Below are 122177 nucleotides of genomic sequence, written 5' to 3'. Positions count from 1 at the left end.
TTTCTCACCAATCTTACTTTAAAGCTTGGTAGGTTCTGGAGTTTAATATATATTGGAAATGCATTAATGGCATTTAAGTTGTTTTGAATATTTTTTTCATATTTTTCCAGACCTATTGACAATTTTAATGGAAAAGCTCACTTGCATTAATATTTTTCACATTAATGCTATTAAAAATGGACATATGAAAAAAATGCATTTCATATAATCTAACATTGTTATAGCCAATGTTAAAACTACTGAAGAAATATCTCGCATGTGCCAGCCTACAGCTAATGCATTTGAATTATAAGAAGGATCCACCTTCAAATTCAAAAACAGAAGGCCTGAAAATCTATATGCTTTCTGCGTTTTCCAGCAGTTGATTACCTTCATTACTGATGCTGTGAGATCAAGAGGACTTGGGTTAAATTTTTTCATGTAGCATTTAATTTACTCTCTGGTTCTCATCAACTTGATTATTGGTCTGAACAGTCCATTAGGAATAGTTGTTACACAAAATACTATAAATTTTATAATGGAATATAAAGCCTGATGCTAAATGCTTATCTGCAATTGGATAATTAAAGGATTTCATATCTTAAGTAATTTTGAGTCTGACTTGATGTTGAGGTCTGGGAAACATTGCACAGAAGGGAGGTGACTAAAGTAAGAGTTCAAGCTTAGTGAGATAAATGTGATCTCACTACACAGCTGTGTTGGCTTTTTCTGCCCCTTTGCTAAATAAACAGCTGTATGGATTTCCTACTAAGAATCTAATCTTTTGCTCATTGGAAGGTAAAGGGTGCAAGTAGGAACTCCTTAAAGAGCAAGAAAGAAATGGTTCTTGATTAATGTACATGCATGTCTCAACTACCCATTTTAGTGAATGTGATGGTGTATTAACAATGTTCACTTACTCTGGTAGGCATACCTTGCATGTTCAGTGAAGAGCTCCACAAAGATACTATAAAAAAAAAATGTACATGTTAAATTTTTCTTCTTTGATGGGGGCCTAAATATGATACTGACTTTACAAGCCCCCAGAAGTTTGCTCTTCACTACATTTGTCATTCTTAATTTATCTCCAAAGCATAGGTTGATAGGAATGATTTTTAAATGTTTCTGTATATTCAGCATCATAAAATATTGTTCTCATATTTACTCATCCTTTGGTTGAAAACTGAAAAAGTTCTGTGGTAAATGCTGCAAATGAGCAGTTGGGGGAAAATAAATCACTTTGCAAGCTAAAAGTAAGCTTCCTTTTTTAACATTTCAAATTTAGGATCTTATTAGTTCTATAAGAGCTCTCTGTGAAAGGTACTAGGACAAAAGGTAGACTGTGTCATTTAAAAATATTATTCCTTATTTAAGTACAATAAAACAAATTTTTATTGTCTCAGGATTTCTAGACGTGAAATCATTAAGATTTTCTCGCAACTACGGGAAAGGAAATTTTCAAATTACATAAAGACTTTGCAAACATGTACATCTTAACTCTCCCTGTACTTGTCACTTTTATTATAAGCACTTAACACTTCCAACTTCCAGAATCCTACACTGACTGCAGTGCTTGTAGCACTACTGTTCTACAAATTTCTCATTTGTTCATGTCACAGAGCATTCTCTGTGGCTACTGATCACTTTGGTTTGCTGATATATGGCAAAACAAGGGTGCCTGGACATCTGAGCATTTTCTTTCCATGTGGAAAATGCCCGGTCTATGCATGGGAAATGAAGGTGATAGACTATCAGCTTTAAACTAATCTTGCCAAAACTGGGGCAACACAAATATCCAGGCCATGTTCATCTCTCAGATCTTTCAAGCTTGCATGTGTCAGCTGAAGCCAAGACTTCTCATGCATCCATGTGCGTGTAAGGTAAGGAAGCTGAACAAGCAATTTTTTGGCATACCTGTGTATTTTATCTTGCTGTTCTCTGTGTGGAGTCAATATCAACCTATGGGCTGAGGCACATATGTGAATATACCTGTGAAGCTGGACTCTGTGACATGGTATTAACAGGTATGTGGAGCATGAATTTACTTAGTCATGGAAACAGGTCCATGTGGGTTAAAAAAAAAAAAAAATAATAATCTGGATGTGCTTCAGTACATTGCTGAATTGGGCCCCTGCTGAGGTGTCACCAAGAGTTACATCAATCTCCAGAGATCGCGCTGGCACTTTCTCACTTCATTTAATACAATTAAATATATCTCACTTCATGAACTGATGTAATTCAATGAAATCTGCAGTGAAATTTGCTTGGGAATCATTGTTTTGGATTGGATTGAATTGGAATAAAATACCATAGTTAAGAGCTTCCCAAAGTGTAATGGATTATTAAGTATCCTCTTTTTTTTTAAATTTAAACATTAATATTTCATTATATTGTCTGCAAAGTTGAAAGAACAAAAAATGAGGTGATGTGTATATTTAAAACATGAGATTAGGGATGATTCTAGTTTACTTGCTCAGTATCTACGTTGTTGGAGGGAAGAAATGGGGTTCAAGGCTTGACCAAACCTGGATGGTACTGGCAGACTCGGAGTCCCTTGAACTCTGTTACTAAGTGAGATCTCTTCCACATCAGTGGAGCAGAGGTCAGTGACGTTGTTCTAGCTCTTGGATTTATTAAAGATGGGGAATGTACAGGAGAGCTGCTAATCCATAGTACTTTTGTTTCATAAATGACTTATGAGAAGAGACAAAGACAGCAGCTGTACCTGGGCAGAGCCATCCCCTGTCCTTGCTGTAGTCAGTCATTATATTTACATATGTGACTACACCTGCTATCCAAAGTCCACCTTTCTTGATTATCTTTGTTTGGGAAATGAACACTTCATGCTGCTGGGTAGGACTGCACAGGGTCTGCAGGTTCAAAAGTGTCCAAGCTGTGTGTTTTCCCCTGCCCAGCTTAAGCTGGCACTCACATCAACCCACTAGCCAGACTGTGTCCTGCACCTGCCCCATGGCATGGCCTTTGCTTTGGGTGGCAGGGTGCAAGGCCTCATTGAAAGCCCTTTCAAGACAAATGCAAGATAGGGTGAGCCAGATATGTTCAAGAGCCAAGCATGCTGCAGTCACCCTAATGGTGTGGGCCTGTTGCTCTTGGCATTTGAGCATTTCCCAGTCTTCTGCAGGAGTGCTTCACTGCCTTCCTCCCTAGGTGATCTGTTTCAAAACTTGTGTGATTTGTGTTTTGTTTTTTTTTAGTCACTCTGATGTTAGTTAATGGTGTTAAACAGTGCCATTGTGCAGCTGTTAAGGTAATTAACATTTCTCAGCTTGCATGCTTCAGTTTTCTAGGAAGCTCTCTGATGATACCTCCTCAGTGCTCAGCAGTAATTGCCTAAATCTGCTAAGGTCTGGGTTCAGCTGCATCCCTGTAGAATGGGTGGATGGTACCCCAGTCCTTTTCCTCAACTTGGCTTTCTTCCACTTCAAGACTGTTAGAGTTAAAAATGAAAGCCTCCATAAAGCTGTTTGCATATGCAGATTGAAAGCTGGAATCTTTAAAGACAGAAATAAAGTGAATACTTTAGATTAATATTACAAAGCCTGTAATACTACACCTCAACACTAAAAAAAAAAAAAAAAAAAAAAAAAAAGTGTTTCATGGGCATTGCAGTTTTATTAATCCTGACGAACACATGGGCTGGGGATGACACCTGAGCTGTGAAACCTACCCATCTAATGCCATAAGCCTTGAGGCACCTATTACTCTGTACCAGAAGTGGGTATAAAAAAATCATGGTTAGGATCAGTTGTAAACAAGCGCTGACATATGTAAGCTTTTCTGTTGAACACCCCGAAAGAGACTGCTTTTATATTTTTATTATATATTCCCGAAGTGCCGTTCCCTCTGTATTATTTACATTCACACGGGCAGGAGGGGAGGCCGCCCCTCGGCCGGGAGCCTTCCCTGGCGGTAGCCGGAGACAACAACCCGAGCCCCGGACCCGTCCCGTCCCCTGCCGCGGCCGAGCCCCTCAGCGCCCTGCCACCGCCCCGGGGGCGGGCCGGGGCCTCACGGCCCAATGCGGCGCCGCCGCCCCCTCTCCGCGCCGCCGGGGAGCGCCCAATGGCGGCGGCCCCGCGCTGCCGACGCCGGGCCCGGGGCGGGCCGGGGGCCGCTGCTTGCGCCGGCCGAGCCCAGCGGAGCCCAGCCCGGTCCCACGGCGGCGGCGTGTCCCCGGGGAGCGGCACCGCGCAGGTAGGGGGAAGCCGGGGGACAGGGGGAATTGGGGTTAGCTCCGCCTTTACCAAGGGGAGAGCACCGGGCTCCTGGCTGTCAGCCCCTGCCCCGGCCCCTGCCGTGCTCGGCCAGTATCCGCATGAGGGGTGCTGCGATGGAAGGCAGCGCTGACGCTCCTCTCCTGCGGGCTGCCTCCGATACCCCGTGTAAACCGCAGGGTAGGAAGGCACTGAGAGCAGGTTTCCGTGCAGGGTGCCGCTCTATGCTGACTGACATCCAGCCCTTTTGCTCCTCGCTTCCCCGAGTTAAATACCCCTTGTGCTCGGTGCCTGCGCTGCGCCCCGTTGGTTCCTGTTAATAATTTTGTTGACTGGTTTGCTGCCATCAGGCTCAGCTGTTGTCCCGCGGTACAATCTTTGTGTGTGTGTGACTGTAGCTTTTCAAAGAGAAACAAATGAAGAAATAACTCCGGGCAGCCTGACGAGGTCAGGTGGTGCTTCACAGCTCGCTGCTTCCAGGGCTTGCTTGGGCTTTCTCATGGCAGTTACCCTTGGAGTAAGTTCACTGTCTTGGTTTGAGGGCACTTTTAGGTTTTTCAAGGAAAAAATTGGCAAACACGAGCATTTCTGTACTCGTGAATCATCCATGAATCATTCTTGTCTTCTGTGAAATTGTGTTTTGTAAACTTACTAGTTTGGGCAAGTAAATTGCAAACCATAGGATGCTTGCAAAACGCGTACGTTCACTGCCTGTTGTGTGTGACTGGTTTCTTTTTTTCTTTATCTGCCTAGCTGAGTGAAATTTACCTTGTGTAATATGCACGCGAGCTCTGGACTTTGCCTTAATATTTTCCAGTTAAACAAATTTGTTAGTAGATCAGGTTTGTGTTGCCACAAATAAGACCAGTTACTGCAGTGGGTTCTATTACATGGGATTTTGCAATGCACGCTATTTTCCTAAACACTTTGCCTCCAAGTAGCTAGCTTATCTCTTCTCCAAAAGTTTCAGTCTTGATTATAACTTGAAGTGGTATTTGTTATGAATTACGTTTGATCTGTAATGCCATGACTTTTTCAGCTAACAATCTTTGTGGTTTTCTGTATAATGTTAGTTATTTCATGATAACTTCTCTGGAGACCTCAAGTACAAAGCAAATCACAGTAGTTCTCAAAGAGCTAATGTCTCGTTTTGCCTACATACGGGAACGCAGCTGGAAAATGTAATGATCTCTGCTCTTCTTATACTTGTAGCTTTTGAATTATTTCTAAAACATGAAAGCCATCAAGCACATGACCTTTAAACTTTCTGGGAAGAGAAATGGCCAAATTTTTCTTTCCCACATTGTGCCGTGTCTCAATTCAGACTCGCTGTAGCCTCTTATGGTTCACAACCTTAGTTAGCATTAAGAACTTGCCAGCACATCTTGGTCTTTAGGCTGCAGATTTCTCCTTTGTGTGAGTTCCTTGGATCCCTAATTGTATCAGTGGCATAATTACTCTTCTGTTATGTGGTTGGTTTAGGTAAAAGTCCAAAGGCTGTGATGTGCAAAAGTGACAGCTGCATCTCGATAGTGCCCAGTTTTCACTCTGGAGCCCTTGTTTGTGCTACCTTGCCAGCTACCCTGTTAAGAAGTAGCAGCTGGTACAGTTCCCTGGTTGAGAAACCCAGACTGTGTGTGGGTTAAAACCATATTGTGAGTGGGCTAAACACATCGTGTTTAGAGTCCTTAATTTTCAGCTATCTCAAGTCTGGCATCAGCAAACGAGGCTGAGAAATAGTATCGATGTATGCTAGAAATCTCTCAAGCTGTTCTGCTCTACCAGGCTTCTGTTGCCCCTCTTGCAGAAGCGATGACTTTTCCAGTCAGAGAGGGGTTGCCAAGATGGCATTCACTAAAGGACCACAGCTCGTAGATTCCCTGGCTCTGGCGCTCTGCTCCTGCTTCCTCTTGCAGCCTTTAACCCGTGTATTGTGCTGAGGCTTTGTGCAAAGCAGGCATCATGGTCTCCGCCAGTAGACAACGAACAGAGTAAATGAATTCTAAACTGCTGAAAAGCCCTATGCCTAAAGGCAGGCTGTGAAAGTAAAGCCTTCAGCATCACTCTGAAGCTTTTCAACAACATTAGCTTTCTCTTTGAAAATGGAAAAGTTTAACTAAAAAGAGAAGAAGAAAGCATCATCATCAAAGAAGGTATACACACCTATGAAGATTCACGTGGTGGCAGCAATCTTCTAACCCAATCTTGCCAAGTTAAAGAGCTGGGTATGTCTGAGCCAATCGCTTAGGATTGCTCTGCTGTCAGCTAGGAAAGGAGAGCCTTTACAAGGAACTTCTCAGGCATTTTTTTCTGAAATGCTAGTTGTATTATTTAAAAAAAGAAATCCATAAGGTACTCAATGGCAAAACCAGATGTTTTTTGTCCTCTGATTTCTTAATATGTTTTCTTTGTTGCATAACCATGCTGCATAGTGTCCTAAAGGATAGCGAGTTCTGCTAATGGATGCAATAACTTTAACCTCAAGGAAGGAATGCCTGTCTTTGTATGCTTTGGATACAAGCACGTGTTGTCTTCAGCAGTATGGCTGTAGCTGTGACCTGGTAAATCTGAATCCTAGGAAACACAGCTACAAGTGTTACAGCTCATACATCTGGACATTTGTCAAGAGGGGGACTTTAAGTTTTGCTCCTCTTAGATGGTGAAAGTTTTGCCAGAATCTCAGCCAGGGCCAGAATTTCATCTGAAGGGAGCAATCTTATCTATAGACACCCAGGTGGGGTTTACAAATCCCTGTTTACTTATGCTATCAATTTTCACTGTTCATCTTCTAAATGTGCAAATAAAGTGAGCTGAGTGGCAGATCCTATCACTTTCAAAACTTCAGGATGTAAAATTTCATAGACTGAGATTGGACAGGGAAAAAAAAATGAGAAAGTGCCATCCCTTTTTGAAAAACTACGGATGTATCTGCATTAGTGCATTGGTTACAACAGGAGCACGCTTTCAAAATGAATGTCCCAATAATCCATGCTTAACTGCAGTTTACTTTGCATCTCAGAGTACATCAACTGATTTTGCTTTGGCTGAAACGAAGCCAGAAGACGTATTACTCCAGGCGCTCATTTAATGTACTCCAAGTGCTAATGCAAATTCAATCCACAGGATCAGACTAGAGATAATTTGAAGTAAAAGCCTCTAAGAAGTAATGTGAAAGATGTCCCTTAATGCCAAGTATTTCACCCTGTGAAAGATGTCCCTTAATGCCAAGTATTTCACCCTACAGTTCTGCTCCTATTGATAAGGTTAATATAAGCATTGGATATATCATCTTGAACAGCTTGTTTGCACTTTATTTATTTAACATATTCCTTGATGTATATTTACACAAAAATACATGGGAAAAACATCAAAGCATAATGGTTTAAAAAACCAAAGAGATGAAATTAACATGTGTCCCTTGGATAGCAATACAAACAAATAGTGCTTTATTAATAGAATATACTTTTATAGAAAGTAGGTTACTGAGATGTGTAGGTTTCTTAAAATCACTTCTATACAGCTGTTGAAAGGGAGCCATAAATTGAAGAACTTTTGCCCTCACCTGTCCCCAAATCAATCCTTCATATGTGCTTTTCTGACACTAAGTATTTCCTAAAACGTTGAAAACATGCTGAAGTTGGGTATTGGTACAACATTATTTTTGGCTGAGCTTCAGGTGCCCTAATGTAGGTGTGCAAAAGACATACGAGCCTAAGTTGGTTGCCTTAGGCTTTCTGAAGGGGGATTCACCTTGTTCTAAAATAGATCAGATAAAGGGTACTCTGGGGGTGTCATCTTCCTTGTATTAACTATAAACAGAGCATCAGATGACTGCTTAGATGTCTAACTCTGGGTGTCCGGAGTTGAATGAAATGTGATTCATCTCCATTTGTTAAGGTAACCAAACTAAATGTCTCAGCACTATCATTTTGGCTTGAAACCGAGGATAGAATTGACTGGTACACTTTGAGATCCTATGACGGTGCTGTAGTCATCCAAAACTGTTGTCGTATTCAAAGAGCAGCCAGTGGATGCTGGAGCACTGATTCAAAGCAGAGCTCCTGTGGTCCATGGGCAGCAGACCTGCCTGGTGTGCTGGAGTAATAGGATCAGTTTTTGGAGTTGTTTCTTGTTTCATTATGCTCTTTTAGGCCAAGTTCTAGCTGGCATTTGTAGATGTGAATATTTATAGAAGCTGTGGGCTTTTGGGTTTGCCAGCTGAGAGACGAAATGAAAGACTCATCTTTAATTTACTCTTGAAAATGGGGGTGAGTATGCAATACAGTAATTTTCTTTTTTTTGCCATCTAAAGCAGAGGCCTCTCGTGAACAGAAGGTACCATTTTGCAGGACTGTGTGGTGGTTTTGTGGTCATGTGGGTGATTGAGGCACATGGAAATAGCCCTACTAAGCATTTTGGAAGAGAATAAGTATTACTAGCTGCATAACTGAAACTTGAGCTGGTCAAGCTCCATAGCACAGGGCCAGTTTATTTTTCTAATGAAGTGGTTTTAGTGGAGCAGCTGTAGAGAAGAATTTGGCTTATGAAGTTTAATGATTAGTTGCTGTTTAATTACTAGCTTCTCCTTGAGGACAGAAACTTACCACCAGAAATGTTCCAGCTTCTCTCATCCTTGCCATATTATTTCCAGTTCACTGAAGTTTAAATACTTGCCTGGCTAAAATTATATCCCATATGTAAAAAATTATATGCGGTGCAAACATCAGGTGTGTGTTCCTACATATCATTCCAAATTACAAGGTATTCGGTTCAACATGAGGAATAAAAGCTCAGTGGGTATCTGGGAGCATATTTTTTTGGTATGCACTGCCAGAATCTCAAATGTCACTGAAAGAGGTAGGCTGGTAGAATAGGCTGGGCAGGTTCAGGCTTTTCCCCTCCTCATAAGTAACTCATCTCTGTGACTTCCACAATGTAATTGGCCAAATTTCTGAAAGGAGGCAGCTGTATTGGTTTATCACACTACTTATATGCTCAGAGTTTGACACCAGCATATCAATGTTCACTTTTTTTTTTTTTTTTTTTTTTTTTTTCCCAGAAAAGATTGCAAATACTCCCTGTATTCAATCCAAGCTGTTGAAAGGAAAATGCTTGGAGCTAAGACTAATTGAGGGTGGCCATGATCTTTTGGGAGCTGCAGCTCCAAACAGCTGGATTAAACTTTCCTGTGACACTGAAATGAGTGCTAACTTTAAGGTTTTAATCCCTTCCTTTCAGGAATTTTGTTTGTCTTGAAGAAAAGTAAATTCTTCTAATTCTGCTCAATTCCAGTAGTTCACAACGTGCTTTTGTTTTTCTGTGTAAATGGGGCTGGAATCAGGTTTACAGCCCTGGTACAGGAAGTTACTGCCAGGCCTGGTAACAGCAATTGAGAGTCTCAGTCCCTTTGTGGATCTGTGCCTCTATGAAAGACGGAGGTAAATATCTCAAATATTTTAAAATCTTCTTGTCTGCATCCCATTTGCATTGCACACAAGTACGTGTACCTGCAGTGCTTGTATACCACTGTCAGGAGCCAGGCACAGAAGCAGCAGTCACTGCAGAAGCACCCCCAGCAAACAGCTTGCTCCACGGCCCACCTTCTCCCCCAGGTGTCTGTGCAGCTCTGTCAGTGTGCCTGTAATGCAGTGCTCCCTGCTATTCCATTTCTTGACGGTTTTCTTGAGCAATAGTGCCCTAGCTGATGAGTGAGTAGCCATTGTCTATTCCTTTTTTTCATCCTTGATCACTGTTTTATGATCTGCTGACTGCTGGCTCGCAAGTGTGTTGGCACAGTGACTGTCGGAGCTGTTCCAAGCACTGTGAGACCAGGGGCTAGTATCAGCCATTCCTTTGGGAGAAGGATTACATGAATTTCAGTGCATAATACTGCCCATGTGTCACTATCCTGAATGCCTTGCAACTGGACATTAGTACCCGATTAAAAGACAAGCATCTCATAGAAGCCATACAATAATGTTGGCATTAACTGTCCTGCGGTACTTGATGCTGTTGAGCATGATGTGAAATTGGTCCTTGTTGCTGCTGTTGTTATGCACACTATGCTCCTCTTGTAGCTTCCTCAGCAAAATGCTGAGTGTAATTTAAAAAAAAAAAAAAAGTGATTTGCTGCCTCCATATACCACAGGGGTCCACCTCTCACTGTGTACCCCTGCAGAGTTTACATGACCTCATGTGGATACATGGCAATGTATCTTGGCTACCTTTCCTGGAACGCGTGGAGCTGCATGCTGGCTCACCAGCGCAGCTAGCTATCAGGGGAGTAGCACCATAAGGGTGATGAGCAGCTGCTGCTCACTGAAGCGGATGATGACAAAGAGTTGGAAGTTTGAAAGCAGGGAATTCAGAACTTCATACACAGCAAAAGGCTCTGCCCTTTTGCACCTGAGGAGAAGAAACCTTTGGCGTTCTATTTCCCAGGAACTTCCAGAAGATGAGTAATGCTGAGGAATGAGTATTTACCTCTACTGCCATCTTACTGACCCTGCTGACTACATAAGGGCCTGCTGACAGACATATTCCAAAACAGGTTCTTATTTTCTCCACTGAAACAAGTTTTATTTTTATTGACATCAATGTGCTTTCTCATATGCTCTGTTCTACACTTAGTATACCACACACTCTTATTTCACGTTTTGATCATTATTAAACAAATACAATTGCACACAAATGTATTAGACAGTAGTAATGCATACAAATGTATTAGTAGTAATGCAAGCATACTATTTACCATGTAAGAATTTGACTTGACAAGGTCTTTGTTTATACTTTGTTTATTTTTTTTTCTAATGGCATATAAAATACTGGGTCCCTTTGCTCATGCATGTTTTTCTTCCAGAGATACTTTTCTTTCTCTTAAAATGGGGTAGTCATGCTAAATGATCAGCACCATCAAGTCTAATGGGCCTATATTTAGAGTGTCTAAAATAGAGAGTGACAACAAACATGGTATTTGTGGGTTGCCCCGAAGGACTGCAGTGTCCTGGCATCATACTAAATTGCATAATCTCAGCTGGCTCTCCAGACACTGGAAACGAGGAAGGACCAGTTGGATCATCTAAGGAATTTTCTGCCAGGACAAGCCTGTTCCCTGTGATATCTCTTCCAGAGTATTGTATTTTGTCTGGCTTTAAATAATTAAGAGGGAATTCCTCAAACTGGAAGACAGCCTCACATTTTAAGATTGCTTTTTTACATAGCGCTCAAAACGGTATCTCCCTTACAGTGAAGATCCCTTTTTAAACTTGATTCCTTTGAGAGATATTGTTGCTACTGCTTTGAAGTTATCAAAGATGTTATATAGATGTATAGTTACATGGAAATTTTTTGCATATATAGTTAATTATATGGAAGTATGGAGAAAACTTGAACAGAACACGGCTTTCTGGTTCAATATTCCTAGTCCCCTTTTCCAGCCAGCATTTAGCACAGGCAAACTTCTTTGCTTTCTTTCAGGGCTGCATCGCTTCCTCAATGGTCCTTGTTTTTCTGCTGCTTCACAGTTGGATTCTGTTTTTTTTCACTCACTCAGAATCTGTTCTCCTGTTCTGTACATACTGACAGCTCAGCTAGATGAATACCCATCCTCTCTGTAGGCATTCAGCCTCCAGTGAAGCATCTCTGCCTACACAATCCGGTTTCTGCCTTGTCTTGAATGTGACTAGTGTTTGAGGGCTTGACTTTTTTTTCATGCTCCCTTGGTCCAAAATAAGTATAACTAATACTGATTGATAGCAACTAATTGTACCCACCATTTTTAGAAAAGATTTTTTTCACCTAATTTCTAGCATAAACCACAGCATGATCTTAGTTGCAATTAGACTGATACCAGTCCTGAGGTGTTGGAAGAATTATGCTGGCTCTCCTTTCACTGACGGAGGTGATACACAGTGAACACTGGTAAAGCACTAATTTGTTGCAAGGTCTTTAGGCAATGCTAGGATGTTAGTGTCTGGCTGAACAGGCTGACATTTCGTGCAAGCCAGCATGCGAGTTTACTAGGACAGTGTTTATCATCCAGTGCTGTATTTCAGTAAACTTATGATCACTTACTTCCCTGTTTGTTTTTTTTTTTTTTGTTATTAGCCCCAGTTTAGAAGAAGGATATGTACAGGCAGGGCTTTGTGATCTGTGCTCACCTCATGACATCTGTCTTCAGTGATAGCAGACTGTGGTGAGTGACATAGTTGGTTCAGGGGTGATTAATTGTACAACACTGCTTTTAACTTCACTTAGATAACTTTAAAAAAAGAGAGAATAAAGAAAAAACACGCCTTGATAATCATCACAGCAGCAAATAAAGTACAATAGCTTTTGGAGGATTTAGTAAATGGAATATATCTGCATTGCTTGGCTACGTGATTTAGACAAGAACATATGACAGTGTCTGTATCAGATGTGCAAACAAGGGTGCTCAGTAGGAGCTTTCTTTTGATAAATATGTTCCTTGTATGAATCACTTTATCGGGTTTGAAAGAAGAAAGCAGTTTTTAAAGCCATTTTCCTCCAATATTACAGATTAGAATGTCTCTTATGATAGCCGTTATCACAGAATCATAGAATGGCCCCAGTTGGAAGGGACCTTAAAGATGATCTAACTCCAACCCCCTGCCATAGGCAGGAACACCTCCCACTAGATCAGGTAGTCCAGGGCCTCATCTAACCTGGCCTTGAGCAACTCCAGGGATGGGGTATCCATATCTTCTCTGGGCAGCCTGTTCCAGGGCCTCAGCACCCTCTGCGTGAAGAATTTCCTCCTAACCTCTAATCTAAATCCCCCCTCTTTTAGTTAAAAACCATCCCCCCTTGTCCTATTATTATCTGACCAAGCAAAAAACAACTTTCTTCATATTTTTATAACCCCCCTTTAAGTATTGAAAGGCTGCAATAAAGTCACCCCGGAGCCTTCTCTTCTCAAGGCCGAACAGCCCCAGCTCTCTCAGCCTTTCTTCACAGGAGAGGTGCTCCAGCCCCCTGATTGTCTTTGTGGCCCTCCTCTGGACCTGCTCGGACAGCCCTACATCCTTCATGTGCTGGGGACCCAGACCTGGATGCAGCACACCAAGTGGGGCCTCACAAGGGCAGAGCAAAGGGGGACAATCGCCTCCCTCAACCTGCTGTGTTATGTTGAGCAATAGTTGTGACTACTGCAAATTTGCAATCCCAAAGCAGAATAAATTAACCTTTCACAAGGTAAAATGAGTATGTGTCAGAGAAAGAGAGAGACCATTGCTTTCTCAACAGCTTAAATACCCTGGTGTTGATAGCAGGAGAAAAACTTAGGTGTTCTCTCTGAAAAACAGGGGAGCTTCTGCCACAGATAAGCTGTGATGTAGAGAAAACAGCAGCTGTTGACCTTTCAGATATTAGACTTGGCACAAGTATTCCTGAGGGAGATACTTATGGCTTCCTTACCGGCACGTCACCTACAGATTCTCTTTTCTTACTGTCACTGAATGTGAGCTTCCAGCATAGCCGAGCTGTATGTTTGTGGGGCATGGTTGTATGTGTGGGTGGGTTTTTGTGGTCAAGGGAAAATAAGGGCATTTTGGGTCACCTAAACTTTAACACTAGTTTCAGACTTGCAGTCTGAATTTAGGCAGATCAATTTGGAATAATTGGGTATAGCTGTTAGTGTGGCTGCACTAGGTCCTGTTCTCAGAGAGACCCTCACCACTCTTCTGTCATCCAGTGTGCCAGATGACTCTAGTTACCTTCAGTACCACACTCTGCCTCACTCCATCTCGGTCTAAAATTGCCATCTGTATCATCAATCCGTAGGACAGTGGCAGTGACCTACCTTGTAATGGCCTGAAGTGAGATTGACCAAGCTCTGAGCACACAGTGCTATCAGGGCTCTCATTACTGTTCCCTTAGGAGTAATCTGTAGTGGGCAAAGACATTGCTGCTTCCAGGGAGGCTGGAGGAGCTTCACAAGTGAGTTGTTTTGGCTCCCTCTGAACCCTAGTTCTTCCTTACCTATTGAGAACTTTCATTATATGAGTCTCATATGCACAGATAATGACTGAACTTAAGCTAAATCTGAAATCGTGGAACTCGTGTAATGGCACATATGAGAGTAAGTTAAACTGGGGCAAGTTCTAAAACATGCCAGAAATTTCCTTATGGCAATTTATAAACTGGCGGAGCTTTATACGTGGAAAAAATATGATTGTCAGTATCAGGAAATACGTAGAATAATTAAACGTGACTTACTCCTGTCATTATCTAGGTTATTCGTAAGGTAATCTTTTCTCAGGCATTTAGACAGAAGCTGGTGTAATGATTTTTCAGTAATAATAAAATTCAGTTCCTTTATTTCATTGCATGTCTTTTGGGTATCTTTTTTCTTGTCATTTGTCACTGGGTTTTGTTTTTGGTGTGGCACCCTGATGTACTTAGAACTTTCTTTTGAGGCTTGAGAACAGATTTCCAATTTGGAGTTTATTATTCAGGTCATGATGTGCTGATGGTCGCTGCTTGTTGCGCGCCAAGTTGAGAGGAAAAAACATGAGCTCTCACTCATTTGGAAATGTGCCCAAGGCAGCAATCATTCCGCAGTTCATGCTATTAGAGTTGTTTTGTCTGTAGAGGTTTGCCAAACAGACATGGTCAAGATAAAATTACGTATTTTTCCTTGAGACTTTGATGCAGTTTATGAAACTTGATTGTTAAAACCAAAGTCGCAGTCATTTCTTCTTTGCTGTCCCTGTGGCTTAATTTCTTTTTCTGCTACCTGTAGCATAACTTGTTTATTTTTTTCCCTTCCATGGTCTCTTCCATTCAGTCTACAATGACTGAATGCAAACTACAGTAACCAGTTATTGTTTAGGTCCTTGGGATTGTATGGGAATGTATAAGCAAGAAAAATTGTATCATGTATGGATCACAAGATTTTTTAGTGCTGCTGCCATGTAAGACGATATACTTAGTCTTTATAAATTTAGATGAAACTTGCTATACATACTGCATTTGCAAAGCAAAACCTGAGTTTAATCATCTTGGGTTTTTGTTCTATTTTGTTTGTTTTTGTTTTCCCATCTAACTGTACTCTAGTGAGCTCTGAGTAGTGGTGATAAAGCCTGCTGCAGTATGCATCATATGTATGTGACTTGAAGCAGTTGAAGAAATGATCCTTAGTGCTTAAAATGATTAAATGTGCTAAGCTGTTTCTGTTGAATGCAGTTGAAATGTACTGAGAATCAATGTCTGAGTTTTCTGTCTCACTATGTGAGTAGCTAATTTATTTTGATAGCGTTTCTGTAAATATACCGTGTAATTGTAGCTAATTCTGAAGTATCTCAGTGGTGCCATGAACTGCTACTACTGTTAGTGTTTGTATTCACATAGTGGTAAAAGTTCAAATTAAAGTGCAGGCTCAGTGTGCAAGGTGCTGGGTATGAGACTCCTGATAATTAAGAAGATAATTACATAACTTTCTCACATATTATATTGTTGGCTTAGCAAAGAAATGGAGAAGAGTATTTCCTTTTATCTGTTGCTAGAGCAAAGGTATACAAAAGGAGAGACAAGTAACTGTGTCATGAGAAGAAATGGCTAAAAACTGAATTTACAGGGATCAGAAAGGAGATGTTTCTAGTTATAAAAGCAGTCTATCATGTTAAAATGAACATTCATCAGTATTAGAAAGGGATTATGTAAAGTCATCAATAAAAACATCAGGAGGATTACACAGCCAGTAAGTTTTATTCCAGCTCTGTAATATTTGGAGAACTGGAAATAACTGTCACCCATTTGTCACTCAGAATTGCATACCCCAGTGTGAAACTGTTAAGCAAAAAAGGGAAACTTGAAGCAGAGATTTAAGCCTGTTAGAGTTTTGAGATCTTGTGGTCAAAGTGCTGCACTGGAATTGATGGTAAGGATCACTGGGATCAGCGCTTATAACATCTAGTGTTGTGTCATATTTACAATGTAGTAGTCAAACACCTTCACAAATTTTTGAATCACAAACTTTTGACAAAAATCTGATAAATTAGTTCACTTTTTTTTTTTTTTCCCAATTCCACAACAAAGCTTAATCCACGTAACGCAAATCCATAAGTAACAAAATCTAAACTGACATGAATTCCATTTACATACAGAGGTGTATTGCTGGCCTCAGAATATTTTGATCCAAGAAATGTGTTTCCATCTCCTTTTGTTTGAGCTGCTCAGCATAAACTTTTGCTTTAACTGTAGCTCCCTTAAAGTAAAGGAGGACCGTTTTGTTCCCAATCTAGGCTCCAAAATCCATAGTTCTAGGAATAGCTATAGATGCTTGGGCATTCGAAAGGATAGGGAGAAAAATTTTTAAATTCTCTTAGAGTGTTCTCAGCATTGTTTAAGTAGTGGGTGTTGATTGCTTTGCTAAGGAAAGGACTCAGATTTATCTGTATTGTCAAATGGATCCCTAAAGAAACTTTACCTCTAGTAGTTCTGCAAATTGTAGTACCGTTTTATTAACTGAATGCATAGTGGCATTGGTAGCACGCTGGCTAAAGCTCCTTGTTTCATAATGGGTTGGCTTGGTGTATTTCACTGGGGATGATTTTGGAAAGCAAAGAGAACTAAAAATAATTTGAGGTTAATTTATATCTTTTACATATAATCTGCATGGGAATTAGCTTCATGTTATTCATAATTCTGTTACAAGTGCTTAGGTCAGGTGGTGGGATTAGAGCTTTCTTCTGAAAGCCGAGAGAGTACAAAATGCTCCGTGTTGTATATTTTTTTCATCCTAACATTCATCCACAGAATGCCTCTGCTCTGAAAATCTTTGACACAATAATCTTCTCAGGCTGTGTTTCCTTGCTTCCAGACTGCCTGTCTAAAAGCTGTGATAACCCTGCTAAGTCAACACAGTCATAGAATCATTAAGGTTGGAAAAGACCTCCAAGATCATCCAGTCCAACCATCCCCCTACCACCAATATTACCCACAAAACCATGTCCCTAAGCACCGGATCCAACCTTTCCTTGAACACCCCCAGAGATGGTGACTCCAACACCTCCTTGGACAATCCATTCCAGTGCCTAACTACTCTTTCTGAGAAGAAACGTCTCCTAATTTCTAACCGAAACTTCACTTGGTGCAACTTGAAATTCCCTGTAGTCCTATCACTAGTTATCTGTGAGAAGAGGATGACCCCCAGCTCCCCACAACTTCCTGAAGTAGTTGTAGAGAGCAATAAGGTCTCCCCTGAGCCTCCTCTTCTCCAGACTAAACAGCCCCAGTTCACTCAGCTGCTTCTCATAGGACTTGTGTTCCAGGCCCTTCACCAGCTTCGTAGCCCTGCTCTGGACATACTTCAGGGTCTTGATGTCCTTCTTGTACTGAGGGGCCCAGAACTGAACACAGTAGTCAAGGTGCGGCCTCACCAGAGCAGAGTACAGGGGGACAATCACCTCTCTGGTCCTGCTGGCCACACTACTGACACAAGCCAGGATGCCGTTGGCCTTCTTGGCCACCTGGGCACACTGCTAGCTCATGTTCAAGTGAGCATTGACCAACACCTCCAGATCCTTTTTTTTCTGCATAGCTTTCGAGCCACTCTGCCCCAAGCCTGTAGTGTTGCATGGGGTTGTTGTGGCCAAAGTGCAGGACCCAGCACTCAGCCATGTCGAACCTCATTGGCCTCTGCCCATTGATCCAACCTGCCCAGGTCCCTCTGAAGGGCCTTCCTACCCTCTGGCATATCAATACTTCCTTGGTGTCATCTTCAACCATCTCCTTCATTCACCAAACCGGGAATTCTGTACAAAATTCTAGCAGTGGGGAAATTGTATAATTGGAGTACACACTTAATGCCGTGCTTCATGGTAGCCTGATGTTTTTTTACTCTTACTGTCTGTTGTAGGGTGTGTGTCTGCAGCATATACTGCATTTGTGTGGAGACCCAGAACCTCATTCAACAGTTTGATCTGGAATTGGAGCTGGGGCAGTCATTTCTCATGCTGTGACGTGAGGGTTTCTGTGGTGCTGAAATGAGGGGGTGCCTGGTAAAAACCCAGGAGTAAAACCAAACAGAACAAATCCAACTCCAGCCAACTATTCTAGACTTTTTTTTTGCTGTCTGATATTGAGTGGATTTAGAAAGTATGCTTGTCCCAAGCCAGTAGAATTAAAAAAAAAAAAAAAAAGGCAAATCTATGCTAAAATAATGATATAATTCTCCCACATACCTGCACAGCTGAAACAGTTCATTTTCTTACCTTCTTCCAGGACTTTTTTTCCCTTGACATTTAAAAAAAAAAAAAAAAAAAAAAAAAAAAAGCTCTATTGGCGTCTATGTGCATTAAAAGCAAAATAAACTGTTTTCTTTTTTCATTTCCTGTCATTTCATGCTTCCGTCAGGTTTTTGCCAGGAGAAAGGAGAGGTCAGTACTCAGTTGTTTAGGAAAATATGACTTAATTGGTCTCATGAGGAAAGTAAGATAGCAAGGTCAGCCTCTCCTCCCTTCACCTGGAGTCCCTGGGACACTAAATGTCAGTTTATTCTTTTTCTCTTAGCTTACCTCTATGCTTAGTTTTGTGTTTTTTTTTATTAAGAGCACCCAAAATCAATTCAGTCTCAGGCAGGGAAAAGCCCACACTGCATGAATGAACCTGGAGTGGAACAACCCCAGGTCCCAGTACATGCTGGAGGCCACCCAGTTGGGGAGCAGCTCTGCAGAAAAGGCCCTAAGAATCCTGGGGGACACCAAGCTGAACGTGAGTCAACAACGTGCTGCTGCTGCTGAAAAAGCTAACAGTATTTTTGGCTTGCGTTAGGCACAGTATTGCAAGTACATCAACAGAGGTGGTCCTTCTGCTTTACTCAGCACTGGTGAGGCCACACCTGGAGTGCTGTGTCCAGTTCTGGGCCCCAGTACAAGAGAGACATGGACATACTGGAAACAGTTCAGTGGAGGGCTGCCGAGATGATCAGGGGCCTGGGGCACCTGACCTATGAGGAGAGGCTGAGTTGGGACTGTTCAGCCTGGAGAAGAGAAGGAGGGATCTTACCAATGTCTATAAATAACTGAAGGGAGGGTGCAATGAAGATGGAGCCAGGCTCTTTTCAGTGGTGCCCAGTGCCAGGACAAGAGGCAGTGGGCACAAACTGGAATGCTTCAGAAAATGAATATGGACCCATGAATTCTCTCTGTTAGGTGTCAGGCTGTTGTGTGACTTCCAGGCTTCTGAAGTTTTTGGCTCTTTAATGCAGCTCTTATTTGCTGATGGGCCTTTACCCCTCCCATAACTGTGTGGCCTTGAATAGACTAATCATGCTGGAGCTATGGAATGATCTACCTTCTGCAGAAAATGCTTCAAGAGTCAATATATTTAAATATTGTTCTGTCCTTTGGACCTAAACAATGTTTAGAGTAAGGAGAAGCCTCAGTAAAATATCTGTTCTTGTACACCAATATGAAATTTCACCAAAAAAATATATATATGCTAGCTGGGTGAGAGACAGAGATGCCTCGTAAAGCACATTAAAATAACCAAGTTTGAGTTTTAGAATTTTCAAGTACTTAAATACCATGGCAACAAGAGCTTCAGTACTTGTGGTGATTATGGACAGAATTCCCACTCTTTCCTAGATAGAGGCAATAGTCCTCTGAGAGCTTTGAAGTGTTCTGCAAATCTGAGGCAGTCACGGGTGCTTGTAAAAGGAGAATTTCTCTCCCTAGGCCTGACCTTCCCAGCTATTAGCTGACAGTCAGAGTCCTTGGCAGCGTCCCATCAGCTCTAGCAGACTCACAGATCTGTGTGGGGTACGTCCCATTGAATAAAGTTGCTGATGCTGTGAAAGTGTTTGCTGGGCTACCACAAAATCGTGCTTAACTCCAGGCAAGGTTTAAGACATTGTTTTTTAAACTTAAAATCTGACATACCAGTCAAGCAGCAGTGTTGAAAGTGCAGCTAGCTGAGAAGGCATCTTTTCATGCCCAGACTGTGATGAGAGTCATGGGAAATATGTCCCAGTTCCAGAACTGGATACATAAATTTTATTGATAATGAGGCATGCAGCTTATTGCTAGCTCTTGAGAAGGATCAGATATAAGCGGCAAACTGAACAAGGACATCACAACACATTAGAATTGAGGCTACATTGCATCATAACCAAAGTTCACTGGACTGGGGGGAATTCCCTGATAACCTCTCTTACAGGGTTTCTGAGAGACATAGATCCCTGAGTAAGGAGTTGTTTTTGATGACTGACTGTTTTAACATGAGGATATTTGAAGACCCTCGGAAGCTTTAATGAAGGAGTTGTTCAACTGTAGCCTTCCTCTAGTCATAGGTGACATTCCTCTCTTAAGGATGGCAGCATTTTGGCAGTACTGTGCCAGTGATAAATAAAGTGTCTTAACATTCTGTATTTTTAAAATAGTAGCACTGGTTTCTCCCATTTATTTTTCTAAAAAGCATTATTTAATCCTTTCTTAACAGCATTTGAAAAGAAAAGAAAGCACAAAGGAAGAGTTTCTCTCTATTGGCTTATCTTCACTGTGCCTCTCTCCCAATCTGCTTCCTCCTTATAATCACCAAGTGAAGATGAGGAGCCTGCTGTGAATATGACGTCTCTGACTAGTGTCATTGCCTCCAACCAGTCTGAGTGGGTGTCCTTCGCAGATGAGCTGCTCCTCCCGGTTAAGCCACGAGGTAAGGTACTTCTGATTTTCTTTGAATTGTTTAAGACCTTTTGTTTGATTTATACTATCATATACATAGCATTGCATAGAGTATTATCATTTAGGATCATAGAGCTTGCCTTCTAAGTAGAAGTGATATGTGTAAAAGTTGAATTATGTCCTGTTACCCTGACGTAATATGAGAACTGGGGCCAAAAATGTAAAGCACTTTCCCACCTCTTAGCACAGATCTGTTACATGGTTTGGGTCTGTTCTTGGAGATATAAGGCAATATCCAATTGACCATGAAGGAAATCTCACCTATTACAATTAGGTGCAAATCTATGCCCAGTGTTAGGTTAAAAACTGTATTAGGTGAAGGAAAATTTTCCATGTACATTCAAAGGCAAGTTTTAGAGGTTTCAATAAAAAAGATGAAGTAATGGTCATTCCTACCAATATTGCTGTTTGTTTTTATTTTTTTCTTTGTCCTTTTTTTTTTTTTTCTCTCTCTCTCTATTTTAGGTAGCACTGAGGAGCCTCTGGAAAAATGTTTTTCTTCTTCAGACACCTCCTCAGAAGAGAGCCATAATGTGGATGGAGAATTTCAGGACCTCTTCCGTACAGAGACAGATGATGCAGGTGACAAGCCCAAAGAGGACTCTACTGCGCTTGGGAACCATGTGTGTCCCAGAGCTGATCTGTCATCATCTATCAGAGCTTGGGTTCAGTTTGAAGATGCACCATGGACCAGTGCTTCAACCACCCATCCACAAGCAGGTGAGGCACATGCATGAAAAGGTCCATTCCAGTAACTTAACAAAATTCAGTGAGAGCCTACCAGATTTTTACTTTGCTCTTTGATCTCTGAGAGGTTGAATTTTGATTACTTTGTACTATATTTTAACACAACTAATGTTGTCAGAGTTTCAAAATGGATCATAACATAGTTCTGGATTGATCTAGCAACATAAACACAATGTCTTTTCTTCATGAAAAAAAATGAAAAGTTTCGGTGATTCATTCACCCTATACATGTATCTTGACCTTGGAGACTGCCGACATGCATTCTTGGGGAAACAATGCAGTGGTATTTGTAGTAGTGATGTTTGTTATGTACAGGTATGAACAGCCATCTGAAAAGTCTGAGCCATGTTTGCTCCTGTAATCTGGAACTGAAAGAATGTTGATTCCTGTCTGTGTTTGATGTTGTTATCTGCTCATAATCCCCACACTGCTTTTGCCAGAAGCTTAGAAAGACCAACTGCTAGTGTGGCAGTTCCATCAGGTTTTCTTTGTTGTCTTCTGATGCTCAAGCACCTTGAGATTTACAAAGACAGCAGAAGTCGATCCTATCTCCAGGACTGCATATGTTTTTGTTCCAATGTAAAAGTTCTTTCTGACATGCTTCAAACGTGCATGCAAAGCTTCCGGCTTACCTCCTCAGCTTGCATTAACTCATACAGCTATATAAGCTTCTAGCTTTTCTGTATGAACACACTTCGGTTCCTTCTCATAGGAGACTGCGGAATAATTACCCAAAGAAAACATTTAGTTTACTTTTTCATGCCTGAATTGAGATACTCTCTCAATAATACCACTTGGTTACTTCTAGTTATTAAAGTGGTTTTAAAAGTTACAGTTTCATTCTCCTCACTGAGTCCATCAAATATTCCCTGCAACGTAAATAATGCTTCTGTCAGAAAACTTGGATTAGCAGCTTTGAATTGGGCTTTAAGTTTTTTTCTATCAGCTCTCTTTGTGGGTCCTACAGGTTAGTCCACTTAAGACAGTGGTTAGAATTTTGTGCAGGACAGGTGGGGGAATCTTCAGGCAAATATTTTTTCTTTTAAGCTCTTCATTAGTCCTACTTACCTTTATGTTTGTTTTTTAATTGCTCTTAGTTGTAAATATTTACTGATCCTGGTGAAAAGGAGAGAAAGAATAGTACTCACAATAGTAAATCTGTAAAACTAAGGTGCTTTACCTCTCTATTTCACAGTTAGGTGAAAACAATACAGACCCTCCTACTTTCTCTTACTCATACAGATACATACAGCCACATACTTTTTCAAATGTAGCTGTTGGTTGCTCTTATACCACATTTCCTTCCTACTGTGATGTCCCTGTTGACTGGAAAATCTTAAGTGCACCTTCTTCTTAAACAACAACAACAACAAAATATTTGATCAGACTAAAGAAAGGTAGCTGGAAAAAAAAAAAAAACTAATTTGATGGTTTATTACTTGATTTCCTGTTCTTAAAGGGATGTGGCCGAGTTTCAAGGTCTGTGCTTAGCAAGAGTAGTGCCTCTTGGTTTGTATTTTCAGACACAGGATACAGGTTGTAGACAGAGCTCTTGGATATCCAAAAAAGGTGATCAGAGAAGACTGTTCAACAACATGTCTGTTTTTAAAGAAAGCACCCATTTTTGCTCTGTAGTGCTTGGCCTAAGTGATCCATGCCACTGGAGGGATATTTGCACTCTAACTTTCAGCATCAGACTGAGATTAATGGAGGAGGATGGTTCCCCTGGCAGGCATATTGTGAGCCTTGCTTTGTTACTCCCTGTAATCCCTGTGTGGGAGGCTGCTTTTCTCTACTTACTACACAGGAAGCCTAGGGAGATTTTTTTCTAAAATGAGGTGATGTGCATAACCTGTGTTTAAGATCCATATTTATGAGCCAGTCCCACTCCTCTTCAAGACCCCGTCATTTAAATGGCCAGACCAGCACAGCTGACAGCCACCAAAGGGGAGGTCACAGAGCATAAGAGATGACAGCTATTTGTTGCTGGCTGTCTGCTCCGAGGGGGTTTTGACAGCCAGAAGTAGGATAAACTTCAGGCTTGTTCTCAGTTAATAATGCAGTCACATCTTTTTTTGTGAGCAGCAGCAAAGCCAGAATATTTCTGCTACAACCGTGATACACTCACACGGTCTGTGGAAAGCCTGCGGTGACAGCAATTGTTCATTTCCAGTAGCAAACAGCCCACATGAGAACAATAGTGAATAGCCAGTTGGAGGGGAAGAGTAGGAACACCGACTATCAACAGCCAGATTGGTGTGAGAAGGATGGAGATGTTTGAAATCTGTTTCCTGTGTAGGCAGCTGTGAAGAGCGATGTCCTGAAGTCTCAGCATCCCCAGCCATGTTCCTGTCAGGGCTCCAGCACTTAGGAAATTGTCTGTCTGTCTCTCCACACTGAAGCATCTGCACAGCTGACTAGACAGTTACCCTGACCAATGGCCAGGCTGCCTGGAAGCACATTTTGAAAATCGATTGCAAAATGATGTTTCCAGAGCACCTTGAGAGCAGAGAGGACAGGTTCTAGCAGAGACAGACGCTATCTTCTTCTGACCCTAGTGTCATGATACTTCTGCACACGTTCCTCAGAAAGTGAATCTGTCCAAAAGTGATCACCATCTGAAAAAAATATTACTTTAAAAATGCAGCTACCACATGGTGGTTATCCTGTAGGAAATATGTTTAAAAGAAAAGCAAATCTAATGCTGGACCCTTGTTCTGGTAAAAGTGAAAACATTATTGAGGGAGCAGAAACCAGGGGGACTGATAGCAAGAAACAGGGCTGAAAAGAATTCAGAAGATGAAAAGAAAGCATAAAAGCTGAGGTGTAGCAATGAAAAACATACATTGTGAGCCTTAGAGTAGAAGTTGCCTTTGTTTAGGACATTCCTGTAAACCCTTCATTCTACCAGCTTCAGACAGAATCTCTTACTTTCAAAATATTTCTGCCTTTCAGGTTTATGCATAGGTGACTGACAGCTGCATAGTCATGTGGCTTTCTCCCTGGGAAGCAGTAGCTCTTGAGTGAGGCCACAGAAATATTTAGTCACAGAAATGATGCATTGTGATGCCCTCTTCCACATTTCCCTTTTGCTGGAAAAAGAAGAAACATGATTTTTCTCATAGTTATTATCTGGCTAGTCAGACTCGTCAAACTGATACTGCAAAAATGAAAACTGGGATGTTTAGAAATCACCCAAATGTTCCTATCACAAACGTTACATAATCACTAAATGATCACAGCCAGCCAGTGACATAACATTTGCATTTGTTATACAATGGGCTTTCAGCTAGCAATCTCATATTCTATGGGTGTTAGCTGCACCCTTGCATTCAATGAGGTATTCAGCAAAGCACCAAAATTAGAGCGAGGCAAGATCTATTACATCATCTGTTCCACCCCCACTCCTTCTTCCCGAGAGCTTTGTCTAGTTTTAAATGGCTCAAGTAACTTGGTTTCATACCATGTCCCTTGAGAGGCTGTCCCACAGTGAGACAAACCTCAGTTTAACCATTTCATGATGTTTTGTCTGAAAGTGGAAAGTACGTGCAGGACAAGGTCAGCAACTGAAAACTAGACAAACTGAGATGCTGTCTAAAAATCAAGAAAATCAGAGGTCCTGTGTGATAGGAAAAAAACAATGTTTATATTTAAAAAGGTTTATGGGAATACAGTGCAGGGATCAAGGAATATGTCCTCAAAACATCTAAAAGGAATGAATGCTTAACAGTAAATCTGTTAATTAAAATCCAAGCCAATGTATTAAGAACAAATGGATGCAGAAAAATAAAAATGCAAGTAGAAGGACACGTTGGAAAACACAGAAGGAAACACTTTGGGAAACAAGGAGTTGATTTTTCACTATTCTTTGCATGCTATGGGATTTGCATTTTCCAAACAGTTCTGTCCCTGGTCTTTCAACACAAACAGATTTCTGAGAACTGCTGCAACTGCAAGGCGTTGCCTCGGCATCTACTGACATTGGAGATTGAATTCCAAATTTCTAGGAAAAAAACTATATTATTTAGGATTTCTGTTTCAGAACTTCCAGGAGGTTGGAGAGCAGCAGGAGCATCTTAGGACAGGCCTTAGCATGCAGATGTTTGGTTCAGCTTGTCTTGCTTTTTGAGACTGGTTGTTGTTTGACTCAGTATAGGGAAAAAATTTATAGTTTCAAGTTCAGGAACCTAACAGTGGTAGGTGGAAGTTGACTGTAGTAAGATCCTAAAGAATGCCTGTTACAGGAAAAGCTCTCTATGGTTACTGTTTTCCAAAATAAACGCCACTTTATTTATAAAAAAAAATTATTCTTCCAAAGTGGCACAACTAACCTACAGTGAAATTAATTTGCCCTTATGTAGAAGTGTTGTGCAATGATGTTCCAGTCAGTGTCACTCATTAGACAAAATTTGGGTTTGGAAAGCAACAAACAAAAAAGAATTACTGTTATTACATAAGTATATGAATTATTAAATCCTATGTGTGTCTAAATTAGACTGGTTTTTATATTGCTGACTGACTTCAACAAAACAAAAAAGGGCACCACTGCAAATTTACAGCTAAGACCTTTTTTATAAAACACACTTAGAAAAAGTGTGTCTTGTTACTGGTTCACATACAGAGCTCAGCGTTTAAGCGTGTCTTCTGTGTCCAATTGAGCATTGTCCATCAAAGCAACTTCAGGTAAGGTTTTAAGGTTTGCTTTTCAGATACCTCACACAATGTTTAACAAAAGGCCTGAGGGGCTGGCAGACTATAATCAGGTACTTGTCATCGCTTCTTGACAGGCATCAAGCATGACACAGTGCAGAATTACTGGATGGAGAAGTGGGGCTTTTTAGGTTGTGTTACTATAAGATAGTTGTCAGTATGTGTGATGTGATAAGGAGATAGATATACTTTCAGCTCCTCATCCTTCAGGATGACTACTCAGAAGCAGCTCAGTACATAGGCTCACAGCTGTACAAATATAAATAGATTAGTGCCTGCTTACCTGAGGGTAACAGCGCAGCTATATAAAGTAAATTTGCACTTAGCTGGCAAGGCAGGGAGCACTGTTTGCATAGTACCTCTATGCACACAGAAGGGTATGTTTTTCCATAACGAGATGGTGTCCCATCACACTGTTCTGATGGAGAGAGAGATAGAGAGAAATCCTCTTCAGTGTTAATTTGCCATTTTCTTCCAAAGTATTTGTCAGCCTGATAAAGGTTGGTTATGTGTTACATGCTGAGGCGAGAACCTCTGTATCTCAGGATGTTCTATAAACGCAGATTTGAGGTGCACTGAAATATTTGCTTGTTTAAGAGATAAACGTAGATTTACAAATTTAGCAAACAGTTATTATCCCAAGGTTAAATTAGATATTCTTTAGTTCAGGAAGATTTTTTACTGCATCTTTTTTTTTTCCTCTTTACTCACATTTGTTAACTCAAATGTTAATGTGAGTGATATGGTGGGTAGAGTTTGCAAGACAAATTCATAGTAGTGCATGAATAAGATTGTTCTATCAGCTCTGGATGATGGTTAAGCAGGACTTACTGCTTGACATGTAGGCTCTGGCAAGAAAGTGGAATGGGATTTTTGGCCTAAACTAAGCAGAAATGTTATTCATTTTATTCAGATTGGGGTACTTCATTCTGCATATTCAGACACAAAAGCCATTTCTAATTCACATCAATAGATCATCTTATTTTTATACTCTACTCCCATATGTAGCTTCCTTAAGATGACTGCTGCATTTGAATGGGCACCACAGGTACAGAATGCTTAATGAAATACAATAAAACCACTTTATAAAACCTATGGTGCTGTAAGAACTCCACTGTGTCACACAACGTAGATACTCAGATCTTGTCAGCAGTGGCAGAAGCACAAAATCTAACTGCTCTGAAAAGGTACTGCTTCTACAATACTTGAACAACAGGAAAACTAATAGTTGCCAGCAGTATGGGATGTAAGGCGGAGAGCTGAGTAGTGCTGCTCCCATCCAGTGGAGTCTAACAGTGCCATGCACTTGTTAAGTTGCTGTGTGTTTGTTATAAAATAACTGTGTTGCTGTGGGTGTTGGAATTAATACTTACAGAGTGTCAGTACGATGGTGTAGTGTATCTCTGGAATAGTGATCGTCTGGTTCTGGATGATTGCCTTGTAAGTCTCGCACTGGTGCCTGTTTGTTTCTTGCATCCAGTGTCTCCATCAAAAGCACCCAGCTGGACCTCCCCGTCCTCCAATTCGTCTGAGAGGCATGCCCATGCATCGGAGAGCAGCTGGACAACCAACTCGGAGGATACCAGCAGCCCCAGCATTGCTCCATCCTACACAGATCTGCAGTCAGTTAATACTGAGGACTTGACTAGTGGTGGAACCTCTGCAGCAGATTCAGCTGGTAAGAGGGGAGCTTCAGGTTTCTGTCTCAATCATTTTGACATTACTCAAGCGCTGTGCTCAGAATTGAACTACAGGAAATGCATCCAAAGCAGAACAAACTCAAGGATTAGGCAAACTAATGCTTTTCTTTTAGGTCCAATCCCCAAGTAATCATACTTGGATTTTGCACACCCATGATATGTGCAGGCTGCCAAAGTAAGAGCCAAATGCAACTGTGTACCTGTTGGTGGACTTAGCTCAGTGAAATGCTGCAGAATTTCTTTTGCATACCACATCAGCTGAAGCTCTTGGTATATGAGGAGCTCACTCTCAGTATATTCTGGGAGAAGTCCAGTGCCCTTCCTGGTCTTCTGTGCAGAAATGCTTTTAATTCACCAAAATGTTCAGCTGAGGCAGGCATAGGTCTCCATGCTTCCTGCAGTTTCAGTGAGTGCCAAAACACAGATCCAGGCTGCTGGATGCACTGTTACTGTAGAATAACAAAAAGACAGCGTAGGAGATGACAGGTGGTGGTTCAGCAGTAGATTTTGATCCATTAAGGATATTGGCTGACTTTACAGTGATCTATTCATGCCAGATGATGCCCTGACTGCAGAGAAATTCTCTGTGTAGCATTGCAGCTCTTTGCACCTCAGTTGTATTCTAGAACCTCTGAAGCAGGAGAAATACCAGAGTGGTGCCATCAATGTCATGTGGAGCTGGGATGATGAGAACTCCTGCATGATAAAGCAGATTTTCACAGAGCACAAAAAGAGCTCCTCTTGGGCTTGCCATGTCAGAACATAAAAAGGAAAGAATGAAGCACCTCCAGGAGCAGGCAATTCCTGGAGCACCTGCAGTACATTGGAAGCTATCAAGCCGAGTCTGAGGACAGTCAGTGGCTACCCAGTTTGGTGAGAATTGATTTGCTGGAACCATAATAGCTCAGACAAGTAAGGCATTTAATAATGTGTTTTACTCTTAGGTGGTGAATGTAACAATGTGTGTAACAGATGTGTTTTGCTGCTCTAAAAAGAAATCAACAAAAACAAGAAATCAAATTTTGATCTATTTAGTGATGATCAGGACAATACAAATATATCAGGTTTAATTTTTTTTTAAGTAAGAAAAATGTATAGATGAGAAAAGCTTGAAAAAATCTGGTCAGTGGTCAGAGAAAAGTTATTGTAGCAATGGTGAATTTTTATTGTCTGAACACCACAGAAGATAATCTTGGATATGCTGTTTCCAAATATCACCACCTGTCCTGAATTTATGCGGCATGCAGAATGCTTAAGCATCTACTGCATGTCAAAGTTCAGGGCACAGCATTTTGCAAGGGAACGAATGAAAGCCTGAGGTAGGTCTGAATGCAGGCATACACAGAGCTGAGTCCCAGTGGTGAAAATTGTAGTGTCCAGGGCTGTTAGGCTATAAGCAGGTAAAACTAGCTGGCAATCAACTTTCTCTCAATTTACACAAGATTTAAGAGCAAAACCATTCCATGGGCTTAAGCTTTATCAAGCTCATGTGTTTATGTAAGATATGACCTCGGAAGATATCCTAGAATGATGGTAGAGACCTCAGCAGTCCTAGTCTGAAAGTTTACCCTCACTATGGGGGGGATCACAGAAAGCCTCCTGACTGATGGAGTCTGGATAAGATCAGTGATTGCCTATAAAGACAGTGAGGTTTACAGCAGTGAAGGTAAATACAGCATGAGCAGACCTGAAAGCAAAGATTTGCTCTTCAATCAGAGAGCAGTTAGAGGATGCTGTGCTTTATTGTCAGTGCTGGTTTGAACTCCAGCACCAAGAAGCCTTTTACGATACCTTTGTTATATGAGGGGACTGTTCCAGCCTGCAGCAGCTAGCCCATAAATGTGGATCAAGTGACAGCAGACTGTCCGTATAACATGGGCACCTTTATATGGTTATAACATGAACTTTACAAGCCAGGGATTGTAAAGTGCTGGGGTTTCACGGTGTTTGTGAAGCTGTATTTGGTGCTGGTAAAGTGGCCTGTAGCTTCAGAGCTTCCTCCTGTGCATTTCTGTGTTGCTCAGCTTGGATCAGCAAGGAGCATGAAGAGAAGCACTTTTGGCATTTCTGCTGTACTCTGCAACAAAAATAACACAGGACATCTCTGTTGCTGATACAATTGAAGTATTTATTCATTCTTAAATGGATGCCTGCCTCTATTAAAAAAAAAAAAAAAAATCTGCACATAAGGGGAGCAAGGGAGAGCTTTTTGTTATGATTTGATATTCGGAAGCCCTGAGATCTGTTCAGAAGTTGCACACAACTACCTCACAGCTAAGTGTTTCGCATTAGAACCTAGCTTAGCTTGGATTTCTGCACTTCACTGTTCATCTCTAAAATAATTTTATTTATATAAATTAAAAATAAATATTGACTTATTAAAAATTAATATATATAGGATCTATATGTATATACTAAAATAGATAAGATGTATTATACATTAGCACATGTAATATTTAATAGAATAATAAAATCTATATTACACATAATCATTAAGTTTATATATAATTATATGCATTATTTATATTATGTATGGCATATATTACTCTGATTTTCTATGATACATGCATAGGATTATCATATATATGATATGTGTTTACACGTATATACACACACACACACAGCCTTGTGTAGATGTTTGCTGTATATTTTAGGTGTTTTACTGCCAGTTCCGTTGTTGTTTACGCACTGATTGGTATCTATGGAGAGCTGGAGATACGCCAGGTTTGATGTTGACAGCTCAGCTTGCTGAGCAGTTGTCCTGTTTGGCATTCTCCTAAAACTCCAGGACTATTGGGGATTGTGAGGGAATCACTCCATTATTATTTTCTAACATCTGCATGGTTGGAGATAGAAGGTTGCATGTGTGACCCATAATGGCTCAAAATTTAGAAAGTTAATAAATAACACAAGGAATTAACTTTGAGAGTTTTGTTATTTTAAAAGTAAACAGCGTGTTTTGAGGGGATTCTGCTGCTTTCTTTTTAAAACTTGGAGATGACAGCTCTGGCAAGCTTAGCTTCAGCTATTTCTTGAAGGTAATGGAGGGCAAATACTAGCTGAAGTTTGAACTTTTCAAACTTTCCCCCTCGCCTTTTATGCAGTAGTTTTCATCCAAATACTGTTTCTTTGGCTTTAGCCTGACAGATACTGAGTCCTGATATTATGAGTGCAAGAATGGTATTCTGTAGGTTTTAAACAAGCAGCTTTGAACAGATTATAAAGCTGTGCAGTGTGCTGGCATTGAATGCAAGAAACTGGCTACAAGCATTGTTACAAGCTGTGGAGATACTGAACATTAATAACGAAACCAGAGGGGAAATAGCACATGCTGACAGTTACCACCTTCTGCCCAGAACTGCACTTCAGCAACGCTGTGTAAATATTAACCAACTTGTTCTGGTTCCAAGTCCCAGACACAGGACAAATCCTAGGTGGGAGAGCCTGCCAAAGTCAGCTGGACAGACTGCACAGAGGAGCATCAAACCCTGCCTTCAGGGAGGAGGGGACTAAGGAATATGATGAGGAAATAGCATCCAGAATCTGTTCTTGCACTTGCTCAGTGCCAGAAATAGAGGTTTTTTTCTTCCTCACATCCAATACTAGCCAGCAGCTAGCAATTCAGGAATTCTATAAACCAGTTTTAATCCAATATTTTTCTTAATATATTTCTGACTTCTGTAATGCTTTTGTGAGGTAGAACAGGAAAGCTAGGACTAGATAATTCAAGCAGTAGAGAAGTTCTGATCTGAAATCAGATATGCGTACTGGAAATCAGTTCTTCCTTAACACTTCATGAATGCTTTAAGGAACCCAAGAATCTCAATGTCCTCTGCATAGGTGTTGATGGAGTCGCTGTCTTTGTCCCTCCTTATAGCAGGAAGGAGAGGCACAGGAAATCTGTCACGTGAGAGAGGGAAATGTTAGAATCAGTACCACAACAAGACAAAGTATATTTCTATCTATTATGTTGAGAAAATTGTGAAACAGGCTTGGTCTGCAGTCATCTTTTAAGATCAGCAGGGAGGACTATAATATTCTGCATATCTCAGGCCAAAGAACCTCACCCAGTCTTTTCTGCACCCAACCCATAACCACAGTCTGAGATACTGCATATTCTGAGCAAGTATCTCCATAACATTTTTCTGATTAATATTAACAACAGCAAAGCTTGCCCCTATTCAGCCATCTCCAGCCCTTCAAAACTCCAAGTGTTTTCAACATGCAACTTTTTAAGTTTCAAAAAGGATTGCCCTAGTGGTAATACTTAAAGCAGAATCGAGATGTCAGTTGAGCTCAGCTCTGCCAGCCCTTGTGACCTCAGCTGAGACTAAAAGTAGTCCACTAACCTCAAAAGGTTCAGTATCTGCTTCATCTGTCCTCTAAAAAATAACTCTGATTAGTTATCTTCTCTGTTTTCCTCCCTTCCAAAGAAGAATGGTGTAAGTTGCTGTGGGACTGTCACATTCTTGCTTGTTCTTCAGGAATGCTGATGAGTTTCAGGAGGAGAGGATATAATGTTGCTCTCATATGAATAAAGGAGTTAGAAGAAAAATCAAAAGTGTCTGTTCCTACTCATTCCTACTAGGCTTTCTTATCCTGGTTTCTCCTGTGAATTAGTCTGGCTTCCTTTGCATCCCTGAAAACATCAGGTCTAGGATAGGGAAGAGGCAAAGTAAAAGAGGAGAAAGTGATGGTTTGAAAGAACAGGGTCTGATTTTAATGGTTGTGTAGGAACATTTCAGTTAAAAACATATATATATATATAAATATGTTTTAAAACATATATATAAAACATACAGATATGGTCATTTTTCTGTTTAACTGTTTTCTTGCCTGTTCACCAGGGTAGAGTCAGTTCTGACTCCACCTGTGCTGTTGGCCCTGTACTGAAAGCAGCCAATGGACCATCTCCCAGTTGAGGTGCTGGGAATCATGTTTTTCCTCGTGGCTATTCTGAAGTGCAAACCACGGTTACTGTGAATTTGTACCAGTTATACTTTGTTAAAAAAACACTTAGTGCTGAACCTACACGGTGTTCTACATGAATGTCACAATTTTCACACGTATTCACTGATGTTTTTACATAGCTGGAGCAAGCGAAAGGGAAGTGGACAGAATTCTAGTCCCAGTCATGGGACTGAGCTGGTGATCTCCCTTTATGTGGGCAATATCCTGAGAGAATAGATGTGGGTAGCTGCTTTGTAGTTTATCTCATGCCAGTGAGGCGAACTAGGTGGTGCGAAGCCCTGTGTTTGTGTTTGCAGTGCTGCAATTCCTCAACCCCTGTGTTTACATTGGCTCCAGTTGCTCTCTAATGCTGTGCAGAAAGCCACATGCCTGTGTGATAAGCTGGAGAAGTTCAGTCAGAGATTTTGCAGCTGGGCAGGACATTTCAGTTGGAAGCATAATTGGAAATGGAGTACTTGCATACAGTGGCCATCTGTGCTGAAAGAAGAAAAGCTAGGGGTTTTTGTGCAATCTAAATTACTTCTGAACTTAAAGCCACTGGGAGTGAAGAGCACTGAGGCATCTCCCAGCACCAAGTGTTTTGGTACAGTATGGAAATGGAAAACATCAGTGGCAATCTTCAACAGCATTATCTCACCTTTCATGTTCAGTTCCTGGCAGCGCACTGCTGTACCACTGATAGAAGCCAAAAATGGTACAGTAGAGATACAGCAGTCACAAAACCATAGAATGGATGGGGTTGAAAGGGACCTTAAAGATCACCTAACTACAACCTCCCTGCCATGGGCAGGGATGCCACCCACTAAATCAGGTTGGCTAAGGCCCCATCCAGCCTGGCCTTGAACACCTCCAGGGATGGAGCATCCACAGCTTCTCTGGGCAACCTTCTTCGTGTGGCACAGTGGCATGCCTGGTGCCCCATGGTGCTAGCTGCACCACTTCTGCTGTTCTCAAGCAGAAGGTAGCTGGGTTCACAGTGCAGAGAAGGTACCTACCAGGGAACACACATTTTGCACTTACATTTGTAAATTTGCATTTACATTTGTAAATTCAAAACAGCAGAAAAATAAGCAAGGCTTCAGCAGTAGTAGTAATTAACAGGAGCTGTAAATTGTTTCATGTGCTCTTAATTAGAGATGTGCTATCCCAGTTCTGTGTGGAATTTCCTGTCTGAATAAGAAGGGGCTAAACAGAAGTGGCAATGTAAAACAGCAGGTGTAAAGGCTGGCTGGCGCATACAGCAAGAAAGAATGAGTGATTTCATTATGCCCAACTGCATAGATTTGTTTTTTTCTTCCTTACTGTGATATTATCTAAAACATAAGAGAGGTTCAAGGGATCACTGGACAGGATACACACAGCACAGGAACTGGAGAAGTGCTGATGAACGCCTTTAGAGGATCAATTACAGAGTCACCCTCTCAGTGTGGAATAAAATGGGAAGCAGGTTTGTTAAAAACAGGAAAAATGTAGGAATTATTTAAATAAAACATCTAGCTTCTGTGTTGACAATTTATTCTTTTGTGCCCACTTAGAAACTTTTCTTAATTATTTTTTATGTTCACTTTTATCAGAACTCCCACCTCCTTTATTCATTTATTTGGACCCAGTGTTAGGGAAAAGAAATGACACTTACTTTCTGATCTTTCAAGCCAGAAGTGACCACAGCTGGATGAGAGCACTGTAAGGAGATTGTTGGTATGTGCCTCTACTTGAACACGTCTGCTTTCTAGTGGTCTACCCTTGATCAAACCAAACGTGTTGAAGCACAAATAGGACATCAGTGTTGTAGAATGAGCTTACTCATTTGTTATTAGAAGCAATTTGGGGTTAATTGTCCTAGTGTTGTCAGATGACACTGAAGTCCTCTTGCCTAATCTTAGAACAGATACAAATTGATATTTGCATTACGACTGTGCTTGTTACACAACAATAAGAGGAGATTTCAGGCTACTTTGTTCATTCGGATTTTGGTTACTGAGAATTGTGAACCTGGATTTTGGGACATGGATGCAAGTCCAATATACTGGCATGGCATAATTTTCAAATAGCTGCAGCTCAGTATGCTCCTCTCCAAATCTAGCTATTTAGATCAGTACATAAAAGGATATTAGAGATCCTTTCAGCATACATCCCGTAGCTCAGTGCCCTCATTCACCTTACAGGCTTTGCAGAAGTTATGCCATTTAAGTGCAGACTTCAGTCACTAATTTACTGAATGGGGTGTATTTTCCCAGGTAGATGTTTTCAGAGAGCCTTAAACATGATTCACTTAAGATCGTAGGAATAGAAGCTATTTCCCAGGACACCAACTGTAAGCGTATTCATAACCACTTCCTATCCACTTGTTCCCATGCCAATATTACATTTTAAATAGATTTTGCCCTCTGCAATGTAAGTCCCTTTAATGTGTTTATACAGTGTAATCATATCCCTCAATGTTTTCATTTTGCTGTACTGAACATGACAAGTTCTTCAGTATTCTGTTTCTCTTTTCTCCTGTTTCTCTCTGGTGCTTCTGTTTGAATTAATCTTTCTCAGATATGGTAATCAAAACTGCACAGACTGAGGTCTCACCATAGCCTGATGTCATGATAATATTTCCCTATCTTCTGGATTTCTCTCCTTGAAACACCCCCAGGATCTTATTTTCGTTTATGCTAGTGCATCAAGCAAGTACCTTTTTACTATATTCAGATTGACTTGCTTTATCCTAGATCACTCTTTCATATCTAGCTAGTGAGTTCCTTCATCATTACAAATGTATCTGTCCTTAAATGCCTAAATTATGAACTTTATATTGTTTATTATATTTCATCCCATTTCTGTTCCATCCCTCAAGATGAACTGCTCCTTTCTGTATGATATTTAGAACTTCCTTTATATAACCAGTTCCTCCTAATAGTGTGCATTCAGCAAATACCATTAGCGTGCTCTTTTCTGTACCGTTATCATTAATTAAAATGCAGATAAAAGTAGTGTGTCTTAAAGAAATTCTACCTGTAGCTGCTCTAACCTAATACTTCTCTTATAATAGCTATCTTCCTTCTAGATTGGTTCTTATTTTTGTCTTAATACTAGTATCAGTCTCCATTTGAACTCTTTCCCAGATGGCATTACAGTATATGTTTTTTCTAATGCCTAAGGATCTATCTTTGGTCTGGAAAATCAGTTGTCAAAGAAATCTGTTAGCTTTAGCTGAAACAAACTACTTCTTTTAAAACGAGATTCCATCCCTTTTTCATCTTCTACTTTTCCCTCTTTCATTCCAAAGTCTTGCATAGTATTGCAGTCTGATTTTCAGCCTTGTGTTTTCCAAAGTCATTTTTACCCCCTACAAATAGTTACCATGTACGCTGTTCTCCACTTCTGTGTTACCATTCCCATCTGAAGTGACTCCTTTAAAATCCTTGTGATCGGAGCTGTAATTGCATATGCCAGTTCTTTCAAAGTTTAGGGATGGGGCTTATCAGGCCTCCTGATCTGAGTACAGTAACCTCTTCAAAATGTTTTCTTACCTCATTAATGTTAATTTCCACTTCCACTCCCTCCTTCTGATTATCTATCCTGCCTCCTGTGCTCTTATCGCTACATTCTGCATCATCGTTCTTATTAAAGAGTAGTAGCAAAGTATTCATTAGCTTTGGGGCAATGTCTAGGTGCGTTAATGTTTAATTATCACCACAGCCTCACTTCCTTGCTCTTTATATATACATATATGTGGTTTGCTTTATATCCAGTGTGCAACATGACTGCCAAGGATTGTTTCTGAGGAAGGTAGGGCCCATTAAGCAGGTAGACTAGTCCTGTATTGGCTCTACTGAGCTTTCATCTTCAATAAGAGTTCTAGTTGTAGGGAAGAATTTAATGGAGATAGTGACAAAATAAGTCAACTTGGTAACACAAACAACAATATCCCTCATTTCAGTTGCTTAAATCATGTTAGACCAGAGATGAAGCTAAACCTGCTTGGAAAATCAAACGACTAGGGTAGGATCCCTTTCTGTCAGGTTTATCAGTGCATGCATAACTAAATTAATGTTTGGGAAAGAAATGCGTCTTCAGTGTTTATAGCAGCACAGTGGCACAACTCCACTGTCCACAACTGCGCTCTGTGGTCAGGAACATTTATTTTACACCAGCTCATACTTTAGCTGATGTACCCAAAGGGCTGGCTCTGGACATTGGTTCAGTTTTACCATGCCAGTGGAGAAGGTCCCAGGGGTGAGGAACATGGGGAGAGCTGCCAGAAGTGGGGCAGCGATGGCTGAAGGTGTGGGGAGACAAGGACTGTGTGTAGGCGGGGGCTCCGACCTTGCCAGGAGCTTTGGATGTGGTCAGAGCCCCTGATCACTCCTTCACCGTTTTTTCCTCTCCTTGCTGCTTTCTGCCTTACCATGTGTGAGGATACAGGGCCCACATTGCCTGCCCTGGAGAAGAGCAGGAGGTGGAGGCTTTCTGCTCTGCCTGCTGCTAGGGGTGTGGGAACTGCTGCTGGCAGGAAAAGCTGCCCACACACTTGGCAGGGCCGGGGCAAGGAACAGAGGGCTGTCGGGTAGGAATCAGCTGTTGGAGGCAGAGTAAGCACTCTCTGCCTTTGGCATAGGGTAGCCCGCAATCTGCCACACCTGGCAGTCCAGCACCTTTGGCTGCCATTTACGTTTTGCTTTTTGCTCTCTTTATGTCTGCACACACAAACAAGCACTCTGGCACCTGAAAGAGGCGTAACTCACTGCGTTCGCCGTGAGACTCTGACCTCTGTGGGTGCAACTGTCTGTAGGAATCTCCTTGCTGGTTGAAATCTTTGTGTAAGTAGGATTTGAGAAGGTAGGTGCTTGTAATAGACACCTCTTGGCTCCAGCCCCAGGATTAGTCGATCATTTTCACAAGCACAGTAATGGAACAGCAATTACAAAGCACACTGTTTCCTGAAACACCCTAAGGCAGATTTTGGGGCAGCAGATTAATTTAATGTTTGAGCAGCATAAATGCAGATAAATTAACACTTGAGCATCTTCAATGCTCCATACCAAAGTGAGAAGTAAAGTGTAGGACAAGGAGGTCAGTGGTTCCTAGCAAAGGGTAAATTATGATATGAAATGGACGTGTTGAAGTAGGTGTTTAGTAAGTAGCTGTTTTGAGTATTATCTGACATGTAGATAAGGTGTAAGCTTAGACTTACCCCTTTCCCAGGTTTCATGTTATGCTAAAGTAGAAGTCCTGGTTTTCTGACTCAATACATAAAGAGGATGGCCCACCACAGCAGCGCTGGCATGGCTGGAGGGAGCAGCATAGATCTGAGTCTGGATTCAGACTGATCTGATAGATCTGAGTCTTTTGAAAAGTAGGGGTATATGCTGTACTGTCATTAACTGCTGAGGTCTTTCAGTATCTAAAATAATCTCTATGTGTACAACTCCATCTCAGTATAAATAATAGGTTCCTAGCACAGGCAGCTGCCAAGCTTTAGTCCATTTTGCATATGCTTTTTCTTAATATGTCCCCAATTCAATATGAATCCTCTTTTTTGGATTTTTTTTTTGTGCAGTTGCATAATTGTGAGTGTAGTGCTGAGATGTACGTGTTCTTACAAGAAATATGTGGTAAGACTGTCAGTTTTGAATGAAGTGAGATAAATTCATGTTCTTGCATAAGCACCAACAATGGTCTTCATTCTCTTCAGCAAAACATACAGCGAGGTCCTCCTCCAGAGAAGCCCAACAGAAATGTTTGCTCAGTGCAAAGAGCACAAGGATTTCTGTATGGCTGTGCCTGTTATATCTTGCCTTCCCCTAATCATGCATGTGTGTGCATTGTGGTGGGCACGAGTCTCATGGAAAGATCTGAGTGGAAGCAGAGCACAGCACACAGGGTCCGAAGAGTACTCTGGGCGCAGGGTCTTGCCAGCACAGCAGACAACTGGAGGGTGTTAGTTTATTTGACACGCCAGCCGGGATGCCAGCTTCATTGCTTCACTGCCCTTCGGGGCTGCAGAGCTCTGTCTCCAGCACAGTGAGTTGGCTCTGAAAGTGGGACATGAGGTTCGCCCAGGGTGCTTCACTGTGCCTCCTCAGCGGCAGGCCCTTCGCTAGGCAGGCAGAATTAGGCTCTGGGTGGGAAAGTTTACACAAAAGAAATAGGGGGGCTTTACTGGAGGCTTTGCTTTCACGAGCCCATCACTCCTCCTCCCCCGGATTGAGTTGTTTGTTCAGGCCTGGTTGCCTCCAGCAACACATTATAGTGTGAACTATGGTGTATCCTGGGAGACCTGCAGGATTCTCTGCAAACCTTTTGAATTCTTAGTCTCCAAGGAGGGGGAGACAAAAAGGCATTTCACTCTGTTGACGCAGTTGCGTGGACATTGTTCTCCTTTTTTGAATGTTGGCTTGTCTCTCTGGCAAATGCTGTAACTGGACTCCACAGTCTTCATCTTGCTTCTTCTTCTCAAACAGTAGAATGTCATTTTCTTGGTAAAGCCACCGACCTGCACTGCCTTAAAGGCTGTATTTGAAACCAGGCAATCTACTATGCCCAGCTGCAGAGGTTTCAGCAGGGCTGTGCACTTGTTATCTCTGTACACACAGGTCAGCCCTCACGGATGGTAGACTTCAGGCTTTCTGGGTACGTCTGGCCTTAAAGTAAACAAAGATTGTGTCATTCATGAGCAGTTTTCTGCTTGATTTGGCAGGGCCACAAAAGCAGTGAAGACTCAGTGACATGGATTTGCAACACGGGTATGTACTCAGAGCTCTGTTAAGGTCACATGTCTATGCTTAAATCGGTGCCACTGCAAATTCTTTAGATATAAACAAGTATTATGAGAGCCTCTCCATGATGTTGTTAAACCCTGTAGGTACACGTTTTGTCTCTGCTCAATTTGAAATTACAGGACTCACTGATATTCCTCAGCTGCTTCAGCTCCTTTGGCTGCTTTGTGTCCTGTATTTACAGGGACCAGCCTGTCAGTCTCAGCATAGTTAAAACATTTTGAAAAGTATTTGATTTCTTGGTTAGTCATGTACATGTCCAGAGGCAGACAGTGTCAGACAAACTGAGCTCCCATGAAGCTCAAGGTGGGTTAGCTGAGGTTGGTGCTCCAGTAGCTGAGGCATCGACACCAGATGGCATCTCAGTAGCAGAGCAGAGTCAGATACAAGGCACACGACAATGGTGCTGGTGGTAAGGGGATGTTTCGGGAGGGCAAGAGGGTTGCAGAAATACACATAGCTGCAGAGTAGTGGACACACTCAGGGCCATGCCCTCTGCACCCAGGGGCACCACGTCCCTTGGCAGGCCTGGTTGCTGCACTGAGGCTTTAGCCCTGCCCTTTATAGCCCTGCCCTTTATACCCCTGCCGGGGAGCTGCTGGGGCAAAAGACTAGCTGTGCCCTGCTGAGACTGACAGTCCAGCTGCACCCACAGAACAAAACCAGCTTGTCTCACGCCTCTGGGCAACCACACGGCTGAACGAATGGAGCAAACAGGTGTGAAGAGAGAAACGGAAGGGGAGAGGGGTTTGGCCGGAGCCAGTGGCTCCCTGTGTGCGGGATGAAAGGAAAATCGGGTCGGTGGAGACCAGCAGGTCAGAGGGGCTGCCCTTCAGTGTGGGAGGGCACTTGAGGTTAACCTGTTGCTCGCTGGGGGCCTGCTGCCAAGGACATCTCAAGTCAGACAGCGTGTGACCAGGCCCCGGCATGCTTCTGCTTTTGTGCCTGGAAACTCAGCTCGGGCTTTCTCAGCTTTTTTTCCAAGGAAGAAATGAGGAGCAAGTACATATGAGGACACATGGGTATCCTATATCTTTTCGTCTGGTTTGAATTCTTTTTTACTCTGTTAAGTAGGGAATGGCTTTAATCCATATGCTCCAGCCCATCCACTGTTTTACAGAGAAGTTTCAAAGCAACTCTTGAGCCTCCTGGCTCCCAGTACTTTGAAGAGAAAAGAGAGCCAGCAAAGGCCTCCTGGTGAAAGACAATTCTATTTTGGGTACTGTAATTGTAAGTGATACTGCTTCCTTATGTGTTCTTGCAGTTTTAAGGAGAAAAGGCTATTTTCACTTGCTGGTCTTTGTATACTTCTAGAGCAATCTTGTATTCCTCCCCAGAGGTGACTCTTATTTCAGGCTATAAAATGCATTCTTCAGTTAGCATAGTCCATACAGTGCTTTGGGATCATTTTAGTTGGAAACTGCCTTATTATGTGCAGATAAAATCATAAGTGAGGTCATTCTTGTCCTCCAGAAGTGCCAGCCTTCCTTATTTACTAGAATTTAGTAAACCCCTTGAAGACATATCCCAAACATTCCAGCAGACTGTTGTATGAGCTGCGCTCAAACACCATTGTGCCAGAGCAGGTTACTTCAGCTTCTTCTTAGCAGGTGAACATCTTGCCTTCTGTCAGTGAAGGTAAAATGGGCAAAGGGACTGTCATCCCCCTTTACTTTGCAGAAGACCCCTCTGCATGGGGAAGAATTTCTTTATAATGTGCTTAAGAATTTAAACTTCTGTTCATTGATTGGGTAATCACAGTAGCACTGATGCAAAGTAATGAAGGAATGGTATTCCCTGAGAAAATACATACCATACCAATTCTAGTAGTAGCTAATCCTGCACTGAAGTGTCCTATAGTGTCATTTACATTTCATCAGCAATGATAATTTTTGCAGCTCACAAAAGACTGAAACTGGAACTAACTGTGTAGTAATCATTGGAGGTAAATATTTTTCACTGTTTTTCCCTCAAAAATTTAAAAACCTAATGCTGCCTTTATATTCCTTAGGTGATTTTTGTTTCTTTTAAAAGCCTTCAACTCAGAAAATCATGGCTGTGTTTGGAAAATGCAGTATTCTGTATTTCTTTGTATAAATGGAGCTGGCTTTGCAACATGTTCAAAAAGTCAATTTCCACTTGACTACACACATCCAAATGGAAAAACATTTAAAAAGAGGAAAATACGATGGTGAATATACAGAAATATTTAAGAAAACTTCCAAGGTGTATGTCGAATCTGCTAGCATAGTTTATTTTAAAGTAAATTTCAAGTTAGCAGCTGTACAAAATGGTGGCCATACCATTTCTGATGAAGGAGGAAAAGTAACTGATAAAATCATTAAGGCAATGAACTGGGACTCAGACATGATATGTTCCTTGCTGTCTCTTTGTCCTCTGTGATGAATGGCAGGACAGATGATAATTCTCTTTATTACTAGCCCTGTAAGGATAAAGTCACTTTTAATTCCTGTGAAAAGGAAAGATGGGAACAATGAAGATCCTCCAACATAAGGTTCTTCTCTATGGTTTGTCCCACAGAAGTTTGAATGCAAAGGCTGCCTTTATCAGCTGCATGTTGATTTTATCAGCTTCTCATACTTTATAATTTGTCTATGAATTTTAAAGACCATCCAGTGGAGCAGAGATTAAAAATTAGCACCCTTTGTGTCCTATTGAAAGCTGAACAGCCCCTCCTTCTTAGGCACTGCAGTTCTTTGCTAATAAGGCTGACTGAACAAGTCTTCATTAAACTTCATGTTGCTGGACTGGAGAATTTATTCAGCCCCACCATCCGCTCAGACCATGACCTAGACAAATCAACCGTAATGCCTCAGATTTGAAAGGCCTTTGTTTGTCTTCTCACATTCTTAACGCAATTAGTAGCTCTGCAGCTTGTCTGCTTGGGCAAGGTGGGGTCACAGAGTCTCTTGGAGTAGCTACTGTTCTTACTGACTTGCCACGGGCATCCCTCAAGTGATTCAGTCCCATGTGATTTTAGCCATGCAACTTCCTGTCCCATGGCACGTAAGGATAAAGCCAGTAGCACCCAGCTCTCAGTCGCACTGTACTGCCTCTGCCTGCAACCTGCTAGGAAACATCATAGGCCAAAATTTCCTCTAAATGGGTATAAATAAACTTGGTTATGCAGTATGTCTGTCCTTGATGTGACTGAGTCTTCTCCTCACTTCCAGGCACTGTTGTCCAGATGTTCACCACTTCTTTTTTCAAACAGGAATTACAACAGGTATGACTTCTGTTTACCACAGCAGACTATACACAAGTCTTAGATGGAAAGTTATCTTCTACTTGAAGTTAAAGCTATTAGAAACAACACCAAATAAAACAGCTTTTTGTAAGAGTCTTTAAAGCCTTAGGAGATATTTTACAGATATGTAATTCCTTGAGCATGTTGGAGTTTGCTTTGCTCTAGAAGAATGAAAGGCCAGAGATTTAAATTGTATATCTTCATCATAAATCCTGTGGATGATGCATTTACTTTGGCACTAGTTTTGCTGCTTCTTCAAATTAGGTCTCTGTTCCCTTCAGCGTTACTGCATTGGAGGGAGTGGTATGATTGCCATTTATTATGGTCAGGAGCTAAGATTTCAGGTTTCTTCCCCCAGGCACTGGCTTACGCAGCATTGAGGCCTTTGCCTTTTCTGTGCCTTAAAGTCACAACACAGAGGAAACATATAGCAGGTAAGGCAGGGTGCTTCTTCTGTGTGTGTGCACATACGTACGTGTATGCATGTAACTAGATGCATTTCTATATATGTGTGTCTATATGTGTGCATGTACATTTCTACGTGTCCTTTTTTGTAGATTCTTGCATGACATGAAACAAAATCTAAGTAGCATTTATTGTCGGAAGGGAGGGGCAAGCATCAGGCACACCCATCAGAGTGGTTATTGAATCGGTATCAAAGGGTATCGAAGCAGTTCATAACAGTGCTACAAATAATCTCCCTGCTTTCTGGTCCCCCTTCATACCTCTTACACACACAGATCCAGGTCTCTCTGGTGTGAAGCATGGCTGCTGCGCAGCACAAGGCAGACCATTTTCTGTTCAGATGTCATCCACCAGTATGTGAGGAAGAGAACATTTTCTGACTCTTCTCAGCCAAGCTCATCTTAGAGAGGAGCAGAGTTCCTGCCTCCAACTCAGAGAGTGGTTTGATAGGAGATGTGATAGGAGATGCACTCAAAGGAATCTGTTTCTAAGCATGGAAAGCTTGGCGTGGATTTGAGTAGCATGGTTAGGATATCTTGGGGGTGAAGAAGGCGTCTCTAAGAGTTCCCAGCATAGCATAAGAACTGGAACATCTGGGCATCGGTCTGTGGCCTGTGAACTTCTCTATACTCTCTTTTTCTCACAGACCTTAAGTGCTTACTGGCAAAACACTGATTCAACATGTGGAAACATGTAACAAGCAGAGACTCATCTGAGACCATGGCTCATAGAGCTCCCTGATATTAGTGGGTTTGGCTATTCATATTTTCAGTCATGAGAAGCCATATTTAGCTCTAATGAGTGCCTGGATTGAGCCTCGTGTTATATAGCTGAGGATTATCTGGCTTGCAGTTGATCTTTCCTCCCACTGTATTTTGATGCCTTTCATTCCTTAAAGCTTTGTTCCTCGTATTTGTTTTGTTTTGTTTTGTTTTTTCTTTGAATATATCCTGGCCCAAACCACCTTGTCTATCCTGCCAGGATGGTGCTCCAGAAATGCATTCTGGGTCACTGAGCTTTCATTTTACCACCTTTTCCTCCAAAGGAAAGGGTTCAAGCCTGGCTCCTGTTCAGAAGTCATTGGTTGCAAGTTCTAAACACAAGACAAACATGACTGGCATGGGATTGTGTTCAGCTGAATTGTGCAGACTGGCTTTGGTTTGTTCTCGCTCTCAACTCCTGCAGGATGAGCACAGGCCAGCAGTGACAAGATACTGCGTTATGAGCAAATCCTTATCTGTTATCTATACTTTAAATGCCTCAGGAAACAAGAGTTGAAACAGACTTTGATGCAGGTTTCATCTTTTGTAAGGGTGAATATGAATAAAGCCTGATGAGCTGTGATGAAAAATAGACCTGGTGATCATGGGTAGCCAGGAGAGCTTGTGGATTCATGCAGTGTGATCCATTAGGCTGCCAGACTAGGCGCCAGCACTAAGGGGAAAAGCACCACTGGTTAGTTGTCAGAAGGTCCATCATGTTGTCGTAGAAGAGGTCAACTCAATAGCTGGTTTTAATTATTCTACTGGAGCTGTTGGAAAAGTTCTGAGGTTGTACTGGTTTTCTAGTACCTCCATCAAGGTTCACAGTTAAGCTTAAAAAGACTGGACCTGAACTAGCAATAGCATTATAGGGTCCTTTTCTGGGGTGAGGGGTGTGAAGCTCAAGCTTCTGCCTTGGGTAAACAAGAATAAAGTTGAACCCAGACTTCCTACAAGCAAACAGAAAGCCTTAGCACCAACCTAACAAACATTTTGAGTGAATTTATCCCTCTGATTTTTCAAAAAGGCTGTTGAGAGTCTTCAAGGTGTGTTCAGCTTGGAGATAACAACAACTTTTTAGTGCCTGGGGTTTTTGGAAGGCAGTATTTTCTTTCCACAGATCTGATTTTACTCCTAATTTCAGGTAATCCCTGCACATTTTAAACGTTTTTTATCAGAAAGGGGTCAAGAGTCTAATACCACATGAGAGAAAAATCATCTTCTGCCTGAGCAACACGTTTACTTCAGTATTGTCATAACGTCTTTGAATCCCATGCAGTGCTCCATCTTGGTGGCCAGATTAATTAGGGACTTTAATTAGGAACAAGAAACAAAAGAGTGTCTATGAAGAGATGACTTCATCTCCCTGTTCATCTTACTTTGCTGTTTCACACAGAAAGACAGAGACAACAGACAGAACAGTAGACAAAATTATCTACATAAAGGTTTCACTTGGCTGAGGAGAAGAAGGATAAAATGAGAGAGTCATTGTTCACTTGGAAAGTCACAAGAGCAGGTTCAAGTTTTCATCTCTTCCAGCCAGGGTGTTTGTTTAAGCCATACACCTTTTACAGTTTTGTTTAAGCAGTTTGTCCTTCGGTTGATTTCTTCATCTCATTTTCCTTTAGCCTCAACTTGCTACAGGCCAGGGAATTTTCAGCCTCGGAAACAAAAGGTGCCTTTTTTTTTATACAGGTAGAGAAAGCCCTATCTGCTACTCAAAGCTATTACACAAGGCTCAGGAGGGAAGTGAGCAGGGATGGTGTTGCAAAAAGGATGGCTTTATGGCTGGGATTGTTAGAAAACAAATGATCCAGCTGTGCCATTAATTACCTAATTTCAGGCTCAAATTCCCAAAGGCTTAGACAGAGAGACTGGCACAAGGGGGCTCGTTTTGTGGCTGCTCTTCATTTGTATTTCTTTCCAGAGAGGAACATTTAACCACTGCCTGCCTCCTCACCAGCCAAAACAAATTCACCCTGTCAGAAAGGCAGTTGTCTCTTCTTCAGGTTGGCACTCACCAGCTCTGCTGCATGCTCTTCAGCATCTCTCCCACCTGAAAGGCTTTTGTATAACACTTGTCCCTGCACTACCCATTATAGTCATTCCATCATCTAGTCCCTCTTTCATCATTTAATTCACAGTCCTCGTTTGACCAAAAAAATCATAGCTTGCTCTTTCCTTTTTGATGGTGCACACTGCCATGCCCTGCTAGTCAAACTATAAAACCATTTACTTCTTCAGTTAACTCAGTGTACTTAAAATGGTTTCTGTACTGATTTATTTTAATGGTTGGTTGTCAAATCAGTAATTTATTGGTATGCCAGATACTTTCTGGCATGATTTCCGAATTATCCAGATAACCTTGCCTTCAAACAATCTGTTTGTTTTCCTTAGTGTGACAAAATCCCAAATAAATTTTATTTCTCCATAGTAACCATTAAGAGGAAATGAAAAACAAAAAGCTGAGTAGCCCTAAAAATGTCACAATGGAGCGGAAGGATGCTGGCTATTCTTCAGGGCCACTGACAGCTTGTCCCTGTGGTTTTGAGTCTTATGTCCAAAGTGTTTGGGATAGGAGGGGAGGGCAATGACAGAGAGAATGGAGGCTATGTTCAAGGTTTGGGGGATATATGGCAGATGGAGTGATTGGTTTTGATGAACCAGGGTGCTTGGGTTATAAGTTCTATTTCCTTCTTTAGTTTGGCTTCTATGGTAGGAACTGGAAGAAACTTCCCGGACCGTGAAGTCTAATCCCCTGCTATCACAACTGGACGCATCCTGTTTCCCTGCCATAAATTTGTTGTGCATGGTCTTCAAAAACAGGATTTCCATGCCCTTCATATTCCTACTGTATACAATATATGTATATATTATTTTTAATAATCAGAAACCTTTTCCTAATTTCTGTCCTTTAATTTGAAAGAGACATAGGAAAATACAAGAAGATACAAAAGTAGGGATTGAAATTGTTTGTCTTTAAAATATGGTAAGTACTTTGCATTTAAAAGTTGTCCCTGTGTTTACCTAATCTGGAATAAATCCAAACCAGTTCACCTGAGAGCAAAAAAAAAAAAAAAGAAAATTCCAGTCCTAAAAACCAGCTGGTATTTGAAGGGTTAATTGGAGAAAGTGATTCAGCTGCTGACACAGGGAGTGGGCTGGGGATTGCTCTCCCAAGGTGATCAGCTGAAATGTTTGGGGGGTTGGTTTTTCAAAAAAAAAAAAAAAAAAGAGGGAAAGAAAAGTTAGTTTTTCTATGGGAAGGGGAAAGGCTCAGTTTCTTGCATGCAGTTTCACCTGCAGTTTCCCACCCGTTCAGCCTGTTGATGGCAGCCGTACTGTCTCTCTCCCACTGCCTGCTTTCTGGGTGTGCCAGATCTGGAAGTAACCTGCACATTTTTCATATCTGCCCTGCCCACACAAGCAGGACGGGCTGATTGGCAGGCGGAGAGCCACGGGTCCTGCTCAAGCACGCCGAGTGCATACCTCCCCACACAACTCCCACAGGAGGCGGCCATGGACAGGCGCATGCACAGCCAGCCGGACTGACACACTGGGGGCTGGCACCGCAGAAAAGTTATCTGATCCCTGGGTAAGCTCAGCAAGAGGAAAATCCATTCATCCAAGCGATCTGGATTTTTTTTTTCATCAGTGGGAAGAGGAGTGTGTAAACTTCATTTAGAAGAAAGGTACCGTAACAGCAGGGGCCAATACGTGTCTGGGTAGGTGGGTGGGTAGGTGGGAGGATGGCTGATGGATGAACGACAGACAGAGAAGACTGGAAGAAAGAACAATCTCAGCTGGTGGAGTCCTAGGGAACCTGTGACACAATACCTCTCACTTGGGAAAGTTTTATTTCCAGGAAGACTTAGGTCTGTGAAACTGGTAGGATGAGGCGGAGGGCTGACTTTTGGTCCTTCAGGAACAAGTGATTAAAAAGAGGGATTGTAAGTTGTATGTATACAACTAAACCAGCATGTAACGTCCCCCTGTGCTGTGCTCACAGTGCCTGCTGCGCTGCTGCAAGTGCAGTGTGTTTTAAAATTGAGAAGGATGTGGGGGAGGAGGGCAGTGTGGTTCATGAACTTTTGTGGGAGGTTATTTTCTGATCAGACGAAGGAAAAGTAGGCTGTTTCCTTGTTGATAAAAGGTGTTCTCTGTGCCATAAGAAGATAAATAGAAACGTACAAAAAGTGCTATATTAATTTTCTCCAAATATTGCTGAAGGGATAAAGGAAATCTGTGTCTGCCTACTTAGGTGTTCAAAAAAGTGAAGGTTTGGAAGCAGGTTTTGCTGTGAGACTAACAGCTCTGAGCTGCTCTGTATAGAATTTCAGTGGGTGAGTGAGCAATTCAGATTAGTCAAGTGCTGCATTGTTCAGGGACTTCAGTGTTCCAGTATTTGTTGAAAACACAAGAAATGCTTTGCCTTCGTGTGTGCAGGAAAAAGCAGCTGGAATGACAAATGAGCATACACTTGGTACTGAGTTCTGAAATGCAAAAAGCAAAGTTCAGCTAAGTATACTGTGATCTACAGGAAAGGATAATTTGATACAAACTCTTTTTCCCTCTTATGTTATTTTTAAATAGTACTCGTACTGCAGTATCATTATGTGTAAAAGCTTGTATGTCTGAGAACTCTGAGCTCAGGTTGTGTGAGGACATCCTCACAGATACAGTTATATTGGGCTTCCTGAATGCTGTCCTGGTTCCCTTCATATCATTTAATTTCCACTCCTTACAGCCAGTCCCAAAGAGCTCAACTCAACATCAGCTCTCCATACTTAATCTTGTTACATTAATGCTTCTCTGTGAGGGAGCAGCACTGACATTCATCCAGCTATTTCTAAATTCATCAGGAAAGGGGAATGCCCTTAAATAACTGTTGCTATAATTTTTCTCATGCATAGTTACAAGAACAGCTGTTTAAAAAATTACTAGTCACTCTGCAGATTAAAAGGTCAAAAAGTTTTAAAGTGATTTTGTAGCAGGAGCTCCTGCATATCGCAAATCATAGCACATCCCAGATTTAGTTCCCGTGAGAACAAGAATAATCCCTTAGAACAACTCCGAACCTGCCTAAAGCACTCCAGTGATGCGGAGACTTCACAGAGTTTTCGGTAAATCAGTTCAATAGTTAGTTGCTTTAGCTGTTAAAAATCTGCATATGATTTCTAATCTCAGTTTCTCAATGTTGCCTTCCAACTATCACATATCACTTTTTAGATCAAAGAGATTTTTCTTTTATAATTTTCTGTGTAGGTGCTTACAGACTGACTGTTCCTGAATCTCCTGTGAAGCAGATTAAATAGATGAGCTTTTGTCTTTTGCTGTTTACTAGGATTTTTTTTTCCTTTATAGTTCTGTTAGATCTTTCCTGAATCCTCCTCATTTTTTTCTACATCCCTGAATTCTGGATGAAAGACTAGGTCATTGTGTTCCATTAGGAGCCAGGTCATGCTACGTGCATGAAGCAAAATGATTTTTGTACTGCTTCATGTTTCTCTGTTCCGAAATCCTAATATTACATCAGTTCTTTTAGCCTGAGGGTTGCACCACAGGTGACAATCATCCAAATCTTTTCCAGAATCACTGCTTGTGAAGGTGTCCTCCATCCTTTAAAGTTGCCCTACTTACCACTGACCCTCCTTACCTGTATGAAATCCATGCACGCTATTCCTAAGTGCATACTATTTGAACACCATTGTGTAAAACACATTTAGAGACAACAGTAAATGAGATTTATAAAATTATTTCCATCTATAAGTGGCTCCTGTAGGCTCAGTGTAGCAAGAGAGGCTCCTTAGCAAAATTGCTGCTCACAGCATACAGGAGTTCTGGTTTGCATCTCATCTGCTGCAGCCTAAAGAGTGCACAGTCTGACTACCCAAGGAGTGTTACTGAGTAGTGAAATCTGCTTGGCATCTGGCCATCCATGGCAATCCACTTTCCAGGTGGTCCCTTGCTAGGAAATGAATGAAGTAATGCAGACAAAAAGAATCAACCTGAACTTTCTCCTTCCCAAATGTAAGCTGAACTCCAGAGCTTCTCAGAAGCTGGAAACTGTTCAGTCACACTTAGCTTGTCTGCTTTGCAGCTGCCTCAGCATGTACAGGTTCCAGCTGAGACTGGAGAATCACTGAAATGCTGTCAGGAATGCAGATCCAGGAGACTTTCTGTCCTGACCTGAAGTTCAGAAACTATCAGGAGAGCTCCTGTTCTCAGGAGATTTTCATTCTGCTTTGGAGGCCAAAAAGATTATGGAGGAATAGCCAGCCTTCAATGTACTTGTATGAACATAGTTTACAAGCTATTGAAGTAGACAGCTGCTGCAGGCAGAGTTCTTGTTCCTCCAGCTGAAACAAAATAAGGCTGCTCCTGGCTGAAAAGGGAATTGCTTTTTTTCTGCTGGTGGTTTTTCCATCTGTTTCTGTATCTGGGCAATAAGGGAAATAAGAGAATAATAACTGATTATTTTCCCCATCAATTATCATCTAAAAATGCCTTGACTATCACAAAATCAACTAGAAATATTCAGTTTGGACAGGGAGTCCTCGGTGTGGCATCTGTGGATGTACATGCTCTAGGCTGCCCATGCACACAGCCTCAATGCAGAGGCAGAAGTTGGTTACAGCATCTGTAATTCCAGTAATCACACTCCTCTACATGGATTTACACAGGATAATACTGCTGATGCTATTTATATTCATTCTTTGCTGGGGAATTGTTTGCTGCTTGCACTGACGACTTGCTAATTTTTCACGTTCTAGCATGCTGTGCAGGAGGAAGAGATAAAATAAAATATGCAGGTTCAGTTGTCTCCATATGTTTAAGCTGTAGAACCACTGCTGGCATTCCTGATCCGCCAGAGATCCCTGGAAAATGACTACAGTGAAGGACATCGTGCATTTCTGCACTCACAATGTTGTTACTTCTGGGGGACCCAGGAGGATGCCAGTTCCAGGCATGCTATGTTATGAACCTGTTTGGTGCTCATGATCTGGATCTTTCAAGTCCTGTAACAAGTGCTGAGGCTTGTCTGCAAGCAAACAGTCCCCAGTGGCTTTCACCACAGCTAACCTGCTCCAACCCAGCGCCTGAAATCTGTGTCCGCTGCCTCCCCCATCTAAAGGGGACACCCCTGATCCCTGGCATGGCAGCCCTGCCTCCTCCGCTTGGCGGGTGGAGGCCAAGCAGGGGTTAACATCTCTTCCTCTTCATTAACCTCTGTGCAGTGGGCTGCAGCCCCCGTGGTGGCCCTGCCACCAGCCTGGGTGCCGCTGCCTCGGCATTCACCCCGCTGCTATAGCAACAGGTTGGAAATTCTTCTGTCCGGCCATCCATCCATCCCGCCTCCCTTCACAAACGTCTGCTCTGCAGACAGCTTTATTGTCTGCCCGCCGGTCTCTTCCCATGAGCTCCCAGCCAAGCAGCTTCTTCCCAAAGACAAAAGGCCCGGCACAAAGAAGGGACTAAACAGGACTACATGTTTAAAGGGAAATTAAAAAAAAAATCCTTAAGTTATGTTTTAACTATAAGGGAGAGAGAAGGAAAATAATTCTGGCTTCTCCTAAATGATGGTTCATGAAGGAGGAGAGGGGGCATAATTAGGTTTTGCTGGGATTCGGTAATTGCTTCCTGATGCCTCATGAAACTCTTTACAAGGAGCATGGCTCGCCCACAGGGCTCTGTGGCACCGTCCTTCCCCCAGCAAGGTCAGGCTGCTGCCATCCGACAGCTGCTCGGGTCCTATGGTCAAAGAGTTGGGTTTCAGCCCGCTTTAGGGGTGATCCAATTTTCATATCCCAAATGATGGGCTGTGTTGATGCTAAGGCACGGTTCTGTTCGTGTCAAGGTCAGAGGGGTCAGCCCCGGGTTCAGCCACGTGCCAGGTACGTATCTTGTTTTCCAAGGCCGCCCCCTGATGTTGTGGTGCACAGATGATGGGGAAATTTAGGGGGGAGGATAGTGCTGAGTTAGTAAATACGGGATTTAATCTTCCAAGCTGTCAGCGTTTATAAAGCACTGAAATTCTGGTTAAGTAAACACACTCCCTTCCAGTACAACCTCTTTGCCTGTCCCAGACAGAAACGCACTTTCATGAAGCCACAACAAGGGCAGAATTCTCCTCCATGGTTTCAAGTGGTCAGAAACACATTCCTTAACAAAGCCTTTGAGAAATACCATTTCACATGAATTTAAATTAGTGCTTTCTGTAAGGTGCATCTCCTTGTCCACGGGACCAGGCTGTTTGTTTCCGACATTTGTCCTCAGTGTGACCTAGGTGTGTGGCTGGAGCCTGCCAACTGCAGCCCCTGGGGAGAGGCAGCCCAGATTACAGATTACATCATCTTCCTAAACCCAGTAGATGTTTCTTCTTCACTTGTTAACCTAGTGGAAGTCAGCTGATGGTATGTTTTCATCTGACCTCTATTTCTGGCACCTTACCCATACCATATCCAAGTAAGTCAGTGGGCAAAAAAGAAATCCCCCCCCCCATTTCCATGTTTAAAAAAAATATAAATAAATAAATAAATAAATAAAAACAAAAAAAAACCCTTTTCCTTGGCAGTGCTCAACTTATTTCTTGAAATCTTAAAATATAACACTCACTGAAGCAGGCATTCTTGTCCATAGCAGTGTTGCTCTTTTTGGTGCAACTAGGCAGTGCCACGGCTTAATAAAGCTGCTGCAGGGTGCTTTCATGATGTGTTAAGTATCTGCTGGACATTCATTTTTGAATGTTTGTTTGATTTTTTTATAGGAATAAATTGCTAATTATTTTTCAGTTTATAGTCTGTGTACCTTTCTTTTCACGCTCAGTAGTTAAAGTCCTCTTATCATCCCATTATCACACGTTTCTCATTTCTCTAATCACTGTTGTTTCCTTCTGGCAGACCTCAACTCTTTCAGGGCTCTTCTGCAAAATCTCACATGGCTTCAGAAAGCCGTGCTTTGTTTAGAGGGCACAGCAGCTGTGGGGCCCCTTTTGTTTTCCTTCCCATCCGTCACTTTCTGTGCTCAGCCCTTGTCTCTCACGGGCCACCAAATCAGCTATGCAGCGCTGGAGGGACTTTCTGCTTCGCCTGATGAAGACAGTAAGGTTTTCCCATCACGTTCTCCTTTTTTTTTTTTTTTTTTTTCTTTTCCCTCATCTTGTCCTATACCCTGAAGACATGCTAAGTCTCTTCCATATTTCAAGAATGCAGTAGTTTCCACTGAGCTTCCTATGGTATAGTGAGTACAGAAATTGCCCTGATACTGTCAGAGCCATGCCCCATCCAGCCTCTACCCTGCCTGATTCCTAGTAACTACTGCTTCAGGACAGAAATTTTCAGTATTCCTTGTTTGTCACCTTCAAAGCTGACAGTTTGTTCTCTCGTATGTGTGTCTGTATGTGTGTGTGTGTGTGTGTGTATACACATATGGCGTGGGGCTAACTTCTCATACCTTACTGAGATGGTGAGCATTTTGGGTCTCTTGTTTACTTCTCCACAGGATTATTTCAATCTTTTCTGCCCTTTGTTTCTATCTTGCTAAGAAAAAGAGGTGACTTGGCTAAGCCGGAGCTGAATTCCCCTCTCTGCACCCCCATCAAAAGAATGCAGAGCATCATTTGGGAAAGAAAGAGGACATAGAGCTTCAGCTACAGGCTACACAGTGTGTGAGGGGCTGGGGGGAGGGAAGCAGAGACTTAACTGTAAGAAAAGAAATCATCAGAGCCGGTAAGTTGTACAGAACTAGCATAAGGGAATTGGGGCCTTTTCTAGCATGTGTTTTACCCACAAGCAGAGCTATAGCTTGGAGGGAAGATGCCAGCTAGAGATGGGAAGATGGGAAGTTAAAATTCATGCAGAGAGGAAGGAAGCATGGGTTTCCTTTTCACTTCTCACCACAGAGTGCTACGATAACATTATGGGTCACTTTCCCTTCTGCTTGCTTGGGTCTCTTTTGGTCAGACTCTCCTTTAACAGTAAGGCCCAAGCCTTTCTCTTCTCTGGACTAACACCAGCATGGCCCAAGGGAGTGTGGAAGGACTGGGTTGTTGGATCGTTGCTGTTTGGCACTTTTGCGCGTGACCCTAAATACCCTGTGTACTGTGGTAGCTACACACACACATACAAAAGGGAAAAACAAAACTTCAGATGACATAAGAAAGATAATAGCCCAGTATTGGGTTCTGTTCATTTCCTGCAATTGTGAGTAGCTGCACAACAGCTGGGCCTTTTTGGTGGGAGCCTGAGCTGAAGGAAAAGTCCCAGGCCTGGAACGGGTGAAGGCGTAAAGGGGGGAATGGCCTCAGTGAGAGCAGTATGTCGCAAAACCAGCCATTCCCTCCAAACAGCCTCCTGGAGTGGTTGGCAGCTACCTTGAGGTTGGAGATGAAGTGCTGATTGTATCGTGGGATGGTAACAGGACTCTAAAACTGAGTCCTGCCTTATACCAGGAGTAGTTAACTAACATATATTTAGATGAATGTGCTGACAAGTTTCCTGTATCTTCTGTTATCCTTGGGAATCCTTGCATTATGCATATATGAAGGTTGAGCTGGATCAGCTCCATTTGTTTCCAGAGTTGGCAGAAGTTGTCTTAGTGTGGTTGTCAGCCTGGCAGGGCAGACATGAACTGTGGTTGCTGATACAACCGTACTGTTAGAAATACTTTCCAAGGCAGCTCTTGTAATAACACTATAAATTTTCTGGATGGACAAAAAATGAGAGTGAGTCTTTAAGTGTCACAGTAAAGGAGGGTGAAGTTAGGTTACCACAAGTGGGAATATTTCTTCTTCTTGTGGCCTGTCTCCCTAAAACATTCTTGCTCAGCATATATCCAAAACACATCTTTAAAGGCCTCAGGAGGTGAAAACTGTCTCTGCAGAGCCCCTACTCAACCCTGCAACTGCTTCAGCAAGAAGCAAGTTTATTACAAATTCTGGGGACAAACTTGTAGTTTATTTCAGAAATAAACTGGTATCTGTCTGTCTGTAACAAGAACATTTCAGTTACTAATATAGCAAGAATTTGTTTTCCAAGGTCTCTCTACTGCTTGGAAACTTGAGGGTTTCTCTCAGTATTTTCACTCAATGCAAAGCTTTTCTTGTTGGGGATATCTGAGCAACTCCATAGGCCCTACTTTTGTCACCCTAATTTCTATCTCAGCAAATATTTAGGTCTTTTGGGTACACAGTTCACAGGAGCAGGTGTAAACAGTCCTTGTGACCTTACCACCATAGGGTGAGGAGCAGCCACATGTTCTCTTCACAGTCCTGGCAAAGTTCCCAAATCTCTTCCTATTTTATAAATGTTCTCCAGCCACCTGACCACTTGATCTCACTGTCTCAGGCCTTTCTTTGTCCTCCTTGCTGTCTACCTGAAGCAAAATCAGGCAGGAATTTGGTCGGTTGGTTGGTTTTTCTAACAAAAAGATAGGGATATTTTATGTATGTTGTTGCTGTATAAGAACATGTCTACCAGAACATAATTTCTACTGTTCTAAAATTCTGCAGAGCAGTTGCTTTCAAAAATGACTATATTTCAACACACTAATAATAATATGGTAATTTCCAAATTATCACCATCAAGACCCAATAAAAGGTATTCTTTCGAATTGTGATCAGTTTTTCCCCAGTTAATATTAGGTCAGTCTTGGCAGAGGGAACCATGCCATATACTCTCTCCCTTTCAAACAAATAGCATTTGTCATGCTGAGATCTCAGGAGAGTGTATTGCTGACTGGAACTAGAGTCCGTTTTTGGCTTACCTCCCATATTTTTGGTGGAATACTTCTTGCTTGTAAATGCTGTGGACAGTGCTCTGCTTCTCAGTCTCGGGGAGGAACAAAAGTAGGAAACAAATTTCTCCTTTCAGTTCACAGAGAGTCCTGTACTTAAGCATCCAGCCTTTGGTCCCAAAGCCATATACTTACTGCAGCTTCTCCACCTTTCTATTTGCTTACATCCAGATATACCTACGTGCAAGCAGCAGGTGTATCTGTGCACAAGTAGCCAGTGCACAAGGAAATGCTTTGGCATGGCGTGCATGAGTTCAGTTTTGCTCAGCCATGGCCTATAGCTTCTACTGTCTCCAGTTGTCTTATTCCCTAAAGGAGTTCCCTTGCTTATTCCATATATCCTGCAAGGTGCCTAGAAAGCCCACAAGCTTTAATATGAGTTATGATCTATTCATTAAAGAAACTTGATAATGGCCAGTAACACTTTCCATCATACTAATATTTTTGCTTTGCTACAGAGAGAAAATTTGCAGAACAGAGGGCATAAATTGCTTATTGAAGGTCACTTGGACAATCACATAGTTCAGATTACCACTTAGGCCTTTTGTACCTACCCATTCCTGTATCATATCTTTTGCATCATGCTGCTTCTCACGCACCTGTAATTATCACCATTTGTCAAGGGTGGAGGTGTTGCTTTGGTTGATTCTCAGTGACATCTACATGGATCAGGCATTACAGACAGATCAAGCTGTTTCCTCACACTATTTCTAGCTAGTCTCCTTAAGTCCTTTCTGTTAAGTGGCAAAAATTCCTCTTGGAATTAAAAACAAACAAACAAACAAAAAACCTGCACATGATCTTGTTATAGCTCTTATCACATTTGCAGTGAGCACCTCATTCATAAAACTGCAGCCTGGAGGTCCTGCATGCTTTCGGTCAGGAAGGACTGGCAAAGCTGGCTACCTGCACATAGTTATATGTCCTTCTCTGTACTTTAAAACAAACAAAAATTGTTTGCATAAGTTACAGGGGAAAAATACTAGCATAAGCTTCAAGCAGAAGTAGACTATGTTGCTGTGGATATAGATGAGACCGGAGTGTGCTCCTTTGCAGTCAGAGGTTATGTTGCTTAATGGGACCCTATTTATGGAATAAATCTGTCTTTGCAGTTAATCACGCAACTAAATTATTAAAACACATAGCTGAAGTTTAAGTTTGCACAGAGCCTTACATTAGCAATTGGGAAATGTCTTTTTTTTTTTTTTTTTTTTTTTTTTTTTTTATAATAACAGCAATGGCATAACTTGTAAATCATTTTGATATTGCTCAGGGTAGCAGCAGTGTATAAACATGAGATTACCTCTTGCCCGGATAACTACAGATATGTAGACAAATCTGGCAGACAGAATCTGAGCTGCTGACTTGATATGATATAAAACTTGATCCTGGGAAATGCCTTGGGTGCTGGAATCAGGAAGTTAGTGCTACTATTTTTAAAGTTGTGGGGAGCCAAAAACATTGGGCAATAATGCATTTTGAAGATGTAAAATATAAATGTCTGGTTTTTTTCTCTTTGCCACTTCAGTTTTTTCTCTGCAGTTAAGAGATTGAAATCTTTGTATGTAAATATAAATTTTACTTTTGTACCATTTTATATCAGTCATTAAACAAAACATATCCCTCCTCTTCCTGATTTACCTTGTCCTGCCTCCTCCAAAATGATGTGCAGATTTGGACATCACTGTTCATTTTTGTAAGCAGTGAATTGAGCACTGGTACAGGTTTATTCGACTATGTACTGACCTTTTTTTGCTAGAGAATCGGCACTATACTGGGCAGATACCTGGCTTCAGTGATACAGAAACTGCCCAGCTAGACACCAGAGGTCAGCCAGCTATTTCACACTGACTACCAAGTTGTCCTCAACTGGTGTTACCTTTTGTGGCTGCTACCAGTACAGTTTCTGAACAGATGGACTAGCAGTAGCAAACCTGTTTCAGACATCTAATGCACATAATGGTGCATTAAAGGCACGCTGTCTTTTGGTCCCATAACTTAATGAGACGGTGTGTTGCTTTGCAATCAGAGGTTATGTTGCTTAGTGGGATTCCAAACTCTGAGAGGATCCATCAGCTGGCACATTTCTGCTTGCAGTCTGCCACTGCAAATATCAGGCTTATCCTGCATGGTACTGTCTCAAGCTCTGAAGACAAAATGTAAGAGATTTGCAAACCTTTGCATTTTGTTACCAGTCCATTACTGGATTTTCACTGTCATAAAAATATGACAGAATGGCATGCCTTATCGTCTGCGTACGAGACTTAAATAACTGCTCTTTGGAAAGGAGAGCTTGTTCAACACATTCTGCCATCAGCTCCTGCAAGATGGAGTGGGATTGTCTTTTCATGTTTAGGATGGGCTACAGATCTGTTCTACTTACCAAATATCACAGACTTCCTGAAACTTCTTGGGCTACCAGTAGCTTTCTCTTTCCTTATTAGCATTCAGAGTATTGCTCCACAAGCTCTATGTTCTCACTCAGTACCAGTTGCACTACTGAAGTGTATGCACTATGTACTGCTGAGATTGAACTCAGAGAGGGAAGTAGACTTCTGTGGGTAGAAGCAAAGTCCAAAGTATGCTTAGAGGCAAACTGTCATCAATTATCTTAGCCAACATACTTTGAAAGGAACTGCTTTTTAAAAATGTCATGCCTGCGTCTTCCGTGGTTCTCATTTGTTCCTTTTTCTCCTTTTGGATTAAAAAAAAAAAAAAAAGTGTAAAGTAATTCATTCTTCTCCAGAAAACCTGTCATTCTCAGACTGATCCCTCTGTTGAACCAGGTTTGGCTTTGGCTTTGTGTTTCCCAGCTCTGCTCTGTCCCCTCACATACATTTGGCTAGGCTTTGTTTAGCCTAGCCAAACTGGGAGCCTAAGTATTCCACTGGTAGTAATAATGACTAAGACTGGGGTGTAGTCATACTTTTGGTAACCTCTGGACTGAGCACACCTTGCTGAAAACAAAGCTAGATGACAGAGCAGTAAAAATATGTAAGTCGCATCCATGCTGTGTCTTCAAGGATGGAAATGAAGTTGCTTTGTAATAGTTCATGAATCATGCATGTATGCTTAGTTGCTAAGGTGTTTGCTTTATGAGTATATTGTGTTTGTTTAATAGAAATAAGTTCTAAGGAAAACCAAATTTATTTATTTTTTAAATGTTCTCTCCACCACTTATCTAAGATCTGTTCATAACTCAGCTCAAATGATTCCTAGTCATAAACCCATGGTATTATGCCACATATCTATTGTGAACTCTGTGAACAGACATTGTCTTGTCTAAATCTTGTAATGATCTTAAAGACTTCCTCTAATTATATTAGTCTTAATGTACCACCTTCTGGCCAGCTAATGGAAGCACATGAACTGATCTTCGTGAAAAGCGTGTGCTTTCCAGATCTGTGGCTCTCAGAAGGGTTTAAATGAAACAGCTTTCTTTTCTGGAAGAGTTTTTGGACCCATTCCCTACCATTGTTTCACAAGTGTAAAAGAAGAGCTCCACTTTCTTTACAAAGTAGCCTTTTTTACTGAAAAGAAAAGCAAAGAAACCTGCTTCCAAGTGATAAATATTTTTTCCTGAAGTACGTAATGTCTCCTAGCTACCTCTATAAAAGTTTTGTTCCCTTTTAGAATTCTTTATTGCTGCTAACTAGTTTGAGCCAATAGTCATCTGTGATTTTATGAGATAAATTATAACTAAATTAATTGCATTGCTCTCATCTCCCAGATAACATTTCATTTAAGGAACTTTCAAATATGTTTAGCTTTCTAATACCAGAAAATTCTTCCACTGCAGTATTATCTTCTTCCCACAGTCTTGAGAGTGACTGATAGAGACCCTATAGGGACTATGTGCAGTGACAGTTTCATCAGGCTTCGATAAAATAGCTAGTGTTCTTCTTATATATCCAGGAGGCAAAAGGCTTGGATATGAACTTCAGCCAGGATTTTAAACTCTTAATCAATAAACATATAAATGTGTTGGCAAAAGCTGTAATAATGATAAATATTGTTTACATGAAGCTTTAATGTTGCTAATGTTTATTGAGATTGTAATAAAGATTTAAAATCTTTTGGAGATGGTCTCTAACTGCAGTTGTTTGTGCTATTTTCTGTAAGGAAGGAAGAAAGATGCAAAGCAAGGAGAACTTCTCAGAGAAGTTGGGTGCTTGCTTGAAATGAATTCAGTTCGTGCTCCAAGGAGGAATGATAATATATACTTTTTTTTTTTTTTTTTTAATTTCTTCAGAGTGTTAGGCCCTTTTGCCACCTTTGTCTTCTACTTTCACATTTTTCATCTAGCGAATCCCAAAAGTGAAAGCTAGTAAACAATTTAAATTAGTAAGAATTTTCCTTGGTAATGTAAATGCTTATAGTGACTATTTATATCTACTTTTTATTCCATTGTAGGAAGGAACTGACCTGGTACCTTGTTTGAGGAAAAAATACCAATATATATTTAGGATCAGAGTTAATATTTAAGTGTTTTACAGTTTCTCAGAATCTTTGGCATGACCCACAATTTTAGAAACTAAACCCCAAAGTTTAAAAAGTCGTCATGTAATTCCTACTTGACATGAAGATCTAACAGTTTCCTCAAGACACTAACAACCTTATCCATGACCTGCATGAACTATGTCTAATTTGGAATCTACTGTTAAAGTGATAAATGTATTATTTGGAGACTCCATCTTTCCTCTGCCTGCTGTGGCCTCAGGCACATGGGCAATTATATTTCAAAACTATACATCTTATTTTTGCTGCAATGTTTTAGTGATTTCTCGATAAGTTATGGTTTTGTTCTACACTATATATAATTCTTTTTAAGAGTGTTTGTAGAAATTCTAAGTGTTTTCAGACTAAAACCTGAACAGTATATTTGGAAAACACATTTTCTAACTATAGTTATCTGCTGGTAGGTATCTAAAGTACCAGTTTCATGCACTAGGTGTGTTAGAGATCCTTGGTTTTGTTTTAAGACTACACAGATCCATTCTGGTTATCTAATTTACTGAGCAGTTCAGGCTGCTTTGTAAGAAACTTTTACAAAGCTCCAGTGATACCTGAGAGCAGGTGGCATACCTGAGAGATCTGTAGAAGGAAAAACAGAGTTAACTGTACATAGATTTTGAGTTGCTGAAATATTGTTCCAGTTACTCCGTACCATGTCTGAAATGCTTGAGCTTTGTTTCATAAGCTAGAATTTAACTACTCAAATATAACACAATGAAAATATTGAGTACTGTTAAATTAAATCGTGCCAGAAAGTTCTAAGTTGTAAACTAATTTTGTTACCTTGAACATTTTCTGTACTCAGTGTATAATGACAGGGCACTGATTGAATTTCAAGCTTAATGAATTTCTTCAATTGAGTGAAGACAAACAGAAGAAAGCAAAACAAGTGAGACAAAAAAGGCTCTCAGGTAGCATCACACACAGCTGGTTGCAATGATGCTTCCAGCTGCAACTACCACTGTTCCTCTGGGTAGTCTGATATTAGGTAGACCCAATGGCTGCAACAGGCTCAGTTGCTGGGAGGATGGTCTCTTCCCTCTCTAAGTCGGTGTCAGCAAAGGAGACATGAGGCAAATAATTCAAGGCAATGAAGCACAGCAAGCACCAGTGCCTGAAGTGCAGTAGTCCTACCTTCCCATAAATCTGTAAGTTTCTGTAGATATAGAATAATAAGAAAAAGTCACAGTATCAACAAAGTCCATAAAAGCAATGCTGACCTCTAGGGTCCTTTAGGGTGGTACATGAAGATGGTCCCTTTCAGCAGCTTTCCTGCAGTATGAGGGCTGCTGCAATCCAGCTGTAAGAGGCTGAGTCATAATCTGCTTGTATTTTATCTTCAGGTTAGTATCTGCATGATGGCTTACATTTAAAATGAAATATAGCAATTCTTATAAAGATTAGAGACTCATGGGGCTGAATTAATTGAGCATAGATGAAATTCATTGTGTTTTAAATAGAGCTGGAAGCTCTGTGACATAACTTCTTTGTAACTTCAGATGATTTAACTTCTTTTAATGATTAAACTTCTTCTAAGACTTGTGATGAATTTGCAGTAGTTAACTAAGCAAGAGGGATCACATTTAAATAGTCATTAACCCACTGCTGGGAACAAACCATTCAGTACTTGAGATTAGAACTGCTGCAGATTTGGGATAGAACGACACTAGGTTTAATCAGGCCATCAATTGACATGGCCTAAAACTAGATACCCAAGTTCAAACAGATGTAGTGATAGAATATGACAGAGTACAGTGAACTGAAAAGTTATCTATGGACGAATCCATTCAACATCATCTGAGAAGCCTGTCAGGTGGGAGGAGGAAGGATAAGAACAGGACCCATAGAGAGCAGGTCTGTGACTTGAGTCTCATCTTGTACCTGCCAGTTACTCAGTCTGTGATGATTTTGAAATACCTCTTTAGCTGTGCTGTAAAGTATCAAGTTAAAAACATGACTTTTAATTGACAGTTCAGCAAGCTGGAGAACCAGATTGCTGTGAAATTTTGTATGTGATGTGTTCAGCAGCAGCAGTAGAGGGCATGGAGTAGAGGGCAGTAGAGGGCACTCATCTCTTTCACACATCAGATCTTGCAGAAACACCCAAAATCTGCAGAAACGTTTATAAAACATCCCATCCAGCCTGCTGGGTGTTACTGCTCAAAGGGTTCAAGGCTTTCTGACCCCCTCCCCCCCAATAGTCCTAACCCATGAAGGGGTGATTGCCTCTTCTCCTGTCTCCAAAGTCTATTGTGTATCTCATGGACAGTGTCCTGCAAGCTGGGAGAGATCATTTCCAAGTACTCCCTGAACATTACCATGTGCTGACTGATAGCATAGTTACACAGGAAACATATGGAGGTAATAACTGTTATCCTCGCAGGGATATCGTATCCTCTGAGTAAAGCAACAGGTAGTAACTTCCCTTTGACAAGACACCTTTGGTGCTTTGGGTTGCAGATTCTTAGAGATAAATTCCATTGTGCTTTTGTACTGTAGCCTTGTTTAGTGACATCGCTAGAGAAATTTTGACTGATGTCTGCAGCAGTAACACATCTGCCATTAGCAGAGCTGTGATAAACAGGAAAGCTTGATAAAGCATGTCGGGGTTCACAGTGTCTGCCAAACTTGAAACACTTCACAAGTGCATAGAAAAATCAGAAATATCTGATGAACCAATTTATTGGTTTATAACTTACATGGCATTTGCACACTTACACTGTGTGAGGTAAACATAGTCATTTCAGACAAAATTTGGCATAAGCGACAGATGCTTTATTTAGATTTTAGAATAAAACTTGCATTAACCTTTTCAGAACATAAACTATCCATTTTTAATTGTCTTGAGTTATGAGGTAAGGGTTTAATGATTGAACAGGGGAAGAACTGGGTCTTTTCCTTCTAGACTAAAATTGTGACATGCCCAGTAGTGTCTGGAAGTCCTAGAAATGTGCTGGATACTGTAATATCTCCCAGATTCTATTTCTCTGCACTTTCTGCTTTTCTATCATTGCTTAGGATACAGAGACTGCAGTTTTTGTAATTGGCATCCTCTTGGCCTGTCTGATCTTTAAAGGCCAAGTCTGAAGTGCTGTCTGCTGTATACCACTGCCTTTGTTTGCGTTGTTTTCCCAGCAAGAGTCCTAGGCTAGATTGAGCTATGCCAACAGAAAATTTAGCAATGCTTACGTTGTTCGAGGGTGTTAGCTCCAGTAAGAAAGAGCGTATCCATTGGAAGTGGTGACCATACTGAGCCCATGCCTGTGCTGTGGACTGAAGTGTAAACTAGAGCTATCTGAGTTAAATGTAAATTAATTTATGCAGGGAAAAGAAATAGGCATGCCATGAAGCTCCAAGATAATTTCTGTCAAGAGGCAGACTAGACAAGTACTTTTGAAAATCCAGGAGTTTGCTCAAATCCATTCCTTAAAGTAGTAGTGTTATCTGCCTTTGTTTGACATGTCTGCAGTGCCTTCAGATCTTCCTTCTTCTGGGGCACATTTCTCTCACAGTTTGCAAGGTATCAATGTCCTTTAACAGGTGGATGTGTGTCTTCCCCCCAGGCGTAAGTAAGGTGATACCACCTGGCGACATGGGCCCCAAAAAACGAAAAGATGAAGCAACAAAGAGAACCAAAGCCTTCTCTCCTTGTAGCCAGTCACAAGAGATTGATCATAGTGAAATGTTTGACATTCATTATAACATAATACAGTTCTCCAGTTTATCTAATGGAAACGATTAAACATTTTGCTACTGAGCACTTGTAAAGCCAACTAAACATTAGGAGGCCTTTGGATGGAAAACAAACAAAAAACTTGCGATGCTGCTTGGCATTTTATTGCTCTCCAGGAATTTAAGTTTGCAAATTAGTTTATAGTTTCTTAATGATATTCAGGCATGTATGTGGTAAGGCACAGCCAGTACTGGTTGGAGGCACCCCTTAGGTGAGGAAATGATGGGGAGACACACAGAAGATGCACACTGGAAAGGGAGATAGGTTTCAAAGTCATTTGTTTAGGAAAGCAAAATTGGTCAATCAAGAAGGAAAAAGCACAAGCTCCGGTTTGGTCACTTCTTCCTTTTTTTTTTTTTTTTTTCCTTTTTTTTTCTTTTTTTCTTTTTTTTTCTTTAATGCAGATCTAACCCTTCTTAGTTAGGAACCACTCTCTGGTTGCAAGACTGTTTGCACCCTGTCAGCAAGCCATCTTCTTGATTTATTTTCTAGAAAGGAATTTTAAAACACTTAAGAAAGCAGAGCAGTAAAGCAATGAGCTTAGCTGTTCATCTGAGGAATTGCTTTCTTAAGTGCCCTCTCACAGAACTACTGGTGTGTGGCCAGATTGAAGGACATCTGTGCTTTAAACATTATCATCTGTGTTCAGGAACTTATCAAAAGTCAAGATGAGAAAAACCTCAAATCATTGTCTAAGCCAATGCCTGGCAATGTCAGAATTTTTCAACGCGAGATATTTGCCTTTGCAGCAGAAGTTCCAGTATTTCTCTTGGGATATACATGTTATTTCATCTAGCCCTCCAAAGAGAGAACTTAGGATGCTTAGGTGCATTAGTATATTATTATTTTTACCTCCCTACTATTAGTCATATTTTTACAGACAAAGCTAAAAAACTGTCTTTTCTAGAACCACCTCTGTAATCTTCAAATATTTGTAAACCCAACCATATGGCTCTTTGGCAGCAGAAGAATGTACTTTTGATTTTAGTTTGAGGAGGAAAGATTATTTCAGTTCCCAGATTTGATACTTCCATATACCAATTCAAATAACAGTTTATTGATTTTTCTATAAAATATAATTATGTAAATGTTTACATTTACAAAACCATCTTCATTTAATGTGGTATTTCTGGGTATCTCAATCAAAACAACAACAGCAAAAAAATGTTTTATAAAACTTGTTTGATTTCTAAAGAAATGTTGTCAGGTGAATTTTGTGTGTTCTTTTATATGGACTCTAAAGGAGGTCTGCTCCTCTGCCTCTCTCAAATTTACCTGAAGTGTTAATACTTTTGTGGAGTTGTACTTGGTTTCTGCAATTCAAAAGTTAAGATACAGGAAAGGGGAAAATAATAACTTCAGGCAGGGAAAAGGTTCTGAATAATTAAAAAAAAAAAAAAAAAAAGAATTTCTTAATACTCTTAAAAAACCCTGATGTTGTTAACACAGGACTATTAGAAGTCCAAAAGAAATTTATGTTTTTTATGGTATTTCTGGGAAAACGTTAAAAATGTGACTTTCTTATCACATCCTTCCATTGCTTTTGCTTTGCTTCAGAAAACTACATGCTTGATGACCAAAACACTGGAAAGGCATGAGACAACATAGAAGGTATCGGTGTGGACGTGAGGATCAGAACAACATCAAACTAGTCTTGCTGGCTTTTTCTTAGTATTTTCTGTTGCTCGCTTTAGGGTGTGGTTGTGAAGACAATCTTTTTTCTTTTTTTTTTTTAACCCACAGATATATTTATAATCTTGTGGCAAAACTTAATAAAGGACCCACTGCTATACCCAGTGGTGTAACTAGCAGCAGGGACTACAGCTAGGTATTGTACAAAGCTAGAAGTGAAAGGTCAGAGCTGAGAAGAAAATCTGAGAATCTGAGATAGTGCCACTTCTTGTCCAATATGCTTTCTAATGTATGGATAGCCTGTAGAAGCAGAATCTGTTCTTGTTATGGCTTTGTTATTATGTGACTTGAAAAATTGTTTTCATTCTTCTTCATATAATATTCACAATTATAATAACCCCTAGACTGCTCATTTTGAGGACAACTCTGATTCATCAGCCCAGTGGGAAGAAAACAGGAAGAAAAACTCTGAACTCTGAGAAATGATGGTCATTTTGGAAAACACCTTATTATTGCTGCAGCTATCTCCTCCAGAAAGAGCTGGGACTGAAATAGCACAGTATGATGCTGGCTTCTGGGGAGGTATCTTGGCAGAGCCCAAGACAAGAAGGAGAAAAGTGGTCAAGGGTGCTGTGTCCTGACAGAGGGTGAGGACAGCTTCCACAATACAAGTCTAAAACATCTTCCCTTATCCTAATGTAAGTTTTTAGATCACAACTTCTCCAAGGGGTTTTACAGAGACATCCCAGGACTATTAGACTATTTCCCACAGTGCAAGCCACAAAGCATCTTTGCTGAACACATTTAGAGTAAAAATGCCACCTAGGCACCTTTTATAGTGCCTTCACCATATCCCCATGTATTTTTGTCATAATAGTAAACACGTAGACAAGTGTGTGGGGATGGAGTGATATTCCTCAATGTTCATTCCCTCTTCCCACAAAATTCTTCTCTAAAGCAGAGTAGTGGGGACAGAAAGAAAAAAAAATGAACAAGGAAGAGAGAACAAAACAGACAAATGACAAAAAATAGGTGAAGAAAGTCAAAAGTGAAAGTTTCGAGAAGGAAATTTAAAAATATCACTACAACACATGGGATGCTTCTTTTTTAGGTCATTATGTTGGAATGAGATCTGAGAGATACAATCATTGCTCTCATTCCTTCTAAATTTCTTCCTGCTTTCCTTTTCTCTGTTCTACTGTCCATTTAAAAGTGGGTGAATTATTGATTATTAATTATTGACTGATTCTGCAGAATTTTATCCAAGTCTTTTGACTGTCTTTCTTACCCAGCGTACGAATAGGCCTTTCTTGAGCATGCAAAATATTGTGCAGACTGTGCTTTTCTTTTAGTGGAGAGAATAAGCTAACTTCAGAATAATTAGCTGAAATTTCCTCCCCTCCCCTCTTTTTTTTAAAGACAATTCCTCATCTCTCCAGGAAGATGAAGAGGTAGATATGGAGGCTGTCAACTGGCAGCTGAACAACACCTCCATGAATGGGCATTCTGCTACCCCAACCACAGTTCGTTTTCCCAGCTGGGTGACTTTTGATGACAATGAAGTCAGTGGTTCACCGCAGAATCTTTCTCCCTTGAAAATAGACACTTCACCTGCAGAAACACAGACTCCAGATGTTAACTTTAACCTCACTGCATCCTTTAAGAAAAGGGAACGTCCTAAAAGCACATTGGGTGACCTCTCCAAAATTCAGAAACTCGATCTCTCCTCCTTAACCAAGTTGCCTTCTGTTGAAACACCACCTTGGAGTGCTACTAATCCCTTCCTGGATGAATCTCTTCGGGATGTCCAGCCCTCACCCATCAATCCATTCAGCTCATTCTTTGAGGAGCGAGACAGGCGTTCCAAAAGTTCTTCTGTCTCCAGTGCTCCAGGCAAAAGCCAAAGAGACTCTCTCATTATTCTCCATCAAGAACCCGATACCATCAGCTTCCAAGAGGCAAACAAAAGCGTAACACACACAGATGCTGTAGAGCAGCTGAAACAACTCCAGATTGGAGATCCAGATCGTGTGAGCAGCCCTACCTTGCCTGATGATGACCCCATGATGCCCTATGATCTGGATGCTGCTTTATTTAACCTGGCACCATCTCGGCCAAAGGATGGATGGCCAATGATGCTCAGGATCCCAGAGAAGAAAAATATTATGTCATCCAGGCACTGGGGACCAATATACGTCAAGCTGACTGACAGTGGATATCTACAGCTTTTCTATGAGAAAGGACTGGAGAAACCTTTCCGGGAATTCAAACTGGAAATTAATCATGAGATTTCAGAGCGCAAACTCCAAAACTATGATGAGAATGGAAGGATACACAGCGTGCGGTTGGACCGCACAACCTACAAGGAGAAAAAGAAGTATCAGCCTAAACCAGCCATTGCTCACACAGCAGAGAGAGAGCAAATCATCAAGCTTGGGACTACAGATTATGAAGACTTCCTTAGCTTCATCAGTGCTGTGCAGGACACACTGATGAACTTGCCAGCCTCATCAACAGATCTGAGCACGGTGGGACTAAACTATCAAGAGGAAGAAATCACTGTTGATGTTAGGGATGAGTTTCATGGCATCTTGGCCAAAGGAGACAGTGTGATTCTCCAGCACAGTGTGCTGACCCATATCTATGTTCTCAGCTTCCTTTCTGGCCTGGCAGAATGCAGACTGGGCCTTAACGATATCCTAGTCAAAGGGAATGAAATAGTTGCAAGGCAGGATATTATGCCCACTACTACCACTAAGTGGATTAAGTTATACAGCTGTCGGTTCCATTCATGTGTGGATGAGGATGTCTTTAATAACTCCCGTATTATCCTGTTCAACCCCTTGGATGCCTGCCGGTTTGAACTGATGCGATTCCGAACTGTCTTTGCTGAGAAAACTTTGCCTTTCACTCTGAGGACAGCAGCGAGCATCAACGGTGCTGAGGTGGAGGTGCAGAGCTGGCTGATGATGTCCACTGGCTTCTCCTCCAACCGTGACCCTTTAACTCAGGTCCCTTGTGAAAATGTGATGATCCGCTACCCCGTGCCCAGTGAGTGGGTGAAGAACTTCCGCAGGGAGAGCGTCCTGGGGGAGAAATCTTTGAAAGCCAAGGTGAACAAGGGGGCCAGTTTTGGATCAACCAGCCTGTCTGGTTCTGAACCAGTCATGAGAGTTACTTTGGGAACTGCCAAATACGAGCATGCCTTTAACTCCATTGTATGGAGGATAAACCGACTGCCTGACAAAAACTCAGGTGAGTGGTGTACACAATCTCTGCAGGAGTAAGCTTAAAGGAGTTATGTGTTTTGGAAGACAGGGAGTACTGGGTTAAAATACTGAGGTATAAGTCATTCTTTGTAGTGTATCAAATAACATAAGTTTGTTGCATATAGCATTTATCTTACCCTTAATTGCAGTAGTTTATACATCCTACAAACATTACTAACAATAAAAACATTTGGGATTTTCCAGATGCAAAAATATGCCTTCTGTCTCTGCTTTTATGAGTACACTATGGGACTTCTGTGTCAAACATTTCTATATGCTTAGCACTGCTGATGGAAGCAGGGCTCATTCAGGTAACATGCAAAGGCAAGACCCTATGCTATGTGACTGAATGACAGGACCAGATAATTTACTGTAGTGCCAGCACACATGATTCATTTTCCATGCATTTCCGTCCATTGCATTGCCAGTGCCTTGCAAACATACTGGTTCAGTGTTATATATTTTGACACATCTACAGCAACTAATCCCTATGAAGCGTCTAGAGTGAACAGTCATAAGAAGACAGAAGGTATTGTGTAACCATTACAGAAAAAAGTTTTGCAAATGTCAGTTCATGGCTATGTTTCTGCAATCAGTGCAGACAGGTGAACACAGCTTAACCCCAAAAATAGCAGCACGAATTCCACAAGTCTTTGTATTTCTTGTAACATGTTAATAATTAAACACTCAAGTAATATGAGCAAGCTACTGTTCCCTTTGGTTGTCCCCACTATTTGTTCACCCTGGGCAATAAAACTAGATAATTCAGGTTTATATTTATGCATAGTGAACTCTATTTCTTGATTTGTCTGATCTAAACAACTTTTTTACTAACTAGGTGTACTTTTTAGAATTAATGCTGTAGTATTGTAGCTGTGTGACTGGGTGGGTTTCTGTGTTTGGTGTTTCCTGAAAGAAAGTTCAGTGTTGCACCAGATCTGCCACTTTCTAAGGACAATTGTTTTCCCAAGTTTAAGCTATAGCATTAGCAAAACATTGATCCAAGTCTTCTAGTCCATTGGATCACGTTTCAGCCCAAGGACACCAGGTTATACTATTGGTTACAAATTTGGAGGGATATCACTGACAGAAGTGAGGGGTCTGTGCTTTCTGTAGTGCAGGGCAGAAAGAGAAAGAGTCTGGGAGCCTGAGAAATATTGCAATGAAAATTTAACCTCAGGCTGTGTATGAGCAATAACGTGCTTGTGAGGAAAATCTCAATGCACCATCTGTATAAGCTCTGGGAACGAGATGGTGTCAAAGTGGGCCTTCTGTGGCATCTTCTCTCTGTATACTGTATAGACCTTACAGCTGGGACAACGAAACTCTCAGACTTTAACACAACCCCAGAACTCGCCAGGAACAAACCAGGAAAAGAGGCAGAACTCCTGGCTCTGTTGCATCCTACAAGGTGATGCTGCCTTACCCACCACAGCCAGGAGAGAGATGTTTATCTGCAGCTCTCACTTCCTCACTGTTGTCGCTCCCAGTGTGAGGCTTTCCGATGCATACCCTGGGTCAGGGGGAAATGAAGCAGACTTGGCACTGCTGTTGGAGGCCTGCCACAGAGCATCTATCCATCAGTGTCACCACGCAGAACGCAGGGCTGTTAATATTTGTTTACATCCTGAGAGGAAGAGAGTGTCCTCACCCCTCCGGTCAGGCCAGATGTAATTTCAGGGAACGGAAAGGCCTTGCAAGCACTGTATTGGCCAGAACACACGGGGTATGTGAGAGGGAGGGAATCCCAGGGTGATGACAGGACACACTAAATGTAATTTAAATCCGATCTTGCCTCTCAAGGGCTATTTACATTTTTCCAAGTTCTGCTTGTTCCATGGCTTTCCTTACTTGAAGTAGATGGCAAACAAAGAGGGATGTAAATGGAACTGCTCGACACCGTTGATTTAGCAGGGAGAACTAGGGAGGTTTATTCCTGTTCCTCTTTAGAGGCACCAGAGCTAAAGAGCTGCTCTGGTGCCTGGCACTCCACAGCTGGAGAGAGGCAGCTGAGGGGGAAGGCTGCGGGCGGCCACAGTCCCCATCTCCAGCCTGCCTCCAGAGGCCACCCGAGCTGTCTGCACGGCCTGGGGGCATGTGTGTAGACGTGAAGCGAGTGACACCACCGGCCCTGGCCATGCCCTGCCCTGACAGTTGGTACCACAGCACTGCTGGGGACAACAGCGAGTCCCACCAGATGCTCACAGTCAAATTGCAGCATCCCAGCACCCGACTTGGTAAGAATGATTTCAGTGGCTTCAGTGTCTTACCCAAATGTTTTCTCTTTGTGCTTTCTAATGGGATGGGGCCCTTCGCACTCTCACTATAGGAACTTGTTATCAGCACTGTCTGTATTATTTTGTAGCCAAAGTGTCTGCTTATGACAAGAAATGGAAAAGCATATGACAAATGAAGAACTGTGTGTACTCTGACCATGAGTTGACCTAAGAAACAAATGGACTGCATTCTACCAAGCACATTGCTGAAATCCTTTCCAAAGTAGCTTGGTAAACTTGATTGCCCTTCTCTTATTCACAATTAATATAATCATAGCAGTTGATAAAGAAAGCCTATTTACAGGCTTTGCAGAGCTTCACTTGCAGCTGGCTGGGCTCCACATGTTGGTATTTTTTTTCAATCCACCAGCAGAATGTTAGGAAAACATCCACCCAGCCGCCGATCGTGGGAAAATGCTCTTCGAACGAGGCAGGGCTGTAACCTCTAAGCAGGGTCTGGATCTGGATATTTGAACTTTGGCCCATCTTGGCTGAGGATCCCAGGCATGCTGCCTGCAACACCTTCTGCCGTAGAGTAATTAAATCCTGTAACGCAAACATGTTGGAACATCAGAGGACGTTGGAACAGATTCCCTGCAATCACGGTAACCCATGTGTACCTGTGAGTTACATGATGAGATCCTTGATTGTCAGAATGAAATACTAGTAGTTCAAGGATGCAAGAGGCTCAGGAGAAAACCAGTCTGGTGATTTCCTCCTGATTTTATTAGAAAAGTGCATGTGTTAGAGCACCGAATCAGCCTGTTGAGCAAAGAGAAGGAATACAGAAGTTGTGCTTTGTGTGCCTCACACTCAGGACACCGATGAACGCTGATGTGCTCACTATTTTTGCTAGAGCTGAGCTAGAGGTGGAACTTCCTCTCTTAGTCAGTTCACTTGGTTGTCTGCCATGCTGATCTGGTTTAAATGAATAACTTCCATATTTTTCTGAGTGTTGTACATGGTCTTTTCTGTTAGTGGGTACTCCTGCTGGAAGAAATTAAATTATTGAAAAATTGCACTATTAAATGAATTGAAAAATAAATTCAGATATTCCTTGATATTTGACTTAATTCATCAGAGCAAAGCTAACTATTGGTTGCCAATGAGTGAACTCTGAACACAGGGGTTTTGAGCCAGAAGTGACTAATTTTTAGTCAACTTCATTATGCAGTGCCAGGCTGCAGTGATTCCCAGGTACATGCAGTGACACCCCTCTGTCCCATGACAGAGGATGACGTGAGCTCAAGAACTGGGAAGAAGCAAAAGCCCTGCGGTGTCGGTGGGCACAATGTTATCAGTGAGAGGCACAGCTGCTGCACAGGAGGCTGCTGCTAGCCTACATTTGCTGGGATCACCTTGAAGGTTGGCTGTGCTTTTTATCCACAAAAAGTGTGTGCTCCAGGTGTGAGAAGCTGGGAAGTGCTGTCAGAGAGACGTCCTAGCTCTCTCTAGGACCAGGGCAACTGAGTCAGTGCTGTGTTTGGGATAATTCATCCTGAAGAAATGCAGGTAATGGTGTTCTACAGCTTACAGTACCCAAGTTTTTATATCTGCCTGATACTGCATCCGCTCATTCATAATTTGACTGCGGCAGTGGATTTGATTGGATTTGATGCACAGACAAAAGTTTCTGATGCTTCCAGTTGTGAGAAAACTGTCTTAGAAATACCAAGTTCATTCTAGGTATAGGATTTACACCAGGTTAATTTATTTTTCCCAACCCTACTTTAAAAGTTAAGTGGGGTGTTGTGATGCCTAAGCCCTTTTCAGAGTGCTCACATCCTGTCAGGATGAGTAATACCTCAAAATCCTGCATCATGCTTTTCAATTTTAACTTTAATTTTAATTCTGTTTTAATTTTTAAACATCACTGATGCCCAGCAAAACAAAGGAAAAATATGATAGCAAAGATTATCAGTTACTGATGGTAGAGCTAAACATGATTACTTTGTCACCTTTTCATCTTTAATGATTAGCCATCTTGTGGTAGGTTAGAATAAGGAATAAACAGTTATTTCCAAGCTGTGCACAAATTAGCTTTTTGAACCCGGGAAAGTGAGTTAGTTTTATCCAGTATGTTTTCTTTCCCAATAAATGAGGATAACAGGTTCAAAAAATAAACATGAAATATCTGCCAAATCTGCCTTTACTTACTATCAATACGTGGCATCTTAGAAGGATGTGCCACAATGTGCTTAGTGTATTACATACACTGGGAGAATCAGAAGAGGGGTAATACCTTTTCCTATACTGCTTGATTTACATGTTAAGTTTTCACTCACTGAAAGCAAACTAGACTGATCGGCAGTCATTTTAGTGGTTTAATTTGTTTAATTGGTCTTGAAACTCCAAAGTATGAAGTTTCAATGGCATTGAAACAGGTAAGGTACTGTCCCTTGCCACAAACTAGTTCCTCCAGGCAGAACATCATTTTCTTGCTGTTTCATGACATTGCTTCCTCCTAGATGTGGTCTTTTCTGATCCAACCAACACAAATTTCATGTCTGTTTGCTCTCTTTTTCCAGCTTCTGGCCATCCTCACTGCTTCTTCTGTCACCTAGAGCTTGGCTCTGACCGGGAAGTGCCTTCCAGTTTTATCCGCTACGTAGATGTGGAATTCGACATGCCCACCACTTCTGCGTCCAAAGCCACGGTTCGGTCCATCTCTGTTGAGGACAAGACTGATGTGAGAAAGTGGGTCAACTATTCAGCACACTACAGTTACAAGGTAAAATTGAGTATTTGGCAATCACCATGGTTACTTTGCGTACTTCATTGTCTTGAAAAGTGTGGGCAGACAAATGAAATACCATAGGCAGATGAGGTGGGGATTTGGTACAAGTCAGGCTCTGTGCAGTTGCTACCCACGTGCAGCCTACTGATTCATGGCAGATAGGCAGTGGATTATCCCTCCGTGAAGGTGGACTAAACTTGGTTATGGTTGCTTTGTGAAAGAGCATGCAGACAGACAGTCAGTTCCTGGGAAGCAGCTGGTCAGCCAGGAGTGTGAACAAGGAGTTTTGCTGCTCTTTGTAGTAGCTGCAGTGGGAGTGCTAAAGTGGGAGTACTACAGCAGACAAAAGGATCACATTATTTCTGTGCTTAAATATTGCTTTTTCCTGCCTGCCCTAAGGAGATGAGCAGATGGGAAAATGCACGATGTATATACATGCCAAGAATCTCAGTATGCCAAATCTGCGTGGTAGCTGATCACTCAGCAGAGAAATTGGCATTCTACCTGCCTTTTTTAAGAGCAATGATGAGAGATAGTGAAAAAAATCTCAGGGCAAATATTTCTGATGTTAAATGCAATTTCATTTTTAGTAGTCACTTAAATTCCCTGGAGATGACATTTGATCTTCCTAAGTAAGTATCCCTTCTAAGAATTAAACATTGTATTATCCCTGAATTTTCAGAGGTATTGAAATTTAGAACACATAAGTAGATGTGCATTTTGCAAATGAATTTCTTTGCTTTCATCAAACACTTTTCAACGATCTTCGCAGAGTTTAAAACTGAGGCTGGTCTTCTGCTGTCACTTTGAAAGCCACTTAATCTTCTGCAGATTTGGTTCTGGGTTTGGATTCGAAGTACAGCTGGGGATGGTGATGAATATAAAATCACGTGAGACCAATTCTCTTCATGATATTGTCTCTTCTGGAAATGATGTCACGACATCATAAAACTATTGAATCATAAAACTGTCTGGATTCGACTTAAAACCATTATAGTAAATCAAATCCAGCTTTCCCTCCCCATTCTATTTCTCTTACAGGCCTCTCAGTTTACCAAGAGTTTCTTCACCTAAGCATTGACCGCTAAGAAAGATTTTTCAATCTTTTGTTTTTTTTTTTTTTCTCATTACCGGTGTTCTCCCTCTTTTTCCTCTGACAGGTAGAAATCGAGCAGAAAAAAAGCCTGAATGAGGATCTGAAGGGAGAAGATACTGCAAATCTCAACGAATGTGCCACACAGTGAAGGAAGATCAGTTTTCAAGTCCCAAGAGGGATGGTCAAATTAACAGACTCGGAAGAAAGGACTTGCAGGTTTTTTGTATTTTTCTTTTAAAGGTATGGAGTATTGCTTTTAAAATAATGCTCTGAAGAGTATTGTTTTTCTTCTTGATGATCTGTACTTTGAGAAGAAGCTCACCAGTGCTTTGTTTGGAGTGGACCCATGGGCTTTTGCTGGAACTATTTAAGTATATATCACCAATACTGTTGGTGTATTGACAGAGTGAGTTATTTCTCTTCTATGCTGCTTGGCTCAGTCATCAGCAGATTCACTTCCTTCTGAACAGCCAAAAAACCAACAGGGAATATCAAGTGAAAAATGATACAAAATCTAATTTCTGAAGTGGTCAACAGAATGAAAATCCTGAGCATCATTCTGGAGAATCAACAAACTGCCTTTTACACATGGTAAATGTCAGGCCGACGAACTACAGACAGTACAGCTAATCGTGTAGCTGTTCTTCTATTCACCCTTTCCTGCCTTGTTCTCTGAACTATGTTGTTGTTGTGCACATTTTTTGTGGGGTCTGGACAAGCTACAAGATAGCTTCTGCATTTTCTTTAAATTTTCATGTGTTAGTCTGGGCTGTTCTGTTATCTTGACTGAACATGGTTACAGCTGCTAGTAACAGGGAATGTGTGTTATAGTAGAGATGATACAGAAGGGACTTTGCTAAAATTAGATCATTCCTGCCTAGAAAGATTTAAGGGAAACATATTGTGGTTTGGTTTTGTTTTGTTTTCTTCTGTTTAGTTTTATGTTTTCGTGAAAGGGTAAGGTGGATGGTTATTGAAAATGTCAGAGTGCTATTACTTTAACAATGTTGTTTGCCTTCCCAGTACTCCTTGGAAGTCTGCCCTTGCTTGCAGCACAATATTGCTTTCATGTTCTATCTTTAACTGACAATGTTAGTAATTTTTGTGCAGCTATCTTTACAGAATCCCCATTAAGTGAGACACAAAATCTTTTTTTTTTTTTTAATGAGATGTTTAGATCTCCAACTAGCTGAAACTAGCAGCAAGTTTTAAACCTTCTTTCTAACTAAAAATGCAGAAGGCAAAAATCACTTATTCATATATATATTTTCAGAAAAAAAATTCAGATAAGAGTGTTTTAAACACCTATTTTTTGTAGTTGTTTCCATGGCTTGCATAATATTTTGTCTCAAAGTAGTTTAAATGTGAAGAAAAAAAAGTAATTTATTAAAACATTTATCTTTTGAAAGATTACTACTGACTTTAACATCACAAATTTGGAAAGTCTTGGCAAAGTAATTTAAAATCATAATGAATTCAAAAGCATTTTTAATAAATTTATAGGTTTATTTTATTTTACATTTCATATTAAAGAAAATTAATATTCACCCCTGGTTTACTACTTTCACTGTGATTCCTATAAAAATCACTGCAGTGCTAAAGTCCCAAATAAAACATAAGATTAGCTATATGAGTCTATAACTGGTAGTGGTAGAATTTAAAACAAATTATAGGGAATTCCTAAATGCCTTTTTGTATGCACCTGAAGTTCAGGCCTAGATCAACCTACTGATAAATATTTAGACAGCCATGTTGCTGCACAACCTCTGGCAAAGGTACACTGCTGTAAATACATAAAGTCTCGGTCCTTCTAGGGTTTCTTCATAAGCATATAATCTTACTGAAGCCCAGAGACCTCCTCTGAGCACACCATCTACTACTAAGTATTTGCAACGTCTTTTTATAAATTGAAAATGATATTAACTTTTATGAAGCATTTTGAGATCCATGGATGAAAATAATTGATAAAGTGCTAAGAATTATTTATTAAATAATAATGTATAAAGGTTGTGAAATATCTGACAGCACAGAGCTGAATTCATGACTGATTCTCAGCTCTGCAACCACTAGCTGTGATGAGTTTCATGGCAACTCCACTCTACAAAATTCACTCTACATTTCAAAGACATTCAAAGAACTTCTGGGTATATTTCCTGGTTTTCACTGCTGCTCCTAGTGTACATTTTCTGAAAAGGACTGGCAAGAAACCTAACAAGGTAAAACTGAATGTGTTCTGAGATGTTGCTGAGTAAGTGTGAGATGTTTTGTGAACGAACCAGTTATGATCTGCAGACAGAGTATAAGAATCCTTTGCCTTTTTTCCCCCAGATCCTGAAAACACAAATAATTAATAGCAAATAAGCAAAATTATGTTGTACTCCTTAATGAATGGGGAAAAAAAATCAAAGGAATATATTTTTCCATCTCTGTTGAATTCCAAACTATTCAATCTCTATCATACTCCAACCACAGACTATTTCTGCCCCAACAGTTGAAGGATTAACATACTGGAGTTCTGTGGATTTACTCCATTTCTCTTCTTCATCACTGATTCTTTCTTTTGTCAGTTCAAGGTTAAGGAATTAAGGTAAGAGTATGGGCCTGACTCTAATTTCTCTTACGTAGTGAGTTCTATGACAAAGGCATCTCTCCCAAGCCTAATGGGGTTACGCAGACAAAACTGGAAGATTGTATAGTAAAAAGCTATATTAATTCATTTTGATCTCTGGATCATATCTTTGTGATGTTCCTGCCACTGAATTTTCAAGAGCATGAATTTTTGAGGTATGAATACCACAGCCAGAGTTTCCAAAGATCTTACTTCCTATCAAGGCACTAGTGTAAGCAGTTGGATTTTTTCAAAAGAGCACTAACAACCAAAATCTTTAGAAAATGTAACATTGATACCACCAAGTGTCACCACTCAAAGCTTTTTGCCATCCAGCCCAATTATGAGAGTTGAGCATTTGAACACTAAGCTCCTAAATGCCCTTGTTGAGGCTTCCACTGTTCTTGCTTGATTAAACAGTGCCAGTTCTTTGGTGTTAGATACTGCCACTGTACGAACTTCATGTATATGAACTGCATGCTCTTCATGCACAGCAGTAATTTGGACAGACTGCTGTTGGAGGTGAGAGGAAAGGAACTTTTGTCAGTTTTAGAGTAGCAGAACTGGTTTAGATGGTTTAGATACAAGAGAGGCCTGTAGTGGGGGTGATTTATTTTTATTTATTGTTTAATCTTGGGGAAGAATCTTTTTAAATATTTTCCATTTAACACTCCTTTTGATACAGATATAATCGCTGTCTTTGGTTTATTTGAAAGCTTTGTAGTATTCAAACACTCCATGCGGGAAATGTGCCTTCAAGGTAAGCATACATTTACTCCCTGAAGCTTATTCCCACTTTGAACCTTCCTTCTATATCTCATTACAATTTTGATTCACTTTGTACTCTGGTAAGACTTGAGGTATTGCAGGGAATTTTGTCTAGAAAAATAAACTGAAATGGTCTTTGATCACAAGGGGTAAAGATGAACATCATCTCCAGGCAGCTGAGCTTATTTTAGTGAACTCTTTTTGCATTTATTAACTATGGATACTCTGCTAGCAAAGGAAAATGGGTAAATTTGAGATATTACAAGTTACAGAAATAATTGTAACTGACTGATATTTTTATCCTTTCAAGTATTTTATTTAGACTCAAATTTAGTCATCCTATGAAGGAGACAGATTTTAGGTTCTTCATTGTAGCAGCATCATAAGAAACATCACAGAAATAGTTTACCTTTTCTGGTGGGTTGCTGGCTGACATATTGGCATGACATCCAAGACCTGTTGGTCTACCTGTCCAAATGACTTAGTAGCTGCTAAAACTCCCTCTTGGTCATTCGACTCCCAGGACTGAGAACAATTTCATGCATATGAGCTTGAAAGCAATAAGAAAAGGTGTACATGTACAAAGTTCAGCCTGGGGGTAATTATTCTGTCTGTTGCTTGCATGAAACTCTCAGTAATTTCTTTGGCTCTTGAATGAGCACAAAATAATCAAGGCCCTGACAGGTGACCTCTGTTCCAGAGGTTGAAAAATTCCTGTCTGTGACTCTTAGCAGCCCTTTCTGTAGCTGTACTCATCTCCAGAACTGGTCTGTGCAGAACACAGATCACTTACAGTACTTACCCCCCTTCTGCCAAGAAGTTAACCCTACTTCATGTGTTGGCTGAGATACAACAGCTACATGTAATACAATTCTGAGATCACAGAATTTTCTGTGATAACAGGTGTTGTTGTTCCTAGACTTCTTGTTTTGTTCAGCCATCCACCCATCCATCCATCCACCCACCCATCCGTCCTACCCTCCCTCCCTCCCACTCTCTCTCCCTCCCTCTCTCTCTCTACTTGCAGTTCATTCTTTGCACTATTGACATTGATTGGTTTGATTATTTTGTAATATGTTACTACCTTTTTTTTTTTTTTTTTGTAAAATAAGGAAGTCTATACACTGGCTGACTTTGTAGAATTGGTTTGTTTTTTCTTTTTATTTTATGAGTTGAAATGGGATGTAATGTTTTGTTTGAACTATGGGAAAACTTAAATAAATGTTAAGATGAAACAGCATATCCACATTTTCAATATGAAATTGAAGTTCTATGTAGTTTGTGCTGTATAGCCTGATAACTCAGTACCAGTCCTCTTAAATTCAGAGGAGGAAGTGTTTTGAATGGTATAAGGAAGGACGTCAATTAGAAGTAACGGGATTGTTTACAGAAATTATATTATTTCATCTGATCACCCAGACTAAAAGATAAACTGCAAACAAAAGGAAGCAGGCCTAGAGCATGACAACAAACATGTAACAACAACATGACAACAAACTTATAACACAAACCATGCAATATAGCAGAGAATCCAACACTTTGAACGTAGCTGTCCTAAAAACAGCTAGAGAATTGGAGCTTCTGCTCAGTGCTCATCTTAAGCTTCTGCTCTCTAACTGCTAAAGCCATGAGTGGAAGGGCAATGTCTTCTTGTGATCAGAATATCTTTTTGCAAAGCAAGAATAAGGTCTAAATACCTCTGGTATGACCTTTTGTGTTCTTTCAAATTTGAATAAGCCATATATCATTTCATACATTTTTCCACTTCTCTGAACATCACTTTCTCAAAAGCACTCCCTGAATCAGACTGAAGAGCTGGGCAGTCTCATTGACCAAAGAAAATCAGACGCCCATCATAAGGGCTGCTCAGATTATTGCTCTGAGCCCAATATGTTCTCCATAGTGTATGCCTCAGTACAACTCATGGTTAGTAAGTCCATCATTTTAGGTGATCCTGCTTGGCAGGGAGCTTGGACTAGATGATCTTCAGAGGTCCCTTCCAACCTCAACCATTCTGTGATTCTGCGATTTTACAACATAAGAAAATGGAGGCACACAATGAAAGATTCCTCATGCTCATTATTCAAGAGTAAATCAACCAGAAGAAAGAAGAAAGTTAAATGGGAAAGTTCAGGAACTGTTCGTAATAGCAGTTTATTTACTATTATTCAGATATTCAGTGACATTTGGAAGGGGTAGTATCAAATTGGGAAGGTAGGATTAGACTAACTGTCATAGCTTCATAATATAAAAAATGGATAAATAAAAGGGGAGAGAAAAAAAAAAAAGTTTGAAACCATGCAGCTCAAAGTTCCTTGGCAGTAATGCAGTCCTTCAAGGCAAGCCAAAATATGGCCCTACAAGAGATGGAGACCTCAGAGTGCCAGCGCAAAGTGTACCTAAACAAAAGACATCACTGGAGTGAGATAGGGCAATTTGGAGGGAAAAAGCACCAGAGCTTTCTTTCAGCTGCTCTTAGTTGCCATGACTGCCCTTAGCATCTAACTCAAATATGTTGTCCATTTATGAGTAGGACAAAACCTGCTGAAGGTTAGCTGAGGTAAAGCAAAAGATAAAGAAGCAGCCCATTGTTTCGCATCCAGAAGCCTGCTGCAGCTTAAGTGCAGTTCTGTGTCACAGCAGATGTGCCTGAAACACAAAGCTCACAAGTATCAGAAAAAAAAACTCATGTCCACAGGATTAGAAGCCTAACAGAAGCCTGCCACCAAAAAATAATAACAATATATATTTTTTTATTTAAAAAAAAAAAAAAGTAGATGCAATCATATGGAATCATATTCAAACACTGAATATGGATGATGTATTTTTCAATCCTGACTGATGGAGAGGGGTGACTGTAGCAGAGCCTGCAGCCGTGTTGGGATGCAAGGGTTGGGGCAGGCTGGTCCTGCTCTGGTCCAGGACCCTGCTCCCAGCTGCTACTGCCCCAGGTGCTGCAGATAAACCAGGAGCAACCAATGTAGCCTGAGGTGTTTCTGAAGACAGAGGATGAATACAGTGTGAATACAGCTGAAAGTAATTTCCAAATGGGAGAGCCTCTTTTGTAGAGGTTTGCTGTATGCAGAACAGAAAAACAAAGATGTACTTCTTTGTGTGGAAGCTGAGAAACTTGTTAGGGTACAGTCAGTTCAGCAGTTGTATTAGTACAGATAGTACTTAGATGGAAAGGGGATAAGCTGGGAAAACTGCATGTCAGCTCCCAAATGCAGGCAGAGCTGTCGGGGAGTTCTGTCTTTTGGTCAAGAGAAACAAAAGCAAAATTGCGGCCAGTTTTCAACCAAGAGATGAATAGAGAGAGACAGCTTCCTCTGTCTCCACCTCCGTCTGAATCAAAATCTTGTCTGAACTGCATCAGTGTGCAGGATTATTTTTTTTTCTCCACAGGCTGTTCTCTCCACCCTTTGCACAGGAGGAAGAAACGTCCCTGGCAGACAGGAGGTGACATTTGGTGTGAGAGGAGCAACCAGTGGAGTGTGGGTGGCAAAACAGGGTGCATTGAAGTTGCAACCTCAACAGACAGAAACATGCAGCGATACCTCACACAGTCCAGTGATGAGTCAGGAACTACCAAAAAAAATGTGACTTGAGGAGTCATGGTTTGCAAACACCGCTATTGGGAACAAAGGGAAAAAACAGTCCACAAATAAATAAATAAATTAATTAATTAATTAAAAAAAAATAGACTGGGAGGCTTGTGAATAAATGTAATTGGGTTTGGAACTGAGCCACAATGTCAAAATCAGTTGTCGAATTGCATCATGACAGAGAATCAGAAACACATGGGGTGCTGAAACCATGATCGGGCTGTGGCCCAGCAGGCGGTGGGGTTGAGGTGTGTGTCCTGCCTACAGCCGTGGCCTGCAGTTCTGAAGGGTGAGGGGGCCGGTGACCGGGCCTGCCGCCCAGGCCCTGAGGGACTGTTGCTCTCTGCTGGTCACTGCGGGTGCCGGCCTGCTGCCCCAACTGCTGGCCAGCCACCGAGGGAGCCTCAGTGAAGAGCGATTCTCACTGGATTTCAGAGTTTGGCCCTTTGTGAGACATGGCAAATCAGTCGGGCCCAGGTTTTCAAAATGGGGCATAAGTACCTCAGTCTGCTTTGTGCTTAGCTTAGAAAAGGCCAACAGAGAGATTTTTCAGTGGTGCTGACAGCTCTTTTCACCAGAGCAGTCCTTGCCTGTCAGCCCAGGCATGCGCAGTCAGGCTGGGCATTAAAAGCACAGACTGCAGCAGCCATCGCCAGCAGCCTGAGCAGTATGGGCTTCAAAAGCTGGGGCCTGCAACTGTTCTGGAAAATGGATAGTGAGTCTTTCAGCCCTACTGAAAGACTGAGCTTAAATTTATGTTCATAAGGCACTTTAAATATCTCCAACTAAAAAAAGGGCATCTTGTGAAAGGATAACTATTACTACTGTCTATTTAACACCAAAGTTATACATGTGTGTTGTATAGGCACATAGCTAGTTGTATAGCACAGAGGTGCCTTGTGTGGTGGAAGGGCCAGCAGTGCCATGTTTTTATTTTCCCAGCACTCTTTAGGAAGACAGACGCCCTTCCCTGATGCATACCAGTAGGATTAGGTCCAAACCTGGGCAGCCAAGCTCAGTGATCCCATCAGCAAACCCCCAGCAGCTGCTGCCTCAGCCTGGAATTACCAGGATTCCCAGGAGCTCTTATAAATTTGTATGAAAGATTCATAAGTACAGCTACAGCTCAGCTCCTGTGCATGCCTCAAACTGCCTCTGCCTTGACACAACTAAATAGCCAAAGCCAACCTGGATTTTCAAGCCAAGCATTTTCCTGCATTCTCCCTCCCGAGGAGTCTCATCTGCTGTTGTATTGACAATAAACATTGTACATTATAAACTTGCTCAGTGGTTAGGGCCCTATGTTGGTGATAAGCAAATGGCTCCCCTTTTCTCCTTGTCTGAGGCTACCTGGAGGGAAGGACAAGCAGCTCTCCTCCTGCCAGAGGTGGAGTCAGTTCAAGACAGAACAAGAGCGAGGGAAGACTTTGAGGGCTCAGAGTGCTGGCTGGGTTTGTCAAACCTTGACTGCAGTTTCTGCAGCTGTTGAGTAAATTATGGAAATAGTCCTTGAAGCAGGAACTAGAATCCAGACCTGCCCTCTGCCTTCAGACATATCTTTCTCTGCTGAGCTCGCTGAACCTGGAAGTCTTTCTGCACATTCGAAGTACTTGGGGTAAGTAATGGCACCGTTTGAGGACAGTACCTTAACTGTTCACTGAGGTGCAAAGGAAATACAAGTGTTTAAATACATCCTTCTGCTGTATTTTCTAAGAAGTAATTTGTTATACAAAGTCTTCTACTTAAAGTACAATGGTCTTTCTGTATTAGAGCCTGGCAATAATACAACCATATGCCTTTGAAATAAATGCCTTATAGCATGGGGGCTGTTTTTCTTCACAGCACCCACACGAAAATTGGTTTCAGCTTGTCATAAAGTAATTTCTTAGCTATTTTTTAGGTTTAATTAAAAGATGTACTAGTCACCAATTTTCAGTTTACATTGATCATTTGGCAAATTGGGCATTATGAAACTACTTTTATAGAAGTCACAGACAACAATCATTGCTCTCAAAGAGAGTGCTATTGAAAAATTTTAGCAAAAAGAGGGAAATTTTGAAAACATTTCTCTGACTTGTTTGTTTGTTTGTTTTCTGCTGGAGTTAGTATACTAGCATAGGAGTTCTCCTGCCTCCCTCTTGTGGCTACGTTTTTATTCTCAACTTGGAAAAGGAACAATTGCAGTGCAGCCACAGAGTTCATGATAGTTACCCTTCTGATACAAGCCTACTGCTTTATTTTGCTAGAAAAGCCCCACTCTGTTGGGAATATCCCAAACAAAATTTTTCTGCCTAAGGGAGAGATTCTTTTTCACTTTCATGTGGAAACAACTGAACACGTTTGATAAAATCAGTGGTAATTCATGCTGGTTGCATTTTGTAATTGATTCTGGATGTTCAGATTCAAGTTAGCCAAATATACGAGCTCCACCTAGGAGCTAAGATGGTATATTTGAGGTGATGTAATGTTTTCAGACTGTGCTGGAAAGTCTAGACAATAACTTTGGAGTCAACTGCTTTGATGCAATGAACCTGCAAAAACACATGGCCTATACGTTTTAGGATATCACTTTGTCCTTCCCAATCACCTTCCATTTAAGAATTGCATAGCCCTTTCCAAACATTAAGAAATTAAGCCCACAAGAACTAAATGAAATAAAAGACTGTACCTCTCAGATGATAAAAAAGCTATGATAGCATTAAATAGCTACCTTGGAATGAGAGGGCCCCAACTGAACACAAATCTAATGCCCTTCCATTGTTTCCTTAATCCACAAGAACATCTTCTCCCTTCAAGGTCCTTAGCAGATTTACACCACATGTGGTGTTATTTACCTTGAATGTCTCTGCTCTGTGCCCTAGTGTTCTTCATTCCTTAACAATTTGCACTGATACCAATACAGCACATTGCTTACTGAAACACTCATGAGGTTTGTTTCTTGAAAGCCATAGCTGGAAACTGGGCAAGAGGGACCTGGATACTTGTAGAGAATAGAAAGAGAATGAGCTGCACAGTTTAAAGCCCACTGCTGTGTTTCTTGCTTTGTTAGGCCTAAAAGAAAGTGAGCCTGCAGTTCTGCACCATTACTTGGTCACATCCTCCAGCTTCATCTCCAGTTTCATCAGTGAAAGGGACTCGCTTTGACCACTCACATGTTTATGTAGCTACCCGGGTGATATGGATAGAGATATTAATTATCATGTTGGCTTTGAATGTACTCATCTGCTTCACGTTAAATGATACCCATCAGCACCTCCTTGGCTGCCAGCCAGTAAAAACATTCATGGGAGCTGAGCCCAGCCCCATGCAGGCTGCCAGGGGCTGCCTGCAGCAACAGCTACAACTTCTTGGGAAAAATCATTCCTGGTGCCTACAGACCAGGAATCCCATACAGCTGCTGTTGGCCCTTTGCTCTGTAACCATTAATACTGCATCTGGACAGTTCGCTTGGAAGAACAAATTCAGTCAGACTCAGGCACAATCGCGTCTCTGTTGGATCAGCCGGAGCATACCACACTGTGTGTGGGATGGCAAGCACCATGTCAGCTGGCTCCCCAGGCTGCAGTGTGTCTGGGTGTTCACTCACCTGCCTGGCAAGAAGATGGGTGTGTTGTGTCAGGGGGGCATTTTGGGGGGGCAGCCTCGTGGTGCTGACATGAGCCAGCCCCACAGAAACCCCAGGCAAAGCTTGAAGCAGTTGCGAGACCCCTACTGCATCCTTCCCATGTGTCTACAAGGTGTTATTTCCCAGATATTACATTATTTCCCAAATATCACACCATCTGTGCCTCAAACCTTCTGGAATGTCTTTAGTGAGCCATACTGAGTTGCAGCATGGATCAGAGCATGGTTTCAATCCTTCTAGCACAAATACAGCTGCCTGAAAACTCTACACTGGAAGCATTGCTTTCTGCTCATTGTGTGCTCTGCCCATACCATAAAACAGCAAGCAAAATTGCAGGTATAGTGGCTGTGATGGAATGCGTCACTGCAAATGTTAGAGAAATGTTAGAAAATAGAGACATAGACATGCTGGCTGCTAATTTGCCTAGAGTCTGTCTCTGGGAAAAATGAGATGGCTGATGACAGTAGGTCATATTGTGAATATAGGAAGATTTGTAGTGGAGGATGATGCTTAAGATGGAAAAACAATCTTTCATCTAAAGCAGCAAGGCACGGAGTAGGAACAAGCAGCTAAGGGAAAATATGAGCTCAGATTTCTAAGGGAAGCTTCATATTTTTTTACATGTTTGCAGCTGTCAAAATTTTCATATGCCCAAGACTTACAGGTTACACACCATTTACCATGAAGACTCAAGCGGAAGGGAACTCTGGAAATGGGTCACAGGTTGGAAGTGGCAATAAATAGGCCTAGGGCCCTCTAGCTCCATTACAAGATGAGTTGGGCTGGCTCCTTCCTGCTGTTTTCCTTTCTCTCAAAGGCAGGGTCCCTGACTGCCCATCAGTCCTCACACTAGTACAGCTTTGCCATTTGGATAATTAGCCCCAGCATGGGAACTGCACATTAATGGCTTGTAAGCCACAGGATGGCCACAACTGAGTTCATGCTCACTGTTCTTCACTAGGAAGCCTGGACACAGCCAAAATCGAGCTGAACTTGTTTCCTACAAATTTCCATCTTGTCCTGTGGAAAAACAAAAACAAAAACAATACAAAACAAACAAACAACAACAAAAAAAAAACCCACAACTCATCTAGGAAAAAAATCAAATAAAAATAAAAATGTGTCTTGCCTGCCTGATGCCCTGGGGGCTGGGTCCCGGAGGGGATGTAGATCACCTCTGAATGGGCTGTGAAGTGTAGGGCACACCCATGTTTGTCCATGAAAGCTGTAGCCTGCTTGCCCTTAAAGCAGCTCTGAGTGATCCTCAGCAAGCCAGAGGCTTGCGTGATTTGCAAGGCCACTCACCTGGTCGCAGAGGAACAGATATATTACCTGGGAGGCAGTGAGCATCCAAGGGAGAGCAAACCTGCCCTGCACAAATACATTTTCAGTTTATGGACACATGAACATGGGACGAACTAGTGGGTAGAAGACACCATAGCACATCACCACGTAGCAGTGGCTGCCCGTGTGCAGCCTCTCACCTGCAGCAGTGTGACAAGCCCAGGCTGCACACACATGCGCCCAAACAAAACACGGGGCTAGCACCTACACAGAGCAGCGCCCTGCCATAGTTACAAGCTGCGTGTTTGTATTCTGGCATACTCTGCGGTGATTACTTTGTCATAAGTCACCACACGGAGTCCGAGGTATGTAAGGCTCGCGAAATGACTCTATAGATCACTCAGTGCAAATTTTTCACTATGAATCTTTCGCTCTCCAGCGCCTGCATAAATCAGGAATAACTTCGCTGAAGTGAATTCAATTTTGCTGTGGACCTTTGCACACAAGAGCTGGAATATACGGCAGTAATCAGTGAAAACATTTATCAGCATGCTGGGTAACGCTTTGCTTTAGAGTCAGTAATGCAGGATGCTGCGTGCAGGGAGAATCCAATCGCTGTTTGAAGTGCGTGGTTTTTGTTACCTGAGTTCTTTGTTTCCGGGCTTCGTGGCTCAGAGCCAGCAAAATTTTGGCTGTTGTCAGAACCTCATCACAACTGAGTAGCTGTGATTCACAACAGTCGCAGTCTGAGTGATTAATTTTACTGCTTAAAAAGCACTTAAGCAAGGTAGTACTGACAGAATGTGTAACTTGAAGGCAGTCCTTTAGCTTGTGCCTTTGCAGAGATGCTGTAACCTTCAGAATTTTAGGGGCTTTTTTAGCTATATAAGAGTCAGTGCTCAGCATTCGAATTATGATTCATTTATTCTGTAGAAACCTAAGCAGTAGACAAACATATATACACATGCAAAAACAAAGGTGGTCTCTGCCCTAGGACCAGCAATCTTCCTATTACAAACATTACAACTTGCCTACAGCAAGTGGGGTGGGCATTTCAGCACAGGACAATTCTTCTTCAATGAAAGGAGTTCTGAAGGCTTTTCTACATGACAAAGCATTTGGCAACAATGATGTTTTGAAGCATTTCCTCTCCTGGTCACTTATTTCTACTCCCGTCAGCTCTTGCAGTTGCATTAACGTGTCTTTTGTGGGGTTACCCTATGAACCAGATCAGGAAACCTAACCAGGTTAAAAATTAGCCACAGGGTAAAAAAAAAAAAAAAAAAAAAGCAGCAAGGAACTGGCACAGCTGCAAAAGCAGACCATAGTCACACAGGGACAAAATAAGCAAAGGTTGTCATGGGAAGGTGGTATGAATGCCCCAAATCCATACTATCACTGATTGTTTTGGGGTTGTGAGAATAACAGGGTTAACATCTCAATTATATTTTGCCTTTACAAACTTTGTATAGCTTTGTCAACCAGCAATGTGAAAGAAACTCTCTCTGATATACAACTCTATGGCACCAGAAACCTCTGGTGAAGTGTAAATAAATACTCTACGGGCAACAGCTTGGAAAAAAGCTTGTTGCCTCCTCCAGCTGTAACTGATCGTGCCACTAGAAACAGCTGCTATAAAGGCCGTGGGGCAGGTGTGCGACTTTTGAGTGGGGTGGGTTGAGGGAGGTTAAAGAAAGCTAATACTCAAAGTAAAGGAGGAAAGAGCAGTCCTAGAAAATAAGCAGTTCTACAAAATCTGATACGTAGTTTGTACTAAAACAGAGAGGATGTAGTGATTCTGCTTTGGGGAAATTGTAATGTTGAAAAGAGAGGGTTGGTGGCAAGTTTAGAAGAAACTCTTTGCATTGGCCTCTGGATTTGATGGTATTGTTCCTCAGTCTTTAAAGGCCTACAAAGGCATAAAGAGATCTACAGGTACATGGGGACAGAAGGAATTAAAGCAACAAAGCTACTACAGTAGCTGGTCCTCTGTTAATATGAGCTTCAGTGAGGGTGCAACTGATGCCTCTTGCTTGGAGGAAGACGGCTTTCTAATGTTGGTAGGCAGCTGTATGGCATTGCACGCATAACTCAGTGCACGGTTCTCTTGTCCTGTTTAGACGTGTCTTAATGAACAAGGTGTATACAAGCTGTTTCCAAACAACTATACCTATTTGAATGGTAACAGTCTCAAACTCTATTAAAGCAAAATTCTCTGTACTTCCTACTTTGCTTGAGTAAGCACTTGGTGAAAGCAGGGCAAGCCTGAGACTCTTAACAGTTTAATCCTGGCAGAAAAGCTTAATGTGTTGTGAGCTCCTCACCAGGCCTTGCCTGAAGTAGCCCTTTGAGCTGTGAGCTCCCTGCCCTCTGAGAGGTCACTGGAGACAAACCCTGTTACTCTACAACAACAAGGTTTCGCTTGGTAAGGGCAGCTGATTTGTGCTTGTGTTGGACTCTGAAAACTGGTGTTGGTGTGCTTTGGTGAAGTGTGGTGCCGGGGTTCACATTTCAAAAGCAAGAGCAAATCTATCAAGAAAATTAGAGGTGTCTTAGAATGAGACTGACAGGACCTATTGCATTCAATTTCTGCCTTGCTTTTGGGGGGTGTAAATCTAGTACCGAAGGTAAAAGGGGGGTGGGGGTGGGGCATAAGTTTACTGTCTCTTGTTTCCAGCTTCTAGGTTGTGTAGAATGGGCTGTTGGAAGGAAAATGTCATTCAACAGATTTTACATAGCTTTTAATTAAACAATACTATACCTGAACACTGAATGAAACTACTGTTGCATAAACTCCATTATTTGTCAGCATCTTTTCCAACTCTAGAGCGCTGGTTGTATCATCACACAGAAAAAGCTTTTGTGTGATGTGTCTACCATTAATTTCTGACTGTACCCAAACTTTTGAGTTGTAGCTTAAAACACTTAGTATATTTCTTCTTTGAAGGAAGACTTCAATAAAAACTCGAGTTATAAACAAATTTACACTCTGGTACAGTGAGTTCTCTGTGCTTCTGTGTGTGATCTGAAATGTTCTTACAGAGAAATTAGGGTGCTCTGATGATGATTGGGTCTGGGTTCCTCCAGGTGTATGAGATTAAGTGTATTCATTGCACGCTCTTGGGAGACACAACAGTATCTTCAGATGAACAAAAAAAATTACATTAAGAGCTTTTTTTTTTTTTTTTAAAGATAAATTTATTCTATTTTGACTCAGCATCAAGATTTTGTGCTTCTCACTTTCAGATGAGTTCCGAGCTGGTGGTTTTCAGTGGAAATCACAGGTACTTAGCACCTTCCAGTTTCTAGACTCAAGTATGTCCTACCCACTTTTCAAATTATCAAATACTTATGTCAGTTCTCTTTTTGCAGAACATCATGAGCGATGCATATGAAAAACAATATACTAGGACGTGTGAAGGACTTTAGAATGGAATTGCAATCAACCCAAAACTCATAATAGACCCTGCTGCCCAGCTTCCTTCTAACAACTTTTCTAAATGATCTAGCTCTCTGCTAGGCCACAAAGGAAATGAACTAAGAACACTGCCATAATCTACATAATCTATACCCTTTGTACTAATTTAGCAAGGTAATGTTTGAGTAGTACATCAATTTCTTCCTCTGCTGAGAAGCGACTCATCTTGTACCACCAAGACAGAATCATCCAGGGCACTGAAAGCAGACTGTGTACACCTCTATGTATGGTGTTGGCTATAAAATATAACTTGTATGTCTTTGTCACAAATGTTTTGGTAGAGAGAGAGATGCTTTTGCCTAGGATTGAGTATGAACCTTATTTCCTCCAGCACACCAAGGATCAGCTTTTGATTTTGGATGTATTTTTTCCCACTACAGTACTCCCTCTTTGGAACTATTTGCTTGCAATGAAGGAGGGAGAGTACCCAAATATCACCACCTTTGCTTTGGGTAGAAAGTGCTACAATATGTATCACCATGCAGTTCAAGTCTAGGCAGCACAAGGCTAAAATGTCAACAGTAGAACTGGCATTACTGCCATACCTGGTGAAGCCACTGGGAGTTGGCAGGGGTAGAAATCTTAAACTTGTGGATTATCCTAGCTTTTTCCTTAATATGATCCATTACTGACTGGCAAACAAAGGATAAATACTGTTAACTGTAGTAGTAATGCTGTGTGTAATTCATGCTTACTGAGACTATCCAGACCATTAGTGTTCGTGCTGTAGTGTGTACATATACCCAAGTTTGTTAGGCTGAAATAACATAATGCTGAAGCCGAATCCACTGACATTAATACAGCAGGGCAGCTGAGGTGCTGGGGAAGCGGTGGGTGAGCAGGCTTCAGAAACCAGCTAACTTGCTCGCTCTCCCTCGGCTGCAACTAAATTGCAACTGAATTAGATGGACCATTGACTTGACTCAATAGGGCATTTCTCATGGGGCTTGATTTGTTTCTCAGCAACATCCTTTAGAGGAGCTTGGGGGTTACCGGTGCCCGCAGAGTAACTTGATACTGATGTCTGAGAAACTGTGAGGGGCTATGCCCCACAGGCCCGATGTTCCTGGGGGACAATCTGCTGAACTGCAGAAAGGAGTTCAATACCCCACTGAGCTGTTACTGCTCACGTCCACATGCTGACTTTTGAATTACACAGCGAGCCACTCTGGAAACCAGTGGGGTTTCTGGTCTATCCAGGGAAGGGAACTGCATTTGTCCAGTGCTTCATCTTGAAAAGAGGAAGGGTGTGAATGGCAATCTGATTCATTCCTGGTGGTGTGCCAGTTGCTTCAGCAGCTAAAACTGTTTGTGAACTCTGCCTGTGAGTGCCCTTGCCAATTTCTTTGAGTTTTATGTGACTGTTTGTGCAATTATTTAAAGTGTAGAAAATGGAAGGCTGGACGATTTACAGGCCGAATTTGTAAACGCTCTGAGAGATTGCTACCTTCTTATTGCTACATCAGGAGTGAAGTAATACTAGCACCTTATTCCCCCTGCTCATTCAATATACCTGAAGTCAGACTGTGAATTATGGCTGCTGAGATGGCAGACCCTCACCAGTCCTGCTGGTTGGGGTATGAGAGTGGAAATCTCCAGCAAAAATGTGGAATTGACAGCTGAGGATGGTAAAACTTTGTGGACTCTGTCCCATGTAACTTTTCTGCCAGAGCTCCAGCAGTACGCACTATAAACTGGATTTATCAGGCGGTCTGTTGTAATTAGTCAAGTCCCTATACAGTCAGCCCTTCAGAAGGGAGAGGGAGGTATTTGTTACCACAGAACTGAAGGATGTTGAAGGAGTGGAGGGGAACAAATTCCCTCCTGTCAAAGGATATGAAGACAGAAGTTTCTGTACTTGCTACTTGGGCTAGCTGATAGGTGGGACTTGAGGTTGAAGGCAGTGTGACAGGGCTGGCCTGTAGTGCAGTATTTGTGCTGAAGCAATGTAACGTGTGTTTGGTGAGTCAGAATTGAGTGCTGCTTCCCATTTATGCTCGAGCAGGGCTTTTACATGTGAATTAGTGGTGGAGGTCCAAGCTGGGTTCGGAAGTGCAAAGTTAACTGCAGGAGCAATGCTCATGGCTGAGGGCATTTTTGCTGCATTACACAGCTCTCACGTGTTGCCATGGAGAGAGGGGGACAGGGAATGGAAAAGGAAGGCGGTAAGGAGGGGAAAATGGAAGTCGAGCCAACTGGCAGGGCTCTGACGACTCCTGCACGGCGGGGAGGTCCTGCGGCCGCCATTTCCGCCTCGGCAAGAGCCGGGCGCGCGCGCGCGGCCACTTCCGCCTCAGCGCGGCGGCGGCGGCGGCGGGGCGGGCGGGCGGCTCACGTGACGCGGCGGCGCTCTCGCGCGCAGCTCTCGCGGTGCCGGGCCGGCCCCCCCCACCCCCCGCCCGCGGCCCCCTCTCGCCCTGTCGGCTCGCGCAGCGGCGGGGCTCTCGCTATATAAAGGGGCGCGGCGGGCAGAGCGGGCGGCTGGCGGCGGCGGCTGCAGCCCCCGGGGCCGGCGAACGAGGCCGGGCCAGGCCCGCGGGGCTCTCTGCAGGCGGGGGGGAGAGGCCGGGGGGGGGCACGGCAGCCGGGCGGGTTTATTGTTTTAGGGGCGACTTCCCCCCCCTACCCCCCCGCACCGCGGTTGGGGGCGTCCCGGGGGGCTCGGGACATGGCGAGCTCGACTAACACAAACCCCGTGGTAAGGACCGGGCCGGGGGGCGAGGGGGGCCCCTACCCCCGCGCTGCCTGCCCCCGGCCCCCTCCCCTGCCCCCGGCCCGGCGGCGGGAAGGGGGCGGCGGGGACGGGAGGAGGAGGAGGAGGAGGAGGAGGAGGGGGGTGGCAGCGGGCAGCCCCCCGGGGCAGCCAACTTGTGGCGCCCGGCGCCGGGGAGGCGGAGAGCGGAGCCCGGGGGCGGCGGGAGCGGGGCCGGGGGGAGCCTGGGGGGAGCCGAGGGGGGCGCGGGGCGGCGGCGGCGGCGAGGCCGGGGTCCGGCGGGGAGGGGAAGGGCAGGAAGGGAAGGGAAGGGCCGGGGGGCGCCGCCGCCGCCGCCGCCGGAGGGAGCCGCCCGGGGAAGGGGCGAGCGGCGGGGGAAGCGCTGCCGCCGCTGGGAGCCCCCGGCCGGTGTCGGTGCGGCGGCGGCCCCGGCCCGCGCCCCGCTGGAGCCATTTTATGTTGCTTTATCCGAAGGAGACGATGGTTGAAAAGCACTTCTCCCAGCCCCGCGGGTCGGCGCGGCTCGGCCGGGCGCGAGCCCGGAACTTTTTCTGCAGCGAGCGAGGCAGTATTTATTTTACAAAGACAAACTCTTCCCCTCCTCCCCTCCCCGCTCCCCCCCGTGTCCCTTCTCGTGCTTTCTGCACCTTCGTGGGTGGCTTGCTGCTGTGCTTGCGCTCACACAGGTTCGCAATAAGCAGTCACACCAACCTGCGCGGCCACCGAGCCCCCCCAGCGCCGCTCTCCTCTCCCCCGCTGTCCGCCCCCCGGCCACGACCCCCGCCCCGAAACGCTGGCGGAGACAAACCCGGCGTCCCGGCTGCAGGCTCGGCCCCCTTGTTTGTGGCTCTCAGATCCATCATGGCTTCCCCCTGCCTTTCTGCCTGCCTGCTCCTTGTGTTCCTCCTCCCTGTGGCTGCCCTGTTTATATAGAGCTATTGCCGCTCTCTAATATAGACTCTGCTAGGATGGGAAGGTGCTTTCCAGCCCCACGTCACCGCCTCTCCATTTAAACACCACATCAGCCTTTAAATAGGGAGAGAGCCGCCGAGCGCGGGCTGGGAGGTGCATGCATCCGCGGCGGCGGCTGCCAGCCGGGCTTTTTGTCCCTCCGAGCCCGCCCGGCCCCGGCTCTCCCCGCACCGGGGCCGCTGCCTCGCCTCGCACAGCAGCCGGGCTCCGCGCTGCGCTCGCCTCCAGCCTCGCACGAAGAAGGCAGCCTCCAGCCTCTCCCGCCTTCCAAAAGCGTTCACCTTTCTCTCCCCATTTTCTTTATTTTTTTCTTTATTTTTTTCTTTTTTTTTTCTTTTTTTTTTTTTTTTGGTCACTAGCATCCAGCTAGCCCAGAGTCGCATGTTAGCTGCACGGTCTTCCGCCGAGCTTTTTCGGCTGGATGAGGAAAGTAGAATTGAAATGGTTCTTCCCCGGTATGTCAAGGAGAGATGTGGTACTTATTGTGTGGCGCTTTGCCAACATCTGCCTACAGCTGTCGCACCAGAAGTATCATTAATATTAAAGTTTTGTCTGGGGGCTCTGGGCCGCAGATACTACTTAATGAGTTTTATGTGCTTCTGGTAACTAAAGATGATGGATGCACGCGGATTTTACTACAGTCTGAGAAGACTTTACTGCAGTCTGAGAAGGGCAGAGGTTTTGGAATTTTCATTAATATCTTGGAATTTTCACTAATATTCGAGTTAATTACAATATTTCGTATACTACAAAACATACAAAAGCACATGGAAAGCATCCGGGATTTCCTTTCCAAATCCAAAATTTTGTAGGCTGCCTATGATGTAAGGTCGTGCAGTTGCAAAGGAGTGGCGTTGCTTTGTAGCTTTCTGTCAGGTCTTGTATCAGGAAAATTTCGGACAGCAGTCAGCCATTACGTGTGACAGGATGCATTTCAACTGTGTGATCTGAACCTGCTGGTTGTCCTGTTCGTAAACCACTGCCTTTACTTTCTTATTGAATGAAAAGGCTCTGTCTTCATGTAGTAAATCCAAGGTTTCGCTTCTCTTTTTCTACCAAGCTATTACTGAATAGGAAAATACATGCACTGAATGATTTTCAGAGCACTTGTAAATGACTTTCTTTCAGCAATTTGCTAAGGCTTATCGGTGCTGCACCTCTGCGCTGGCGTAACGTAACTTCTGTAGAGTTCTCTTGGAAGGTGTCTGTGTGTGAACGTGGTGTTCAGAATTAGAGAAGACAAAAAATTAAAATGAGCCTGACTCCAGTAGGCGTGCTTTAGGCTAAATTTCAACAAAGTAGTAAAACCTTGCAATCTGTGATAAAAATCGGGCTTCGCTCCATAGCAATGGTAACAGTGCTTACCTCAGGGTTATCAAAGAGGAGTGGGAACATTTGGAAGTACTGCAGCCAGATGATGGCTTTAGCAAGCCAGATTTGGAGCCTGGTGTGCAATAGTATCACATCAGCATCCGATCAAATCTGGATTGCTAGACAGCTGTTCTTGCTAGTAAAGGGCCGATATAAAATGTTAACAGTTGTATGCAATGTAAAGTTTTGTAGCTGGCAAACATAGTTACTTGTAAAGTCTGTGACAATGTTTAAAAGAAAAAGCACATTTTATTAATGACTTACAGCGTAGATTTTATGTGGTGATTCTTTTTATGCTCTTCTTTGATGTAACTGTGGCTGAAATTAGTTACCTCTGTAGTGTGCTGTTCTGGCTGTGGTATAGCTGGCCTATAACTGGCCTATAGCTGCGTATCCACCCCAGGAGAAAGGGACTGGCAGCAGTGCAGGGGTATCTGCAGAAGTAACCAGGAACAAACTGCAGTCAAATGCACAAAGCGTGCAGCGCCTATTTCTACGTGATGTGCTGGCACTTGGAAACCCAAGCTGCTGAGTCCCAAGCGGCGTGATAACAATGACAAAGAGATGCAGGTTTTGTGCCCTCACAACTGGTGGAATGTGGGAAGTGTAGGCCCCCAAAGGCATGTGGCATTTCTTAAAATAGCCGGCTGCTTGCTCTTCGGGTTTGGATAGCGTGCGTGCGCGGGTAGCAGTCTCACCACGCTCAGAGTTTTCTTTACAAGATGTACAGAGAAAGTGAAATATAATCATTTCCCTATGTTCCCAGAGGGGAAAGGACTAGATTTTAAATCTTTTCTATGTGTTTGTGGTTGTATCTAATAAATCAGGAATTTTAATTGTTGTCTTTCATGTATAGTAAGTGTTTGGGATAGTGTTTATTGAAGAGTGATTTGAGTATGTTTGCGCTTAAAAGGGCTCGAAGTTCACAGTAATGCTCTCTTTATGAGGGAGGCACTTTAATATAAACCAGATGAAAGCATGATTATTTTAATAGTGATCTTTTAAGTTTCTATTATGTTCTCATTGCTTTCTTTGACTGAACCTGGAAATTTATTGCAGAGCTTAGCTCACCTGCTGTCCTGTCTTTGTAGGCTCACTCAGTAATTGTGTTCCTCTGTTTGGTTTTTGAGCGCGTAAGTAGCACATGAAAAAGATTGTCATTCAACTGCAGAGTTTTAGGCGGTTTATATAAGCAACTTGAGCATCCTGTAAATAATACTTGAAGCCAACAGTTAGTGTATATCTAAAACAATACAGCATGCTTCCTTTTGAAGGTCAGGGATTAAGACTGTTCTGTGATTTCACTTGCTGGATTTACTTCTGTTGAAGTAGTAAAAGAGCGTTTTGTGTTATTTTTCAAAATTCCTCTATGGATGGCTTTTGAAAAAGGCGCTGCTGCTCCATTGATAGGAGTTGCATCTCTCTTGACTGCGTGCTCAGTACGAGCATATACAGCAAAGGTTTTCAGCCAGCCAAGCCAAGATTTGCCTGAGTATGGTGGAAATGTGGATGTAAAATTGGTAAGTGCAGGGGGTCAGACACTATCTCATCGTAAAGCATAGATACTTATTTTCTCTGCTCCTCTCCTTTTTCTGCTAATCATATAACAGTGACTATTGCATATTGTGATACTGGCTGATCAGAACAGTGCCCTGAAATTCTGGCCCATCATCAGGTCCAGTGCGCTGTACAGCTCGTGCAAAGCGATGCATCCATCTGCATACCCCTTGTGGGTTTGTAAACCGCCTTGTTCGTGAGCCCCATTTTTCAGGCACAGTGCTTGCTTGTGATGCCCTTGAGGTCTCGGCTGCTCACTTGGGCTGCTGGAGGTACACTAGAAGGACATCACGTTGGTGGCAGAGCCAACTCCTACGCTACTGGCCTCCCTTTCTGCTCTTATGCTAAACTGGTGCTGAGCTCAAGAAAGTGGTATCCTGGTCTTCGCATTTGCTTTTCCCCCTAATTATGCAGGAAAAAAAACGAAAATGTTCCCAAGCAGACTGTTGAGCTGTAAGGTCAGTTTGCTGTATCTGAATATTAGTATTTTTTCCTAGGGCTTTGTATTCCAAGAAAGCCTTGTAAGCACACCTTCCAGGAATGCCTGACAGGAGGAGGTAACTGCTGGTGGAAGTCAGTAGGGCCTGTTTGCGTAAAATCTGTTTTACTAGTTAAGTGGACCCAATAGATGATTGAAGGAGAAAGTGCAACCTCCAGGAATTTGGTTCATGATTTCAGGCATAGAGGAAGTTCTATTGACTGAAGTGAAGCAACTCACGTGCCTACGGATCAGCGTGTTTATTTGCAGTGTGGTTTTGTCTTCAGGAAACAGATGCTTTTAATACAGTGAGGAACAATATGCAGAATAGGTCAAGTGGCATTTCTGTTCTAATTAAATTGTGTAAGCTTTATGCAATTTGTTTAATTATAGAAATAATAGGGCTTAATGTTATTAAGCACAATGTCTTTTTGCATCTGCTGTGCATTAAATCTAAGTGGAGAAATAATCCTATTAATGATGCTGGGTATTTCTGAGTTCCTCACTGCACAGAACTAAAATGCTAGTGCACAAGAGTAGTCACCTTTTGTAAGTCTGTTTCAAATGTCTCTATAAGCACAAATAATGCTGTACGTGCAACTTGGAGATACAGGCATGCAGTACTGTACTGTTTTGAGAGAAAAAAAATGCAAATCTGCTGTTTTTTGTTTCTTCTGGAGAAACTGAGTTTTGGATGTAGGTGCTGTAACTGTAGTTTTCAGGTAAGGCAAACATCCCCTATTACTTGGGGCCAGAAAGTTTTTGCAAAGACAAGTTTAAAAAACAAACAAAAATAAAGATGAATTCTGTCATTACAGCTGCTTGATTTGCAGTGGTTTGTTTTGAAGCTGCAAAGTGGCAACCTAATGAAATGTGAAATGGAAAAAAAAAAAACTAGTGTGCTGATAGCATGGCGTTCCCCAAAATGTCGGGGGTGGATTTTCTGACCAGAGTTGTAGTGGGGTGTGTGTGTGTTTATTTTATTTTATATTTAAATGTAAAGATATTCACTTTGTTTTGTGCTTATTGTCTGTTCAGCTTCGTTAAATCTTGTGCTGTTCCCTCCTCCTTTATTCCATGATGGAGGTGTGACCGTTCTGTTTCATAACGCGTGCGGTGTAATCTTGGGCATATCTGTAACGGATTCAGCACTTCTGGGATGCATTAAGCATCTGTGCGTGCATAAAAGATGTGTTTTAAGCGCATGCAATAAATCTGTGTAGTTCCTGCGGTGCCGATCTATCTCGCTGTGTGCACTTGGTGCAGATTTCCTATACATTCATTGGAGGGACAGCCCTCCTGGAGGGTGAAAGCCACCATACAAGTACAGAGTGTTTTGCTTGTGTGCAGCATATCTGATGTGTGGCATCATTTGGGTTTTTTGGCAGGAAGTCAGGGAGTGAGGTGGAGGAAGATGTCGGCTGACAGAAATTTGTAGTTACTTTCAGATTAGTTTAGGAACAGCCTGTACCCAGCCAAGGAACAGCCTTGAGCAGTGAAGTATGTATGGCTCACAGGCTGCAGGCTGATCAACCCTAATCCAGACCTCCAAGTTCTACCATGCAATTAAATAGCACAGATGTTTAAACCCCACCAAAGTGCCATTGAGGTTCACGCATGTAGAGAGGTCCAAACAGTGGTATCTGCTTAAAAGGTACAGCATGTGTATGGTACAACTAGCCTACGGTCTTACGAATTAAATATTACACATTTACTGGTAAGGTTAAGTATTCTCTTTTTAAAATTGGCAGTCACCTAGTCCAACCCCCTGCTTCAGCAGCTTGCCCAGGACTGCATCCAGGCAGCTTTTGGGCATCCCTGAGGATGGAGAGTTCATAGCCTCTTTGGGCAACCTAAAGTGAATTAGCAGTTTGCTTTGCCAATGACAATTCAGGCATGAAATCAGTGTAATAGAATATGCGTATGTCTAGTTTTGCCCCCTGAAAAGTGTGTATTGTAAAAACATAAGGACTGAGTGAAAACAAAAGTCTGTCTAGTCTAATATCTTGTCTTCAGTAGTTTCTGTAAATAGATGTGTTAAGGAAGAACAGGACATTCATATATGAACACTTTGAGTTTTCTGAGGCTTCAACATTTTTCAGCTCGGCAACATCCTGAGCCATAATCGATTCCTGCTCAGCTAGCAAGCACCAATGAGTTTCTTCTCTGTGCATTTACCTAATGTTCTTTTGAACTCCTGGCTTTAACGTATTTTTTTTTTCTTTACACATTTAGCACGTACACTGGCAAATAGGCCACAAACTTTGCTAAATGGAAAACAATCTTCTTTTCCTTGTTTTGAGCTAAACTCCTCATGGCTTGAAGACTCTTGTGACACAAAAGATGGTGGACGGTCCCTTCCCTTTTCACCTTGTTTGAGCTGTTTTTGCTGACATATACTTTCGTGCGTATTTTAGTCACTCAAATGTGCAGCATATTCTGTAGTGCACTTTTCAGAGGGTTTATTTTTTTTTGAAAAAATCTTATTTTAATGTTACGCTACTAAATTTCTTTCAAAAATAATGCTGACTACTTGGTTTTTTTTTTTTTTTTTTTTTTTTTTTTTAAGCCTAAATTGTACAGGTCTGTAATTGAAGATGTCATTAATGATGTCAGAGAAGTTTTTCTGGATGAAGGAGTGGATGAACAAGTTCTTATGGAACTCAAAACAGTAAGTTACAACTGAAAAGATTTTAAATAGACCAATGCACCGAATAGTTCTTGGGTCTGTCTACTGTTGTACGCAGTAAAATACTAATTTTTAATTATCAAAGCAGTGTATTGATCTGCATGTCTGTAGCCCCACATCATTTGGATTGTACTGCTCTAGAAAGAGGTCTGCCCACCTTGTTTACTTGCCCTAATATGGCATGTCAAACTTGATAGAAATTAACAACACATCTGAGTTTACAGTGCAACCGTTTCAGTCCCTGAAAAGTTGTATCACTTCTTTAAAAAAGAAAAGGGAAGGAGAATATGTTTATTTTAGAGGTAAAACAATTCTTAAGGTTTCTGTGCCGGAAAAGTAAAATGCTTGCTATACTTGGTGTTTTTGTCTTAGTGAAGATGCTTTTGACTTATTTTCATTGCCAGATTATTGCAGATACTATTTGTGGTTTGCAGAAGTATTGTTCTGGGGGAGTGGTATGTGATAAATCACACTGCGTGTGTCACACTACTCCAAATATCTCTGATTCGGAGTATTCGCTTCATATACAGTGTGTTTGAATTGTTGACAAGGGGCCAAAAGAAAGGCATGGTGTTGACTTGAGCTGTACTCAATGGGTTTGCCATGCCATGCTTCAAAAGCTTCCTGAGCAAAAGTAGAAAGTTCTCAAAAGAGAAAATAAAAGGCAGAAAAAAAGGAAGAAATAAAGTAAAAGGAAATTGTGGAAGTAGTTGCCTGCTTATTTCAGCTGTTGGATAAGGCTTCCTTCAATAAACGGGATGTCCCACATCAAGAGTATTTTCAAAGTATTAAAAAGTGGGTGGCGTATGAACTTTGATTAGAAAGAAACATTTGAAGAATTCTTTTCCATGAAACCATGACCTGGCTTGAGGGAAAGAGAATGAGCGCTCCAAGAAAAGCACCTGATGTTTGTGTTACAGGTGTGTTCTGCAGATCATGTCAGAAAAGATTCAATGAAGAAAGTGCCAAGAAGAGAAATGAAGGAAGGCTTAGGGAGTCCTAGGCAGGATTTGAGATCACGAGTCTTGGGTGCCCATAGCCTCCCTGACTACAGTGTGTTACAAAATACTCGTGTTACTGTTTTTGCAAGAGCTCTGCTGCTTTGGTGGTTGTGGCTTATCTTGAGAGACTTTCAACTGACAGTCAGCCCCCTGAGCTGAAGGGTTGGAGAGGCTGAGTTTGACACCGTAGTAGAAACTTTCAGTGCTTGTACAGAGACTTTATCCTAGGTACACCGGTATTTTCTGTTAGTGTTTTATCAGGTAATAGTCTTCATGCAACTTGTGTTGAGAAGTTCCAGGAAGAAATGGCTTGGGGAAAGCTGTAATAAAGAATTGATTTTTGTGATGAAAGAGATAAGAAAGAAAGAAGGTAGAGAAGTGGCAAACTGATATTTTTAAATAGTTTTCAGGTTTATCTTTATTCATGCTTCTGTTAGGGTTGTTATGATCCTTCCACAAATGGAAAGAAGGAAATGGAAGAAGGAAAGAATGAATGTTAAAGCCCGAACTGATGATTCTGAAGGGACTATTTAATTCTTATTAAAACATTACCTATGTGAAGTTATCTCTTCAATCTGTATTTGCCAGGGGCTTTTTGGCTAAACAAACTGCACGAGATAAACAGTGAAAACAAATTCAATTATGTAGTACTGTCTTTATATCATTACAAGTCTTGCTGAGTAAGAATGGTACAGAAAGATTTCTCTTTTCTTTTTCCAACTAGCTGTGGGAGAACAAGCTGATGCAGTCCAAGGCTGTAGATGGCTTCCATTCAGAAGAGCAGCAGCTTTTGTTGCAGGTGCAACAGCAGCAGCAGCAACAGCAGCAACAACAGCATCACCACCACCATCATCACACACAACCTCAGCCACAGCAGACTGTGCAGCAGCAGTCTCAGCCACAACAGGTTCTTATTCCAACGTCTCAGCAAGGTCAGACTTACTCTTTAACATCTCTGATGAAGGACTCTCAAATTAGACCAACTCCTTCTGTAGCATATTTGAAATCTAGAAGGATGTTTGTACCATGGGTAGCTGTGTCTTTACGTCAAACTTTGTCTCTGCTTGACTCTTTAATGGGTCAAGAGAGCTGTTGTGGTGGAAAAGTATCTTGGCATTTCTTTTAGTCATTCCTCAGAAGATTTTGGAAAAGCTGATTTCTTCTGTTACTACTTAACATATGTTTTCAAAATACATGACTTTCAGGTTGTGGCAAAAATCCATTAACAGCTCCGTAAATTCAAGACAATATATGTATGTGGTTGGCAGCTTATTCACAAGATAGTAATGTCATTAGGAGCAAATTATTTTAAAAAATATTTAAAGAGCTTGTTAAGCATAAGTAGATGCTAGAATGTGAAAAATACCTCTATAATGGTCTGAATATAAGTAGATGTTTTCATGTAACAGGTTTCAAATGAAAAGCTTAACAGCTGTTTTTTTTACGGTTGTAGCAAATTGTACTGTGGGTGTTCACGGTACATTTGAGTTAGCCGTAAGAGCATTGTTTCTTGTAGTGATTGTCTTGATATTCATTGTCCGTGAATAATGTAAGGGAAACAACATGTTCACCATTTACAATTTAATTTAAAAAATAAGATGAACAGTACTGGATTCTACTGCAAGTTTGCCACATACACAAATCTGCTACCCAGCTGACTACTGACTACTCTGCTTCAGCTGAGTTTTCAGTGTGGTATTGCAATTGTTGCTTAAAGATATTTATCTGTCTTAGTCAGGGACTTCAGTCTTCTTATCAGGTTTCATAGGTCAGGACCTGTGTTGTCATAGGCACAAATTGACCTCCTCTGCTCCACCCTCCCCCCAAAAATGTTTCGATTCAATACTGAGAAGAACTAGTGTGAAAATAACTTGTTACTGTTTTTTGTTTGTTTGTTTTCTTCTTATATTACTTTGTTTTTGGCTGGAAATAAATCTGTTTGGACTGCCGGTATAAAATTTGTTTTGAGATTTAAGACCCCCTAATGCATCTTGAAAATGAGCTGGGTGTCTTCAACTCTAGTTACAGAATCTGTTTACCCAGACCTCTAGTGGCTGCTTAGATGAATAGCTGTGATGCTACTGATCACATTGCCCACTACTGATCGGAGGTCCCTGTTCCCCCGTTTGTTTCCTAGGGTAAAATACAGTCCTGCGTACAGCAACATGTTTAAAACTGATTAATTGTTGCCCTATGTTGTGTCCTAAGACCAAATGACAATGTGGAGGTTAAATGAATTTGGATATTGAAGCACTTTGATCACAGATACATGTAGTTTAATAAATTACATAACTTCCTTGTTCCCTGGTGGATGTTGTGCAGTGGGAGGATTGGGTGAGTTGGTGTAGTGGTTCTTTACACAACTTGGTGCAGTCCCAGAGAGAGGCTGGGACAGTCAGCATGGTTGTTCCTGCTGTGCTGTGTGTGATTCTAGTGCAGGGTCATGGCTTCGTAAAAGTTGGAAAGATGGTCTTGGACCTTGGTGTAGTGTTGTGGGGCTTCCCTCTCAAGAATATTTCCAGAAACTCTCAGTTACCTCAATAATCTTAAGATTACAGGATTTTACAGGATTGCATGGAAAATACCGTGTTGATGATTAGTTCATATTGCTCTGTCACTGTCCAGTTTGTGGTTACTGATGGTGGCACTCACAATCTGTTCCGTAGCATTCTGGACACTTGCACTTACAGATGATCAATAGATTGATTGTTCACATAGCTTAGCCATCTATTTTCTGTAGCACACCAAAACTATTGTGTTGTATGGGACAGGTGTTTGATTTTCTTTTACTACATCAAAAATGTCAGTGAAGATCACGTTTGTTAACAGGTGTGCTAACTAGACCACACTCAAGCTAACTGCTGTGTCCTGTTAACATACTCTTCTTCACCTTGCAACAGTCCTTGCAGTCTGTTTTAGGAGTTAATCACTGTTCGTTGATGTTTTTGGAGAACTTGGATCTGAATGTCAGCTAACTTATAAAAATTTCTTATATACCTTTCATTTCAGAAAAATATTTTAAATTTTGCTTTACATAGGATCAGAGTAGATCAGACTGACGCCATTGAAATAAGATCTGTAAAGCCAAAATAGCCATACCACCTCTCAGAGCTGTTGTTATGTATTGCCTTCACAGTAAAATTTAATAAGGTCAGAAGCTGCTCAGTAGCTCTTTTTGTTCTGAAGCCCAGCTGATGTTTGTGTAATGTCTTTTCGAAGTTATTCTGGCTTGGATGTTTTTTTGGGCCAACTGCATCATTTTCATGAAATGTTATCTTTTTTTTTCTGGTTTTAGCACCTCAGCAGCAGGTTATTGTGCCAGATTCCAAGCTGATACCACATATGAATACATCGGGCATGGTAAGAAAAGCCAAAGTTTATACATACATATGCTGTCATTATATAAGTTGTTTTGACTAAACAGTAAACACAAATCTGGTATTAGTCATCAGAGAAGTAGGACATCGGTAAAGCTGTCTGTCATTGCTGAGTTCTGCTGCTGTAATGATAGTCCAGGAGAAGTAACCCAGGACGTGGTTTTGGTAACTAATCTAGGACTTACCTTGATGTTCTGCTTTAAGTGGGTTAGACCAAAACTTTATTTAAATTAGAAATTTGGTGAAAATCTGCATGATGATATTCTTGTCATATACCAACACAGCTGTGTTAACTGGTACAAATGTATTGCTAGATGCAGAAAACAACATTAACTGTTCTGAAAATTTAATTTTATAGCAAATGAGAGATTATTTGGCAATTCAGATCTATCTTTTCTGGTCTTATTTTTTAGATTCATGAATTTTATAGGAGGATGTGAAACAGTCTCGTTATTTATCCATTTCTCTCAGTTTTTATCTCAAGAGGTTATTCTTGGTTGTCTTGCTTTAAATGCCCTTGCAGGTCCTTGAAAACAACAGCTAGTAATAGTTAGTGAATTTTTATTCTAATTATATATTTATATTTTTTACCACTTCTATCGTAAAAGCACATGAAACAAAGCTTTGTGATTAGACAAAAAGCATCAGCAACTTGCATAACCTTCAGTTCTCCATTAATTAGCTGCTTACCTTATAGAAAAGAATCTGAACTTCATTACTTAAATGGCATGATTTACCCAGAGGCTGAGAGCACAATAATATCTACCTTGTTCTAAAATGTTTTATAACTATTTCGATTTAATTTGTAACTTCCATGGTACAAAAGTTAAATGTTCTGTGTTTTCTTTTCCTGTCTCCATTCAGTTAGACCTCTTTGGGCAAAAATGAGTATGCAGGGATTTTAAAACCATGCTATTGCCTAAATGCAGATGAATTGTATATGGCAGAAGACTACTATTCAATAAATACTCTTTTACAGAATTCATTTGGAATTATTGTGTATTTCTAAGAGACTTTTAGGTTGGTACTAGAGACTGGATCTGACCTTGAGTATCTTGGAGTGCAGAGACAAATGAGAATTTATTTATCTGCCTTTGGGACATGAGGATGCAGTAAAGCACTTCCAAGTTTTGTTTGGTGTTCTCTTATTTTGGAAATTGTAACTACTATATGGATCAGCCAGTAAGGGGAGATCATGTTTCTTAGGATCAAGAGGTATATGCTCTACCCAGTAACAAAGTTTAAATCCTTTCTGTAGCAGACAGTAATCTCCCGTGGTTCCTCTATGATGAGGGAAGGGAGGCTTTTCAAAAGGTAATTGACATTAGACCCTTGAAATGGAGAAGCCTCTGGAGAAGTCTAGGTCCCTGTGTGAGTAAAGGATTTATTGCAGATTTTTGTGTTTGGAACTCACGTGATTGTGTTGGAATTCGATTTCCTTGTAAGATAGAATCATTACCCATTGAGAGTCCTTGGCTTTTCTCTTTTAGCCAGATATCTTGAGAGAAAATATCAGTCATTCTGTCAACTGTCAGTACATTGTATGCATATATTCTCACAAAAGAGGTATGTAATTTGGGACTTGAAAATGCAAATCATTTGTAGATTGAAGAAAATTGCAAACTCCTTGTGAAAACAAGATAGGGGAACGTGATCCTTGTTTAAGTACTGTGTTTTCCTTCACATATGAAAGATTGCAAGTAAAATAGCCACCTGAGCAATGCAGTGTTGTATTAGGTCAGCAGACAGGGCAGAGGAGAACAAAATCTGCTGAGCATAAAGACAAACCAAGAAACGCTGTGCAGCTGAGTTCAGGTGTGTTGTTTAGTGATTGTTGCTTGTCTCCTTCCTGTTAAGGAAGGATTTTTTTATATGTAGTATAATGTACAGTTGCTTACAGCCTGCTTTTTCAATTGCGTATGTGCAAACGTTGTAAATAGCGATATAAAAAAAGGTACATATTTTCAGGCAGTGTATTGTGACATTTAACACTTGTGGCTAAAAAGCTTTTCCTGTATTTCAGAGTGCTGCAGCCACTGCAGCTACGTTGGCTCTCCCTGCTGGCGTTACTCCTGTTCAGCAGATACTTACAAATTCAGGTAACTGTCATAACACTGAGGTCAAAGAATGGTTATGTGGGTGCTTGGGAGGGAGAAATCCTGGATTGTACCCCCTGCTATAAAAATCAAAATCTGGGAACCAACCCTTAGACAGTAGTGTCATCTCTTCAATAAACTCCTGGACTCTTGTTCTCCAGCTGGTTAGTCTTATGAACCTAACAGTGGTTTGGTTAGATTCTGTGCACATCTTCTGTGCTTGTTAGACAGGTACGTGAAACAAGAAGACAGGTTCTTCTTTTTGCTGTCTCTCTCCTTTTGCATATTTCTGAATTTTATGAAACTTCTGAATTTTTTGAATCATGATCAGAGCAGAGATACTAGACAGGTTATAAAAGATCAGAATCACTTCATCTGTGACTGCAGATGAGGAGTGTCTTAAGGTTTTGGGTATCTGCTAAGCACACAGTGGAATTGCTAATTTTGCTGGCAATGCTAATTTTATTTTAGATTTATTATGTTTAAAGAGACATGCTGTGCACTTAAAATATAAATGTGATTTTTATGAACAGCTTAACCAATGCTTTATGTACTTGTCCATGTATTATTCTGATGGTGTAAGCTTGATTCTAGGTAGGCTGTGTGTCGACAATAAAGGCTCAATTTTCAAGAATCACTTGGTGCTCTTGCCAGAATAATTCACTTAGTCTACTCAGAATCACTTGTGACTTAGCCTCCCTGCTTTAAACATTTGAATGTTTAATGGATATGTAGGTGAAATGAAATTGAAATCTGCATAGGTAAATTATTTTTGGCTTGCATACTTCATAATCAGAAGTGGTAAACAGCCCTATTAGTGCTTTGTTTGACATAGGTGCTATAGCCTAGTGTCTTTTCACTGGTGAAAACAGACCACAAATGCTCTTTAATTGTTACCACTGTTCTTCCAGGAAACAAGTATCTAAACGACAATAATTTTAAATGGTTATTTCTGCTCTTTGATTCATTTGATAATTATTTATCTTATTACAGGCCAGATCCTCCAAGTAGTTAGGACTGCAAATGGAGCTCAGTACATCATTCAACCACAGCAGCCAGTTGTTCTACAGCAGCAGGTCATACCACAAATGCAACCTGGTGGTGTACAAGCACCTGTTATACAGCAGGTAAAGAAAAAAAAAAAAAACTGAAAGTAGAAACCTTACAGTAATAATTAAGCAAGTTTGCATTTTTGCTGGGAAATTGAAATGGAGTACAAAGACAGAAATAATATATTGAAAAAAAATAAAGTTTCGTTCGTAAAAAGTTCTTAAAAATTAATAATTTTGAAATGTAGCTTTAAATGTCATTTTTATTCTTGCAAAATTCAGACTGGCCTAAGATTAAAATTGCTTTTGTGTGGCTCCAATGGCAATTATATGATGTGCATAATGTTAGTCTGTATCCTTTCACAAATGTGTTTATCAGTTAAAATGATTCTGTTACATAACACATAGAAGAAAATACCTTTTAAAAAAATACCTCCACGAAAAGCACAAAATCCCAAACTGGTCATTTTATTACTGAATCCAGTATGTTTCACCAGGATTTTTGTTCAGCTACAAGGTCAACTGTGCATCCAAATTTTGTTGGCATTGAATTTAGTCAGAGTTCTGCAGCTTAGACATGAATAACAATATGTATAGAGTTTAAAGTTGAGTGTTTTATGAAGAAGCTTAAAAAAATAGTATTTTATTTTAACTTAAACATTTCTTAACTGTGCTTAGAACTTGGGGTGATTATGGTAGTGCTAGCTACTAGTATGGAAAATGAAACAATAGGTTTTCTTTAGTTTAGCAATACAAAATGCAGAAAACGAATACCAAGTAGTGAGAGAAGCTGCTATTGAAGATTAAATTATCTGATATAGGTAGAGTATTAGTAACTTTTGTTTCTCTAATTAGTCCAAGTTGGACTGATGTGCTTTAATTGTTTAAAAGAGTAGCGTGGTACCTTGTTATGTTATCAGTCACTGTACTTGCAATGGTATTTCATCAGGTTTTGGCTCCTATCCCTGGAGGGATATCCCAGCAGACAGGAGTAATTATTCAGCCTCAGCAGATCCTGTTTACAGGAAATAAAACACAAGTCATACCTACAACAGTGGCAGCCCCTACACCAGCTCAAGCACAGATTCCTGCAGCTGGTCAGCAGCAACCACAACAGCAGCAGGCACAACCACAAGCACCACTTGTTCTCCAAGTTGATGGAGCAGGAGACACATCATCTGAAGAAGAGGAGGATGAGGAAGAAGACTATGATGATGATGAAGAGGAGGACAAAGAAAAAGATGGAGGTGAAGACGGCCAGGTTGAAGAGGTAAAATTAGTCCTAATTTATAAGATTGAAGCATGTCTCTATTTATTTATTTATTTATTTTTCTCAACAGTATTTGAAAGAAAATTATATACCACAAAAATTGTTATATTCCCATGTCCTGGTTTCAGCTGGGCTAGAGTTAATTTTCCTCCTAGTAGCTGGCATGGTGCTGTGTTTTGGATTGAGGATGAGGATAATGTTGATGACAAATGGATGTTTTAGTTGTTGCTGAGCAGTGCTTACACTAAGCCAAGCACTTTTCACTCCTCATACTGCCCTTCCAGTGAGGAGGCTGGGGGTGTGCAAGGAGCTGGGAGGGGACAGAACTGGCACAGCTGACCCAAACTGGCTGCAGAGATACCCCATACAATGATACGGTGTCATGCTGAACAATTATATGGAGTGGCTGGCCAGGGTTGGGGGGACTGCTGCTCGGGGATGGGCATCAGTCAGTGGGTGGTGAGCAATTGCATTGTGCATCACTTGCTTTGTATATTCTATTATTATTATTATTATCATTATCATCATTATCATCACTATTTCTCGTCCTTTTCTGTCTGATTAAACTGCCTTTATTTTAACTTGTGGGCTTTTTTTCCCCTCCTGATTCTTTCCCTGTCCCACTGGGGTGTGAGGGTAGTAAGCAAATGGCTCTGTGGTGCTTAGCTGCCTTCCGGGCTAAACCATAACAGTCTTTTAGTCTTACTTGAAAGAAAACTACATACCTCAAAGAATGTTACACTCCCATAATCTTGAGAATATCACTTCTATACTTGTACTTAATTTTCTTTATTTCCCATATTGAGGCTGTGGAAACTGTTGTTAGCAGAGCACCTTGAAATGCAGCTGGTGTGTGTAGGGTGGGAACAGCAAATACTGTTAATTATTATACCCTTCTGAAAACTTAAGTAGTATTTCTGATGCTATGGAAAGATCTGCCATGAAACCTTCACAAGCAAACAGAAGCAGTCAACTGCTTTTGGGACTGAGTGCATGTAACAGCAAGATGTTAGGAAGAATGACAAAAGGAGAGCATATTTTTAATACATTGAGGAGACAAATAACGTGGTCTGGCCTGTATCTTACTCACTGTGTAGTTGCTTTCTGTTGAACTAGAACGAGATCAAGAACTCAGATTATAAAACACCTTCTTAAAAGCGCTGACTTTATTAATCAATGATTAATAAAGTCAGGAGCAGGAGTGAATGTTCTTAATAACATTCTTGCTGCCTTCTTAACGCTGTGCTTAATTTAGACTTTGAATTTGCTTGGTTTTGAACTTGAGCCAGTGGTTCTTACCAGGTTTTGCTCTGTTACACCAAAAAACCACACAGAAAAAAAATCCTAATAAGCTAAAAGTACTTTTATTTCAGCTTCTGACAGGAAATTGAGCACTTCCTAAATCTGTCCCTAAAATGCATTTTGAATTATCAGATCACTTCCACAGTTTTCTGCAGCCGTTCCAATTATCTTAAGATATCATTTAAAATGCCAGCATGAGGAGCAGTTGTAGTATTTCACCATCTGTATCACCCATATATTATACTCAGATAAAACTTAATTTTTTTATTAAGGAGTTAAATCAGTTTTTCTGTGATACATTTACAGTGGTGTCAAACAGTATTTTTCTATTACAAGTTGAATCCACATCACCTTTTCCATTATTACTATCATTATTATTTCTCTTCCCTTTCTGTCCTATTAAATTGTCTTTATTTCAACTCATGAGCTTTTACTTCTTTTTCCCCTCCTGATTCTCTCCCCCATCTCATCGCCTCAATATGGGAAATGAAGAAACTGAAATACAGGGATAGAAGTGATATTCTCGAGAATTTGGGAATATAACGTTCTTTAAAGTATATAGTTCTCTTTCAAATCAAACACTAAGACTGCTGTGGTTTAACCCGGCAGGCAGCTAAGCACCAGCACTGATGTCAGTCTGAATGTGTTAAAAGTATAGGTCAACATGCTTAAATATCAATTGTTCTTTAATATTGTCTTAATGCTAGTGCTATTTTTTTATATGATAAGGCTTTATTATCAGCATGCCAGAGAGCCCCTGTTACTTTTGCTCCTGGTGTTCATCAGGAACTAGTTAATGAGTTGAGCAGTCCATTAAAAGTTTTTTAAGTCACTTAAATAGAACATTATTTTTGAAAGAAATTAGGACTTCTGGTTCACCTTTTTCTTCCCCCACTAGCATTTCCCTAGTATAGCTTACATATTTTGGGGCAGGTGGGAAGATGAGGATTACACAGAAGAGAAGCTGTTCTTTCTTAAGAAAAGCTTTCTTAAGAAAAGCTGTTCTGCTTTTATTAGTGGTTGTTTTAAACTTTCGAAATACTTGCTATTTAGTTGAGATGTGGGGGGGACACAAACCTCAGCTGTACTGTTCTCACCATACTGTAAAGAATTTAGTGCATCAGAATTCTGTTTTGTCAATACAAGCCTTCAAATGCTTGAGGAGAGGAGCAAGAAGGATCTGGAAGAGGAATGCAGTTTAGAAATGAGCTTTAACACAATCCTCTTAAGTACAAGTGGGAAGGCTATGCTGGGAAGAAAAAACTAGACTTGCAGTTCAGTAGTGATATTTCTAAGTATCCTCGTGATGCTATCTGGTTATCTTGTAAGACATGCACAGTAAAATAGTAAATAGAAACAGTAAAATGATAAAGGAAATAGCACAACTTAGAAAGGTTTGGAAGGTGGAGAAACCCTTGGTAGAAAGAGGAAAAAATGAAAGTAATTTTTAAGGAACTTGAAAATACTAGAACATCTAGAGAAATTATTTTTATGTATCTATGCAAGATCATCTTAAAAATAGCTTTTTTTCTCCCCTAAAAACTTCATGCTTTTGTTGAGGTCTTTTTCTGTTACATACATAACTAAGTCATGGAGTTTGTATTTCTAGTGGCATGCAGGGAGTGATGTGGGTAATGTTGCTTTTCCGCTGCTTAGAGGCTTTAAAAAATGAAAATCTGTACAATGATAGATTTTTTTTTAAATAAATGACATGCACCAGAACACTTAAAATAAAGAAGTAAGAATGTTTGTAGTACTAAGAGGTTACAGTGTCCAGAATCTGGCTTGATCATTGAAGTTGGGTACTGAAAGTGGTAATGACATCTCCTGAGTAATTGTCATGGAGGGGATAAAGGAAACAGACTTGATTTGTCCACTGGGAAGCCTAATACTTAATGTGTCAGATGTTTATTTAGGTGCATAGTTCATAGACAGACTGTAGCCTGATATGAGTAATCAAAGTAACAGTAATAACATTGCAGTGTAACTTTTCACACGTTTCTTCCAGGAGCCTCTTAACAGTGAAGATGATGTGAGTGATGAGGAAGGACAAGAACTGTTTGATACAGAAAATGTTGTTGTGTGCCAGTATGATAAGGTAAAACATAAATGTGAGAAATCTAATTTCTCTGTTCTTCCTATCAAGTCATAACTTCAAAGTGACACAAAAACATCTGTGTGACTGTCAAGTATAGATAGATCTGTAAAGATTATAACACGAACGTTAATGTAAGAACTAATAACTGTTTTTAAAACTCGTCTCAGTGAAAGGTGTTTTTTATTTTTTGATGGACTTGGTGGCAGTGAGGAAAGCTTAGAAAAGTTTGATTTTTTTTTTTTTTTTCTTTATCATGTCTGACTGATTTTTAAAAAAAGGTTAATCCTTTGGGCTCATGAGAAGTGAACTCTTGTAAGTTTTGTAGTTTGTTGTAGTCAGAAATGAAAATAGTAGTCATTAAGATTTAGACTTGTTAGAAAACTACCTACTGATCACTAAAAATGTTTCTTTGTGGTGACTAAATAGTCTTCAGAGGAACAATTCTTTATGTGCCCTGTTGGTTTTTTATTAAAAAAAAACAATATGGAATGCTTTTACTTATTTTGCTTTAAATTCCGCTGAACTATCCTGTCTTCCCTAGAATGACTAGTTTCTTTCTTTATATTTGCCCTGAAATATGTGAGGATACATTTATGTCTGGAATTTTTTTAAATTTGTCCAGAGGCTCTTGGCACTTTTTTATTGAAGTAGTACACAGAAAGATTATTCTATATGGATTTTCTTTCTTTGCCTGTGAGAGTTTACTTGCACTGTGAAGAATAAGGATCCTTTTTAAAGCAGAGAAAAGATTGTTGAAGAAAAAACCCTTCATTGCAAAGAATGACTTGAATATAAAATACTCAGTTATATCTGGATTCTACTTGTGCTTGTCATCAGATTGAGGAAAATAATATCTACATCCTAGCTGTCTTTCTCCTCTAGACGGTACTCTGGAATTGTTAGTTTCAAGGCAGTTCATGTGAGGGACCTTGGAATAGCAGTCAGAAAAGCTTATTGGGAGCTGCTAAAGCTGAGCAACAAGTACTATCTGAAATCCTCACCCTCTGCAAAATTAAGAACTTGAACTCAGTAGGGAAGTGTCCACTGTGAAGCCTCTAGTGCTCTGGAAACACTTCACTTAACAAACAACCATTCAGTTTGTTTTTCTAGAATACAAAACCAACAGCTCAGTTGTTCTGAACAAAGTTCTTTGTCTTGTACAACATACTGAGTCCTGCATCAGCTGATACAACAGGTGCATCTTGAACAGTGAGATGAGGGCGAACAGGTAGCAATGATGCTCACAGAGCACTCCACCGTCCTTGGTACCTTATATGAACATGGATCGTCGTATGCCTCCTCAGTCGTCTCTGTTTGAAATCAGAACTACACTTATAGTTGTTACTTGTACAGCTCTCCAAACATTTGGTTACTCTTTCTTTCATTCTCCAGAGGTATTTTATTCCTTTATATCCTTCTGTATCATATTTGATACAGGTGGGTAATGCTGTGGGAGGATCAGAGCTATTCAGTTACAGTTGAACCTTCCATTTATTAAGTGGAGCAACAGTGTCCTGTAGTATTTCACGTGTGCTTTTGACCTCAGTGGACACAGAGCTGACGTTTTTATAGAAAAGTCTTTTGGAACACTGGAATTTCATTCCTGAGTTGTAACTGTCCACTCAAACCTATCATTTTTTTCTACCAGTGCAATTGTTTTTTCATCATTACAGCCTTCCATATACATTGAATGTCACCATTGTTTTGTTACACAATGAGTTAGGACAGTGATGTCGTTCTGCAGCTCTTTGGTAACCATTCTTCTCTGTATGATCAGTGATGTTTTGTCATTTTTTGGATGATTTGTGAATTCTTAAACTATGCACACTTCAGCCAGCCCAAATACCTTTTGGAATAATCTCATTTCACTGTAGTAACCGTGTTCTTGGTTTCTCATGTTTTACCAATTTATCAGAGGACCTTCCTGCTTACCTTATGGCAACTCAAAAGTTTCTGATGAGAGATTTGTGTTGAGTGCCATTTGGAAGTGCAGGTACACTATATAAGACAGGCTTTTTCTTGTTAGCTTCTTTGCTGATTCCAGTAACATAGCTTAAAATGACCACAGAGCAGACAATAGTACTAGTGATTGTTTGAGTACTGTAGTTCTTCAGCATTAATAATAAATGATGAGACTTCTCGATGAAACTTGAAAAATTGCAATGGGGTTATCTTGATTTTTATATGCCTTTTGTAAAATTTCCTAAACTCTTTTTTTAAGAGTGCTTAATGACACTTTAGTTTAATCTGGTGTAGTTTACAATGACTTTTCTCTTTTGGACAGCATTTCAGCTTTCTGAGAGATCCTTGCTTTCTTTGAATATCTGGTTGTCCTGCAGCTTAATAGTACTGGTGATCTTCTGCTCTGTGTTTACAGTATGCTTTCTTTTGAAAAAAACATACAAAAACTCTTCTGCCTTTAGACTGAATTTTGATCAGTTTCTTTTAGTTTTAAATTAAACATAAGAACACAAATTTACATATACGGCATTGTAGGGTGTTCATTGCCAACTTACTAGCCCAGGGAAAATGCTTGTCTTGTGTTTTTGCTGTCAGTTCTGGTGATGTTTTCTAACTGAAGCCCTTAGTTCACTGTCTTGGACTTAAAAGACAGTTCTGTGTTCTGTGGGGTCCTGAATTAGCTTCTTCATGAAGTAGGACTGGACTTTACAGTACCTAGAACAGCCCCAGTGTGCTGCACATCGACCTTTACTCAGAAGGCATAAGATAATTGAAATCTACTCTTGGTAGTAGTAGTGCTTCTAGTAGTACCAGTAGTACTTAACTACTATTTCATGTCCTTGTATGTTTTCTGATCTTGACCGCATGGGTCATCTGCTTCCTTTAGTCAGGTACTACTGGTTTGGGAATAGGCACTAAGAAATAAGAGTAACTTCTGCATGAATGTATTTGTAAAGTGAACGGGAATAAAGCTGTTGTTTTATTCTTTCTATTATTCTGTGGTAATTGGAATATATATTATAATGTGAATATCCATTATGTCACAGACTGTCATGATAGGGACTCGATGTAGATGAGGAATGGAATGAATGTCTTCATTTTTTTTTTTTTCTATCTCAGTCTTTTTTGGGCTGATGCAGATAGTTGGACTAATCTGACAGAATAATTGTCAAAAATTTCTTTTATACACACCTTAAATGTCTAATATTTTAGCTAGGAAGGCTGTAGTTTAAAGTTGCAGCTAGAATCGTTTTGAACATTCAGCTTCATTCCATCATCTCGATCTGGAGATCTTACATTCCTCACCTTACACTTTGAGAAGAGAATTGGAACATAAATCATATAAAATGACCTACCATTGAGGAGAAAGCATACAATATAAGATCAGTGCATATATATGTTATCAGCTATATCATCTTGTGCATTTTCTACTGTGGAGGATTTCAGGCTGAAAAATCTTGTAAATAATCTTTTGCCTTTTAACCAGTACTTAACATTCCAAATCCCAGAGTCAAACTCTAATGTTATAAATTGAAAGTTGAGTATGTTAACTGTTTGTACATAAAGTAAACAAACCATTTAGCAAGCAAAATGGAATTTAGACAAGAGATGCAAAGAATTAACTAAGTGGTTGACTCTTTCAGGACTAGTTTAAAACTTTAGTCTTTGTTATGGTGGTTGAAATAAGAATATCTGGCTTTCAAGTGGAGTTTCATGTAACAAAAATAATTTAATCATATGAAAGCAGCAGAAGTGAATATATACTTTTCCTTTTTCCATTTCAGCCACATCTGAAAATGTTCTGAGTGCTTTGGATTTTACAATGTCTTTGTGGTTGCATTGTTTCTCATCAGTTGCTGTAAGAGTTTTCCCTGGTTTAAAAAATGGAAGCTAAAAATGCTGCTAGATGCATCATTACGCTTTTTTTTTCGTAGTTAAATGCAGAATTGATTTTTTGAGATGTTTATAGCAATCTAGTAATGTGTGTCTAATTGTTATTTTCATTTTTCTTGCCTGTATAATGTACTTTATGTATTACTACACATTTCTGACGCAGAGTAATACTTCAACTTTTTTCCCTATTTTTAGATCCATAGAAGTAAAAACAAATGGAAATTTCATCTCAAAGATGGCATCATGAATCTTAATGGAAGAGATTATGTATTTTCCAAAGCCATTGGGGATGCAGAATGGTGAAGTTTTTAAAACAAACAAAACAAAACAAAAAAACTCCCTGTAAAAGGAAAAAAATCAAAAGCAGGAAAGGTTGAGACTTGGACTTATACTCCAACCAAAATGTGTATCTGCACATCAGAAATAAAGCATAAACAAAAGTATTGGAACAAAGGTAAAATGTGGCAACAAAGACACTACTTCAGATGAGCAAGCCATGGACTGTAGCAGCTATAGCATTGTCTGGGAGCTGGTTTTGTGTGTTAGGAATACCTTAATTATCAATTCTACATACAGGTACCTACAGCTGGTATTTAGCATGTAAGGCTTTGTCCCCCCTTCTTCCCTTGGTTTAAGATTTTAAAATACTTCTTCCACTGATTGAAGGAACTCTTCCCTTTGATAGATTATTAATCTGAAAATGCTTATTGTGTGTACAAATCTTTGCTTTGAACACTTCCTTTTGGTAGTGAGGATGGTCAGAATGTTACTTAACTGCGCGCAAGCTTTGTACAGAAGGGTAAGAATTAAGGTGTTAAATTTTAAATAACTTGTATAAGGAAAATATTTTTAATTCTGATATGCTCATTAATTATAATATCTATTTGTTGTTTTCAGTTCAGTTCCCCATAAACAAGTTGTTGTTCCTAGCAATTATAAAATGGTAAAATGATCATTTATATTTCAAAATTATTTTATGTGAGTGATACCTTTCATTTGGGGCTGTATTTTTTTTTAAATACTAAGCACCTGTAGCTCTGGGTTCCCCCGTCCCAAAGTCAGACTGCTTAACTTTTAAACTATATTCTTGCTGTTTGGTGGTGGTTCAGCATCATTGAACTGAAATGAATAGTACAATTTTCATTGACTTTTTAAAAATGCTTTGGAGAGCTTTTGAATCAGATGTGTAGATAATCACATAATAGATTTAATTCCTTTACCTACTTACTACATCTGTAGTTCAGACATCCACAAATAATTGAACAGAACACAAGAATGACTAAATTTTTAATACAGAAAGTAACATAAAAATTCTAACATCCTGACTGCAACTCTGTTAATCAAAGATCAGCTTTACTGAAAAGTATAGCCATAAGTTACCTGCAGCAGTTAATCTCTCTAAAGTTTCCAGGTGGCATATAGTTTCATGAAAAGAGCTGCACAGCTTTAGAGAACACAAATTTTTTTAAAGCATCCTTAAACTGACTTGGTAACAGAAAATCGAACAGTTGGATGCACTAAATCTTGTGTAGCGACTTTCTCTTTTCCAAAGGTATGATTTTTTATTTTTATTTTTCCCCTTGGTGTGTGTGTGTGAAAAGCAACAACGTTGCTCCCCCGTGGTTCCCCTCGTCCTGAGAACTTGAACACCTTTTCTTTATGCATAGGTTATTCTTGTAAACCCTGCTTCCAGAAATGGAGTTACTTTTGGATGAGGAGAGGGAATGGGCATTATACTTACAAAACTGTTGAGGAGGGAATGTTCGTGTGGCTCACCATTTCAAAAAAATGTCTTTCGCTGGGTGCTTGGGAAGGCAATGAAATGGACAACAGCAAAGATGATTTTAAATAAATTGGGGAAGACTTACAGAAGCAGACATTTGATCATGAGTTCTGACCTTATTTTTAATCTTGAGAGTGAAACTTACTAAACGTAATTTAACAAAGTCACAAGTGTATTTTGGCAGTATATAAGCACTGCCCTAATTTTCATTTTGATTTACTTGCTTTCAGGTGTGTTCATTCATAGTCTAAATAGTATGTAAAAGAAACCAACAAAGAAACTCCAAATACATTGCAAGGAGTGTTTTTTTTTGCTGTGATTTTGTACACCTGTGCTCTCATTGATAAAGACTAAAACTGCCTGTAGGCCATGTCTAGAGCCATGTGGTTGTTAGTAAGTTATCTACATACATAAGCTTTATGATAAGTTAATCGGTATTTTTTCTAATTCATTCTTAAGTAATGTCACCATCATTCAGAGTGTGTTTGTGGCTCAGGGCATCAAGGTATGTCAAACTGGTGTTTGCTTTCTTCCGAACGAAGCAGATATTTTATTATTTTATTTTTACCACTGTTGACACTTCTATGTACAACTGCAATGAAGTGAATAATTTACCAACTAATACCTTCCCTCACCTTTTCCGTATCTGTTTCCAGTGAGTCTTAAGTAATGGGCTTCAGAAGAATTCCCATAACACTGCACAACCAAACAAACAAAGGAAAAAAATCACTTTTTTTTTTTTTTTAATAGATCCCTGTTTATGCTACTGGAACCCAGATTATGTGGACAACACTTTATTTTCATACATCTTAGTCATTTTTTCACCCACATATGCGTACTAGAAGCTGCATAGCCTTTTAATTTATTTTGAAGGGATAGCAGAACATTACAGGTAACTTAAGCTTATACTATTCTAAAGGATGTATGAAGCTGTCTGAACTTGCACAGTCTCTTGCAAGCTAATTGTATGCTATGCTTTTCAGATGAGAAATTTTGTCTTCAAATACAGTACCTGTGAAACTTTATGAAAGCCAGTCAGACATGAACATACCAAACTGTGCTCTTATTGCTACATCAAGTGTTCCTTTTTTAACTCAAAAAGCATGTTTTAATTTTATTTTATTGTAGCAGCTTGCTGTAAGAATGTAGTTTGCTTAATTTTACTATTGTACTTGAATTTTAATCATGGTTTTAACAATGTAACTGAACAGACCATTTCACTAGGTTCCACAGAAACCATTCCTTTCAGAGGGCAAGGGATTCCCATGTTCATAGTTCATAAATTTTTGTTTCCTTTGAAATATTTTTTGTTGCTGATTTTTTTTCTTTCAAATAGTTCAGTATTATGGAAACAATTAATGATTTCAAGAGGGCTTATGTTAAAATTTGCACAGATAATGGAGCACCTTTTTATGACGGAAAAAATGGGGAAAGATACCTTCATAATTATAACCATGATGGCTGATGGAAACTTGCAGAGCAACTGGGCAAAATTGGGAGTCTTGTGCCTTTTCAGTTTCAGCAGAATACCTGTTTTGCCAGTATATATATTTTTTTTTAATTTTTTTTGGATTCCCAAGAGAGTAAATTTCCTGCAGTGCTTCAATCAAAAAAAGCAACTTTTTTGCTCTAATTCTGTTGGGTTCTAGTGTGTGCAATCATTTAAAAACATCTAAGTTGAAAACAAATGGAAATATGTTTTCTGTTAAGGAGATGATAGATAATTTAGTTGCGTAAGGAACTTTATATTGGACTATTTAAATAAAATTGTGATTTTATTCCCCCTGAGTTGCTGGTTAGTGACAAGATTTCTTTGAGGCTTCATACTCCTCGTTCCCTCATTGTACTCACAAGTTGCATTTGAGCATCATTCAATTTCCTAAACACAATTTGAAGTGATAATTGTGGTCTGAGTTAGTTTCCAAGAACATGATACATGATTCTGAAGCACAGTTTCTAGAAAAGTGCAAAGAGCATGTTTTATCATGTAACAGGTTTTTTACAAATGTTTTTCTATTTCTGCTGCAGAATAGGAGTGTTAAAAGTGAATTTCGTTGTCTGTGAAAATAATTCTACCACTTGACAGTTAGCAGTAATTACGTCACTGTAAAACATTAGCAGAGGAAAATTTCTTAATTCCAGTGGAGCAGTTAGAGACCTTGTTAACTAAAGTTCATTTTGATTCAGTCTCCTCAAATTGTTTAAAAAAAAATAAAAATTTAAAAACAAAATGGGAAAAGCCAAAATTCCTCCCAAAGCAAAAGCTTCCTAATCAAATGCAATAAGACATCGTTCAGGAGGTGAAGAGCAGTTTTAGGATAATGTGCACTGGTTGACACTGGGCTGCTTTACACAGCGTCGTGGGGTTTGTTGTGTGCCGCACCCCCATCCACACACACCCAACTGAAATTAGAGTTCTCAGACTTGGAGAGTAATGACTATAAAAGACGAAGAAACTTGCACATTGTTTTGTATTGGTGTCTGGCATCTAGAGTCTTGTTTTCCCATTGCTGTGATTGGGTGGGAAATGTGTAAAAAAACAGTCCATTGGTTTCCCTGTTGTCTACTTTTTTTTTTTTTTAGGGAGTTCATGCAGTGTGTCTTTTAATTATTATTTGGTGGATTTGACATTGTGGAACAAAAGGAGTTTGTTTGTTTGTTTGTTTGTTTTTAACAGGATGAACTACCTTGGGTTAGCTATATGTACAGTCATCCAATGAGACATGTTCCAGAGTGCATAGGGTACCAATAGAATATGGAGTGGGGGAATATCCTTTTTTGCTGTTCTGAGCTACTATTGTCAACTGCTGTTGTACATATACTGTTATGTGTAAGGGGGTAAATATATTTATTATGTTTGTAAAATTCATTCTGTACAATTGCAGATCAAGGTTGCTCCTCTGTGATATACAGGATATTATGTTTCAAAGGCCATGCTTGGAATACAATTAGAGAACTTAGTATTTTGATGTACTAAGACCTATTTTAAGTTTAATATTTTGCCTTTGCAAAAACTTTAATTAAAGATGTTATTTAAAAATGTTTGCCACTTCATTTACTATCTTGCATGTGCATTTGTTTTATACACAATGTTTAATGTTTATCACTGTAATAACAATGAAGATTCTGAATTTATTTTTTTCACAAGAGTAACTTCTCTGTCACCTACTTGTTGAGTTTGCTTTGTAGGCTTTCTATTTAAAATAATCAGAATGTCATAAAAAGTCACATTTTAATCTTGGTGCCAGACATCTGTATTTATTTAAGAATTACTGCCCTGTGGTAACTGGAGACTCGCGTCTTGAGACAAGATTGGTGTATGATCTGCAGTGTTAGTCCTGTAAATGAAAATGCAGGACTACCGCAAATAAAATACCCAGTTGTTGGAGGAGAGCAGGATAAGCAGAAAGGTTTTGGCAGTGACACAGATTGACAGAATAGCTTTCTAGTGTGAGCAGGTGACATCTTAGTTTTGGATAGTCTGAAAAACCATACTGTTTTTTTGTCTTATTTACTATTTTCTAAAGGATTTTGAGATGATTCATAAGAAGTATCAGAAATTATGATATTTATTTAGTCCTATCACTGCTATCTGAGTTTGCATACTATGTAAGAAAAAAATAAATTGGAAAAATCACCTGTAGTTTTGGCCAAAATAATTTCAAAAGGACACCAAAAAGGGGATGAAAAGCAGAACAGTGACAAATTAGTAGCAGCCTCAAGTTAAAAAAAACAAAACAAAACCCAAGCTGTTTTCATCCCTTAAAGATAAAAGCATTACTGTTGTGAATGTTAACTGTGCTCACCCAGCTGTGCATGAGCAAAGTATTTCAGGGGTGGT

The 122177-nt window shown here is 40.9% G+C and overlaps 2 protein-coding genes across 5 annotated transcripts; both read left to right on the top strand.

The window, feature by feature from the left end:
- Window positions 1–4064: 4064 nt before the first annotated feature.
- STON2 (stonin 2) lies at window positions 4065–82518 on the top strand. Of its 4 annotated transcripts, none has more exons than XR_014317570.1 (8): window positions 4065–4194; window positions 20676–20888; window positions 21383–21637; window positions 27855–28052; window positions 67399–69234; window positions 74053–74255; window positions 75422–78725; window positions 82139–82518. XR_014317570.1 is itself a non-coding variant. In XM_082761112.1 (7 exons), the coding sequence occupies exons 2-7, from the start codon at window positions 20801–20803 to the stop codon at window positions 75503–75505; spliced, it is 2664 nt and encodes an 887-aa protein (XP_082617238.1). In that variant the 5' UTR covers window positions 4065–4194; window positions 20676–20800; the 3' UTR covers window positions 75506–79710. The 4 variants fall into 4 exon arrangements, 2 of the variants coding, with proteins under 2 accessions (XP_082617238.1, XP_082617239.1); XR_014317571.1 differs by having other exon boundaries at window positions 82117–82518; XM_082761112.1 differs by lacking the exon at window positions 82139–82518 and having other exon boundaries at window positions 75422–79710.
- Window positions 82519–93108: 10590 nt separating this feature from the next.
- GTF2A1 (general transcription factor IIA subunit 1) lies at window positions 93109–121376 on the top strand. Its single transcript, XM_082761114.1, has 9 exons — window positions 93109–93423; window positions 100386–100487; window positions 102231–102438; window positions 104802–104866; window positions 106907–106982; window positions 107973–108106; window positions 108978–109298; window positions 112609–112698; window positions 116749–121376. The coding sequence occupies exons 1-9, from the start codon at window positions 93394–93396 to the stop codon at window positions 116854–116856; spliced, it is 1134 nt and encodes a 377-aa protein (XP_082617240.1). The 5' UTR covers window positions 93109–93393; the 3' UTR covers window positions 116857–121376.
- The last annotated feature ends 801 nt before the right edge of the window (window positions 121377–122177 follow it).

The sequence above is a fragment of the Aythya marila genome (genome assembly GCF_965140915.1).
Source record: "Aythya marila genome assembly, chromosome: 5".
Classification (NCBI taxonomy): domain Eukaryota; kingdom Metazoa; phylum Chordata; class Aves; order Anseriformes; family Anatidae; genus Aythya; species Aythya marila.
This window is presented reverse-complemented; position numbering and strand designations above follow the sequence as displayed.

Excerpts from the sequence above, each read along its gene's own strand:
- STON2 (XM_082761112.1), top strand. The coding sequence starts at position 20,801 with ATGACGTCTCTGACTAGTGTCATTGCCTCCAACCAGTCTGAGTGGGTG. Across the intron at positions 20,889-21,382 it reads CCTCCCGGTTAAGCCACGAG|GTAGCACTGAGGAGCCTCTG; the intron begins GTAAGGTACTTC and ends TCTCTATTTTAG. Across the intron at positions 21,638-27,854 it reads AACCACCCATCCACAAGCAG|TGTCTCCATCAAAAGCACCC; the intron begins GTGAGGCACATG and ends TCTTGCATCCAG.
- GTF2A1 (XM_082761114.1), top strand. The coding sequence starts at position 93,394 with ATGGCGAGCTCGACTAACACAAACCCCGTG. Across the intron at positions 108,107-108,977 it reads AAGCACCTGTTATACAGCAG|GTTTTGGCTCCTATCCCTGG; the intron begins GTAAAGAAAAAA and ends GTATTTCATCAG. Across the intron at positions 109,299-112,608 it reads AAGACGGCCAGGTTGAAGAG|GAGCCTCTTAACAGTGAAGA; the intron begins GTAAAATTAGTC and ends CGTTTCTTCCAG.